At 41.2% G+C, this 144,179-nt stretch overlaps 1 protein-coding gene across 2 annotated transcripts; it reads right to left on the reverse strand.

Annotated features, from left to right (window-relative positions):
* Positions 1–21,131: 21,131 nt before the first annotated feature.
* Positions 21,132–88,952, reverse strand: LOC148030115 (uncharacterized). 2 transcript variants are annotated; one of them, XM_087686390.1, is made up of 5 exons: positions 88,713–88,952; positions 46,120–46,412; positions 39,668–39,923; positions 21,666–21,857; positions 21,132–21,525 (listed from the first exon to the last, which is right to left on the reverse strand). In XM_087686390.1, exons 1-5 carry the CDS (start codon positions 88,914–88,916, stop codon positions 21,472–21,474), a joined length of 999 nt encoding a protein of 332 aa, XP_087542516.1. In that variant the 5' UTR covers positions 88,917–88,952; the 3' UTR covers positions 21,132–21,471. The 2 variants fall into 2 exon arrangements, with proteins under 2 accessions (XP_087542516.1, XP_087542517.1); XM_087686391.1 differs by having other exon boundaries at positions 46,120–46,402; positions 88,713–88,894.
* Positions 88,953–144,179: the final 55,227 nt, after the last annotated feature.

Consider the following 144,179-nt stretch of genomic DNA (forward strand, 5'->3'; position numbering starts at 1 on the left):
GTGCAAATATTATGTGAGTGCACGTGCATACTTAGATATTACGTAGTTAGAAGACTGCTGGTCTGGTTCCTCGTAGCAATGTGTGGATGAAGCAAGGGTTCAATGGGGTGGAAAACATTATTGATGTTGAGGAGAAGTACACATAAGACTTCTTGAGACATCATTTGTGATGTTAACAACACGATGTAGCATAATTGAGCTCATTGACAGCTTAGGTTTTGGTAGCTGGTGGCTACTTGTATTGTTTGAAGAGTACGGTATACTTTCCATGGTCTTTCGTGCCTTGCTTACCACTATTGATTGCAATGGTACTGAGATGGAGTGCGAAAAAAAAATCATGCAAATGGGTCAGGGTGACACATCAAGACAAGCTCCCTAGGTATGTCCTGGCCTTAATGCCCCCTGAACAATTGTGGGGGATATGTAAAGTGCTAGGGGACTAGGGACAGAGCCAGTTGACCAAGGTCACTGGACATACCTAATTTGAGGACCCCTAGGTGCGGTGCGTGATCATAGGTACATTTTTTCTTTTTTCTTTTTTTATTTTTCTTTTCTTTTCTTTTTCTTTTCTCTTCTTTTTTTTTCATTTTTTTTGATAACATGAATATAACCATTGCAATACGTTGAGACTATCGGCCTTTCATTTGGATTGGGAATTGTTGAGATCCAAAGGCTGTGAAAAATGGATATTACAAAGATGATTGTGTTACTATCCTCGCTGCTAGAGGAACAATTGTTGAGATGGAGAGATACACTTGAGATTTCGCAAACCTCTTTGTAACATGTGAGACATCGGTACAATTGAGGTAGCAATTGCAACGAGCCGAATGTAGAGTTTGGCCAAGAAAGAGAGAGTAGCCAATTAATATGCTTTGGGCCATGCTCAAATGCAACGTGTGCTTTCTGAAGGGGTGATTTTCTATTCCTGTAGTGGGGCTTTCGTCATGGCTCTTTGTTCTTGGTATTTTTGTTGCTTTTTCTATAATGGCTCTTTGTGGGGTTGGTGGTCTTGTGGTGACTTGGACATTGAAGGCTTTCGTACAGAGACCTGTATCGTCATGTATCCACTTGAAAACTTGTGAGAGTACATGCAAATCATATGCTTCAATCATAATGAACATGTGCAGCTCAAAAAGACATCACTTATTTGAATTCCGTAGTGTCGATTTCGATGCGTATCACCTACGCTTGATTACCATTGCTTGTGTGTGTGCTGGAAAGTCACAAAACACATTGTTTATTTATATACACGTTTATGAATCCATGCCACTTTGTGAGGATAAAAACCAATTGTAGAACTCAGGATTGTATTGGAGTGTGGCACATGCATCTAGTAATTGTGACAGCCTACTCAATAACAACACATATTTTGCAACATCAAGTAGCATGGTACCTTGTCCGAGTCTACTTGTAACATGTAACTCCTCCTCAATGAGAAATCTATCAATCAAAGAGTTCTCTTGGCTAGTTTCAGCTAAATCCATACCGCGAATGGTAGTCAGTACTCAAAAGGAAGTCGGCGCCACATAGGTCAAGTCTCTTTGAGACCGCCATTTGACCAATCGCTCCTCTAAGACTGTTATAATTTGGGCTCCAAGTTCAGCCATTGTAGTACGGTTTTCAAACCAACATTTTTCAAATTGAATTTGACCCGTTGATTGTCGCCTTAGTTGCTCTATCTCTAAGAGATTTGGTTGGCAAAGCACTTCGTTGAATGTCACAATTAAGCATAGCTCGTTGGCTTCCTAGATGAGTTGCATGGGTTCATGTAGGAGCTTGTCATAGTACTTGTTAAGATGTTATTGCTCTCCCCATGATAGCAGATATGACAAATATTCCTCAAGCTGCTCCTAAGGGAATGTGTCCATGTGTGCAAGGACATAAGCACGTGCAAATAATTTGAGTTTAGCTTCCAACTCGGTTAAGCACTCTGTGACACTTCTATGTTCTATGAAGGCTTGCTCGGTTGCTATCTTATGCAAGGTTCTCGGGGTTTCCCTAGGCTTTAGCATAGTTAGGGGCTCAAGCCTAGATGAGCAAGATTGGTCAATGCTAGGATTGCTTATGTCCTTGAGGTTTTTATGTTTCTCTTGAGGCTTTGCTATTATTATGTCATGGTTCTCCTCGGATGTGATTGGTATAGTTTTGTCAACTTGTTGTGACAATGCTATATCCACTCTTGATTGGTCAATGAAAGTTCTGTTGTTGTCGGTGGATTGAGTATTGCAAGCAACCGTTGATGGTAATGGTTTCTTTGACTTATCAAAACACATGGATGTGTTTGAGGTTTCACCACTGCTAGGAGAGATGGCAATGGGTTCATTCATGGGTGGACTCAATGCTTCATTCCTCAGCTTTTTATCACCCTTGGTCTTAATCTTCTTGGTGTCTATAGCCACTTGCAATTGTCGATGTTTTTGTTGTTTTCTCCTCTTTTTCTTGGGCACTTGAGGTGTATCCTTTAAAGACTCAGGACCCTGAACTAGGTTAGCCATCACCACTGTTGATGTACTTGGTTGGGCCTCATCCTTCTCTTTCTCTGGTGTGTCCTCATGGGACACAACCGCAGCCTATTGAACAGCCTCGTTAGGTTGTGAGGGTACAACTGTCTCTCTTTTTGGAGAGTCTAGCTCTTTAGCTGATTCCCCTCCATTTAGCCCCTCATCCGATTGCATTGGTAGTTGCTCCTGATCGGGTCTTTGCTCTAGACTCTTGTCCTTACCCATTGGAACATGCCTCCAGTGCTTCTTGTTAGTGCATGTATTGTGTTTAGAGCTGTTATTCTCTTGCTTTAGAGGTTCGGGTGACTCTAGTGTAGAACTAAGAGATGGTTTAGGGTTCCTATCCTATAGACTTGGATGGAATTAGCTGAAGAAGTCAGGGTTGTATTGATGGGAAGCATAGAGATCTAGGATTGCAAGGACTTGAGTGAGGCAAAAGACATATGCACTGACATCAAGTACCATGAACCCTACTCCTAGCCTGCTAGCCACGTATAGATCATCTTCTAGAAGCAGTTCATCATACAAGGGATGTTTTTGGACAGTGGCAGGAAGTTGGACCTCATGGACCACTGCCAACACTCATAATGAGGTTGGGGCAACATATGTGGGATCATGTGTTGATGTCCAAAGGGCTTTCCTCAGCAATTGTCACTAGTTGGTGGCCAATTTTGGCTACTCTAGTTGGAGTGCCATTTCTACACAAATTAACCTTGTCCTTTCCCTCTTTGTTTGATTGCTTCAAGCTTTTCCTTGTTTGTCACACATTGAGCAGTATAGAGTGAGGGTATCAAGCATAATTCTCTAACTATGGCTTTTGGGATGTCCTTTATGACTTCCTCAGGCAACAGCTACATAGTAAGAGCAAACATGTTGTTGCTCATCCAAAGTCAGGGGTTCAGCTATGAGCTTTGTGTGCTCTGGTGTTGGCCTTTTGATGTCCACATGGACATACACATGTGTGATAACTGTCAGCTTGTGATGAAGCTTCATCATGCACTTCATCTTTGATTCATTGGTCAGATGCGCCATCTCCTTGGCCAAATCTTTGATATATTTCTCCTCAATCCTAGGTTCAAGGTGTTTTGGAAGTGTTGGAGGTGTCAAGGATGTTGGTTGTGACACCTCTTCCGCATGTGAATTGCTAAGGACATGTTTCACAAGGGCCATCATCATGGCCAAAGGCTGTGATTGCTATGATTCTTGATTGGAAGTAGTAGTGGCTAGTTCAATGGACTAGCTATTGTTGGTAGACTATGATGTCAAGTCCTTAGCCAAATTAGAAGTAGTTGTGTCTTTTGTTGCCCTTTGTGCATTCAGTTGTGTAGATCGAGCATCAGTTGAGCTAGTCACGATGGATTACACAGTCATGTCCTTAGGCCGAGAATTAGGGGTGGTGTCATGTCCCGCATCTTGGAAATTTGGAAGCTCACATGGAGATTGAGATAGGGATTGAGTAACTGCACTTGACAGCTGTTGTTGTACTTCTTTTGTCTGATTAGGGAAAGAAGATGTAGGAGATTTGAGACTCCTAGGTGGACTTGGTAGTGATGGCTGGAAGATTTGCTCGTGACTATTAAATGATTTTGCCATTTGCTTTGTTGAGCAATTGACCTTATCATGAGCAACGTTGCACCTGTGGTGCTCATTATCTTCTTGGGAAATCAAAGGCTTCTTTGAGTGTAGCACATCCTATGAGCTGGAAGCCCAACCCATGGCCCCTAAGGATGCCGTTACTCCTAAGGACCCACTTGGGGATCAGTGACTAGAAGCTCCCTTATCTAGCTCATTTCGACCCTACTCGCCAGTAGGTCTTAAGCCGTTCTATGAACGATGATCGATCCTCATGTTGGCTAAAGATCTAACTAAAAACACATGAGATGACCTGGTCACTTGCATTAAGTGCTTAGATGCCACTTTCACAGGAACCTAAAATGGCAGGGCAAGATAAAGTTGGCAAGCTCTCGTTCACGGAGGAAGAGCAAGCAAAGTACAACTTGACGGTAGAAACGAGGGGTTTCAGCTAGTTGACGTTCAAGGATATCCTAAACCTAGAAGACGCCATCATGAAGGAGCCAGCCACAAAACAACTCGTGGACTAGTGTAGTCTACAAAAGTATGTAGAGAAGGTTGGGCAGGCTGTCGATTATAGCAAGTGCGTAGAATTTCTAAGGAGCTTTGATGCAGAAAGAAACTATGGCATGGTGACGGTAAGAAGAGGGGAAGAAGCCCGCCAATTAGAGGTGGGGTTGAGCCCTGCGATGGTGGAGAAGGCCCTGGGTTTAGCCAATAGGAGTGAGAAATGCCCAAGGAGGGATGTGTATAACATGCTTGGGGTGAGCAAGACTAGCGTGCACATAGTTGATGGGATAAGCTTGGTAGAAATCCCAAACCCTAAAATCAAAATGTAGGCAAAGATGGTTCATGCCCTCTTCTCTAGTCAAAGATACAATGCCCTTATGAATAGAATTGGGGTACCATTGTTAGAAAGCATTGCAGTTGGATCCCCAGATGAGGTGGACTGGAATGTCTTTGTGTGCAAGACCATCGAAAACTGAGCAAAAGCCTTGGCCACAAGTGCAACAGCAGTAGGTGGGGAGTCCCCGGCCTCCATAGTGAGGTCAACTAGAAAAAAGTCCTCCTCCAAGGCATCCGCCATCAAGCTCGGTGGATGGCCATCATCCAAGAGGCCCTCAAGGATGCAGAAGGAAGTGAAGAGGAAGTAGGGGAGACCCCTAACCGATTGCCACACCCTGAGCAAGAGCAATCCAGTGAGAGGACTATAAGTGATAGGGAAGAGCAAGAGACACAATCTCTGGCTAGAGAGAGCCCAGGGCACCAAAGAAGAAAACCCCATCAAAACCACAAAAGGAAACAAAAGAAAGAAAGACTAAGGAGGAATGGGCCGAGCTGAAGAGGGCCCAAAAGGGCCAAAGAGGAGAGAAGGGAGAAGGAAGAAACTGAGCTAAAGAGAGTGGAAGAGGAGTCGAGAAGGGCTGAAGAAGAGAGAAAAAGAAAAGTAGAGGAAGAGGCAAAAGGGTTGAGGAGAAAGGAAGATGAAGACATGGCTGAGGCCATGCATAGGCCAGTGGAGGAGACTTTTGGTGCAGAAGAGCTAGCCAACATAAGCCCTTGGAGGGAAGGAGAGCCAAGCAGTAGTGCTAGGGCCTTGGAGTTTGAAGCAGTCCTGATAGTATCAGGAAAGGGCAAGGCCCCAATGCACTCCCTCCCATCAATCTTCATGTCCCACGCCATGACCACCTCGACTGCCCAAGACATTGCAATGCTAGGGCCTCGGAGGTTCAAACAGTGATGATCAGGCAAGGGTAAGGTCCCAATGCACCCCCTCCCATCAATCTTCATGTCCCACGCCATGACCACCTCGACTGCCCAAGACATTGCAATGCTAGGGCCTCGGAGGTTTAAACAGTCATGATCAGGCAAGGGTAAGGCCCCAATGCACCCCCTCCCATCAATCTTCATGTCCCACGCCATGACCACCTTGACTGCCCAAGACATTGCAATGCTAGGGCCTCGGAGGTTCAAACAGTCATGATCAGGCAAGGGCAAGGCCCCAATGCACTCCCTCCCATCAATCTTCATGTCCCGTGCCATGACCACCTCGACTGCCCAAGACATTGCAATGCTAGCGCCTGGAGGTTCAAACAGTCATGATCAAGCAAGGGTAAGGCCCCAATGCACCCCCTCCCATCAATCTTTACGTCCCACGGCACGACCATCTCGACTGCCCAAGACATTGCAGTTGCCATGGATACTAGCAAGTTAATGTCCATGATGCAGTTTTTGGTAACGAAGATGCACGAGATAGCTCTGGATTCACGAGCAGGGGTCCCATTGCGGGAACTAAGAGACTGGTAGTAGCAGGCAAATGCCAAGTCGAGACATGACCCTAAGAGACAGAGGGTGGAAGCCTCCACGACCTCCATTCCCACAATGATGACACCACCTGCAAACTATGATGGGTACGTCCAAGAGCTTCTCTCGTAGTTAGAGAAAGTAAGGGAGGATATGAAGGTAGTAGTGGATGAGTTAGAAGTCGAAAAGAAGTCCATGGCGGCGTTCCAATTAGAGAAGACCTGCCAAGTAGCCATGTTCCAAAAAGAAATACATGAGCTAAAGGTAAAGCTCAAAGAGCTAAGGAGGGTGAACAAGGAAGGTGGAAGGCAAGGCTAGCTAAGGAGAGATAGGACCTGGTGAGGATGCAATAACACATCAAGGATCTGGCATGGTTGTATGAAGAGCTACAAGAAGAAATGAAAAATGTCCAAGATGCTGTCGGGGGGGTTTTAGTTGAAAGGTCGTATCCACCGAGGATCAAAGATAGAATGAAGTAGAGAATATAAGATAGAAGAGAAGAAAAAGAATAGACAAGAGATACATAAGATAAAGATAAAGCACAATGAATCAAAGCACTATGTATTGATGGAACCTGAAATTCCTTGTCTGCCACTACTCAAAAGTAATCTCGAAGCATTAGATCTCCTAGAGCTCCCTTGTAGACCAAAGACGTGTATCAAAATAGAGCTTATTCTTTGCTACTCAGACTGCAAATCTGATGGTTCCATTGGCTCCAAAAAGGGGTATAACCCTAGGATACTTGGTTAAGATTCTTCAAGATCACTGCTTCTTATTCTCCTTGTTCAGAGTACTGTTTGCTCCGTGTAAACAACAATAACGCGTCACACACGATTTTGCCAATCCTTATTTTAGCATGAAATCTCCAAAACTGGTTGAAAAAACAACTTGTTTTTTGTTTGCCACCCTATTCTAGAAGTTTTCTACAGCTTTTTATGATATTTACTAAAAATAATATCCAAAATATCAAAAATAGGCTAAACTTGTCTAAAAATCTAGATTTTTTGAAGCATCCATACTATGGACATTGACACTAATGACTAATATGTCATTGACTCTCTAGATCAATAAGAAATCCGGATGATGATGCATTCCATGTTTTTTCGCATTGTCTCCATGTAGCAATACAACAATGCCACAGAAACACTAGAGGTAGCACGAGAGGAAAGGGCATGCATGTATCAAGTGGAGATAGAGAATTTGGAAAAAGAGGCAGCCGTGGGGCAGAAGGAGCAAAAGAGTTGTTGGGGGTAAAGGTGCCTCTACCTAGCCGCTCGTGTATTACTACACTGACAACACCCGCCACTGCACACTGCAGGTGGCGGGCGCCCATCACTGTCACTTTATTATTTATTCTTTTAGTGACAGTTTGAATAAAGAAAGGCCCGGTCATACATTGTGACTGTTGCAGTTCCCATTTGTGTCTCTCTCTTTGTTCTTGCTCTTGCTCTCTGCCATAGCTCACTTCTAAGCAAGCTTTGATCCTTCTCACCTTTCAAACTGGTATTAGAGATTTGGATTAGAGCTTGATCATGGAGCTTGGCCCGGCATTACTTCAACCCGGATTGAAGACCTAGAGCTTGGAGCTTCAATGCGAGCCATGGCTTCTTCCCCCCGAGGTAAGATTTCATCTCCCCAGCCCTCATAGGCTCTTCGCAGGTGTTCCTTGGCTTCATTGGGTACCTTGTATGCCCCCATTTGCCCCCTTATCCTTAGCATAACTAGCAGGCCCCACAGTCAGATCACATTTCTTTTTTGCGCCTATTTCAAAATCTAACTAAAAAATCCCATTTTTTCTCATATCTCGGGCATCCAGAACCCGATTTAGGCAAGGTAAGAGCCTAACTTGGGGTTTTGGCATACTCCGGATGCGATGGTGATATCAGATCTGCCAAATTCTGATCACAATATTTTTTTTGCAACAGATCTGAGTTGATTTACAACAAGAAAATGTCATGCTCTTACCTTATGTGGTGCTCACGAGGCTTGGTATTTGATGCCCAGATACTTTGGGGATGTTTGCCCAATGTTTTGAGATGCTTTGGGACTTGGTTTGAACTTTCATAGCTCGATTTATGCAGGGATTTACTGCCGTACATTGTTTGGGCAGCAAGGTCTTATCGGGGACGGCTTATGCATAGTGCTCTTTGTTGACATTCGGGTGTCTTGTTGAATGTATTGATGCTTGGTCATCATGGTTTATACCCAGATATGCTATTTGAGAGCTATTGAGCCTTGATTTGGATGTGGACACTTCGATGTTGGTTGGGATTTATGCTACCTTGGTTGATAGGTTATTTTACCTCTAGTTTGGTTATACCTATTGGTTTCGGGCTATGTCTTTGGGATATGCAATGCAGTATTGATCTTTGGGGTACGACATCGAGCTTGTCTTTGGTTCCGGATCTTCATTTGAGCTTGAGCTTGGCTTTGGAATGCGTTTGATTCTCCATCTTGGATGTACATATGGCATGTATGTTACCTATGTCTGACCGGTCTTGACATGCTTGGCCTATGCCACTACTACATGCTACTTACATTGTTTGGAGCCGATTGCTACTAGTGTCTTGTCTTGGCTTGCATATGGCTTCCGGGAACTTACTTGGGATATTTCTTGGCTTTCCAGAGTTGTATTTAGGATATAGTTGATGTCTATGGATGCTCTAATTGGAGGCTATAGAGCTTATATGCTCATGATGTCTTATTGATGTCTAATCTTGGATCTTTCATCATTGGTGCTCTCATATGTCCTTCTTGAGCTTCTTGTCTTGATCCATATGGCTTTTGCGCTAGTGGGAGCATCGTTGGATATTTGACAGACATTGAGCAGGTGGTTTATGCTATTGAGCTTTGAGTCTTCTGAGACTGGGATCTTCTTCACTTGAATGTTGCATGGTTGATATGTCGTGGTCCACATACATGTACTTGGGCTGATTTGGGCTTCATATTCCCTGAGCATACACCTCTTTGTGTCAAGTCTTGCTAGTGTTGTGCACACTTTTCCCTATTACACAGGGGGTGCGCCGGGTTACTGACGGATTTGTTTGACATGCTTGGGTATTTGCTCGATGTCCGTATGACTGTCATATGCTGATTTATACCCACTTGATGCTGGTTATGCTTTGACAGTCAGTGGTTGACTTGGTGTATTGATTTTTCCTACAGTTTGCTCTCATTGTACATGGCTATAATTTATTACAACAAGCAGTTATGTATGGACTGATGTGGAAATTTCATGCTGAACCATCTTGATTTTATGTGCTTTTGATGGTACTTGGTGGGCAACATCATTAGCTATTAATTCATGGTTATTTTGCCTTGGTTTTGGTGGTATTTTTGGCTATTTATAGCAGAAAATAGCAATCAATTTTGAACTATCTGCACTGTTTTGGACTGCATTATGGGTTCTTCTTCCACTGACAGTGCTATCTTCAACATCATAAGCTTAATGGTACGAATTATGCCTATTGGAAGAGCCAATTTTGACAAGTATTGGTGAAATATCGCAGATAAAGCCACTAAGGATGCATGGCGAGCAACCTAAAACTATGATTGATGACGAATGGGATGAGCTTGATGAGTTATGCAAGTCTACCCTTATCTTGTCTCTCACTGAATAGGTGCATTACAATGTGGTTGAGGAAGCACAGAGTGCTTGGCAGCTTTGGGATAAAATTAAGAACCTCTATGACAAGAAAAGTCCAACAAGTCAAATGTATTGGTTGAAGCAACTTATGGATCTGTGCATGAAGGAGAATATGACAATGTCTACTCATTTGAGCCAGTTCCATGCTATTCTCAAGAACTTGACTCTGCAGGGTATTACCTTTAATGATGAGGTTACTCTATTGTTTTTGCTTCGGACTCTAAGTGAGTCATGGGATGTATTCCGCACCGCCTTATGTGCTCCTGCTACTATTTTGAACTTGCATGATGTAGAGAGTACTCTTCTGTAGGAAGAGATCAACCGTAAGAACTTGGATGCCTCTCATGTGTGTATCGCATGCTTTGACTATTCGAGGCAGAGATGGTAATGACAAGAATGACCATGGGAATGGCTCTGGCAGAGACTTGCAGAAGTCTAAGTCTAAGTCGCGTGGTAAGTCACGCAGTAAGTCTCGTGGGAGAAATGCTAATGTGACATGTCATCATTACGAAAAAAAATGGTCATATACGTCAACAGTGTCATGAGTTGCACAATGAGAAGCGTAAAGAGAAGGGGAAAGATAAAGTATAGGAAAGGTCATCTGATTGCAGCATTATGCATGCGAAATCCAGTGTGAAAATTGAGGAGATAAATATCATGCAGATTGATGACTCCGATGAGGAGTACATACTTGCAGCTAGTTCTTGTGATGCTACATCGTTGATCAATGTTCACTCTATGTATGTGCAGTGCTGGCTTTTGGATTTTGGTGCTTCATTTTATTTTACACCATGCTGTGAGTGGTTCCACTCCTACCACACTGTCTCTAGTTCAGTTCACTTGGGTGATGACAGGTCTTTTGCTATTGTTGGCATTGGGGATATACGGTTGTAGTTCTCTACTAGCAGTACTTTTTTGTTACAGGAGATGTACGTCATGTACGTGCGCTTACACGCAGTCTTATGTCTGTAGGGCAGCTTGATGATGCTGGCTTTCATATTTATTTTGGGGATTCTGCCTGGAAGATCATCCATGGGGGGAAAACTTGTGTTTGCTAGAGGTGCCAAAGCTGGTAGCCTCTATCCTCTTGTAGTTAATGGGTCCTCTATTGATCATGTTTTGTCAGTGGGTTCCATCCCACATGTATCTCTTTGGCATGCCCGTTTGGGCCATATGTCCTTGAAGGGAATTAAAATGCTTTTTGGTTTGCAGTACTTACCGTCCCTTGACTACGCATGTTTTGATTCATGTGAGCATTGTCTTTATGGTAGACAGACTAGGAATACACATAAGAAGTTTGGTAGGACATGCATGAGTGAGCCCTTAGCATTGGTACATTCGGATGTTTGTGGGCCCATGCCTTGTCAGTCTATGGGTGGTGCAAAGTATTTTGTGACATTCATTGACAATTTTTCATGTAAAGTCTGGGCTTACCCTATTAAGCTTAAGTTCGATGACTTGGCTGTATTTCAGAGATGGCTTGCATTTGTTGAAAACCAAACTGGGCATAGGCTGAAATGCCTTAGGACTGACAATGGGGGAGAATATGTGTCATGTGCTTTTGAGCAACTATGTGACAAGAGGGGTGTTAAGCGTCAATTGACCACCCCCTATACCCCACCCCAGAATGGTTTGGCTAAGTGGATGAATAAAACCATCCAGGAGCATGTACGCAGTATGCTTAGCCATGTAGGCTTACCATAGAGATTTTTGACTGAGGCAATCAGTACAGCTGTGCATATCATAAATAGATCACCTTCTAGTTGTTTGGATTTTCAGGTTGCAGAGGATGTATGGACTGGGAAACCTCCATCTTATGCGCATTTACGTGTCTTTGGATGTGAGGCATTCTGCCATGTGCCCAAAGACAAGCGTACTAAGTTGGATACTAAGAGTGTCAAATGTATTTTTCTTGGCTATGGGGATACAGGCGAGATGGATTACCGCCTCTGGGATCTGCAAGCACGGAAAGTCATCCACAGCCATGATGTAGTCTTCCATGAAGACAAGATACATAGGCAGCCTGAGAAGGTGGTAGAGATACGCATGCTTATATTCCAGGCGGAGCCACATGCTCCTGCATAGCCAGTTGGACAGCCTGCAGCAACAATTGGTACACATGACCAGGGTATTGGACCGGGAGCCTACCGTGAGATGGTCTACTAGAGATAGATGTCCACCTGATAGATTTGAGCCCTTGATGCATTATGTCTTGGTTACATATGCAAGCAAGCCTCTCACCTATGATGAGGCTATGCGTAGGGGTGATAGTCACTCCTGGGAGAGGGCTATGCAGTCAGAGATAGACTCCTTGCACAAGAATATGACTTGTGATTTGGTTGCATTGCCTCAGGGCAAGAAGACTTTGCCATGCAAATGGGTACAAGCTGAAAAGTACCCCCGGACACCCTAAGCCGGCTTATAAGGTAAGACTTGTTGCTAAGGGTTTTAAACAAGAGCATGGATTTGACTTTGATGAAGTCTTTTCTCAAGTGGTCAAGATGACCACCCTACGCTTGGTCTTGGTCTTAGTCGCGCAGCTTGACTTGGACATGTATCAAAAGGATGTCAAGACTGTATTTTTGCACGGGGATTTGTATGATGAGATATATATGGAACAACTTGAGGGCTTTGCAGAACATGGGATGCAGCACCTAGTGTGTAAGTTGAAGAAAAGTCTTTATGGCTTGAAGCAGGCACCTAGGGAGTGGTATCATAAGTTTGATGCCTTTATGCAGTCACAGGGCTACAACATGAGTGCTATGGATCTGTGCCTTTACACAAAGAAAGCCCGTGATGGCTCATTGCTTATTTTGGTACTTTATGTGGATGATATGTTGATAGTAGGGAAAGCTCATGATGAGCTGGATGCTCTTAAATATTAGCTTACGAAGAGCTTTGAGATGAAGGATTTGGGACATGCCTCTCACATTCTTGGTATGCGCATTAAGCGCGACAAGCATCAGGGACTACTCTACCTCTCAAAGAGGGAGTACATTCATAAAGTCCTTGAGTGTTTCCAATGCAAGACGTAAAGCCTATTGGCTATCCATTACCTTCTTATGTGACGGTTTCACAGGCCGATTGTGCACAGACAGATGAGCAAAGGACCGAGATGGCCAAGATCCCTTATGCATCAGTCATGGGCAGTTTGATGTATGCCATGATAGCCACTCGTCCAGATATTGCCTTTGCAGTTGGTGTTGTTGCACACTATATGGCTACACTTGGCAAAAAGCATTGGGATACCGTAAAGGGTATCATGAGATACATGAAGGGCACAACAGATATGCGTATTTATTATGGCAGCTAGGATACAAGAGTTGTGGGCTACATAGAATCGGATTATGTAGGACATGCAGATAGTAGGAAGTCCACTTCTGGCTATGTCTTTACCTATGATGGAGGTGCTGTTTCTTGGATGTCCAGGGTTCAGAAGTGTACAGTTCTCTCTACCACTGAGGCCGAGTATGTTGCGGTCATTGAGGCTTGTAAGGAGGCCATATGGTTGGGCCATTTGGTTCATGACCTTGGGATTGATACTATAACTACGCTGCATTCAGATTCTATGAGTGTTATTCAGCTAGCCAAGAATCCGATCTTCCATACGAAGACGAAATACATTGAGATGAGGTATCACTTCATATGTGGGGTCGTGGAGGACAAGTCTATTGACCTTGTCAAGATCTCCATTGACAAAAATCCTGTAGATCTGCCCACAAAAAGCCTCACTACTGAGCGCTTTGCCTTCCTCAGGAGATTGATGGGCGTTGGATGAGATGACGTTTTTCCTCATCATGTTGTACATGTGTACATTGTACAATATTTTATTTTTATTTTAACTCCTCATTGGGGCAGAATCACCTTTAAGTGGGAGGTTGTTGGGGGTAAAGGCGCCTCCACCTAGCCACCCATATATTTCTACACTGACAGTACCCGCCACTACACACTACAGGTGGCGGGCGTCCGTCATCATCACTTTATTTTTTATTCTTTTAGTGACAGTTTGAATAAAGGAAGACCCGATCACACATTGTGACTGTTGGAGTTCCCATTTGTGTCTCTCTGTCTTCTTGCTCTTGCTCTTCGCCATAGCTCACTTCCAAGCAAGCTTCGATCATTCTCACCTTTCAAGAGGTTGGAGAGAGAGATTGAAGATCAAGAGTAAAGACTCATAATCTTGGCTCAAAGGCAAGGGGAGAGTCTAGAAGAAATGAAAACTATAGGAGAGGATTGGACTAATTAGAATGAAAGAAGAGTCAAGGACTTGGGGTGCCGTGTGGCCCATGTGGAAGGAGATAAAGTGTTAATAGAGAGCAAGGTAGAGGTTGCTCAAGTGAGCCTAGAGACCCAACAATGTGCCTTCCTAAACACAATCTTGGATATCACACAAATAGAAGAAGGGGACGCACAATCTTGGATATCACACAATGTGCCTTAGCCTCGAAGAATAGAGGAGTTATCTACTAAGGGTAGGCTTGACCCCACAAGAAGGAGATGCCTAAGGGTTGACAGAGGAAGCACAACAGGAGGAAAAGCAAGAGGAAGAGATAGGAATAAGTTTTGAGATGGGACCTCAAGAGAAAGAACTCGTCCCACTGCCCCCTTCCCCTCGACCAGAAGAGTAATAACAAATGGACACCTCTGTGGAAAGGAAAGCTGCACTTAAGAGGAAGAGAGAACATATGGTAGAGCAAGCACATAGGAGACTGAGTGCTTGACCATCAGTAGTGCCAACAACACCTATCCCAGCCAAGATGACTTCCCATCAAGCTTTAATGCTAAACTCATAAGCCCTTTGACTTTAATTTTCGATTTTCCACCAACTCGTGCAGAGTACTGCTAGTCAAGGTGGTGGAAGAGGTAATCAATGTTGGGAGTACACTAGGAGATAAACGGATATCAGAGAGGGCACAGAACCCTACCTTATGGGGGATAGAGGACACAAATTTTTGGCAAAACAAAGTTTTTGAAGTACCCAGAGCAGTCAAGGGCTATGAATGCCAACCAATGTGGAGAAGTCACATTTTGGATGTAAACATGGACGCTTGGATGACATTTTGTAACACCCTACACTTTGAAAGGAATGACCCAACTTTCATGCCATATCCAAGAAGGCTAGGAGTGGATTTTAATCCAAGCATCCACGGCAGATACGACTTCCCATGGATCTATAATGCGAATGCTACTAAATCCAAAGAAGCCCTAGTCTTCACGACAAGGGATCTATACGACTCAATAGTTTGCTTCATTGATGAATTCTCTTCTTGCTCCAATCCCACTTTCATCACCATGTGTAACTATCTTAGATTGCTTAGGATACTACTAAGGCAGAATCCGATACTATAAGAGCACCACCTCCCATCACTCTTTTTTTATCCCAATGGCATAGACAGCTACATTATGGCTAGATTAATTTTGCGAGTTGCTCTACTCTCCTCATTTTTCTTAGCCCTATCAGAAGAAATGAATGATAGCCGCTTCATCCCTGCTGCAATCATCCATTTCTTTCCACCACCACTCTCCAAGTATGTCTGAACCTCAAGGGGTACATGTAGAGCTAGAAATTCCTTGAAAATTTTCTTAAGCCCCCAAAACCACCCTCTCACAACTCGGATGATGAGGACTAGCTTGTCGTCATATTTATGTGATTCAAAAAAAAGGGAAAAGAAGAGAAAGAAAAAGAAACGAAAAAACAAAGGAAAAAGAAAAGAAAAGAAAAGGAAATCACTAGAAAAGTAATCAAATCACCTCACTGCACACAGGCCTCAGTCACTGCACCTAGGGATTCTCAAGTTATGTGCATCCGATGGCTTCGGTTTGCTGGCTCCGTCCCTAACCCCCTAGCCCCTTTTGATTCCGCACATCATGCTTAGGGCACATCAAGGGCATGATATACCTAGGGACCGTCATCCACTTCAACCATTCTTAGCCTCTACCACCTCAACATTGTGATTAGCTTCTCTTTGACGACTCATCTCCAAGAGGCCCCATCATCAACTGCTCTTCAGATCATCGAGCCCTCATCAAGATAGGTATGCAAGTACCATTGGACTGGTACTCATCTAGGAGGGGGATAATGTTAAATGCAATTCGAGACAGAGAAAAAGAAGTCCAATAAAGTCCAAGAAAACTCCAAATGCGGACACAAAGGAAGAAGTAGAAAGAAAAATGACCAAAAGCACAAGGGTAGACTCAAAAGCTAAGTGAAAGGCAAAAATGCATTTTTAAATGCAAGAGGCGCCCCTAAAACTTTTGTAAAAGAGCGCCATGCTCCCTCTTGTGCAAATTGTAAAGGGTAGATGGGTGTAGATAAAGAGAAAGAGCAACTAGAAGGGAATGGAAAAGAGGATCTTGCCATAATGGCCGGTCATGTAAAAAAGGGGATGGGTGCCCAAGGGGATAAGGGTTTTGTATATAAATCCAAAAAGTGAATGAGAAGCTCTTTCTTTGGTGTGTGGCTAAGGTGGACTCTTCTTTTCTTCTTCTCTTCTTCTCTCCTTCTTGCTTGGTTGTGTGTGCTTGAGAGAGGGAGCGTGAGAGTGAGGGAGTGTGTATGTGAGAGTGAGGGATCTTAGAGAAGAAGCTCTCCATCATTTCCTCTCACCTTCTTCTCTTCTCTTCTCTTCTCTTATCTTAGACGCAGCTATGGAGGATAGAGCTTGGAGGTGGAGACGAGGATGCTTGAGCTTGCATCATGAATCGTGGAGCTACTGGCTTGCTTGAAGGAGGAGACTACTCATTTGGGCATCAAGGTAAGCTCACTACACCCCGATAGGATTGAAGGCGCGTTGGGTAGGTGAGAGATAGCCATTAGTGCTCGGCTTGAAATGCTTGAAAGAATAAGCGGTTCGCGGGTCTTGGCGGTTGAGTGTGAGCTCCCATCAAATTTCAATTTGAGCTTGGGTGACAAAGGTTCTTTGTTTTTGAGAGACTTTGGCTATTACAAAGGACCAACAACAACTAAGTCAGCACTTAAGACCTCTATCTTCTCCTTCTTTGGATTGGATGTTTTAGCATGAGCAATGTCACAAAGAAGCGGCTGCTTCTTTCTTACTTTTAACTAGATGACTTCTCAGACACTACAAGTTTCTCATGTTAATTAGTGTCTACCTCAAGGGGTTTCTCTTTTAGAATTGTGGATGCTAGTGTCATCAAAACTAGCTTTTTGGCAATCACAAGCTTATCTACTTTTGGCTCCTCAAGCATTTTGGTCGTAGCCCTAGATCTATGTTTGGGGGCCTCTTTCTCTTTTGCTTGGATTTCAATGGGACTTGGGTTGTGATCAATGGAGGTGTTTTTGTGGGTGCTTTCAATAACCAAATCCAATAATTTCTTCCGTAAAACCCTTGAGCATGCAACAACAATTTGGGAACCATTGTGACCTTTGTGCTCGCTTCTAACTATATGCCTTGGGTCTTCTCTTCCTTTTGGATAAATTTCTATCCCTAACAGCTTGAAAAGCTATTGGAGTGTTCCTAGTAGGTTGGTTTGTCATTTCGCTTTAGGAGGATGCTTATTGAGCTCTTGTGTCCTTATGTGCCTTGAGTAGTTCCTTTATAGAACTCTCTCGCCATCCTCACTAGGGTTTTGGTCTGACTCTAATACTTGTTTCTTCCTCTTCTCGGGGAAAGAGATAAGATTACCTTTACTAAAAGTAGTGACTATCTCGACATCTAGTAAGCTCAAGTATATTCTATGTGCTTCATAGTCCACATCACATTTGGTTGCGCTTAAAGGTATTCCAAGCACGATGTCATTCATCATGTTCTCCTGATTTGGAAGCACATAGAAAACGATGGGCAAACTTTAAGTCTCAATGGTTAGAAGAATCTTGCATCGTCCTGGAATGCAATGATCCTCCATAAGTTTTGATGACTATATTTATCGTGACTAGTTTAGATTGACCGATGTTAGCCCATACATCATAAGTAAGGATATTGTAATTAGAACCTTCGTCAACGAGAGCATTAATGATTTTCTTAGCAATTAGTTTGACCCTAAGTCATGCTAGAGGGATTAGCTCTTCATCTTTTGGGTCAATGTTGGTGGCTTTGACCTTTCGGATATTAGGCTCTTTAGACCTAGTTAGGGTGCTACTGGACATATGCAAATGAGCAGTCATAATACATATGAGTGATACAACACTCAATGCATATTCAGTTAAACTTTGTGAACATGTCTATCCTAATTCGGTCAGCTAGTTGTAGCTAAGGTTGTTGAGTTGCTAGCTCAGTCATATAATCAATGGATAGATGGATAGGAAGGTTTCTATTTATTGTTGACTTCTAAGATTTTAGGACTCATAAACCTATGGTCTAGTCCACCATGAGACACATCAAGGCTCTTAAAAGCTAGATGACAAACTTATCAACTCTTCTTGCAAAGTCAAGTTCTTGTGTGTGTTTTTGTTGTTTTGAATCTCTAGAATGATATGAATTCAACTTAATACTCTTGATAGCTTGGAAAAATAGCTTCTCTTTCATTGGGCCCTTGTTGTAGTGATTGGAATTTAAATCTTAAGTGGCAGCTTGGATAATTCTCCCCCTTCAACTTGCAATGGGTCTCATGGCTAGATATGGAGTTAGCCTCATGTGTGTAGCCTGGGTGTGCAATGTGTGCTAGGTCCTTCTGATGTGGCAAAGTGTTTCCTAGGTCTCTTGACCTTGGTTTGTAGAAGCTTCTTAGTGAATTCTCAAGGTACCTAAATGCTTCTTTCAACAAATCGATTCCAAAACATACAATTTTCAAGACACTTGATACTCTTTGAGCATCTAAGAGTGAGATGTGCAAAATTAAGCTTTATTTCTTTCAAAAACCAAGGTGCACTTGTGTATGCAATACCGCATGTATCATAATCACCAAGGTGGCAATGTATCTAGACAAGTTGTGCACGATATAAGGACTAGCCTTCTAGATGTAACTAAATACAATTAATGTTGGTACAAGGATAGACAGTGTGGATGAGTGTTGTGAGGGAGTGAACTAAGTGTAACAGCCTAAGTGCAATTGAACTTTGAGGGGTACAAATGAACTTGATGAATGAGCTTTGGTGCGAGCTGAACTTATCCTAATCTAGGTGCAAATGAAATCTAATCCTAGATGTGAACAATCCCAAGTGAGAATGGACCTAAGTGTGAAGAAACTTATCCGAATGTTCCTAAGTGTGAATGAACTTTTAGTACAAATGAAAGGAACTCTAGTGCGAAGAAACTCTAACCTTAGGTGAGAATGAACTCTAATGCGAAGGAACTTTATTACAATGGAACTCTAGGTGCGAACGAACTCTTTGGGCGAAGGAACTCTAACCCTAGGTGTGAAAGAACTCTAGTGTAAAGGATCCTAAGTGCGAAGGAACTATAGGTGCAAAGCAACTCTAGTGCAAATGATCATATGTGATGCGAAGGAATCCAAGTGCAAATGATCTTTTAGTATGAAGGAATTTTAAATTTAGGTGCAAAGAAACTATGACCCTAAGTGTGAAGGATCCTATGAGAGAATGAACATTGTGACCTAAGCGTAGACACACTTTGTGATCTAGGAGTGAATAAACTTAACGACCTAGGTGCAGATAAACTGTGTAAATGATATTGGTGCAAATGAACTTAATGCCCTAGATGTGAATGGACTTTGTGACCTAGGTGAGAAGGAACTAATATGCAAGTGAACTTTGGTGCGAATGAACTTTGTGACCTAAATGCGAATGTACTTGATATCCTACGTGCAAATGAACTTTTTATGAATGATCTTGATGCAAATGAACTTGTGCAACAAACTAGCAAGTGCAAATGGATGCGAATGAGCTATGTGCATATGTGCAATGAGAGGAATATCAATCAAGATTAAAGTGAATAACAAGAGCAAAAAACAATTGACCAATTTAACATATGGCAACCAATAGGTAGCAACTAACTAAACAATGGCCGCGTATCTTATCCTTACATTGCGAATTTTGAGTTTTCATCACTTTTCTTTCTTCAATGCATATACAATTGAATAATTATGACAAATGTACTACAATTTTAATCCACAATAGTATTACATAAATTATTCAAGTAAGACAAGTTTGAGTTTTGAGTTGTGTTATTTTGAATTTTACTTACTCTACTTCCTTCAATGCTCACATGATTAATCCTTAATAAGAAAGTTGCATCTACAATATTGATATACACATTGTTCAAGTAAAAGAGTTTAGTTTTGAGTTTTACACTTTATGTTTTGTATTTTTTGTGTTGCTTTCACTTCAGTGTATACAACCCAACAAGTATGATGTATCTTCAATCCACAACAATGCCACATGATTTATCTAAGCAAGAAGAGTTTGAGTTTTGAGTTTTATGTTTTTATATTTTTGTGTTGTTTTTGAGTTTTATTATGTTTTTTAGTTTGAATTTTATATTTTTGTCTAATCTAACAAATCCAATATTTTTGAATGGATTTTCCTACCCCTTGGTTGATATATAAGTTGTGCAATCCAATCATTATATTACTATTGCTCTTCCATTCAGCAATCTTAAGAACACATATTGAAAAATCTTATTGTTTGTAACCTACATACTAAGGACTAAAATTTAAAGAGTTTAAAGTTATGATATTGAATTGACTAATACAATTTGCAAGTGTTATACACAAATTGGTTTGCAGATCAAACAACTTATAAAAGAGCATTTACAACAACCATTGTGGATCATGATGGCATCAATATCTTTATTAGCCCAAGGAAAAAAAGGTAAGCAGAATTGCACACAAGCCAAAATTATTGATTAAGCTTCTTAGAGCCAAGCATTCAATAGCCTTCACACACACAAATTTTCTCACCTTCTATATGCACATGTGCATGTGTGTGTGAGCACTCTTGGGAGCACATGCACACACTCTCATACACATACACACACTGAACCCAAACTTAAAAAAGTAAAATAACTTGCCAAGCCAAGAAAGCCCAAAAGCTGAAGATGGGGATACTCTCTGCTTTTGAGAAGAGACCATCTGATTCCTCCATGTTTTGTAGACCTGCTTCAAGTTGCATTTTGCTGCCTTGATTTGCATTATAAGAGTGACAGCCATCCTTAGAAGGATTACATAAAACTCAGCATGCGAACAAAAAGGTGGAAATTTTCAAGCGAATAAGGACCTCCATTTTCCTTTCATTAATGAGCTCTTTCTTCTTGTCACTGTACAAATCTTATCGTCTTTGACATCATTTATGGACTCTGACGGGTAAAAATTATTGCGTGCTATATATTAAGGTAGAAAATGAATTTCGCAAGTTAGAAAGAGATCTTCAGCAAGGGCCAATGTACATCACTGCCATAATCATAATACAACTTTGATACACTGATATAATACATCATTCAACTTTGACATTACAAGCTAGAATACATCTTGAGCAATTACTTTGATATAACAAGTTACATCTAGGACCGACGAACATCATGCTATGATCCATCATACCACTTTTGCCAAGGGAAAGAGGAATTGCTCAGCAAATGGCACACTCCACTGCACCATCAGCAACAAGTAGAGATCAGATCATCAGTGGCTAACTAAACTTCAACAGCAAATCAAGAAAAATTCTCTATGGAAAGTGTTTGTGTTTGTTTATTCAGAGGCCTAATTAGATCTGATTTAGTTCCTCATACCTTCTCACCAAAGTAGGTAGAGAAAACTTTGATGGCAGGATCACGTTCAGATGAATAGGCATCATATCCAGCCTGTCTGCTCTTAACATATGCTTTGAACCTTGGGTCTTCTTGTGGCTCCAGTGCATGCAACCAATTCAGATAGCTCTCCACATAAGCCATGTATACTCTATACAAAGGACCATTTGGCACCTGTGTGACACCAGTTTGTTGATTATAGCTGGAGCATTTTTGCAGCAAGGTTTTACACCCTTAACCATGACCATACCCCCAACAAAGAAGGTCAGATGACCTTATGAATGCACCATGATCATGAATAGATAGGACTGTTAAGGCAATAATATCCTACAGGTTCATATTGCCACCAATGTTGCATGTCTCAATACTACCAAAATGTAATCTAATCTACCCTATTAAATTATAATACTCCATTCCGCTTCATGTTTTTGTCATAGCTTTCTTGCAATCTTTCTCAAGGACATTTGTGAATTAGCTGATGTCTACATTGGAAATAGCCATTTGAGGGGCAATACAATTGAGAGTGACCACATCCAATTGGCTGAAAATTGGAATTGCTGATGCAAATTGTTTTAGTTGGATCACTGGAGTGGACATAACAGCTCTCCTCAGTGATCCATCCAGTTCTTAGTAGTTAAATAAATGAATGAACATGAGAAGATTAACATGCAGAAAAATGCCAATGTACATGACTTGGAAGATGAAAGTGCATTTAAGATTGGAGAGAGAAGGGCTCCCTAACATTGCAACTTTCTGCATTTCAGCATTAGATATAGCTAGTTCATCCACTTGAATGTCCACAAAAATATACAATAGCAGATTGTTGTGTTATTATGTATGTCTGAAATGTCACCACTACAATTAGCTTGTGTCATTGTGGTAGAAAATGAGTGAGTTGGCAGCACAATCCATTTAAAGCATAGTTGTCAGGTATGAAAGGTACAATACGGTACGGTACGATAAAATACGGTACTAAATGGTACCTTAAGATTTTATAAGGTACGGTATGATATTAGTACGACAAAAAAATAAGTTGATTATTTTGGACAAAAGATAATGGAATAGATATTTCAAGTCTAAATAGCAATGCTATTAGAGTATATAAGATGAGTACTTGAGGGTAACATGCCAAGGCCCAAAACCTAATGCGGAATGCACAACATGCGCTACTTCTACCTACAACTTATAACTACATAGATAGGAGTGGATACATCATACATGCATGATCATACAAATAAGAGAAGTGTGGGCTTGAGGGAGAGAATGTTGAGAGAAATTGTTTGAATCTCAAATAACCTAATCTCATGGGAGAATCATATTAATATAAGGAGCATTTAGCTCGTCCCAAAGTGCAATTCGAATGGAAAAGATGCATCCATTAAGTTGGTACCTTATGGACTAATATGTAAGGTACGGTACCTAAAGTATGGTGTAGTATCAAACCTTTTGTACATGGTACTAGTGCAACTAGAGAGACGAAGAGGCGAGAGAGAGAGAGAGAGAGAGAGAGAGAGAGAGAGAGAGTTGGGGGGAGAAATAAGAAAGAAAGAAGAAACAAAAAAGAAAGGAGAAAGAAAAAAAGAAAGCTGTAGACTTAAAGTAGAGTGGCCAAAAAGTGCCCATTTTTTCGTACTAAATCGTACGGATACGTACGGTACAGTCCGTACTACGTACGGAAACAACCCTGATTTAAAGGTTGAGTTGGATCTATATTATAGTTGTTTAGCATGCACATTGCATCACAAGTAATGCTGTCAACAAATCTTGATTCAAAACATGGGCTTTCTCAAGTGGTTTAAGAAGAGATTTTTGTGGATGGATCCTTTATTCCGAAACAACGCATTGATCCACATCCTTCACTGGGAATCACCTCCTGCCCTTCATAAGCACATGTCTTGTCTGAGTGGGAACTCATCAGCATGTAAAGCTGCCAAAGACTCTTGCAGGATAGGAATCGTTCTATTTGGCCACCTTATCTCTAAAAACAGAAACAGGGTTTGCTATTTCAAGAGTGCCAAGACCCAGGGTAATCAACTCACTTGCACAAAGCTTCTTGTTATGACCGGTAATTTTGACCATCTTTCCAAAGATGCTTCTCTTGTAAGTGTGCATACTTGAGCATGCATGGTCTGAGAAACTTGCTGAAATTTATGTCCAAGCTTTGGATGATAACATCAACATATTTTATGATGTAATTATAACTAGATTTATTTACTTGCGTCATGTCCTATATCAATGTGCACTCTAATACCAACCGTAACGTGTCCACCTGAGCTGCTTTCTTTGCGGTACGTTCTTAGTAGCCCATGAAGAGATAATCTAGAAAACGCCGTCTAGGATTTTGATGAAAACCCTCGGAGTTTGCTGACTAGGCTCGCTTGAGTCTACCCCCCAGTGGAAGTTCCGGCCATTCCCACGAAGATTGACCTGAGTCTTTTTGGTCAAATCAACTACAAACAGTTGATTAGTGCCAACGGTTCAAGTTTCCACACCTTATAGAATTGGCTGACTGAAAGGGTCTTGCATCGTGCTAGGTTCAAAGAGAACGGGAGACGAAGGGGAGTGTGGCACTTTGATTCCTTCTGCCCATTAGAAAAAGGTGATCAAGGCCTGAATGCACCTGGAAGCATTAACAAATCAGTAGCAGCAAAGAGTAAGTCCAGCCAGGATATTCAGAAGGTGCAGTAGAATAAAGGAAAAGAACTTGGAAGCTCAGGTAGGACAGATGCAAAATCTTCATCTATGATATACCACAGGCTGTTCCATTGTATGCCATTGGGGAGGACAAACATTACAGGAACTCTTTATCAGGATTCAGGAATGAACATTTTTTTCAATTAGGCATACAATGTATTCTTTTAAGAACAAGCCATGGAGGAGAATAATGGAGCTGTGGCTAACATTCAATGTTAAAGGGATGAATAAAAAAGACTGAATCTTTTCTCGGTGCAAATACATTGAAAAGGAGAGACCAGATGGTTTGCTGGTGCAGAAGCATGGACTACATCTGGGCTGGTTTGTCTTACTCATTCAAGGGTTATGAATGGATTTGTTGTTGAGTTCACATGAGTCACCTATAAAGTCACAGGATGAAGTATACAGTAGAGCTCTGCTAGTTGCGTCTGTGTTTGAAAATATCCTGGCTCACAAAATACTGCTAGAGAAAGATGGATCACATTACTGAGCTGATGACGACCAAATAATTTATTCAAGTGTGATTTCAATTGGTGGAAAACTTCCTTGATAGAACTTCCACGGACTGTTGCTATAAGAGGCTCAAAGCTGATTTGGTGAAGCAGACTAAAACTAAGTCACAGCTTTTGGACATTGATGTGCAAGTTGGATCACTTCCTCAATACTCGACCTTATTCCAACCATCTTAAGGAGATTGGATGATAGCTTTAGAGCCTAGAAGATTTCACTCTTCTATAGTTGGTAGCATGTTGGAGTCTAGTAGTTGGCACTTGGAATTGGATATGGTATTCCAGTTGTGCTAGGTCTGGAGAGAAGGCACTCTTTATGGGACTGTCCCAAGCACTCAAAGGTATGAAAGAGACCCCACAGGATAGTATTTCATGGTAGAGTAGATATCGTGATAGTGACATGGGGGTACAATAGCTTGGGTGACAGACAGAGGCCCTGTTTGCAGGTATGAAGATGTTTGAGGCAAGATAACACATGGCCTTGTACAAGATTTCCCTTTTTTCCAATATTTGTTATGTCTTGGAAGTCCTTTATAGGGTTAATATAGTATTTTGCCTTGAGATAGTTATGAGGGGGGTTTATTGGTGGAATTTTCTTTTCTTTGAAAACAAAATTCAAGATTTTGACAGTTTTATGCCTACAAATTAAACAGTGGGCTGTTAAGAGTATGAAGTGCTTTGTTTCTGGAAAGTCCACAAAAGGCGAAAGCATAATTTCTATTTGCCAGTAATGCATCAACAAAGAAAGATTCAGCCAACCATAAATGGATTGTGAATGATTGCGCAAGGTTTTCATGTTTGCAAAATGCCAGAAACTGTCTCAATGCTCATGCCAGTTATCTAAGATGTTTAGCAGGACATGTTCAGTATCTTACAGTTGCCCCCTGTTAGAATGATCCCAAATTTCTACAAAGATTTGGATATGGAGATGGTTTGATAGGTATTGAGTTTGGTGATTTCCTGCATCCCAACTAGGGTTTGTGAATGCAAACTAAACACAATCAAAGACTCTGGTTGAATTCAAGGACTTGTTTCAAAAAGCTCTTCACTAAGAGTTTTTGAAAGAAGAGCAAGAAAAAATGGGACAAGCTCAGCAAGGTGGATCACGATGTGTAAGCTTATATAGAGAAGTTTTATCTCAAGGCCGGTAAACTTGTTACCATCAACACTGAAGTGTGCATTTGGAAGTTGAGGGCCGAGGCCAAAAGGGGATTGTCTACTTCGTTCCTTAGCCCACCCCTATCCCCTTGGAAGATACTGTTTAGAAGGTGAAACCAGCCTTCCTTTGGAGAAAGGGTGGTATTGACCTGATTTAGCTCTAGCTACAGCAAGAAATGAATTCACACAAATTGAAATGCAAATGTTACTGCTTGATCTTGGATGTATGACATCCGATTGGCCCCAAAACCTAGAGCCCTTTGCGGTATTTCTTTAGCTTAAATTGCAAATGGATGGAGTACATTGAGATTCTTCAACCTCCTCTGCTGATCCAAATGCCTCTTGCTGTCACGCCTTCTTGTTTGTTTTCCCCTTCATTCAACCAAGGTTTGACCTTCAATTAATCATTGGTGTGTCAAATCTAGCCCTAAATCTAATTGGAATGGGCTTTGCCCTTTGATTCACCCAAGGTTTTTTTACCTTCAATTGACCATTGGTGGGTCAAATCTAGCCCCAAATCTGTCATTTGGCATTCGTTAATCAGTCCCCAATGATCATTAATCAATGCAAATGTATAGTTTCGGAGCTGCAGTGAAAACCATACCCATCTGCATACCAAACATAGTGATCAGTACACTAAATAGTGATCTCCTGATAAACATACTGTCAGCTATAATGCCCTGAATGTATGCTGAACACATTTGAGAGAACTTTATTGAGCCCAAACTAAAGTCAGTTCTAACTGGAATGTATCAAGGTAAAGCTGCAACAATTGAGGATGGTCTACCAAGTCATCCTCCATCCATTTGGCATCCATTGGTGAATAATTGTGAAACTTTAGTAAGTACATTCTCGAAAACTTACCCCTAATCTTCCGTTCTTTGTGTGCCAAAATATACTTTGATTTTCAGCTTTAATTTCAGATTTACCCTTTTTCTCAGCCTTGGCCTCAATGGTATATGGCTTGGAATCCTACATCCTTTCCATGTAGCAATGTGTCGGCTGTAGTAGTAGTAGTTTCTAGAAGATGAGACATGCTGGAAATAGAATGCAAAATCCCAAATACTCTTTGGTAAGCCACAAATATACTTCTCCGCCTGCTTATGGAGGGGTACTGTGTGATAAGAAGTAATTGGCAGCAATGCATCCCAAAACTTCTTATTAGATTGATCCAAGTTCTTGCAATCTTTGATTCAACTGATTCCAAGCTGTCATACTGTCTACTTCAAAGGTACTTGTCAATCAATTTGAAGCAAACATTTGCTTGAACTCGACCCAAGTGGTAGGTGACTTCCATTGAATAAGAGGTGTAGACCACCACTGCAATGCATTTCCCTTAAAAAATGTGGCTGCCTTTCATATCTTAGATGCCTCTATGAAGTTGCCTACAGACTAGATTGCATCAAACTGCTGAATAAAATCAAGTGCTTTCAGCCTATATTGTGCAGCACTGAAAGGCTCAAACTTCACACTTTTTCCACCTTCATCGTAGTCCTTCGACGGACCTATGGGAGTCAAGTTATCATAAATAGGGTGCTGCAAAAAGGGTGCGTTTGCTGTATTTACATGATAACCAGCACTTTCAGATGCTCCTACATGACCAGAATCAAATCCTTGTGCTCCAACAGTCCCTGGGATGCAAATACATATCCATATGGCCCGCTTTGTGCCCCGAGCATCATGCCTATGCTGCCATACATGGGATTAGGCATTCCACTTGCATTACCTGGATACATTTGTAGGGACCGTTTAGGCACAGAGATCGAGACAGACAATCGTTACGCGCAGTAAAAGAGACTAAGAGAGTGCGAGAGAGCAGAGTAGAGAGTGAACACGTTTTCCAGTACAATGACGAGTGTACCACTTTAGGTTTTTAGATAGATATATATATGAAAGTACAATGTGCTAAGGGTGTGTTCACACCCGTGCACATATAAAAGGCACGATGGCTCTTTATTCCCAACAACCTCCCATCTAAAGGCAATGTGCCTTAAGAGGAGAAAAGAATCAACTAAGTCTAAGTATGTACAAAGCTGAAATAAATATATCTAACTCCCATCATCTGTCGGCAATGAGCAAACCGCTCTGCTGGAAGACCCTTCGTGAGGAGGTCTGCAGGGTTATCATCTCTATGCACTTTGACAAGCTCAATGCTCTTGCTGTCAAGTACATCTCTAATAAAGTGGTACTTCACCTGTATGTGCTTTGTCTTTGCATGAAAGACAGGATTCCGTGCTAGCATGATAGCACTCTGACTATCACAATGGAGAACAAGTAACTCTGAGACGCCAAGTTCTTCCACCAGACGTGAAAGCCATAAAGCCTCCTTGCATGCCTCAGTGGCAGCCACATACTCTGCCTCTGTAGTAGACAATGCAACACACTTTTGTAGCTTGGAGATCCAAGAAACTGCTCCTCCTGCGAAAGTAAGCACATATCCAGAAGTGGACTTCCTGCAGTCCGCATGACCAGCATAGTCTGCATCCGTAAAGCCAACAACAGATGCCTTCTACTTTCCAAAGCAAAATGCACTTTGTGCCTTTGAGGTATCTCATAATACCTTTCACTGCATCCCAATGCTTCTTGCCAGGGGTTGTCATGTATCTGCTAACCACTCCCACTGCAAAGGCAATGTCAGGACATGTAGCAACCATAGCATACATCAAACTGCCAATAGTTGAAGCATACGGTATCTTGGCCATTTCAGCCTTCTCATCATCATATGTAGAGTTGTCCTCTGCACTGAGTTTCACATATGGAGGCAATGGAACCCCAATTGTTTCCCCCCTCTCCATATTGAAACGCTGCAAAACTTTGGAGATATACTCCTGCCGAGATAGATAGAGTAAGCCTTACCATCTATCTCTGAGTATTCGCATGCCAAGAATGTGATTTGCATCACCTAGATCCTTCATGTCAAAGCTGCCATGAAGACTTTGCTTCAATGAATCCAAGGCATGAGTATCCCTGCCAGCAATCGGCATGTCATCAACATATAAAACCAAGATAATCAGGCTGCCATCTGCTGCCTTCTTGGTGTACAAGCAGTGATCCACTTGACTTCTATGAAAACCTTGGGACTGCATAAATATATCAAACTTATAATACCATTCTCTTGGTGCTTGTTTCAGCCCATACAAACTCCTTTTGAGTTTACATATCATTTTTTCTTTCCCTTGTTCAACAAACCCTTCAGGCTGCTGCATATATATGTCTTCGTACAGATCACCATGTAAAAACGCAATCTTTACATCCATTTGTATGAGTTCCATATCTTCAATTGCAACCAAGCCCAAAATGGTTCTCAATGTAGTCATCTTGACTACAGGAAAGAAAATCTCATCAAAGTCAATTCCATGCTCCTGCTTGTATCCTTTTGCAACCAATCTTGCTTTGTACTTTGGTGAGAAACCAAAAGTGACCTTCATCTTGTAAACCCATTTCCATGGAAGGGTTTTCTACCCATTAGGCAATTGCACCAAGTCCCAAGTGCCATTTCTTTCAAGAGATTCCATCTTTGACAGCATGGCTTTATACCATTTCTTGTTGTCCTGTCTGTCCATTGCTTCCTTGAAGCAAGACGGTTCATCACATTCTGTCAACATGACACATTCAGCCACATTAATTGCACCAGGAACAAACTTGTCAGGTTGTCTAGTAGCCCTAGATGATCTCCTAACCCAATGGTCATTGTTTGCTGGCTGTTCCTACAAATTTCCATTTTCAGCATGTTGTCCTGGCATTTCAGCCTGCAAACCAGCATTAACAGCTTTTTATCCTAGCTGTTTCTGCACATGTAATGGCTCATTTTCATGGGCAATAGCTGGCTGATCATTTCCAACATCATTTCTTGCATTTACAGGTTCATTTACAGCACGTATTTGCTGCCGTACAGCTGGCACATTTTGTTGTCCAAAAGATATTTCTTCCCGGAATACAACCCTATGGACCTCCTCAGTCTTTTCGGGTTGTTTGTGCATGCGATCTTCCCGGAAGATAACGTCATTGTTGCGTACTACTTTCCTTTTCTCAGGATCCCACAATTTATACCCCGTTTCACCCTCGTTACCATATCCTAGAAAAATGCATTTACAGGACTTTGGCTCAAGTTTGTTGCGTTTTTCTTTACAAATGTGCAAAAAAGCCTCGCAGCCAAACACTTTCAGATGAGCATATGAAGGTGGCTTGGCCGACCACGCTTCTTGGGGAACTCCCCCCCCCAAAGACCTGTTTGGTGACCGATTAATCAAGTGAACGGCTGTCATAACAGCCTCTACCCAAAACCATGGGTAATGCAACATGAGACAGCATCGTACGGACCTTATCCTGTATGGTCCGATTCATACGCTCTACAACTCCATTTTGGGGTGGATTATGAGGGACAGTGAGCTCCCTCTTTATCCCTTTGCTGTCACAAAATGCCTGAAAGGCCTTGGACACATATTCCCCACCATTGTTAGAGCAAAGACACTTAAGTGTCTTATCTGTCTGAATTTCAACCAATGCCAAGAATTTTTTAAACTTATCAAGTACTTCATCCTTGCTACGAATAGGGTAAACCCATATCTTCCGTGTAGCATCATCGACAAAAGTGACAAAATATTTCTTTCTCCCTAAAGATAATCCTGGTGTTTGACATACATCCGAATGTACTAACTCTAGAGGAGAAGATTTCAAAGAAAGAGACTTTTTATGTGATGTCTGTGCATGTTTGCCATAAATGCAAAGATCACAATGCTCAAAATCAGAATAACGAAGACAAGGCAAGTAACCCAAACGAGAAAGCACTTTCATTCATCTTTGACTCATGTGTCCCAACCGGCCATGCCACAAAGAAACGCTTGGCTGCTCGGTCACGGCAACAACATGGTCACACACACTAGATACATGAAGTGGATACAAAGTATCACTCTTGCAACCTCTGGCAATAACCCTACGTCCCTTATAGATCTTCCATTTTCCATCACCAAAGGTGGTATGAAAACCATCATCATCTAGTTGCCCTGTGCTAATCAAGCTCTTCTTGAGCTGAGGTACATGCTGTACATGCTGAAGTGTAAAGACAGAGCCATGCTGAAACTGTAACTGCACATGTACCTGAATCAAGAATCCTGGTGTGCATATCATCATCTGTATCTGCAAGTTAGGCATGTGCATCAAAGTGTGAAGAGACAAAGAGTACATCACTCTCACTGTCACTATCATGACTAACTACATTCACCTCTTCAATTTTTACACTGCTCTTCTTAGGTTGACTGTCCTTCTTCTCTTCCTTGCTATCATCTGTCTTCTTGCCTTTTCCTTTCTCTTTCTTCCATTTGTAGCAGTGACGTTTAAAGTGACCCTTCTTTCCACAATGATGGCATTCAACATCTTTGCCACGTAATTTACTACGTCCCTTACCATTATAATTGCCCTTTTGCTGTAATCTGCCCCTAGTATGCAAAGCACTGGAAGACTTACTGGATGCATTGTTCTGCCGATTCATCTCTTCCATAAGTAGAGCACTCTCTACATCAGCATACAAAAGGATTACATTAGAATTGCTCATAGCAATCTTGAACGTATCCCAACTCTCTGGTAGAGTGCAAAGCAAGAAAGTAGCCTTAAATTCCTCATCAATCATGAACTTCAAGGCAACTAGCTAGCTGAAAATGGAGTTAAACTCACTCAAGTGAGTAGACATTGTTGTATCCTCTTTCATACGCAAATCCATAAGCTTTTTCAGCAATACACTTTGCTTGCAGTACTCTTCTGTGCATGCAATTCTTCCAGTCTAGTCCATATAGCATATGCAAAATTCGACCTTCAATGTTAAACAGCAAGGCATCAGAAATCGACAGCTCTATGGTTGAGCGTGCAAGCTCATTCAACTCATCCCAATCATCCTGATCCATGTCCACGGGCTTTGCCCCTTTGGTTTTGATCGGCTTTGCCTGCTTCTTTTGTAACAGGATATTGTAGCACTGCTTTTGCCAAACTGCAAAATTGTGTGCATCTTCAAGCTTCTTTATGTGCATCAGATTATTGCTGTCATTGCTGCCAGCCATGATTTTCAGCCCAAATGTGACAAAAAAAAACCCCAGCAAATGCAGGCCCAAATTGTCACCCAAGTGACCAAGGTACAAACAAGTACCAATCAGCAATAAATGACCACGCAGAAGTACAGATTTCAGATCTGTAATTAAATTTTCAGAAGCACCAAACCAAGTGCTACAGCATTATCCAACTGATTACAGCTGTTCCAAGGGCATGTGCATCACATTACATGAGAAATCCCAAAATTTCAGCTGCAATTTCTGTTGTACATGTACCCATAGGCATAAAATTTGACACGAACAGTCAAAAGCCCCAAAATTTTGTGCTCAAAAGCATCAAACACACATCTGCATTTCCTCTGTTATGCATAGGACTGTCCAATTTTGCCAAAATAAAGCAATTTCAGCAAAACCCCCAAATTTTACCAAGTGTTGATGTCCAAATTGCACGGAATTCAACCTGCATGTACATAAAATGACCAAATGCTGCACAAATTTTGCCCAAATCACAAAAGCCCCAAATTGCATGGGGTCGAATGTGCCTCAATGTCGAGAAATTGGGTTAATTTCAGCCCAATTTGTGCATGTACATGAAAAGCCCCAAATGTCGGGGACAGTATGTCACAAATTCCTGCAATTTCGGAGACAGATATCACTGTTGCATTTTGTTCACATCAAATCGGACAAATCCCTAAATTTTCCAAGTCCTGCGTGCACTATTTTAGTGAAATTGAAGGAATTTCACTAAAATGTGAAAGCTCCAAAATTCCCGGGCAAATGTGCACTGACTTTGCAATTTCTGAGTCAGATAGTCTAATTCTGTGTTGAGATCCCCAAATTCGGGAAAAGCCCCAAATCTTTGGCTCAATTTTGCACAGATCTGCACACTGTGCTTGCACGCGCGAACGCCCAAACGAGATGAGTTTTTTTAAAAAATGATTTTTTGACGAAGAAAAAAAAATTGGCCAGTGGTGCACTTCATCTTGCTCTCTCTCATATACTCTGACTTGTATCAACCAATTCAAACTTTGATGTTTTACTCTTTTCCATGCAATCTAATGCTTGCATCCAAACACGAGATTTTGCTTCAATCATATCTCCTTTACGAGCTTCATAAGTCCTTTCAATTCTCAACCCATATGTGACTGCATCTATGGCAACAAATGTTGTCCTTGCAGCCATCTCTTCCAACCTCTTTTGCATGCCACTATTTCCAAAATTTGACTCTATAAGAAGACTAATTTCTGTTGCATGTATTTTGCCATCTTTCCAAAAGACTAACCTTCTTGCTTCCACTTCACAATAGGCTATACAATCTCGCTTTTCATGCTGTAAACTGTCACACCAAATGCATCTCCTCTTGTATCCTTCTCTATACGGCCTTTGGTTGCCCGACCCTTCTTTTCTAACTTGACATCCAATTTTTCAACCTTTGCATTGATTTTTGTCAAATTCAGCCTCAAATCACGCATGCCTTTGATTAATTCATCCACAGTATCACCTTTAATAGCTGGATCAACAGGAATAGCCAGTTGTTTTGCTATAGCTACAGGCACCTTGGCTGCAATTTCAGCCCCCTTCTTAGCATTGGCAGGTGTGGTGCCTGTACCCCATCTTAATTTCATCCACTCTCTCTTTACCAACATATGCACTGTCTCAGTTACATCAGCCCAATCTGATTTCAGCCCCGTTTCAGAAGAGGCATCTTCTAAACGATCAGTCAACTTCTCCACCAAGACAAGATCTCCAGCCTTCAGAAACAAATCAATTTTTTGACTTTCCAATGATTGTTGCTCATCAGCGTCCAACTGCACATACCGACTTTCAAATTCACGGAGCAAAGCTGTAGTAGCCAACCCTTTATTGGGCTTTTTAATCCAATCTGTAAATGTCTTTTTAGTTACCAATCCTGCATCTTCCAAGAAAAACTTCTCTCAAAGCTTTCTTAAAAGCTGTCCAATCAGCATATCTTCTATGTAACTCATCAATCCGATCATGCAATGCATGCATGGCCAAACGGGAGAAATACTGACTCCATTGCATACTGCGGTACCCCATGAAACATCTTTTCTTCATACAACCGGATGAAGGCAGTTGTATGAAGACCGAAATATTTTGACCTTTAAACTGCTTTAATTCTTGTTCCACTGTCTGCAATGCATTCACAACTAAGAAATCAATTATTTCTGCTTCTTGCCAAGTTTGCATCTACCGTTGTAACAACAACTGTTGTTGTTATTGTTAGTGCAACAAAGCAATCATCTATTGTAAAGCACCACCTTCTCTACCTACAAAATCCCCCATCTTTACACACCACCTATTGCCGACTTTCACGTCGAGTTCACTACTGTCAAAGCGTTTGGGATCGAAAGTCTACCACAGGAGTAAGAGATAGTAGGGTGAAGGGAGATTCAGGGAGAAGTAGACGAAAGAGAAGGGATTTAAAGAAATAGAAGTTGTAAAAAAATACTCATAGAGATAAAGCTTGTTAATTTATTTTTGCATCCTGAGAAGATAAATCTCTTGTAGACCAAAAACGTGCATTAAACAATTGCTTCCTCTTTGCTGCTTAGACCGCCAATTTGATGCTTTCCTTGGCTCCGAAAGGGAGGTAAAATACCACGACACTTGGCCAAATTTATCCCAGATCACTCCTTCTCTCAGTTCGGAGTGTTATTCACTGCCTGAAAACTATGATCCCACGTCGCGCAATTTCGTCAATCCTTCCTTTTGCATAAAACCCCCTAAAAATGGGAGAAAGCTACTTGCTTTCTTTTACATGTCAACTTATTCTAGAAGTTATCTACTGCTTTTGGATATTTACAAGAGATAATATCTATAATATCAAAAATTAGCTAAACTTCTCCAAAAATCTAGTATTTTTGAACCATCCATACTATGAACACTGACATTAATGACTAATATGGCATTGGCTCTCTAGATCAATAAAAAAGCCGAATAACGATACACTCTAGAGCTTTTCACACTGTGTCCGCGTAGCGGCACGACAACATATAATTTTTCTTTTCTCAGGATCCCATAATTTATAACCCATTTCACTCTCGTCATCATATCCTAGGAAAACTCATTTACAAGACTTCGGTTCCAATTTATTGCATTGTTCCTTGCATATGTGCTATGTGCACAAATACCTCATAACCAAAGACTCTGAAAGTGTGTCTACGAAGGTGGTTTGTCCGACCACACTTCTTAAGGGACTCTTTCCCACTTGGACCTATTTGGTGACTGATTTATCAAGTGTACGATTGTCATAAGAACGTCTGCCGAAAATCCATGAGGTAATGTAGCATGAGATAGCATGGTACAGACATTCTCTTGAATAGCCCTATTCATACACTCTGCAATACCGTTTTGGGGTGAATTATAAGGGGCAATGAGCTCCCTCTTTATTCCGTTGCTATCACAAAAGACTTGAAATGCTTTGGACACATATTCCCTACCATTGTCAAAGCAAAGACACTTTAATGTCGTGTCAGTTATATTTTCAGCAAGTGTCAAGAATTTTTTAAACTTATCCAATGCCTCATCTTTACGACGGATTAGATAAACCCATGCTTTGTGTATGGCATCATTAACAAATGTGATAAAATATTTCCTTGCCCTTAGAGACAACCCTAGCATCTCACATATATCTAACAGTACCAAGTCTAAGGGTGAGGATTTTAATGAAAAAGACTTTTTATGTGACATTTGTGTATGCTTAACAAATATACAATGATCACAATGGTCTAAATTAGCATACCTCAAACACACACCAAATAACCCAAACGAGAAAGCACTTTCGTTCCAATTTGACTCGTGCCCCAACTAACTATGCCACAAAGACACACTTGGCTGCTCGGTTATGGCGACAACATGATCATGCACATTAGATACATGTAATGAATACAAAATGTTAGTCTTAGATCCTTTAGCAACGATCCTAGATCCCTTATATATCTTCCATTTGCTATCCCCAAAAGTAGTGTAATAGCCTTCATCATCTAGCTGCCTTGTGCTTATCAAGCTCTTCTTGAGCTAAGGTACATGCCTCACATTATGCAAAGTGAACACTGAATCATGTTGAAATGCCAATTGCACACTGCCAATCCCTGCAATGTCACATGCATAGTTGTCCCCCAAGTGGACAAGACCATGTCTACCACCACTGTAGTCAAAAAGCCACTCACGGTGTGGTGTTACATGGAATGAAACATCTGAATCAAAAATCCAAGTGTACATGTCATCATCAGAATCTGCAATCAATGACTATGCACAAAAAAAGAAAAAGCAAAGAGTACATCATTGCCACTATCACTCTCATGATTGACTACATTGACTTCCTCTATCTTCACATTGCTCTTCTTTGCATGTTGGCTGTCCTTTTTCTCATCTTTGTTATCATCAATGCTTTTGCCCTTGCCCTTCTCTTTCTTCCACTTAAAGCAATCCCACTTGAAGTACCCTTTCTTGCCACAATGATGACACTCTATATTTTCTCCAAGAGACTTGTTGTATGCTTTGTTTTCAAAATTACCCTTCTGTACGGATCTACCTAGTATGCAGTGCATTGGAAGACTTATTTGCTATAATATTTTGCCTATTTAGCTCTTACATGAGTAAAGAGCTCTCCACATTTGAATATAGCAGCATGGCATTAAAGTTACTCATTGCCGTCCTAAAAGTGTTCCAACTTTCATGCAAAATGTATAGCAAAAATGTTGCCTTAAACTCCTCATCAATGTGGAACTCCAAAGCAATCAACTGGCTAAAAATAGAGTTTAACTCATTCAAATGTACATACATGGCTGTATCTTCCTTCATGTAAAGGTCCATCAATTTTTTCAATCAATAAACCTTGCTTACTGCACTTTTTCTAAGCATATAGTTCCTGAAGTCTTTGCCACATATCATAGACAGATTTCAATTTCTCTATACTGAAGAGCAAAGTGTCTAACACCAAAAGCTCTATGGTAGAGCGTGCAAGCTCAATCTAACTCATCCCGCTCATCTGGATTCATTGTTGTTGGTTTTACCGCTTTTGTCTTTATGGGCTTCACCTGTTTCTTTTGCACCAATACATTATAGCACTACTTTTGCCATATAGCAAAGGTGTGTATACCCTCAAGCTTCTTAACGTGCAAAAGATTGCTACTATCATCGCTCCCAACCATGATTTATTGCTTAAAAGTGACTCAAAAGTCAACAAATGTGAACCCAACTGTCACACAAATGACCAAGGTACAAAGCAATTACCAACCAGCAATGAAAAAACAAGTAATTACAGAAATTACAAATCTGCAAGTTAATTTTCAGAGTCGTAAAATATGTGCTACAGCATACCACAAGTAATTGCACTTGTTCCACGGGCTCATACATCAAATTGCATGATAAAGCCCCAAAATTTAGCTGCAATTTCTGCTCCAAATGCATCCACATGCACAAATTTGACTCAAACGGTCAAAAGCCCCAAAAATTCTCTGCTCAAACTGCTCAAATTACATCAAACATAACTCTGGAGGAGATTGCACAAGCCAATTTTGCCAAAAATTCACAAATTTTGCAAAAGCCCCAAATTTATCCGGGGTCCAATGTGCTCAATTTGCATAGAAATTGTGCTACAAGTACATATCAAGACCAAATATAACCCAAATTTTGCAAATTTTGCAAAAGCCCCAAATTGTGCAAGGTCCAATGTGTCAAATTTTCAAAAATTTGTACCTATCCCATTGCAATTTCCACAATTATATGAAAAGCCCCAATTTCTAAGACCCGAGAGTGTGCAAATTCCAGAAAATTTACTCAGCTAAGTAAAATCTTCAAGCATATACCAAAAGCTCCAATTTCCGGGAGTAGATGCATGCCCAATCTCTCAAATTTGTCAAACTGTGCTTGTACACCTGTGACAGCCTGCAGAATTTTCACCAAGGATAAGCCCTTTTCTAAAAAAGCGTGATTTCTCTTATTTACTTTAAAGAAAATGTTGATTGTCGACGGGCTGACGACTGCACACGACCTGCATCAACCTGGCCTAAGCCCCGTAACCTGCGCCGAACTGCCGCACAACCTGTGCCAAACTACCAAAACCTGTCACCTGACTGCCTCGTAGCTTGCATGAGACCTGAGCTGACTGCGACTTGTCGCCCACTACCGGACAGTCCTCGTGACCTGTGACCTTCGCCTGCACCCTGCGCATAACTCAAACTGACAACCTGCTGTAGGCAAGTCTTGTACTGGCTCCAAGAAGCACGATCAGGATGGCCTTCAACTCTGATACTAGTTTGTAGTGTCGTATGCGTGGTGGAGATGCAATGTTCAGCAATGCCAATGGCAGAAGGAGAGAGAGAAAGAGTGAGTAGTAGTAGAGAGTGAGAGTAAGAGATATGCACGATGTGTGGGTACAATGAGTTGTACCTCTTTTAGGTTTTTGTGATAGTTATATTTAAAGTACAAGTGCTAAGGGTGTGTTCACACCTGAGCATGTATAAAAGGCACGGTGACCCTTTATTCCCAACATTTGGGCTTAGTATAGCAAATATTTTAAGAGATAAGAGTCGGGTCTAGTAGAGCTGATGTGGAGAGACCTTTATCAAGAGGTCCTTGAGTTAGTGCCTTTTTTCGATCATATGTAGTTTGAACAAATAAGAGGAGAACTTAAATAAGCATGATCATGACCTCTTCAACAGCAACACCCCATTGGCACACAAGGCATCACTCACCCAATTCTCCTAGACTTGTGGGGGAGACTCAATAAAAGCTTTCAGCCTTGGAAAATACATATCATTTTTCTCACTCACAGGAGCTTAGAGATGGGAACTTGTCTCGGCTCCAGTTTCTATTCAGTGTTCCAGCTGTGAGCCAGCAGAGGAGACTTAGAGACACTGCCTGTGGCTTGCCCTTTGCATTGTATATTGGATGGCCAGATGCTAACAACCCATAGATCAGCAGACTATCTCCACCTCACAGACCTTTTTGCAGATTTGGATAGAGATTATTCATGCCCTCGAAGGCATATGAGACAGACTTTAGACTGATTCCAAGGACATGTATAAGAAACAGAAGGCATTCTTGCAACTTGCAAGCGCCTTTTCCTAGTCATTTCTGATTCAAAGAGCATGCATAAGGAGAGGGCATTCCTTGCCACTTGAGACGTAAGCACCTTTCTCCATTCATTTCCTCGCATATCCTGGACCTCCTGATTGGATTTTCATTGAGCCCATTGTAGGTAACTTTCAGCCTTGAGAATGGGAAATTGATCATTCCATTGATTATGTTAAATCTGACATGTGGGTTTTGCCTCACAATGGAGAGACAAGAACTAAAAGTATACTAATCTTGAACTGTAATGGTAGACAAATACCCATTTCTTTTAATTCCACAAAAACCTTACACAGCTAGTAGTGAGTCAAGAGATAAAACTGTGCTTGAAACTGCTATACTTTTGATTCCATGTGTGAAAGACTCCTCTCATATGTTCTCCATTATTGAACAAATCAAACTTTATTGTTATGAGGTTCCTCCATGACACCAGAAAACATTTAAGAATCAACATAGAACTAACAGATGATGCATAAAAGGCACTAACCTGCAAAGCTGGATCAACAGCTCCTTTATTTGAACGGAAAAAAATTAGTTGCTTTGAGAAATATTCATTCTCATTATAGATCCGTGTTGACATGCGACTGCAAATTTTTCTGACACTATTGCATATCGGTGCAAGACCAGCTGTGTATTTATGCAGATAGTCTGGGTCTTGTGACAGAGGCTGGAAGTCAATCACATACAATACATTTTTCTTTCCAAATGAAATAAGGTCAATTCCCAGCAATGGAAAATCAAACCTGCAACAACCCATATGATTCTTCAATCTTGCTTGTTGCCTTTGAAAACAAAAAACAAAACAAAGCCTGTGTTCATGCTGCATTAATTGAGAGAACACTTCCGTGTACATATGGATTGAAACCACACCGTGTTACGATACAATGCAGCTACATGGAAGTAGTAGACATATTTCAGTGAATGCCATATGAGGCAGTGCATATTGTAACTAAAAAGAATTTCTAGCAGCCTCATCTTCTTGATATGCAAAAGGCCTACTTAAAGAGAGTGCACATCCAATAGACATGGCAATACCATTTGGAGTATGCCTGCCAATCTATTTCCCTTAACCAAATTACTTCACACAGTCACATGTTTCTATAAAGTTATTGGCTGAAGCTCCGGACTTACACACACAAACTGTCACAAGCAGTAAAGCAATCGAAGCATAGACGACTGCTGTAATAGACTGCACACAACACGAGAGGAGAGAGAAAAGAGAAGACACAAGAATAGAGAAAGACTCCAACGAGAGAGCTCAAAGATATGATTGGGAAACGGAATCCACATACCGAACATGAGACAATCACATACAATAGTGAGTCGCCAGCTATGTGGACCCTAGCATTGTCTCCCTCTCTCTAACAAGACCTGCTCTAAAAGGCTGTAAGATTAATGGATGCAGAGCAGGGAGCCCAACAATAAATCAGCAAAAGTATCCCTAAATCTGGATCGGGTCAGCCAGCAATAAAATAATCATTAATGTCCGTTGGCCATGAAATAATGACATAAAATTCACAAAAATAGGCACCAAAAGAATGCATAAAATATGCCTTGTGCCCAACTCACTGAACTACAGCCAGACTTACTCATGAGATGACTAATCTACTAACACCCTCTCAGAGATCATTGGTGATTTGATACAATACAATGATACAATGATAATGACTCATCATAGTCAATACGACAAAGAACAGGACCATGGATACCCAAGTAATGAGTGGCCAGCCCACCACCAACGTGCCTTAGATAGAACCTGATGTTGATGTCAATCGTACTAGCTCCTTAAAATAGAGAAGAATCATAGGAGCTCTCTATATCTATCAATAATGCTTCACAGTAGCATATGTAACCATCCTCTCAAGCAATGCTTGTGAGCATATGTCACCATGGATTCCCAGCCATCAGCTAGACCACCAAAGTGTCCCCTCATGAGAGTTCAAACTAAGAGCCAATCTTACTCTCTATCAAGAAATAGCCATCATGAACCTAGATGTCAATCCCAACTCTAGGATTTGAAACCTTCAATAAATGTAGAAGGGATGTCCCTCTTTGGATCCTTTGCACCTGTATATTTGTATGGATGAGGCACACCTACCCCACCTCACCACCCTCTCATGCTCCCTCTCTAGCACTAGAGAGTCATGAGGAATGACCACATCACTTGCACTAGAAAGTAGTGGAAGGAGGGACTATCAAGCCCTTCCTCTTCTCGATAAAAGATGATCCCTTCTACGCCTTGGCTGGAGGATCTAAATTAGAGTCAAATGAGGATAATGATGACTCATCGAAGGAGTCCGGTATCCTGTTGCTTTTTATTCTCTTTTTTCCACAAAGCCACTGACTTCTTATAATCCTTGCACAAATGGCCCTTGTTACCACATTGATAGCATTGGGCCTTTCACTTCATCTTTCCATCACCCCTCTTTGAAGCTACAAACGCTTCATCATGGCCACCATACCAAGATGAAAGACTCCTCTATAACCTCAAAGACACCACATGCTCAAGAAGCATCAAGGACATACGAGTGAAACTAATTGGCATCGATGATGTCTAGGCCCACAAAGCATTGGTTACTCCATCAAACTCAAGGGAGCTTATAGAGAGCAATCCCCACAAGATGGGCCTCTGGAAGCACAGAGTGCATGTGCTGAGGCTGATCTTTTAAAAAAATTTTGAACAATATCTTTAGACTCGAACTTCATCTATTGGAGCTGTCCATAGAAGGTCACTGCACGCATAGTCGATGAAGCCTCACATAAAATTTGAAGTGTCTCCCATGCTATTGAAGCTATTCTACAGGAGGTAACCGTTAGTAAAACCTCTTTAGAAATTCATCAAAGAAGAGCAAGATACACACGACCATCATCATAATCCCATATAAGCACAACTTCATCATGGTTGACAAGGTCCCAATCATCTAAAAGAGGAGTGGAAGGCTGGGGCTGCTCAATAGCTCCTGAAACAATGTACCATAATCGCTTCTGCATAAACCATCCTTTCATGGTAGCATTCCATGTGAGATAATCAGGGCCATGAAGTTTAACATCAATAGAGCAATAGGGAGGTGCCATTTGTGGAGGATAGGAAGAGAAGATAAAGCAAAGAGGAGAAACAAAGAGAGACTACGGCCAGAATATAGTACAAATTGCACTCATCAGGAGTTCCCACGCAATGTAGAGACAAGCTGGTTAGAAAACAACTACAAAAACAAAGAATCAACAAGAATAAAACAACCAACAATCATTGCCAAAAGCCTCGAAATGCTGCCACTCAGCTAAATGAAGCATTAAATACACAAAACATAGCAGTTGTACACCAAAGCACAAATAGAAGGAGCATTACATGCAGCATATGATGAATGAAATTGAAACTAGCCTTCCTTCTCAGATAGGGTGGTAAATAACCTGATTAAGCACAGCAATTAACAAATTCACAAACTGAAATGCACACTTTACCATATAATCTTGGACATTGGACACCCTGTTATCACCAAAACTCGTGTCCCTTTCGATATTTGTTTAACTTAATTAAAAAAGAAGTTGATGTACAATGGGATTCTCCCAATCCCTTTCAGTATACCAACTCCCCTTGCTGTCCAAAATGACTAGCGAGTCTTCAATCTGATTTACCCCTTGATTCAAGCAATCAATTAGCCTTCACCAACTTTAATGAAGATGGAAAATGCCCCAAATTCATTGATTTTCTAGTCCCTCCACTTAAATTTGACTAAAAACAACTTCAGTCTTATTGAATGCAAGCCTTGGAGCTTCCAATTTCTAGCACGCTTCCTGAGGCTACTGCTAAACCCTAATTTCTAATGTAAATTAGGGTTTATAGCAGGGAAATCTGAAATTTCTCAACCTCTGGTGATCTCAATCCTGTAATCTATGGAGCAAGGCTATATAAAGACTTGGAGATGAGAGAATGCTGAGAAGAGAGAAAATTCAGACATTCTTCACAAAGAACTGAAGAAAATTTGACATTGACTACTACTGCACTGTCACAACAGCTTGTAGATGCAAAGAATTGTTTACTGTTGCTGCCCTGTCTCAAGAACCTGTAGATGTTGATATTGTCCCCTGCTATTGATTGGTCTTTTCTTGCCCCTGGCTACTTCAAAAGGTCCTACAATGGTTGCAAATCAAACCAATAGCCTCTCCTCCCTCTCTCTTGCAGTTTGAATATACTAAAAATGCCTCTCTTCAACTTCTAAAGACGTTTTTCGGTCTTGCATGGGCATTTTTTAAAAGTAGCAGCCTTCCCAAATGGTTTTTCCAGCATTATCCATAATTACATATTAATTTCAGTCTTTAAATACTGAAAATTAATCTAATGATTATTTCAATGCCCTGAAAATAATATAACTAGCCAATAATTAAATTGGCTAGGCAACTTCCATTCCCAAGTGTCTCTGTGCCATTTTTGACCATCAGATTGGCATTAGGTACCATTGAATGCCATTTCTCTAGTGTCACCAACTGACATTTATGGCCAAATAAATGACCTAGGCCAACAACTGGCACCAGATACCACCAAATACCTGTGTGGCATAACTTGTAGCAACGTTTGCCTTTGACATTCTATGGATTCCTCAAGTCTTGGGCTCATGAATTTACTCTAACTCCAATTACACCTCACATGTGCAACATTTACTCTTATATGATTAAAAATTAGTGGTTAAAATTTAATCCACATGTTAAATGAGGTTTTAAAAATACATGTCCTGGTGACAAAAATAATGCAGAAAATACAAATGCAAATGGCAAATCTGAAATGCAAGCTGTACAAGCTAAACCTGACAATTTGTAGTAGAAATTGGTCACCCAAGCAGCAGCTGACAGTGGAAGATCAGCAATAGCAGTTGGCAGACCTACAACAGCAAGAAATAGCACTCCAGGACCTAACACAAACATTTGATACCATGTCAAAAGTGGTAGAAGACTGTTGTGATAGACCGCACACAACACAAGAGAAAAGAGAAGACACAAGAATAAAGGAACATTACAAAGAGAGAACTCAAATATATGCTTAAAAATGGAATCCATATACCAAACATGAGACAATTGCATATGACAATGAGTCACTGGCTCTATTGGGCATTGGCAGCAACTCTCCCTTTGCAACTGGACTTCCTCTGGAAGACTCAAGTAATGAATGGATATAAATAGGCAAAACTATACCTAAATCTGGATCAGGTCGGCCAGCAATAAAATAATCATAAATACTGGTTGGCCATAAAATGACGACATAAATTCACAAAAATAGGCACCATAAAATTGCATAAAATATACTCCTATGCCCAGGCACTAAATGACATCCAAACTCACTCATGAGCTGACTAATTTACTAACACAAACATGCACAAATTGAAGAAAAAAGGAAGAAGAGAAACCCTTGTAGAACCCTAATCAAGAATGACTGACAAAAGATCTAGAACAATAATGAATGCTGGAAAATGACCAGTCACCTCCAATGTGAGAAAGCACTACAAACCTGTATATATGGTCAAGCAGGCACATAGCTTGGAGAAAAAAGCAAGCTCACTCAGTGAAGTAGGAGCACAAGTTTTATCAGCTGCTCGGGGGATAGGACAACAAGGTAGCATAAGAAGGTGTTCCAAGAGCTTAGAGCCCCCTCTTAGCCGTTCAGAAACATGGCACATCTATGCTACCCACTCTGCCAAGTGCCCACACAATATCCTCTCCCTTGACCACCAAAGAACAAACTCACCTCATCCATTTTCCTACAAAAAGCATGCTTCAAGATGCCTTCCACACACTAGGGAAATGACAAACTCGTAGTGGAGCATGTCTCAAATGCAAGATCTATGTTGTCACCATTCCTGGCCCACTTGTTCAACAATACCCTTTGCAAAGGCTCTCTTGCTAGTTGGTGAGCAATACTATAGTAGGAATCCTAGAGGCTAGAGCTCCTATGGTTCCGAGTAACTATAGGACCATTATGGTTGGCCGTGTGGTAGCTTGTACTAGAGCATGAGCAAAGCAAATGGACAAAAACACCCAAGCATACACATGGAAGGCACAATGAACCTTGCTTTGTGGACTGGCCTGACTTCCACAAGCATTTGTTATTGTAGAGACTACATGATATTGAGATGAATGGGGTGTGTTGGCATTGTATGAGTCAATCCACATGAGTCCAAGAAGGGAGAGCTTGAGAATCAAGCAAAATAATCATTCATAAAGGGAGAGCTTATTGGTTCTTAACCAAAGTCAATATCAGTGGCCGTGTTTCCCAAGTCTCCATCCAGTCTGATCATCAAACACGCATCACAATAGTTGTAAATAAGTTCATTAAATTGTGCTTTCCTTTTTTGCTGAAGTCATATCAGATCTGCATACATGGAGGTGCAGTGGCAACTTCAATCTAGTCCAAAGCCAGCCCCTCCCTTGACTCAAATTTAGTCTGAAAATGACCCTTCCTTGTGACTTGCAAGGGTCAACCTTCTGAGTAATTGGAGCAGCAATTCGTACTTTCAGCTGAATACTTTTTTAGAGGAGTACAAGTATTGAGATGCACGTGAGAGATGTGAAAGTGGTGTCGAGCTCAATATTCTGTTTTAAAAGCTTGAATACATGCAAGAAGCTTTAGATAGATCCATGTTGCCAAAAGAAAGGTTGATTTTGACTAGAAAATCTTAAGACAATTTGCATGAGGTAAATTGACTGTTGTTGGAAAGAAGATAAGCTTTTTGTTATGATCTTGGAATGATTGATCCAATAATGCATGTATATACCAATCATTTGACCTGGACTGCACTGGAAACACCTTGCCTATGGACCCTGAAAAAATAGATCAAGATCAAGGCTTGTTTTCACTTACAGATGCCTTGGAACTGTAAAATTGAACTACCAAAGAAACCAAAGCCAGCTTTAGAAAGAATCTAAGGACATAACAGGGACAGAAAAGCTTGCCTGTAATCAGGATACAGAAGGCTATTAAAAGCTTGGCCAGCACTCCCAGCATCAAAATACGTGAGCCGAATACGTCGCAATCTGTTACTTGAAAGAAGCCAATTCTGGACCATGGCTCCTTGCTGGCCCTTGCTGCTCTCTCTGTGTCTTAAGGTCAAGTCAAAGGGCAGATTCTTCAATCCTGGAGCTTTACCAATAAGTGAACCCCACAGAAAGTCCATGTGAGGCTTATAAAGCAATTCAACACCTTCCCTATCTGCCACCAAATGCCTCATTTCCATTCCTGGTAGAAACTGCTTGACAATTAGTGAAATATATCAATATATCCAAACTACAGACATTACATCATTTCATTCTCTGAGATGCCTACCACAAGGAAAACACCATATAACAAACTATCTGGAGCTTTTTCCTTGGTAGGGGTAACTCTATCTAAGCCACATTAAGCGCACACTAAACTTTGAGTTACTAGAGACCAGTAATAGCACACAGTCACAATAAGATGATCCTGTTTCAAATCAATAGAACACCTGATTCAAAATTCAAAAACTGCAATATACTTTGTGCAAATTCCCTTCTTAGCCTTGTCAACTCTACCTCTGCTCAACTCAACACTGTATAGATAGCAATCTGAAACATTATTGAAAGCTTCATCCATGACTCTCAATCAGAGCATTTTGGCTATGACATCTTTTATGCTGGTTCTAAGCAAATATTCAGGGATGGTTATTGTTCTGTGGCATGAGCTACAGCTTGTGGTTGCATTTAATGCTTCTTCAGGCAGATGCTTGGTGGTTCAATGCAGTTTGTATGGATCAAATCTTTGAATTTGCAGGAGTAAATGCTTCTCAACTCTCTAGTTACCCTTGGTTGCATTCGTGGAGATTTAAATAAAGCCAGCCATAATTCTACTCTCATTCCCATATGCAAGTGTTCGAAAGGATTGGCTGGAAATAATGGCTGAGCCAAATGCTTTGGATCTATGATGCCATCATTGTCTTTTGGAGATGTCTGGTTGGTGCCATGCATGTGATCAATTTTCTAGCCAAATGAGCTATGGCAGGCCCCTTTTGTCTAAGTTGTTTGGCTCCCTAAAAAAATAGTTCCAAATGTTCTCTAAGATAGCCCCACTACTCAGAGCTTGCTAGACAAAGCCTTGACTTATTTGTGAGCTTAATTCCCCTCTCAAAATTTTGGGAAATATTCTCGGATATTTGGAAATGTTTCCTTTGCTCGAGATCCTATTCAAACTTTTTTAATTGGGTATACACTCGGCATTGTGGCCTATCATGAGGACGTGAAATTTTGAGATGCTCTAATCTTGCCGATAACGTTTGATTAAGATATTAATCACATATGCAAGGTTGTTTAGCACATCCGATGCACATGGCAATTATTTCATGGTAACAAGCCAAGGACCTTGAGAATACAGTGGATGTCAAGGGCAAAAGTTGTGGTAAGTTATGCCAACTGGGATTTGGATGGTTTATTGGTGTTAGTTTTAACCCTAGGACAGTTGTTTGCCCAATAAGTGTCAATGGTGACACTAGGGACTAGCATTAATTAATTAATTAATGCCAATCTAAGGGTCAACAAAGGTTGGGGACCACTCCAAGTTGCAAATGGCCTAGCCAATGTAATTATAGATGGGCACATTTAATTTTGGGCATGGTCAAAAGGATTGAAATTAATTTTCAGGATTAGTTAACTCTGAAAATTAATTAAATGGCTCGATAATGCTGAAAAATGGGTTTAGAAGGCTGCCACTTAGCAAAAATGCCCATACAAACTAAGAAAACGTTTTTAAGGGCTAGGTCTCAACCATTTAGTCAATTTACAGCCTGGGGGAGGAAGGGAGGGAGCTATTGGTCCATTTTCTGATCAGAGAACAGCAATTTGCTATAGAAGATAGCCATCTAAGGGCCTCAACAAGCAGGGGACACCAAGGAGACACCTTGCAAGGTCTGGCAACAGCATTGTTGATCAGGGGTGATAGCATTTAGAGGTGCTTGGCAATAGATGACTGCATTAAATGCAGGTTGGAGCATGCAACATGTAGATTTTAGGGTTTTCTTGCAAAGAAAATCAGATTTCTCTTTTCGCTCTCTATTACAAGGCTGGAGGTATCACGGGACTGTCTTTTGCAGACGCCCGCCCTGTGTCCTATTGCAACTCTTCTCATGTGAAACACGAGAGCTCTCTTTCGCCACCCAACCACGCTCAAGAAGATGCTGGAGAAAATCCCCATCGTGACTCCTCTGCCAGCCGTCATTACCTGGTGAGTTATACTATTTTTTAATGACTCACTTACTTCCTAAGCTCCCCTTAACCCCGTACGGGCGCCCAAGGCCCCCGGACGGTCATCTCTCGCGCTTGTTTCCCAATAAGTTACATTTATTAATATAACATTTCCTCCCCTTTAAGAATCGGTTTCGTCCTCGAAAATGATACTTGGTCCAACTGTAAATTGGAAAACCTTTTTCTTAAAGTGCTTACTCGCTCCCATGTTGAGCTTTCTTCTAAACAATCCCTCCATTTTACTAGACATTCCTGATAAATAGTATGCCTTGTTCGTCTCTTACGAACATTTAAAATTCTTTCTGGTTCATGTGGAATAGATTGGTCACCGAATAGCTCCTCAATGTTATCATTTAAGACTAGATTATCCATATCACCCAGCTTCTTTCTTAGCTTGCTTACATGGAAAACTGGATGTGTTTTACTACTAGCAAATAGTTGGAGCTTGTAAGCCTGTTTCCCCACCCTCTTAAGTATTGTGAAAGGACTACAATACCTGGGTAAAAGCTTTGGATATCGTCCCGTTTTCATAGTTTTGGTTTGTCCAGGCACTTTAAGATAAACCAATTCCCCTTCCTCAAAGGAGATGTCTCTTCGATGAGGATCTGCATAAGCTCTAGCTTGGTCTTGAACTTTCTTAATATTTTCTTGAGCAAATTTTAACATACTATTCATATCCTCCAAAAAATCCTTTGTTGCCTGAACCCTTTCCTTATGCAGTCCTACTGCATGAGGAGCTCTGGGCTGAAACCCATACATTAGCATAAATGGACTATATCCAATGGAAGAGTGTTTGGCACTATTATATGCAAACTCTACTATCGGTAAATATTCTTCCCAATTAGTTTGCCTTTTACTTACATATGCTCTCAACATATCTTCAAGGATTTGGTTAACCCTTTCAATTTGCCCATCAGTTTGCAGGTGCTCCGCCATGCTCATGCTAAGTTCAGTATCCAACTTTCTAAATACCGCACGCCAAAATTAACTATCAAATTTTCTATCCCAATCAGAAACTATATTTGCCGGAAGGCCATACAATCGGTATATGTTCTCTATGAACAATCTAGCCAATTCTGGTGTTTTAACATCAATTGAAGTTGGAATAAACCTAGCCATTTTGGTTAACCTATCCACAATCACCCACATGGAGTCGTGCCCCCTCTGTGTCCTGGGTAACGCGACAATAAAGTCCATGGAGATACTCTCCCATTTTCCCAAAGGAATCTCTAATGGGTGGAGAAGTCCTCCCATTTTCAATCTTTCAGCTTTATTAACCTGGCACTTCTTACATTTGACCACATAGTCAAGGATGTCCTTATTCATTCCAGGCCAATAGAACTGCCTTTTAATAAGACTATAAGTCTTATTAACTCCTGGATGTCCTGCACTAGGCGTATCATAACACTCAAAGAGTATCTGGCACCTTATTTCTTCATCTTTCGGGACACGTACCCTACCCTTGTAGAGTAAATAACCATTATCAATTGTAAAATTCTTCCACTTGAATCCCATTTGAGCAACCCTTGATGCTCCATTTCCTTGTTGAACATCCTCACATGTTCCTTCCTCAATGGAGACCCTTCCTTTTGGATCCCCGTTTTCTATTGCTTCGCATATGTTGGAATATGCCGGATCAACCTGGCATTTCCCTTTTCAGGATTCAAGCAAATCAGAAGTGAAAACAATTGCTGATCACTCTCCATTCGGAAAACAATCTCGTTTTTGCAGATTTCAGGTATTTCAGCTTGCTGCCCACACCCCAGACGCGAAGGACATTGTGGTCCAAGCTGGCCATTGCTGTCTAGAACAGTCCGGCAGATGTTTCCAGCCTATCACACACTGTTCGGAGCTGATTTCAGCATATTTACTGCTGCTGCTGTTTTTTCCTGCGTTTTTGTTCTTTCTCTCTCCTACAGGCTGTCCTGCCTGCGTTTTTAGTCTTTCTCTCTCTTGCAAGCTGTCCTGCTTGCGTTTTTAGTCTCTCACCTGCTGCCTGCGTTTTTAGTCTTTCTCTCTCCTCGCCTGCGTTTTTCTACTGGTTGCAACCTCTTACTGTTGGTCGCATCCTCCTCCCACTGGCAGCTCACTTCCAACCCTCCCACCCCTTGAGGCGGACATTGCGGTTCGTACTTCACACTACCCTCACACCCCTTAAGGCGGACATTGCAGTTCCTGGTCATGGTGGCTGACCTCTTCCTTCTTCAGCAAGGCACACTAGTATCCATGGCTTCTTTACCAACAGATGTCCAAACTATTGGGTGCTCCTACCATGGCATAACCGGGCACACCACCGATTCTTGCCGACTTTGACCTTTGCTCCCCACCTCCCCGGAGTATATGCGTCCTCCACTAGGCACTCCTTGTGCCACCTCTCCTTTCTGAGCCACAGAGATCGTTTTGCATCGGCTATCAGAGTACTATGCTCAAGGCAATAAGACGCATCCGATGCGCACTAAGTCCTTTCGAGCACATGGAGAATCGATTGGCGCTATGACCTCCTGGAGATCGTCGCAATGCCAACGATAGTCTTCTCCCACTTATTTTCAAGTACACTGGCTTCCACAACCTATGGATCTGCAGTCCGCTCATTCGAGGGACAGTGATTGTTTGATATTGTCTCCTTGTCAATCTACTCCTTCGAGAGACGGTGGCTGCTCGACTCCTTCCTCTTCTTCGGCCACCCAGTCTGCTCCACTGAGAGACAACAACTGTTGCCTACCTCTTGCTCATTTTGAGCCCCACCCTTCCCCACCCTCGACTACTCAGGTTCGAGAGGCTACCTCTAGGAGCTCTTCGACACCCTAGATACCTTCTTCGGCATGACCGGCGGCACTTTCTTCATCATCAGACATTTCAGAGTCCATGATCCATGAGTTTTTGGATTCCCTATCTACTTCAGAGGGGGATTCTGAGGGGGATGTCATTTCTTTGCCCTCAAAGGGGGCATCTACTTCTTCTTCCACTTCAACGGGGGCCCCTCCACCTCCCACCTCATAGGAAGAACCTACTCCACATGAAGTTCTTCACCCATCCTCTACTTTCTTGGGGTGGCTGTCTTCGATCAGTCATCTCTTCTACTAATACCCAAGATCTTCCGGTACCACCTAGATCGAGACCTCGGAGGTTCAACCGCGACTTGGTGACGAGGCCTTCGTATTCCTTCCAGCATGGATGCACGAAGCTAGTGGCTTCTCTCCCGAGGTTGTGTTTAAAGTTTCCAAGTTCACTCTGTCTACTGGTCTTTACTACAGGTTCCCTTTCTGATGAAAATCTTGGATCGAGATCGAGTACAGGCATATCCTTATGGTTCTCGGCACCACACAAAGTTCGACATTCCTCCTATGCATTGCCTGTTTTCATCATCTTTGTACTAGGGCGCTTGGGCAAGTGAACAATTTTCCCACGAGGGACACTATCCAAGTGGCACCTGCTGCATGAGCATTCTTCAACATGTAGCATTGCATCTCCACCTCACTCCTCGTTTCCCTTTTTGGGCTTGAGAGGGGATGTTGAGAAACCCTTCACCTGCAGTTTGCATTTTTGCGTTTCTGCGTTTTGTTGGACTGTAAGGCCACAGCTTAGAGAGTTTGAGTTCGAACAAGAGCGTATGAGTATGACAACTGGAGAGAGTGAGCAGAGTGAAAGTACGAGAAGATAATAGTGTACCAACAATGTGTTGGTACACAAAGAATAAAATGTATTTCTACTTAGGGCACGTAAAGGGTGCGGTCACATGTACAATGTGCATGTGTTATATACACAGAGGTTACCGGGCCTTTATATCCCAACAACCTCCCACTTAAAGGTCTGATATGAACCTCTAGCTAGCCAACTTCCACGAGTCGAATGCAATGCTCGTGTTGAGCTCTGCTTAGACTTTTAGTGAGAACATCTGCAGGGTTATCTTGTGTTTTAATCTTGGTCAATGTGATTTGACCATCTTCCAGAATCTGTCTGATGAAGTGATATCGCACATCTATATGCTTTGTGCGTGAATGATACATGGCATTCTTAGCCAGATACACTGCACTCTGGCTATCACATCCCAAAACTGCAGTACCCATAGACATGCCGAGATCATTTGCAAGTCTGCTTAACCATATAGCTTTCTTAGAAGCTTCACTAGCTGATATGTATTCAGCTTCAGTGGTACTCAGTGCAACAATGTTTTGCAACCTGGAACACCAAGAAACAACCCCACCAGCAACTGTAAAGACATACCTGCTGGTGGACCTACGAGTGTCCAAGTCACCTGCCATGTCTGCATCACAATAACCTTGCAAACTAAGTGCACCCTGCCCATAGCAAATACTTTTTCTTTGTGTATCCTTAAGGTATCGAAGAATACACTTGACAACCTCCCACTAGTCGAATGCAATGCTCGTGTTGAGCTCTGCTTAGACTTTTAGTAAGAACATCTGCAGGGTTATCTTGTGTTTTAATCTTGGTCAATGTGGTTTGACCATCTTCCAGAATCTGTCTGATGAAGTGATATCGCACATCTATATGCTTTGTGCATGAATGATACATGGCATTCTTAGCTAGATACACTGCACTCTGGCTATCACATCCCAAAACTGCAATACCCATAGACATGCCGAGATCATCTGCAAGTCTGCTCAACCATATAGCTTCCTTAGAAGCTCCAATAGCTGATATGTATTCAGCTTCAATGGTACTCAGTGCAACAATGTTTTGCAACCTGGAACACCAAGAAACAACCCCACCAGCAACTGTAAAGACATACCCGCTGGTGGACCTACGAGTGTCGAAGTCACCTGCCATGTCTGCATCACAATAACCCTACAAAGTAAGTGCACCCTGCCCATAGCAAATACTTTTTCTTTGTGTACCCTTAAGGTATCGAAGAATACACTTAACAGCCTCCCAATGTGCTTTGCCAGGATTTGACATAAACCTGCTAACAACTCCCACTGTGAGCAATGTCAGGACGAGTAGCAACCATAGCATACATAAGAGAGCCACAAGCTGATGCATAAGGAACTCCCTTCATAGCATTTGCTTCCACGTCATCTTTCGGGCTGTTGGCTTTGCTAATTGCACGGGCAAAAAATACAGAAATTTACCAAATTCTGCGCAAATCCACAAAATTTCAAGTCCAAAATTGCATGAATGTTAGTCAATCTGACCCAGCTGAGTAAAGCTTTGCCAATACATGAAAAACCCCAAATTTCTGGGATCCAATGTCAGGAAATTTTACCCAAGAAATGTAAAATTTTGACAAAATTTGCAAAATCCCCAATTTAATTGAGGTCACTGCACGCGATGTTTACAATTTCTGACTCAAAAGTCACTGACAGGCATGAATGATGCCAAATCTGGAAAAAGCCCCAAATTCCGTGGCCCGATTTGCACAGATTTTGAAACTGTGCCTCTGGTGTATGAACACCTGCCAAGGCTAATGAGGGGATTAGAGAAATTTTGATTTGTTTTGAAAAAAAACGAAGGTACTAACGGGGGGGTCCGTTGACCCCCGTCGCATCACGTCTGACTGACGCCTACCCGCCGAAACTGCCCGTCTTTTGCGTCACGTTTGACCTGCGCACACGCCCGTCGGAACTGCCCGCCTATCGTGTCACATTTGTCGCGTCACGTCTGACTGACGCCTGCCCGCTGGAACTGCCCGTCTAGCTAACGCCTGCCCTTCTCGTCTGACAGTCGTCGCCACAATCTTGAAAGCGTGCAGAGTCTTGGCTCTGATACCAGTTGTTGGACTGTAAGGCCACAGCTTAGAGAGTTTGAGTTTGAACAGAAGCATATGAGTATGACGGCTGGAGAGAGTGTGAGCAGAGTGAAAGTACGAGAAGATAAGAGTGTACCAACAATGTGTTGGTACACAAATAATAAAATGTATTTATACTTAGGGTGCGTTCACGCGTACAATGTGCGCGTGTTATATACACGGAGGTTACCGGGCCTTTATATCCCAACACGTTTTGCATTTAGGGTTTGCAGCCCCAAAAAGGGGCGCCATCCTAGAGTGACTATGCCTATTTATAGGCCACTCTCTCATTCATTCCTCACGGTTGATTCATTCAATCCGTCACCTCTTCTCTCCAGCCTCTCCACTACCCTCACACCCCTTTAGGAGGACATTGTGGTTCGTGGTTCATGGCTATCTTCATCATCTTCCTTGTGCTACGACGCCCTTGTTCCCTTGTATCACATTCACTCCATGATTCAAACTTCACCATTCATCAGAGTTTCTTCTCTCTTCTCTTCTCTTCTCCATATTTGCCAAGTTCACTCCGTGTTCCTCCCCGCAAACCCTACTATCTCGCTGGTACGTCATCTTTTGACAAATACCAAGTGTCATTTCTCTCAATCGACTCAAGCTTCTACTCCATCCCTTTCTGCCAATGATCATGCTATAAAGCCTCTTTCACGAAGGTGTGCTCCCGATCCTGGTCATGAGACCAATGAGGAGAAGGCCGGATCTCGCCTCGTCACTCTCCATCTGCTGAAGTTTCCGGAAGGTCCACTGACCGCTAGGGAGAAATCGATGAATCGAGTGGCTAAGAACTAAGCTTCTCATTTGAAGAAGAGTACTCAAGGGGCACAGGCTCCAGAGAAACAGTTACTGGCACCCAACTATCACCCAGATCTCCATGAACAGAGTGTTCCTCACCCCCCTCTAAGGCTGGAACTTCCACGAACCTAACATCACGGCTCATGTAGACATCCTGCTTAATGGGATCATACGATCAGTAGCCTCGAGATTGTGAGCTATAGCCCACAAACACCTATCTTTTGGAAGCCACTTTAAATTTGTCACGTTGTGTCTTCGGGATGTAAACATAGATATCACACCCAAAAACCCTAAAATAAGAAACATCCGCCTTAGACCCAAAGTATGCCTCATAAGGGGTCATACCAACAACAACAGATGTAGGGGATCGATTAAGAATGTGAAGCATAGTAGCCACAACCTCAGCACATAGACATTGAGTTCTGACAATGGTCCATGCCATCTCAATCACACTGTGATTCTTCCACTCCTATATGCCATTCTCCTAAGGGGTATTTGTATAGGCAAACTCCTGGTGAATACCACGATCTGCACAAAAACGAGCAAGCTCATTTGAAAAAAATTATCCACCCTTATCGGATCTAAGGTCTTTAGCTTCCAGCCTGACCGATTCTCCTCAAAGAGCAACCAATCCTTAAAGTTGGCGAAAGCCTCTAACTTCAGCTTCAGAAAATAAGCCCATGCTATTCTATTGTAATCATCCACAATTAGCAATAAAATACAAGCCCCCTCTAGGGGACTCCATCCGCATCAGTCCACAAAGATAGGTAGAAACAAGCTCCAAGGGTGTGGAAGACCACCTCAAAGCCCTGTTGGGAACAGCATCATGAGTCTGCTTCCCACGGATGCAAGATACACAAGGCTACTAGCTCACCATAATATCCGGCAAACCTCGAACAAGATGTCTCTTTGACACCTTCCAAAGGTAATCATAGTTGAGGTGGCTAAACCGAGCATGCCAAAGCTTGGATTGAGTTTGTGAGGTAAGGAGAAAAGAAGTCAAGGCAGAAGAAGACTGCAGCTTATAGACTCCATTCTCCTCAGAACCTCAAGAAAGAAGCCGTCAGGATCGAATCCTCAACCACCTCCACATGGAGGAAAACAGCTGATGAGAGAGCAGCCACCACCGCTCTGAAATCCTTTGAAGATTTCTCCTTCTTGTCCTTGTCCTTCTTCTCCTTGTCGAGGCAATCCTTCTTCCAGTGACCTATCTTGCTACAAATGTGACAAGTGAACTCCTTTTCTTTGTCCTTGAATTTGACATCCTTCTTCTTCTTTAGGTCATTCCCCTTTTTCTAAGAGGACTGACCAACCAAAGCCTCAAATTTTAAAGCATTGGTCCCTTTCAACTGCTCCTCTTGGTCCAAGACCATAGGAACCGACTCTTCCCACCGAAGAGTCTCAAACTGCCCTAAAGCAATTAAGGCGAAATAAAAACCACTAATACGGGGCAGTAGCTGCGAAAGAAGAGTTATCGCGATGTCTTCAGAATTGATCACCTTCTCTGCATTTTGTCCCTACATCTGAAGCTACATCGGCTTGTTAATATGCTCCCACATAGAAGATGACTTATTGACACTCATGGTCCTCATCAACACTTCCAAAGAAACGCGCTTCATGACGGTCATACGATTGTACATCTAATTAAGCTCCAGCCCTATCTCTCAAGCCACCATCAAATGATCAATATGAGAGAGAACAGTTGTAGTACATGAGAGAAATAAAAACGAGTGGATGAGAGCATTGAGTTTATCCCAATATGCCTGAGCCTCTGCCAACTCTACCTTATCAACTAGAAGAGAGTCTGGACTCGTCTCGCAAAGAAGGACAATGAATAGCCTCTATAACAAGCTCCACCAAATCATAGGACTTCAAAATGGCAAGCATCATGACCTGTCAAATGTGGTAATTCTCACTATCGAGCTTCTGATCTAATGGAGAAGCCGATAACATGGGCACCTTCTGATCCATGATATCCTGAAACTCTGTCTCGGCCTCACAAGACAACTTCACCTTTAATGTCTACACAAAACACAAAAGTAGTCCCCCCTGACTGTAAGTATGCAGCCTGCTAGGGCTCTTCGCCGCTCGCCCCACACCTTCTTCACCCACCGCAGGCGATGAAAAGGTCAAAGTTGCACTTGGAGGCCCAAAACGCAGCTTTCTTTCTTCTCTAACAACAAAAACCAGCAGCAGCTTCAGCAAATCTTCTTCTTTCTCGCACGTCCACACTCACCTCAACCTCGTTCTAATGCACAGCCCTCTTGCACTGAAACACAAAAAATCTGCAGAGAAAAATGTTGTATAAGGATGCAAAAATATACACAGGTACAGAATGTTTGCATATGTCTCCACCTTGAAGCATAGTTGTCACGTACGAAAGGTACAATACAGTACAATACGATAAAATACAGTACTAATTGCTACCTTATGATTTTATAAGATATGGTATGATATTAGTACGAAAAAAATTAAGATGATTTTTTAAATTTAAAAAATCATATATCATTAAATGATAGATCATAAAATACATGTTTAAAGTGAAAATAGCCATTTCATTACAGAATAAGATGAATGCATGAGGGTGACCATCGCGGTCGCATGGGCTACGCAAAACATGCGATACAACTACAGTCTAATATATCTGATACAAAAAAAAAGAGAGACCTATGTCATATAAATCTATGATGAGGCATCACTATCATCATCATCAGAACCATCTGAGTGCTCATCAAGAGAGTCTAAAGATGACTCCTCGACATCCGATAATGAGACACACTCATACTCATCCTCACTAATGAGGTTACCATCCTCACTGATGAGGTTACCATCATCATCAAATGATGGCTCCCTAGGTGGCGGTTGTGTAAGCAAGGGGGGGGATGTCATCATGAGGCACAAGATGTGAGCTACTAGAGCCCCGCCTTACATATGTTTGCAAGCCACTCGAACCACCCCTCCTCGATGATGGAGGGCGTCAAATGACCATGCCCCTGCTACCACCTACTCGAACTCCTTGCCCACGAGCGCGCTGACTGCAAGTGTCACGAGTATCTGCTGCTATAAGCTCTCTATAGAGCTCTGCAAAAATCATCTCCTCCTCCTCGTCCACCTCCTTATGTATACTCGGAAGAGTGTCGCCCGTCAACTTGAAAGTATCAATATTCACCTACACAATGCAATGATGCATGTAAGATTGATCATTGTAAATGCTAAAGTCTAAATTGTAAAGAATAAAGTTTAAACTTCAAATTTTAAAATTTAAAAGTTAAAACAACAAATTTTAAAAGTTATGATTAAGTGTTTAAACTTTACCTACTTCGGACAACCCATGCTCATCATAGCCCTCATCATGCGTAAGTTAGTGCAGCAATAGACTAGCCGCTCTAACTGTCGTGTGCGAAGCCGATTACGAATCTTTGTGTGAATGAGAGAATAGACACTCTAGTTTCTCTCATATGCATCGAAAGAGCAATCCTGGGCAAGGACCCTCATGGCTAAGGGCTGAAGGATCTCCAGTACATATCCAAAGTTTTGCCACCAAAATAAAGGCTTCACAAGTGACTCTCTCCTCCAACAAGTGGGAGAAGTAAAAGCCACATACCCTCTCTGATCTGCATAGCATCTGTCATGAGGACGTGAAAATTTGATGCTTTGCTTATGTTTAATTGACATTTGATAAAAGGATTAATCAAATGTGCAATTAAAAGATGCACATGTGAGATGCAAGCTACTTTTTCACAATTGAAGGCTGAAGGACCTTGTGAAAAAGATAGGTGTCAAAGGCAAAAGTTGTAACAAGTTATACTTATTAGATTCTAGGTGAATTTTGGCGTCAGTTTGCCCCTAGGACCATTAATTGGCCATTAAGTGTCAGTGGTGACACTAGGGACTAGGCATTAATTGATGGATTAATGCTTGTCCAAGGATCAATTAATGCATGGGACCACTTTGGGTTGCAAATGGCCTATCCAATTAATTTTTTGGATGGGCAAGGTCAATTTTTTGGGTATGGATTAAGGGCTGAATTAATTTTCAGACTTAATTAATTCTGAAAAGTAATTAAATGGTTGAAAATTGGTGAAAATGGATTAAGAAGGCTGCCACTTGGCAAAACTTTCCCATGCAAGTGGGGGAAAGGGAAAATAGGGCTGAAGGGAGAGGGAAATCTCGTTTTTTCATTTTGGAGCTGTTGGAAAGAGGCATTGGACTATTGCTGCCAGCTTTTGGGGCCATTTCCTAGCCATTGGAGACCATTTTGGTAATGGAGATTGCATATTCTTGACCTTGGGAAGCTGGCAATTGCTGATGATGCACTTTCTCCTGAAGATCACAGTCTCTGATGCTCCTATTGTTTTTGTTGCATCCGTTTGGGGCTAGTACAGCAGCGCACTGATTTTGATCAGTTCTTCGCGACAAATCTCAGAATTTTCTCTCTCTACAGTATTCTCTCATCTCCTTCAACCTATGCTCAGCCATTCTCAGCAATTCTTAGCCATTCGGAGAAAATCTCAGCCATTTTTGGTGGGCTGATCTGTAATTTCTGCAGTAAACCCTAATTTACAGCAGAAATTAGGGTTTAGCAACCACCTTGGGATCCGTGACAGAGATTGAAGGCTCAAGGGACTGAAATCAGCAGCTGATAATTGAAGATTATCAAGGGATTTCAAGAGCCTATCAAGGGATTTCAAGAGCCAGCCTATCCCGAATCGATTTGGCGCAGCATTTGGCCAGCCAAGGGTCAAATTGAAGAAGAAGTCTTGGGTGAATCAAGGGGCAAATGACCCAAAAGGCTTGCTGGTCATTTATGACAGCAAGAGCAATTGGTTAGCAGGAGGAGATTGAAGAATCTCAAGTTGTACTCCTTCCAATTGAATGAAGCTAAAGAAATACCGCAAGGGGCGCCAGTTTTGGGGCCAACAGGGAGTCTATTGTCCAAGAATGTTATGGTAAAGTATGTATTTATTGCTGTAATTAACTCTTAAATCAGGTTATCACCACCCATTCCAAGAAGTAAGGCTGGTTTCAGCATCCTAGCTCCTCTAGCACTGCATTGTGGTCATCCAAAGGGACCACACGAGTTAAATAAGCAAGCTAGTCTGAACGCAACTCTCTATCATCCACGACCACCGGTATTTGTAGACCAGATGTACCAATGCGGCAAAACCATGGATGGGCTTATGCATCCACACCCATCTCCTCTCTACTATCTCTAAAACATGTGCACGCTGTGTCTCTGTGATCATTGTACAAGCACGTGTCTCCGCCAATGCCACTTTAAAAAAGTGAACGAGAAGGCCCATGGTGAACCCCTTGCAATTACTCATACATAACACCCTATAAAAGGGAGTCACAACAATGACAATGGCATGGACTTTTTGTCAAAACTGCTGATTAAGGCACAAGCGCTGCATGGCTTTGGCCTCCTCTATCTCATGCTCATCCCACTCATTCCATAGAGTGGACACCACTATCTAGCACAAGGCGACCGCACCTCATAAAGGCGTTCCAACAATAACCACATGTAAGCAAAGCGAGTTAAAGAAAGCTTCTTCAACTCCAGTGTGCTATGCTCACGATACATCGCAAGCACCTTTACCTTTACCGTGAAGAATATGACAATTGATGTAGCTTTGCGGACCACCCTCTTCACCCACTTGAGCTTCCCAATATCCTCCATGAGCAAGTCCAAACAGTGACTTGCACATGGAGTCCATACAATCGTAGGGAACTTGGTCTCAAGCAAACGGCCCATGCACCGACAATTCGATGCATTGTCAGTAACAACTTGCACCATATTTGAGGGACCCACCTACAACCACAATTTACAAATTACAAGTTATGTATAAATCAAATTTCAATTATGAATCATGATATTATCATAATGAAAGAAAGTGAAACAAATTTAAAACGCAAATTGCAATGTATACCTCAATGATAGCTTGTCGAATGTGGCAGTAGATGAATGCGCCCGTCGTTTTTCTCCCCCTCTTGCCGGTATCTACGGCCCGCAAAAAGTAAGTGCCGAGTGGACATGAGACGAGTATGTTGATGATGCCCCATTTCTTACGATCACTTCATCCATCGGTGAGAAAGGAGCAACCATATTTTATCCATGCGGCCCGAATAGGATCAAGGGCTCTATCAATCCTCTCCTTCTCTTCATCAATCTTTCTCGTCCTCATGTCGTTGTATGTGACACCGGTCCATCCTTCACATGGACCACATTGGCAATGGCTTTTACCATCTTCTTCCATTGCTCTTGCTATAGGACATTGAATGCAAGATTACACTCAATCATCGTGTGTGCAATTTCAATGTCCGCAAGTCGTTGCCTTTCTCTAAGAAAGGCAACCGATCCACGCACATGACCGGGAGCTTGAGAGAGAGACGATTGTCTCTCAAGCACCGCATGAGCCTCCACTCTTTGTCTTTTACCACAGTCGGATGTTGGGAATAAAGGCCTCGTGCTTTAAATGTGCTCAGGTGTGAACACACCCTTAGCACTTGAACTTACATATATATATCTATCTAAAAACCTAAAGTGGTACACTCATCATTGTACCTAAAAACGTGCTCACTCTCTGCTCTGCTCTCTCTCACTCTCTCTGTCTCTCGCTGCACATAACAACTGACTGCGTTTGTACTTCTCGGAGTTTGAGCAGGAGCTGACAAGCAAGCTTAGGTTGTGAGTTTGTGGGCGACAAGTCGTGCAAGCAACCATTGAATAGGTCGTGAGCTACAAAAGGCGGGCCGTGGAGAGTGCGACAGGGCCAGGCTCCAGCTGACGAACGACTGTTGGACTGGCGAGTGGGGCAATGGCTGGCAGTGGGGCGCTAACTAATGTGGCGATGACCAACGGGGACTGACGGGCATCTACATCACGCGATTGACGGGCGTCTGTCCTGCACGATAGGACTGCGTGGCGTGCGTGGCGAGTCGAGAGGGCTGACAACGAACGCAGCAGTTGACTCTTGCGAACAGGCACTATCATCCCTGACAGGTCAACAAACCCGTCATCCAACATTTTTTTTCCTTCAAAATTTTTTTAATTCCTCTTCCCGTTACCAGGTGTTCACACCTACAAGCACAGAAGGCGAATCTGTGTCTTGAAATTTAGGGGTTTTCCCAAACACATTACAGTGTTCTCTGGACCAGAAATTGCAGACATTGAATACACAGGCCTCATAAATTTTTTGGGGATTCTCAAATGCAAGTGAGATTTTTCTTGGATGAGTCAATTTCACTGAAATCTGTGCAATCTTGGCCCGAAAATTTAGGGCTTTTCCCGAATTTGGGGATTGTGATGCAGGACAAGACAATTTTTCTAAGAATTTGCAAGAATTTGTAAGTTCTGCCTCCGACATTTGGGGCTTTTCATGTACAAGTGCAATTTGGGCTGAAATTTACCCAATTTCTCGACATTGATGCACATTGGACCCCGTGCAATTTGGGGCTTTTGCAGTTTGGGTAAAATTTGTGCAGCATTTGGTCAATTTATGTACATGTAGGTTAAATTCCACGCAATTTGGACATCAACACTTGGTAAAATTTGGCGGTTTTGCTGAAATTGCTCTATTTTGGCAAAATTGGCATGTTCTATGCATGACAGAGAAAATACAGATGTGTAGTTGATGCTTTGAGCACAAAAATTTTGGGGCTTTTGACCGTTCTGTCAAATTTTATTTCCGTGGGTACATGTGCAAAAGAAATTGCAACTAAAATTTGGGATTTCTCATGTAATGTGATGCATATGCCCTTGGAACAGCTGTAATCAGTTGGATAATGCTGTAGCACATGGTTTGGTGCTTCTGAAAATTTAATTACAGATCTGAAATCTGTGCTTCTATGTGGTTATTTATTGCTGATTGGTACTTGTTTGTACCTTGGTCACTTGGGTGACAGTTTTGGGCCTGCATTTGCTGTTTTTTGGTCATTTTTGGGCTGTGAATCATGGCTGGCAGCAATGACAGCAATAATCTAATGCCCATAAAGAAGCTTGAAGGAGCACATAACTTTGCAATTTGGCAAAAGCAATACTACAATATCTTATTGCAAAAGAAGCAAACAAAGCCGATCAAAACACAAGGGGCATAGCCCGCACATATGGAACAAGACGATTGGGATGAGTTAAATGAGCTTGCACGCTCAACCATCGAGCTATCGATTTCTGATGCCTTGTTGTTTAAGATTGAAGGTTTGGATTCTACATATGCTATATGGACTAGACTGGAAGAACTGTATGCACAGAAGAGTGTTGCAAGCAAAGTGTATTGGCTGAAAAAGCTTATGGATTTGCGTATGAAAGAGGGTACAGCAATGTCTACTCACTTGAGTGAGTTTAACTCCATTTTCAGCCAGTTGGTTGCCTTGAAGTTCATGATTGATGAGGAATTTAAGGCTACTTTCTTGCTTTGCACTCTACCAGAGAATTGGTTTATATTCAGGACTGCTATGAGCAATTCTAATGTGATCTTTTTGTATGCTGAGGTAAAGAGTGCTCTACTCATGGAAGAAATGAATCGGCAAAACAATGCATCCAGTAAGTCTTCCAGTGCTTTGCATACTAGGGGCAGATCACAGCAAAAGGGCAAATATGATAGCAAGGGATGCAATAAATCACGTGGCAAAGATGTTGAATGTCATCATTGTGGCAAGAAGGCTCACTTTAAACGTGATTGCTACAAATGGAAGAAAGAGAAAGGAAAAGGCAAGAAGACAGACGATAGCAAGGAAGAGAAAAAGGACAATCAACCTAAGAAGAACAGTGTAAAAATTGAAGAGGTGAATGTAGTCACTCATGACAGTGATAGTGGAAGTGACGTACTCTTTGTCTCTTCACACTTTGGTGCACATGCTTTACTTGCAGATACAGATGATGACATGCATACCTCGATTCTCAATTCATGTGCTTCCTTTCATGTCACCCCTCATCGTGAGTGGTTCTCTGCCTATACAGGGGGTCGACATGGTGTTGTCCATCTTGGGGACAACTATGCATGTGAGATTGCAGGTATTGGCAGTGTGCAATTACAGTTTCAGCATGGCTCTGTCTTTACACTTCAACATGTACAGCATGTACCTCAGCTCAAGAAGAGCTTGATTAGCACAAGGGGCAGCTAGATGATGATGGTTTCATACCACCTTTGTTGATGGAAAATGGAAGATCTGTAAGGGATCTAGAGTGATTGCCAGGGGTTGCAAGAGTGATACTTTGTATCCACTTCATGTATCTAGTGTGCGTGACCATGTTGTTGCCGTGACCAAGCAACCAAGTATTTCTTTGTGCGTGACCAAGCAGCCAAGTATTTCTTTGTGGCATGGCCGGTTGGGACACATGAGTCGAACAGGAATGAAAGTGCTTTCTCATTTGGGTTACTTGCCTTATCTTCGTTATGCTGATTTTGAGCACTGTGATCATTGTATTTATGGCAAACATACACTGACATCTCATAAAAAGGTTTCTTTCTTTGAAATCTTCTCCTCTAGAGTTAGTACATTCGGATGTATGTCAAATGCCAAGATTATCTTTAGGAGGAAAGAAATATTTTGTCGCCTTTGTCGATGATGCTACACGGAAGATATGGGTTTACCCTATTCGTAGCAAGGATGAAGTGATAGACAAGTTTAAAATATTCTTGGCATTGGCTAAAAATTAGACAGATAAGACACTTAAGTGTCTTCACTCTGACAATGGTGGGGAATATGTGTCCAAGGCCTTTCAGGCATTTTGTGACAGCAAAGGGATAAAGAGGGAGCTCACTACCCCATTTGGACAGAGGCTGTTATGACAGTCGTTCACTTAATTAATCGGTCACTAAACAGGTCTTTGGGGGTTGGGATTGGGGGTGGGGGTGGGGGAGGGGGAGGGGGAGGGTGGGGGAGTTTCCCAAGAAGCGCAGCTGGGCAAGCCTCCTTCATATGCTCATCTGAAAGTGTTTGGTTGTGAGGCTTTTGTGCACATTCGTAAAGAAAAACGCAACAAACTTGAGCCAAAGTCCTCTAAATGCATTTTCCTAGGATATGGTGACGAGGGTAAAATGGGGTATAAATTGTGAGATCCCAAGAAAAAGAAAGTAGTATGCAGCAATGATGTTATCTTCCGGAAAGATCGCATGCATTAACAGCCCGAAAAGACTGAGGAGGTCCGTAGGGTTGTATTCCGGGAAGAAATACCTTTTGGGCAGCAAAATGTGCCCACTATATATCAGCAAATACCTGCTGTAAATGAACCTGTAAATGCAGGAGATGATGCTGGAAATGATCAGCCAGCTATTGCCCATGATAATGAGCCACTACATGTGCAGGAACAGCCAGGACAGCAAGCTGTTAATATTGATTTCAGGCTGAAATGCCAGGACAGCATGCTGAAAATGGAAATTTATAGGAACAGCCAGCAAACAATGATCATTGGGTTAGGAGATCGTCTAGGGCTACTAAAAAACCTGACAGATTAGTTCCTGGTGCAAATAATGTGACTGATTATGTCATGTTGACAGACTATGGTGAACCATCTTGCTTCAATGAAGCAACGGATAGACAGGACAACAAGAAATCGTATAAAGCCATGTTGTCAAAGATGGAATCTCTTGAGAAAAATGGCACTTGGGACTTGGTGCGGTTGCCTAAAGGGCAGAAAACACTTCCATGCAAATCGGTTTACAAGATGAAGGTCACTTCTCGTTCTTCACCTAAGTGCAAAGCAAGATTGCTTACAAAGGGTACAAGCAGGAGTATGGAATTGACTTTAATGAGATTTTTTCTCCTGTAGTCAAGATGACTACATTGAGAACTATTTTGGGCTTGGTTGCAGTTGAAGATATGCAGCTCATACAAATGGATGTAAAGACTGTATTTTTACATGGTGATCTCCATGGTGACATATATATGCGGCAGCCTGAAGGGCTTGTGGAAAAAGGGAAAGAAAAAATGGTATGTAAACTCGAAAGGAGTTTGTATAGGCTGAAACAAGCACCAAGAGAATGGTATCATAAGTTTGATACATTCATGCAGTCTCAAGGCTTTCATAGAAATCAAGTGGATCACTGCTTGTACACCAAGAAGGCAGCAGATGGCAGCCTGATTATCTTGGTTTTGTATGTTGATGATGATTGCTGGCAAGGATACTCATGCCTTGGACTCACTAAAGCAAAGTCTTCATGGCAACTTTGACATGAGCAATCTTTTGATGCAAATCACATTCTTGACATGCGAATACTCAGAGATAGGTCAAAAGGAACACTCTATCTTTCTCAGCAGGAGTATATCTCCAAGGTTTTGCAGCGTTTCAGTATGGAGGAGGGGAAAACGATTGGGATTCTATTGCCTCCATATGTGAAACTCGGTGCAGAGAACAGCCCTACATCTGATTATGAGAAGGCTGAAATGGCTAAGATACCATATACTTCAGCTGTTGGCAATTTGATGTATGCTATATATGGTTGCTACACATCCTGACATTACCTTTGTAGTGGGAGTGGTTAGCAGATACATGGCAACCCCTAGCAAGAAGAATTGGGATGCAGTGAAAGATATTATGAGATACCTCAAAGGCACAAAGGAGTTCTACATCTGCTTTGGGAAGCAGAAGGCATCTGTTGTCGGCTTTACGAATGCAGACTATGCTGGTCATGTGGATTACAGGAAGTCCACTACTGGGTATTTGTTTACTTTCACATGAGGAGCAATCTCTTGGATCTCCAAGCTACAAAAGTGTGTTGCATTGTGCAACCGGCCTGTTCACTGGGAAGGGTGGTAGTGTACAACCAAAATATATAAATGCTTTCACCCAATTCACGGTCGCCCACTTTACTTGAACTTAAAGACACAAAATCAAGAAGAAATACAGGAAGCTAGAATGCTCCTGTTGCCACACAGACACCCTGTTGGCCCCTAAGTCAGGCGCCCCTTGCGGTATTTCTTTATTTTTAAAAAGAGAGAAAGTACAATGGCCTGTCTTTCACCTATTCTGGGTGAAATTTGACAACATAACAATACAATTACTAACCCAAATCAAGTTGACCATCAGGGGAAACTCTGCCCAAGTCTGAATCTTCTGGTTGGAGTGCAGAATTGACCATTTCAGTCTGCTGTATTCACTGGTTCAGACCTATTCTGAAACCTGTTTACAACTCTTACTGTTCCCTGTACTATTCAGCCCACTGTAATTACTGGTTCAGACCTATTCTAACACCTGTTTTCAGCTCATATTGTTCCTTGCACTGTCCTGCATCATCTATGCCAAGTGCCCCTTGATTCTGGCATCAATTGGGCTCTGAAATACCCTCTGAACAGTCCAGAATCAGTTCTGGTTTAGTGCTGTTTCAGGCACTAGCTTGGTGAGGTAACCACCCTCACCTGTCCCTGCTGGGACAGCATACAACTGCTCCTATTCCTGGAGAAAGGAGGCTCTTGCCTCATGCAAAAACAGCATATTCCACACAGCTGTACCTGAATCAGAACAAAGGCCCTTGATTCTGCAGCATAACCATACTGTCAGGGGGAGAGAGAGAGGGTAGGAAGCAAGCTCAGCCCTCTGTGCATCATAGACAGGGTAGACCACCTCTCAAGAGCTCTCCATCTGCAGCTGTTACTCACAAATGAGCCCCTTCCAGGCCAAAAACTGCACGCCAGCCCTCTTTAAAGAGGTAAGTACACCAATTTGTGCCAAGTGGCAGCACTGGAAGATATTTCCCGTTCCAGCCTTCCGGTCTAAAATTCTCCATGCTGTCAGAAGTGGAGCAGCAGTGGAAGCATAAACATGTGCTGAAATAAACTGCTGAAACACAAGACAAAAAGAGAAAAGAAAAGAACACGATATAGATGAGAACTCAGATGTATGCACGGGAAATGGAATCCATATATCTGAACACGAGACAGTCGCATACAACAGTGAGTCACTGGCTGCGTGGGCACTGGCACTGGCATTGGCTCCTCTCTCCAGAGAGTCTGCAGATGGTGAAGATGATGATGATACTGACTGAGGAGGAGCCACTGAGTATAAATAGGCTGAAAAGTGGGGAGCAATAAATGCTGGTCGGTCAGCATTAATGCTGGCCAACTGGTGCATAAAATGCTCCACTGGCATAAAATGCCACACCAGAAAAATACCTAAAATACCTAATAAAAATACCCAGCCCAAATCAAGCTCAGACTCACACATGAGCTGACAAATACTCTGCTAACACCCTCTCTCAGATCATGGGTGATCTGATACAATACAATAGTACAATGAAAAGGGATCAGAAACTATAGAACCACCAAGTAGAACCATGGATACCCAAGCAGTGGATGATCAAGCCACCACCAAGGTGCCTCGGAGAAAACCTGATGTCGATGTCGATCGTACCAAACACCTGAAAATAGAGAAGATCATAGAATGTCTCTGTGTCCATCACCAATGTCTCGCAATAGCATACAAGACCATCCTGTCAAAAATGCCCCTGAACATAAGTGACCATGGATTCCCCGCCTTTGGCCAGACCGCCAAAGTGTCCCCTCATGTGAGCTCTAGACAAAAGCCTCCCGCTCTCGGTCAGATAACCAGCTCATCATGAACCTGGATGTCAATCCTAGCTCCAGGATTTGATTCCGCCAGACTGAAGTCGATGCATCAGGAACGTCCCTCTCTGGAACCTGTGCACCTATATAAAAGTATAGATGAGGCGCGGCTGCCCCATCTGAACACCCGCTCACACTCCCTCTCTGGCACAAGAGAGTCGTGAGGGATGACCTCATCACCACCACTAGAAAGCAGCCGAGGAAGGGGCCACCAAGCCCTTCCCACGATCCGAAGAAGAGAATCCCTTCCGCGCCTTGGACTTCACCTTGGTCGAAGAAACTGAGTCAGAGTCTAATGAAGGAGAGACTCATCGGTAGAGTCAACATCCCGCTTCGTCTTCTGCTCCTTCCTGGAAGCCACTAACTTCTTGCAGTCCTTCCGCAAATGTCCCTTCTTGCCACAGTGGTAACACTGAGCCTTCGACTTCTTCTTCCCGTTACCCCTCTCTGAAGCTACATAAGCCTCGCCTCCATAATGTGCCGGAAGCCGCCCCTATAATCGCAAGGATGTCTCATGCTCAAGAAGCATCAAGGTCATATGTGTAAAACTGACAGGAGTCGATGATGTCTGCGCCCGCAAAGCATTGGTCACTCCATCAAACTCCGGGGGGAGCTTGTAGAGGACCGTCCCGACGAGATGTGCTTCGGGAAGAGCAGATTGCATGTGCCGAAGCTGGTCCAGTACCTGCGTAACACGAAGAAGAAAAGACTAAATAGTATCTTTCGGCTCAAACTTCATCTGCTGGAGCTGGCCATAAAGTGTGACTGCCCGCATGGTCGAAGGTGCCTCGTACATCTGCTGCAACTTCTGCCATACTTCAGGAGATGTCCTACAGGAGATAACCACCGGTAAGACCGCTTTAGAAATACACCGAAGCAACGCCGAGTAAGCACGGGCATCGTCCGAGTCCCATGTGAGCACCGCTTCCTCATGGTTGTCCTCATCAAAGTCTTCAGGAAAAGGAAAAGGACGGAGAGGTCGAGGAAGAGCTCCACAGACGATGTACCATAACCGCTTCTGCACAAACCAAGCTTTCATGACAGCACTCCATGTGAGATAATCAAGTCCATGTAACTTATCATCAATGGAAGTGCACGGAGGAGCCATATGGAGAGGATAAGAAGAGAAGTAGAGAAGAGATGGAATTTGGAGAGGGAACACAGCCAAAACACGAGCACAGACTGCAAAAAATGAGAGTTCACATGCAATATAACCGAAAATCTGAGCAACAGAAGACAAAATCTGCTGCAAAAAGTCAAAAAATCAGTCAAAAATTGCCAAAAACAGTAAAAACGGCCTGAAGTAGCAGTCACCCAGCCACGAGAGACACTGAATCAGCAAAACGCAGGCTGTAAATTGGAGAAAAACAGGTAGAAAACTGTCGTCAGCAGCTGCAGAGGAAAAACGCAGGCAGCAGAGGGTGCGTAGGCAGCAGGCGATGGTAAAACTGCAAAAAACGCAGGCTGAAAACAGCCCCAAAACAGGTCGCCTGGCTGCTACAGCAGTCGCCTGATCAGCAGGGGTACAAAACAGTCCTGAAATCAGCAAGAAAACACAGCAGAAACACAAATCCTGAAAACTGATACCATGTCAGAAGTGGAGCAGCGGTGGAAGCATAAACATGTGCTGAAATAAACTGCTGAAACACAAGACAAAAAGAGAAAAGAAAAGAACACGATACAGATGAGAACTCAGATGTATGCACGGGAAATGGAATCCATATATCTGAACACGAGACAGTCGCATACAACAGTGAGTCACTGGCTGCGTGGGCACTGGCACTGGCACTGGCTCCTCTATCCATAGAGTCTGTAGATGGTAAAGATGATGATGATACTGACTGAGAAGGAGCCACTGAGTATAAATAGGCTGAAAAGTGGGGAGCAATAAATGCTGGTCGGCCAGCATTAATGCTGGCCAACTGGTGCATAAAATGCTCCACTGGCATAAAATGCCACACCAGAAAAATACCTAAAATACCTAATAAAAATGCCCAGCCCAGATCAAGCTCAGACTCACACATGAGCTAACAAATACTCTGCTAACACATGCTCGGTGCAAAATTTGACCCTGGCACAGACCAGAGGATTGATCCTCGTGCAAAAACGAAGATAATGACGCGAACAGATTCTGGGGTCCAAAAATAGTAACTCCCTAAATTTTAGAAATTGCTTCCATTGCATCCCACTAGTCTTCTGACCATCTTTGCAGACTATAGCTACATCCAAATTTGTAATGTAGCTCAACTGAAAGTGAATTTCCACTGATGACCTCATATGGACTAATCTCTTGCAGATTTGTCCATCTTCACTTTGAACTAGTCTCTTTCAGGCTAGTTCTTCAACACACTTGTCCATATACACTTTCACAAGTCTCTTCCAGGCTTGTCAATCTACAGTCTCTTCCAGACTTGTACTGGACCTTATCTGTCCAGTCTTGACTCACTAGACATTCCTGTCTGTTTCACATACTGGCCATGCAACTCAGGCATTTAGATTTCAAGAGGGATCCTTCCAAAAAGAAAAACCAAATAAAATATGTAATAAAGAAATCAACAAAAAGATAATAGTTGTCACAGTCTTGTGACATACCTCCCTCTCGAAATCACAAACGTCCTCGTTTGCATGAATGTCATACATGCTTCCAGCTAACCTAGTGAACTTACACTTAGCAGCACATGTACAACACATACATGCTATCAATCAACATTGTGAACTGAACACATTGTTAACACATGTATGTTCTAACTGTGAAACATGGCAGACTATCATCATGTGACTCAACATCACTCTTACCAGATATAGTGGCCGGTACACCACAATGATATCCCCATAGTGGCAGATTCTCATTTGATGACTCCACATCACCCTGACTAGAGATCTAGTGGCCGGTACATCAAAATGATATCCCCACTGAGTCAATTCACAAAATACATGCCCGATTGAGTAACCATTGTTACAACATGTATTCAATTCAATAGAAGTAAAAACTGTATTCTTGCAAGCAATACTTACTTCTTTAGCATTGAGAAAACCATATGGACACAATAAGTGTTAACATGTACAAAATCTGCTTCTCTACATAATTTCTTTCTTAAGCAATTGTCACTTTGACAATCTATTTCAGCTTAGAGATACAAGGGGTCAAGGTAGGTTGCAAGCGAAATGCTTCAAGGTAAAGTTCCAACACATTAGGTGACTCTGCACGTTCACCTTCGTCCATCCACTTAGCATCTATTGCTGGATAGTTCTTGAACTTAACCAAGTACCTTCTAGCAACCTTGCCTTTCACTTTCCTTTCCTTGTGTGCCAGTACCTGTTCTGGAACAAGAATTTCATCAAGTTTCTCAACTTCGGGCTGTTCCTTAGCTGGCATATCTTCTGGCACATCACCCACATAGGGTCTAAGAAGACTTACATGGAAAGCATTATGAATCTTCCAATTGTCAAGCAATTTCAGCCTATAGCTGACATCACTAATCTTCTCTGTTACTTGAAAAGGCCCATAGTATCGCATACTAAGCTTAGTGAAAAGGCTTTCCTTGCCTTTCCGCTTCTTTAAGCGTGCCTTTTCAAACCGCAACAGTACCCAATCACCAAGTGAAAATATCAATTCACGACGGTGATGATCAACAGCTTTCTTTTGTTTTGCCTGATTCCTTTCAAGGGCATGCTTAACTTTCTCATACATTTCACCCATACTCTGCACATATTGATCTACCTGAAAAATCTTATCCTTTGTATGCAAAATGGGAGGAACCTTTTTACCACCTTCAACAATTTCAAAAGGGGCTTTGCCTGTTGATGAATGCACAGTATTATTGTATGCATACTCGACCAAAGGCAAATACTGCTGCCACTTTGACTTGTGCTCTGACACATAGCACTTAAGCAAATCCAAGACAGTAGAATTTGCCTCTTCTAACTGTCCATCAGTCTGTGGATGAAATGACGATGAGAACTTAAGCGTTGTGCCCATGTTCTCAAATATGCCTCTCCAGAATAGACTTGTCATCCGTGGATTACGGTCACTGACAATAGACTGTGGCATACCATGGTACTTGAAGACATTGCACATAAACAAACCTGCCATCTGATCTGGTTTTATCTTCTTCCTAACAGGAATGAAATGAGCCTGTTTGCTAAACCTGCAAATAATAGTCCATATCCCATCATTTCCTGTCTGTGTCCTTGGAAGATCAAAGATAAAATCCATAGCTATGCTTTCCCATGGTTTATCTAGAATAGGCAATGGCTATAAAAGCCCTGGTGCTTTTTGCCTGTCAAACTTGACTTTCTGGCAAATCAAACACTGCCGCACAAAAGCATCTACATCTCTTCTCAAAGTAGGCCAATAAAAGAATGTCTCTACTGCTTTGACTGTTGCATCAATACCACGATGCCCTGCATACGGTGGAGAATGACTCTCTGTCATAACTTTCCGTCTCAATGGCATAGTCACACATAGTCTACCATGCATCAACATGAAACCATCCTTGAGAAGATAATGCTCATAATGTTGTCCATTGACAAGCTGATCAAAGATCCTTGCAAAATCTCCATCATCAACATACTGTATCTTCATATCATCAAGCTCATGATGATAAGGAATTGACAGCTGAAATTTGTGGCTTCCTTGACAAAGCATCAGCCACAACATTCTTTTTGCCTTCCACATGCACAATCTGAAAATGGAACATTGACAAAAAGTTTGCCCAACGCATATGCTTTTCTGACAGTTTAGTCTGAGTTAAGAAATAACGCAATGTCTGATGATCTGTCTGGACAACAAAATCTGCCCCAAGTAGGTAGTGTTTCCAACAAGAAAGCGCATGAATCACAGCCAGCAATTCTTTCTCATAGACCTGCATAGTCTTCTTTGGCCCTCGCAAGATTCTGCTTTCATAAGCCACTACCCGGCCATCTTGCATTAGCACTACACCAATGCTATTGCCACAGGCATCACATTGGACAACAAATGACTTCCTAAGATCTAGCAGAATGATCAGTCGACTAAAAGTCATCTTTTCTTTAAGAAGATTAAAAGCTGAAATCTCTTTCTGTGTCCACTGGAAAGGGATTCCTTTCTTATGTAAAGCATGTAAAGGTGAAGCAATCTCTGCAAAATTGCGAATGAACCTCCTGTAGTAAGAACACAAACCCAAGAAGCTTCTAACATCATGGACAGTCTTCAAATCTGGCCATGTTCTAATTGCTTCAACCTTAGCAGGATCCATTCGGACACCATCCTTTGACACTATGTGCCCCAAAAACTGGATTTCTTCCAAGAAGAACTCACTCTTCTTGCCATTGATAAGCAACCTATTACTGCAAAGCTCATCAAAGACTGCTTTCAAGTGTTCTCTATGCTCCTGTTCATTCTTTGAAAAGACAAACATGTCATCAAAGAATGTACCAACAAACTGCCTGTATGGACGAAAAATCCTGTCCATCATTCGATTAAACGTAGTAGGAGCATTGGTAAGTCCAAATGGCATTACCAAGAACTCATAAAGACCAAACGTGGTCCTAAATGCAGTCTTATGCACATCCTCTTGCTTAATCCTGATTTGATGGTATCCACTCTTCAAATCTATCCTGCTGAAAATTGATGCTCCTTCCAAACGGTCAAGGATATCGTCAATTCTTGGAATGGGGAACCTGTTCTTGATGGTACTCTTGTTCAACGCTCAATAATCTATGCACATGCGCCAAGAGCCATCCTTCTTCTGCACTAAGAGCACTGGTGAGCAAAAGGGAGATGAACTCGGCTGAATCAGCCCTTTTTCCAAGAGCTCATTCACCTGGCTCAATATCTCTTTCTGTTGGGCTGCACTAACCCTATACAGAGGTCTATTTGGTGGACTACTGCCTGGCACCAAATCTATTGCATGATTCTCAGACCTCTCTGGTGGCAACTGTGATGGTAATGAGTCAGAAAAACAATCACTGAACTGAGATAAGAAAGCAGACCTGTCTCTATTTAACATAGAAAAATTTGATTCATCATTATCCTTGACATCACGTGCAAAAATCAAGTACGCAGAAAGATGATTTTTTATTACAGATGTAATGGCAGAAGCCGATACAACAGGTACAGACTCTCCTTTAAGCTTCACATCAAGCACATGAGTCTTTCCCCTATGTTCCAAAGTCAGTGTCTTGTTAAAGGCATCCAAAACACCATGCTTTCTGAACATCCATGGCATTCCCAACAAGACATCACAGCCTTCAAGTGGCATGATATAAAATTCTTTTGCATCAACATAAGACTGTACATGAAGACGCAGTTTTCCAAGAATGGGTGTCACAGACTCTGAGTGGCCAGGACATGCCAACCCTGCCTCTGCTGTGTAGCCCATCTCATCTGCTCTGATGCCCAAAGTAGAAGCCAACTCTGGTGAGATAAAGTTTGCCTTAGCTCCAGGATCAAAGAAAATGAGTACATGTTGATCCCTAACTTTACCCCAAGCTCTGCAAAGCTCATTAGCATCCAAGTGTGGCTTGTCTCCCAGCATATCTGGCACTAAACCTGCTGAAGGCTTGGGCTTCTTTCCTTTCCTGTCCTCTTTATCATCATCAGCTGATTTCTTATTCTTGTCCGGACAGTTAGACGCAATATGACCAGTCTGCTTCACAGATAAAGCATTTCCTCTCAGTCATTAAAGCCTTTCTCTTGCGCACAAAAGGTTTCTTCTGGTCCTTTGGCTGCTGTCCAAAGAACTTGGCTGGCTTTTTCTTGAACTGCCAAGGTTTACATGTGCTTTGAGAAATCTGAGAAACCTGTTTACCAAATGGCTTCTTTGCTGAGAATTTTTCAGATTTGTCCTGTTTAATGCTGCCCCCAAAACCACTTGACTGTCCCAACAATAATGCATTTCCTGTGTTAGCATTCACAATTAATTGAGTCAAAGTGGTGACCTTTGTCTTTGTACAATAATTCCAAAGTTCCTTGGGCAGCCCACAGTAATATTTCTCTATCTGCTCCGTCAATGGCACAACCCTGTAAGAAGTGACTGGGAGTAAAGCCTCCCAAAACTTCTTGTTATAGTCTTCCAGATCCTTGCATTTAGATGCATCCAAATTGTGCCAAGCTGACATAACATCAATCTCAAATTCATTAGTCAACCAAGCAGAAGCAAATACTTGCTTGAAGTAAGTTCAAGTGGCAGGAGCCTGTCCTTGCATCAACAGTGTACTCCACCACTGACTAGCATTATCCTTAAGAAAAGTGGCAGCTTTCCGGACCTTAGAAGGCTCTGTAAAGTTCCCTCCTGCAAATGCGGCATCAAACTGCTGTAAGAAAGAAAGAGCCTTAGTCCTATCTTCGAATCCTCGAAAGATATCAAACTCTACAGCTGCACCACCTTCCTTGTATGGCTTTGGCTTCTCATGAGCCATCAAAGGATCCGTAGGATACGCCTGTAACATAGGAACACTAACAGGTGGCATAGGAGTTGCCGGACCACTGACTGCAAGGCTTGTAGACACAATACTTGCTTGCTGGTTTTGATAACCGGCCATACCAAAAGTGCCCTGTGGCATGCCAAAACTGCCCTGAACACCCTGAAATCCAGGCTGCATGCCTATATTACCATACATGGGGTTTGGCATAAAACCCTGTGTACCCCCAAACACTGTTCCTGGTACATAAATCTGGTTTCCAGGGGCATAACCAGCCATACTCTGAAATACAGATCCACCTCCAAAGTACCCAAGATGTACAGAGGTCGGTGGGAAAACCTGTGGTAAAGCCTGAAAATTGTTTCCCTTTCCATTTAAACCAACATTTGGCTGCTGTAAAGTGGCGAGCTGAAATGGCAATGCCTGTGTAACTAGCGTTTCCGCCACCTGTTCCTAGACGGTCGGAACCAATCTTGGAGTCTCCATTGACTCTGCAAGCTGCCTTGGTGTTTCCACTGAATCTGCAGCATGCTTACCCTTATCCTGGACCTCTACTGGATCCGAAATCTTTGCAGGTTGCCCAACTTGCTGTAAAGGAAGGGAAGGCTGCAAAAATGCCAAAAACCTTGGATTCTGCATCACTTGAGTAAACATACTCACAGCAACAACTAACTGAGTCTTGAAAATGTCTTCATCCATAGAAGAAGCTATATGAACTTGTGGCTCAACCATAACAGGAGGAGTAACAAACTGTGGAGGCCTAGAAGACTCTCCCACCTCATGAACAACAGGGATCTCCTGTGATGCAGACGCTTCCTCTCTAGTGTCTTCCTTTCTATCAGCCATAATGCACAATTCTGTGTCTTACACCCAAACAAACCCTGGCTCACTCTTTAGGGTAAAAGCGATTCGGTCCCGGCAACGGAACCATGCAACCGGCCTGTTCACTGGGAAGGGGATAGTGTACAACCAAAATATATAAATGCTTTCACCCAATTCACAGTCGCCCACTTTACCTGAACTTAAAGACACAAAATCAAGAAGAAATACAGGAAGCTAGAATGCTCTTGTTGCCACACAGACACCCTGTTGGCCCCTAAGTCAGGCGCCCCTTGCGGTATTTCTTTATTTTTAAAAAGAGAGAAAGTACAATGGCCTGTCTTTCACCTTTTCTGGGTGAAATTTGACAACATAACAATACAATTATTGACCCAAATCAAGTTGACCAAGAGGGGAAACTCTGCCCAAGTCTGAATCTTCTGGTTGGAGTGCAGAATTGACCATTTCAGCCTGCTGTATTTACTGGTTCAGACCTATTCTGAAACCTGTTTACAACTCTTACTGTTCCCTGTACTATTCAGCCCACTGTAATTACTGGTTCAGACCTGTTCTGACACCTGTTTTCAGCTCATATTGTTCCTTGCACTGTCCTGCATCATCTATGCCAAGTGCCCCTTGATTCTGGCATCAATTGGGCTCTGAAATACCCTCTGAACAGTCCAGAATCAGTTCTGGTTTAGTGCTGTTTCAGGCACTTGCTTGGTGAGGTAACCACCCTCACCTGTCCCTGCTAGGAGAGCATACAACTGCTCCTGTTCCTGGAGAAAGGAGGCTCTTGCCTCATGCAAAAACAGCATATTCCACACAGCTGTACCTGAATCAGAAGAAAGGCCCTTGATTCTGCAACGTAACCATACTGTCAGGGAGAGAGAGAGAGAGTAGGAAGCAAGCTCAGCCCTCTGTGCATCATAGACACGGTAGACCAGCTCTCAAGAGCTCTCCATCTGCAGCTGTTACTCACAAATGAGCCCCTTCCAGCCCAAAAATTGCATGCCAGCCCTCTTTAAAGAGGTAAGTACACCAATTTGTGCCAAGTGGCAGCACTAGAAGATATTTCCCATTCCAGCCTTCCGGTCTAAAATTCTCCATGCTCGGTGCAAAATTTGACCCTAGCACAGACCAAAGGATTGATCCTTGTGCAAAAACGAAGATAATGACGCAAACAGATTCTGGGGTCCAAAAATAGTAACTCCCTAAATTTTAGAAATTGCTTCCATTGCATCCCACTAGTCTTCTGACCATCTTTGCAGACTATAGCTACATCCAAATTTGTAATGTAGCTCAACTGAAAGTGAATTTCCACTGATGACCTCATATGGACTAATCTCTTGCAGATTTGTCCATCTTCACTTTGAACTAGTCTCTTTCAGGCTAGTTCTTCAACACACTTGTCCATATACACTTTCACAAGTCTCTTCCAGGCTTGTCAATCTACAGTCTCTTCCAGACTTGTACTGGACCTTATCTGTCCAGTCTTGACTCACTAGACATTCCTGTCTGTTTCACATACTGGCCATGCAACTCAGGCATTTAGATTTCAAGAGGGATCCTTCCAAAAAGAAAAACCAAATAAAATATGTAATAAAGAAATCAACAAAAAGATAATAGTTGTCACAGTCTTATGACACATTGTCTACTACAAAGACAGAGTATGTGGCTGCCACTGAGGCATGCAAGGAGGCTTTATGGCTTTCACGTCTGGTGGGACAGCTTGGCATCACAGAGTTACATGCCCTCCATTGTGATAGTCAAAGTGCTATCATGCTAGCACGGAATCCTGTCTTTCATGCAAAGACAAAGCACATACAGGTGAAGTACCACTTCATTAGAGATGTACTTGACAGCAAGAGCATTGAGCTTGTCAAAGTGCATACAAATGATAACCCTGCAGACCTTCTCACGAAGGGTCTTCCAACAGAGTGGTTTGCTCATTGCCGACACATGATGGAAGTTGGATAGATATATGTATTTCAGCTTTGTACATACCTAGACTTAGCTGATTATTTTCTCCTCTTAAGGCGCATTGCCTTTAGGTGGGAGGTTGTTGGGAATAAAGGCCTCGTACCTTTAAATGTGCTCAGGTGTGAACACACCCTTAGCACTTGTACTTACACGTATATATCTATCTAAAAACCTAAAGTGGTACACTCATCATTATACCTAAAAAGGTGCTCACTCTCTGCTCTGCTCTCTCACGCTCTCTGTCTCTAGCTGCGCGTAACGACTGACTGTCTTGATCTTCGTGCCTAACCCGTCACTACACTGGATGCGGATGTGGAGCCCCCACCACCAATGGTAGAGGCCTCTCCTGCATCGATTGAAGATACACCCACATTGAATGCTTCCTCATTAGTAGGAATAGAAGTTGGTGCCAATAAGCCACTTCCTCCTCCTCTTGTGGATCCCCCTCTCATCTTGGCAAGAATCTCCTCCGCAATGTTTTAAGGGATCTCCTTGCATGGAGCAACTTGCCCCCCTTTCCCCGTCTTGGAAAGATGTTGGAGAAGATGAGTTGCACCACTTATATAGCGCTTCCCGCAATACTTGCATGTCCAATGGTGGGAGTTGGACTTCTTTGTGTCCCTCTCCACATGGATCGCATGCAAATTGAAGGCCTTGTGCTTCTCACGAGTCATGGTGCCGATGAAGGATAAAGAGGCCCGAGAGAGAGAGAGAGAGAGAGAGAGAGAGAGATGCTTGAGTCTCGACTCTTGAAGTTAAGAGGGAGACTTGAGATGCCCGAGGGTTGGCGTAAAGTTGAAAGAACAAGAGTGAACTGTGAGAGAGAGCGGATGAGAGATGAGAATGGCAAATGCTTTGATAGGGTGCGGGATAGAGGGGATGGGAGATGAGACTTGAGAATGGCAAATGCTTCGATAGGGTGCGGGAAAGAGGGGATGGGAGGTGAGATTCAAGAATGACAAATCACAAGTCCATTCAAAAATCAAGATCCAAGAGAGGAATATGAGAATGGTAAGTCACAAGTGCTTGCTGAGAATGGTAAGTCACAAGTGCTTGCTGGATTGGTGTGGAAGCATGGAGGAGAGGAGCATCTTTTGTAGATGAGAGAAGGGTCAAAGTTCAAACAGTCAAAGAGGGGTCAAAGAGAGGGCTACCAGCTAGAAGAAATTCAAAGAGGGCTGGGGAGGGGAGTGCATGACTAGAAAAGGGGGCGGGTGAGGTATCCAAGGCTTCCCACCCCCAAAAAAGTGCCACGCAGGCAGGTGGAGTAAAAGCGGGGACGTAGAAAACGTGTGACGCGGGATCGATGACGCGCAGGTGATGTAGCCGAAACAGGCTCAAAATCTCGTACGAATTCATACGGATACATACCTTACGGTTCGTACCATACGAACCTGTCCGTACCACGTACGAAGGCAACTATGCCTTGAGGCATGTCCTAGACTCATCGAACTTGTGGGACATTGTTTATCAAACCCTTTTTTCTATACAAGGTTGTTTGTTCTTGGAAGGCCAGAAACACCTCTTCCATCGTCGAGTTGATGTAGGGATTACTTCCAAAGTTTCATTCCTAGTTACAACATTTTGATCTTGCATCAAAGTGGTGGGAACACTTAACTAAATTGTGGCTTGGGATAGGACCCATCATATATATCTCAACCATGAGCTCCAAAAATTTAGAATCACAAACCAAAATGACCTTAAAGTCAAGTTGGCTGAATACTGGGAATTTCTCGCCGAGTTCTCCACCAAAGGGCGCCTAAATCGCCTAACGACCACGTCACATTATTCCTTCACAAGCTTCCAAACAAATACTTATAACTTCATTCAACAAGTGATTTCACAACCGACTATACCCACATTCTATGAGTTGGAGTGTCAAGTACTATATTATGCTCGGCTATTCGATCAATTCCGTAGCACATCCTCCTTAGAAGGGGCTCTTGTCACCATCTCTCAGAGGGGACAACAAGAGCAAGGCAAGAAGGCACAAAACCAAAACCAAAATCAAAATCAAAACCAATCCAGTGAATCACAAGGAAACGTCCAGTCTGCTCTCAAACTTAGGTGGCAAAATGTACCTAAGAAAAATAGGTGTTGCCAACATTGTCAAAAGACTCACCATTTTAAAGATGAGTGTCAATTAAAGGTAAGAGGCACACACCCTAGACCCCCGCCACTCAATCAGGTGAATCTCAATAGAGAAGACAAGGTGATAGCAACCAAAATCAAGGGTAACGGAGAACTTAGACCCATATTGCCATTGGTCAGCCATCACAACCTGTATTGTTCTCAACTCCAGAGGACATGTCTAACTAGTCTACTAGACAACAAGCCCATCTTATCTCTATAGAGATATTAGAGGATGTGAGCGTAGTCCATATTTACGAGTTACCTCCTAACAATTTGACCACAAAGACCCACTCTACCTAATCGAGTATATATTTGCATGTTTGGATGATGGATAGTAAAGCCACCCATTACATGACCCCCATCCCAGATATATTTGTCTCTTGAGCCCCTATAGCCCAAAATATCCAATGTGGGAGCAACTCCTCATTCAAGATCCATAGTCTAGCTCGCATTAAGTTTGATAAGCTCAATCCCTAAGCTAATCTCTTGATTTTTGTAGAATACTACTCCAAGGCAAAAGCCTATCATTAGTTTGATCTTCAAATGAACAAGGTCGTTACCCAAAGAGATGTAGTTTTTAACAAGAGGGATATAGTGCAACCCAATGCACTAGCCTCCTTAGCCCACTTCATTAGGGATAATGCCATTTGAGCTAGGTCTACTATCTACTCTTAACTCACTTCCAGAGACTTCCACTTTAAGGACTTCTCCTAAGGATCTGTTACCTCACAGTACCAGCAAACCGTGCGGAATTCAAGGATCCTTCCACCAGATTCCATCCCAGAGGACTCGAGAATATCTACCCAACTTGTACCTATTGCCTTATTTGTGTTTGTCTTTATGGCACATTACACAGCACACTCTGAGTTGATGAGTTGGGATAAGGCTCTAAAGCATCCCCAGTAGCGCGAGGCCATGGAAAAGGAGCTTGAGCGCATTGATTGGAATGAAACCCCAACCTTTGTGGATTGTCTAGGCCACAAGAAATCATTGGGACTTGTTGTGGACACAAGAAATGTTAGAGGAGATCATAGCCTGTTTAGGCAGCTGCACAGTCAGCAGCAGCAGTCGGACCAGCAGCTGCAGTCGGACTGTGCAGTCGGACTGCCACGTGGCAGTCCGACTGCCTGCAGCCGTTTTTACCAGGCTGCGCCCTATTTCTGGCGCCCCGTTCTAGGTGGTTTTTCGCCTATTTATTGTCGACGACTTCAGCAGTCTACCCATTCTTCTCTGTCGCAGATTACAGACCGGTGCCGTGCAGATTTCTGTCTCTGTTCACAGATTTCAGACAGCAGACAGTGCAGACTGCAGCAGACTTCGAGGTGGACAGCAGGTCGCATCGTCGAGGTGGAGACACGCAGTCCAGCGCACTGCGCCCGTGTATATCTTTGTATTCAGCATTCTTTATACAGCGGATCTTCATTGTACACTGTCTCTTTTCTCTCCCTTCTCTCTCTGCGTTCTCTCTCTCTCAGTCCTACGCTTCCGCACCGCTGCACTCTGACATGGTATCAGAGCAGTGTTTGAGGGCTGACTGAGCGCAGAATCAACCTGAAGGGGAGTTTCCATCGCGACACAAATTTGCGTTTTTTACGTTTAAGGGCAGACAGGAGGGCTGCGCCTTGGAACAAGGCTGAAACGAGTGTGGGCGCACAGGAAAGGAGTACAGGTGGTGGATTTGCTGCTGTTTACTGCTATTTGACGTGGAGGAAGTTTGAGTTTTCAACCTAAAAGTGCAGGTTTTGCTTTTTCATCGCCTCCGGCGGGTGAAGAAGCTTCGGGACGCGGAAGAGCCTTAGCAGGCTGAGTTTACTCAGTCAGAGGGGGCTGCTTTTGCGTTTGAGAAGGCATTGCAGGTGAAGATGTCTACAGAGATGGACTTGGAGTTCCAGGAGATTATGGACCGGAAGGTGCCTCTCTTACCGGCTCTTCCTACAGATCAGAAGCTCGACGGCGACAACTACCGCATTTGGCGCGTTATGATGTTGGCCATTCTTGAGTCCTATGATTTGGCGGAGTCGGTACAGGAAGATATTGACCGGCCTTCGGTAAGAGATGAGTCCAAACTCTCTTCCGATGCTCGTGCGGAGTTGGCCAGGGCCCAGTCTCATTGGGACAAACTGAATTCGATCCTTTCTCTTTCTATCATGCACTACAGCCGTGATCGCTCACATCGAGCACTTGACGGTGGCTCGTGAGATATGGCTGGAGCTTGATCAAATGTACAATCGGATGACCCTGATGAAGAGGGTTTCTTTGGAGGTACAGATGCGGACCTTGTCCGTCAATAAGTCTTCTTCGCCAAGGGAACACATTAACAAGCTAAGGCAGCTACAGATGCAGGTTCAGAATGCGGGGAAGCCAATTTCCTCCGAAGACATGGCGATCACACTCTTGTCCCAGTTGCCGCCACGATTCGGTACATTTTACTCTACCCTTATTGCTTCGGGGCGAGAGTCTACTCTTCGGTGGGAAGAGTTGGTTCCTATGGTCTTGGACCAAGAGGAACAGTTAAAGGGACAGAATGCTTCCAAGACGGAGGCGTTGACAGGTCAAGCCTCTCAGAAGAAGGGGAAGGACCAAAAGAAGAAGAAGGGGGATAACAAGTCCAAGAAGGACAAGGAGAAGGACAAGGACAAAGACTCCACATGCCATATTTGTGGAAAGACTGGCCATTGGAAGAAGGATTGCCCTGACAAAGACTCGAAGGACACCAAGAAGAAGGAAACCAAGGATTCTGGAGTGGTGGCTGCACCCTCATCAGCTGCATTTCTACATTTAGTTGTCATTGAGGACGCTTCACCGAATGCTTCTGATGCTGCGATGGCGGCTCCCCAATCTCGAGAGTGGATTATTGATAGTGGTGCCTCACGGCACATGACTCCTTCATCAGATGGTGTTGCCCAGCTGCGACCTTCGCGTGGGCAGGTTCTCATTGGAGACAGCTCTTCAGTTTCTGTTGCAGGTCGGGGTAAGATGCAGCTTATTCCGGATGGACGAGGTGGCACCCATACCTCAGAGGTTTTGCATGTACCAGGATTAGGGTACCATCTCCTTTCAGTTCATAAGATTTGCTCCCTTGGTCTTTTGATGGAATTTGACAGTTCTACTGTGCGAGTCCTTGATCGTGAATCGAGGAAGGTTCTATCATCTGGATATGAGGAGAACGGCATTTACAAACTGAAGTCTTCCACTGCCCTCTCTTCTCTTCTTCTTACCTCACAGTCACAGTCTGAATTATGGCATGCTCGGTTTGGTCACCTGAACTATGACTATCTTCGGAAGGCGTCACGTGGACAGCTTGTTCGAGGGTTGCCAGATATAGTGGTGAGCCAGCATCCATGTGTCTCCTGCATACGGGGGAAGTAGCATCGGGATGCCATTCCCCACACAGCTTCGCGGCGGTCTACTTTACCGATGGAGCTAGTATCTACGGATCTATGTGGCCCTATGAGGAATGAGTCCCTGCGTGGGAGCTCTACTTCATGCTGATCGTGGATGACTATAGCAGGATGACATGGGCCTATTTTTTGACACTAAAATCAGAAGCTTTCTCGCACTTCAAGGATTGGCTTCTCTTTGAGGAGAACCGATCAGGCCGGAAGTTGAAGACCTTGCGATCCGACAAGGGAGGTGAATTTGTGTCTAATGAATTTGCTCGGTTTTGTGCAGATAGAGGAATTCACCAGGAGTTTGCCAATACCAATACTCCTCAAGAAAATGGTATTCTAGAACGGAAGAACCGCAGTGTGATCGAGATGGCGCGCACCATGATGGAGCACCGACAGACCCCTCAGGTTCTGTGGGCCGAGGCTGTGGCTACTGCAGTCCACATCCTTAATCGATCCCCTACTTCGGCCGTGGAAGGGATGACTCCATTTGAGGCTTATTTTGGGACGAAGCCAGATGTTTCTTACTTTCGGGTCTTTGGGTGTGATGCCTATGTTCACATTCCCAAGGCTCACTGTGACAAATTTGAAGCGGCTTCCCGAAAACAGGTATTTGTTGGCTATAGCTCTCAGTCCCAAGGCTATCGACTGTATGATCCCGTCAAGCGGGATGTATATACTAGCCGTGATGTGCGGTTTGTGGAGATTCCGGCTTCTTCAACGGGTGAGGAGCATCCCGTTCTTGGAGATCCAGGGGAGAGTTTGGCTCCTTCTACAGTTCCACTGAAGCCTGTGCCGTTTGATTATGATTCTGTTTCTGACACAGAGTCTACTGTTCCACCGGATCCTTCTGAGGAGTTACCACCGGTGGACATTCCAGAGTCTTCTACTGATGGAGAACGACGAGGGGAGGTTCGGCCTCCTCCTCGCTGGGCCCGTGACACACTCCGTGATTCAGGGATCGAGGGGGTTCTTGAGGAGTGGGGACCGCAGGATGGTCCGCGGCGGTCACGGAGGCACCAGGCGCATTCTTCGGAGCTTGTTTCTCCAATTATTGTTTGATGTCCCGAGTTATGCAGGATCGAGAGCCCACCTCCGTGAAGGAGGCTTTACAGTCCGCCCCATGGAAGAAAGCTATGGAAGCTGAGTTGGAGGCTATTGAGAGGAATGGCACTTGGTCACTTGTGCCACGCCCCCCGAAGAAAAAGGTGATTGGAGTCAAGTGGGTCTTCAAGACCAAATATCTCAGTGATGGTACTTTGGATAAGCACAAGGCTCGCCTTGTTGCTAAGGGTTTTGCCCAGCGCCCAGGGATTGACTGTCATGACACCTTTGCCGCTACAGCTCGTATGGCAACCATTAGAGCTGTTCTTGCTTTGGCTGGCCATAGGAGATGGCCTGTTTATCAGCTGGATGTGAAGTCAACCTTCCTAAATGGTGATTTGAAGGAGGAGATCTACGTTGAGCAGCCTCCTGGCTTTGGTTCTTCAGATGGGAAAGTCTACAGGTTGAAGAAGGCCCTGTATGGTCTCAAGCAGGCCCCGCGAGCTTGGAACGAGAAGATTAATTCGTTCCTCCAGACTCAGTTGGGATATCGGCGGTCCAAGGCCGATCCGCAGCTGTATGTTCACACTTCCGAGGATGGTTGTGTGCTGTTTGTATTATATGTTGATGATTTGATTGTCACAGGTGATGATGCACAGCAGGTCAAGGAGACAAAGTCAGCTTTACATCGGACGTTCGAGATGACGGATTTGGGGCTACTCCATTTCTTTTTAGGCCATGAGATTTATCAGTCTCAAAGGGGGATCTTTCTCTCCCAACAGAGATATGTACAGGAGCTCTTGGTGACTTTTGAGATGGAAGATTGTCGGGCCCTCTCTACTCCTATGGATCCGAACTGGAAGGCCACTTCCCATTCAGCTTCTCCTTTGGCGGATGCTTCCCGCTATCGACAGTTGATAGGGTCTTTGATTTGGCTTCTCAACACGAGGGTTGATCTATGTTTTGCTGTTGGGCTCTTGGCAGGGTTCATGAGTGAACCTCAGACGGTGCATTGGCAGGCTGCTCAGAGGATATTTTGGTATCTAAGGGGGACGTCTGATTTGGGGATTCATTACCCCGCAGGGACAGATGGGTCAGATCTTGTACTTGCAGGTTGGAGCGACTCGGATTGGGCTGGTGACGTGGACCACAGACGGTCTACAACAGGTTACTGCTTTACTTTGGGTGCAGGTGTTATTTCATGGAGTAGCAAGAAGCAGCCCACGGTAGCCCTTTCGTCTACTGAGGCGGAGTATCGGGCCGCATCTTCCACCACATGCGAGGTTGTGTGGCTTAGGAGATTGTTGGAGGAGCTTGGGTGCCCCCAGACTCGTCCTACATTGCTGCGATGTGACAATGAGAGTTGCATTGCCTTGGCAAGGAATCCTGTTTTTCATGCCCGGACGAAGCACATTGAGATCCAGTACCACTTCATCCGAGAAAAGCTTCTAGATGAGACCATCACTGTGGAGTATTGCAAGACGGAGGATAATCTTGCGGATTTGTTTACGAAGGCACTTCCTCAGGCTCTACTTCGGCAACATTCCCGATCCCTCAGGCTTCTGCCTTGTCCAGGCTCTGAGAGGGGGTGTTAGAGGAGATCATAGCCTGTTTAGGCAGCTGCACAGTCAGCAGCAGCAGTCGGACCAGCAGCTGCAGTCGGACTGACACGTGGCAGTCCGACTGCCTGCAGCCGTTTTTACCAGGCTGCGCCCTATTTCTGGCGCCCCGTTCTAGGTGGTTTTTCGCCTATTTATTGTCGACGACTTCAGCAGTCTACCCATTCTTCTCTGTCGCAAATTACAGACCGGTGCCGTGCAGATTTCTGTCTCTGTTCACAGATTTCAGACAGCAGACAGTGCAGACTGCAGCAGACTTCGAGGTGGACAGCAGGTCGCATCGTCGAGGTGGAGACACGCAGTCCAGCGCACTGCGCCCATGTATATCTTTGTATTCAGCATTCTTTATACAGCAGATCTTCATTGTACACTCTCTTTTCTCTCCCTTCTCTCTCTGCGTTCTCTCTCTCTCAGTCCTACGCTTCCGCACCGCTGCACTCTGACAAGAAAAGCCAATATCTAGAAACTTCTAGAAGATTCAAGAAAGTTCTAGAAGATTCTGGGTAGTTCTAGAAAGACTCCGCAAAACGCTTACATAGCGCTAATATCAGTATCTCTCATGTCATCGCTTATGTCAATGATGCTTGTGTCACAATAATATCATCATCTACACGCTTTCCCTTAAACTCCTCTATTAATCTCCTTCCTTAAACTGCTATAGAATAAATAGGAGTCTTGCCTACGAGCACTTCCGTCTTGCCAATGCCAATTGAGACTCTTGCAAGGTAAGTCCTCTCTAGTTCTTGTTCAAGCCTTGAATCTCTAGTTTTCGTCTTGTCTTGTCTTATCTTAGTCTTTTGTATAACACCATTGTATCAATCTTGTATCGAGAAGGATATTATTGTAATTCCTTATCTTTCAATAAGAAATCAAGTTCTTCTTCTTCTTCTTCTTCTTTGAGTTAATTTGTGAGGCAGCAATCCTTGTCCTTGCCAAGTTGTTATCATCCTCATAACAATTTGGCAAAACTACATACTTGACATTGCCTAATTCTGATGGATATGGCGATAGAAAGTGTCATCACCCTTACAAGGTAGAAAATAGTTCAATAGGTGATTAAAATTTTGGACTATTGAAACATATCCACCACATGGCCTATTCATGTGCACCTCAAGATAATGCTATCCATCATAATGGCAATTTTTTCCTCCACTTGTTACATGGAGAAAGCAAACGCTAATAACCTATGTCTATAGCTATGGAGATTGTTTGAATAGCTAAGGTGAACATGAAGGGACTTAGGCTGATGGATGTTTCCAATAGCCAAAGTGTGTTCCTCGAAGATATGTAGTGGTTTGATATAAAGTTTCATGCATTAGCTAGAATAGCTACATTGTTGACAAAAGCAGCCTTGTCCCATCTTGTGGCTCTATGCACTGGAATGTCAATGCTAACCTTTGCCGATTGGATAGTCTCTCGGTTGAAAGCAATATTTAACTGCCTTTGAGGGCAAGATTTTGGGCTGTCCACTCTCCGCTAAGCTCATTCCAATTTGGGAGGATTCTTGTGCATCTTCAATGGACACCCCACAATCATGTTGTTTTTAAAGACCCATCTATTAACTCTTACACCTAATGCTCAATCGTCTCTCTCTCCATGAGGTTTACCACCAAATGTATTCACTGTTTCTTAATGCTTTTGATGCTTTTGATGTGTGTTGTGCTCTCACTGAATATAACATCTATGATCTAGTGAAGATTAGGTATCATTCAACTAGTTTCACCAACCACAAAAAAGAAAAGAAGAAGAAGAAGAAGAAGAACTGTGTGTGGATGAGAGAGGGTGACTTACTGAACGTGCAAGGTGTCCGTTGTCTGCATGTTGAAAACATTCATGGCGAGGAAGGTCCATATTAGAGATGCTAACGGCAGAACAGGCGCTAGGCGTCTTGCATGTCATCCACCGCTTCTTCTTCTTCTTCGTCGTCACATGAGCTCCTATTCGAAGGGGCGAAGGGGGTAGCCCCTGATAGAACAGACCCCTCGCTTGAGCCATCGCCACGGCTTTCCCGCATCCCAAAGTCTTATAACATTCTATCTTCTATCAGGAAATTTTAATTAATATACATATTCATGTTTACATACATTTAATTATTTATTTTGTTTTATTTTATCTTAAATTATCTAAAGCTTGGCTTCGGTAATTCCGAACCAAGGAGAAAATTCCCAAACCTAAATATACATATACATGTGTTTACATTTATTCATTTATTTATTATCTTTGATTATCTAAAGCTTCAGTTCCCTCTCTCTACTACCACTATCACCCTAGAGAGTCAGTAACCTCCTCTCTAAGTCTCCTCTAGTCCTCTTGGTCTAGCCACTTAGGCTTCCCTATACCACTCTTCACTACCTTTTGTGCATCTGATCGTCTTTGGGATAGCATCAGCTCTACCATCTATCCAGTGGAGAAGCAATCAACCATAGTAGGTATTAGAAACTCCTTGTGTAAGGATGCTATTACATAATCCTTACTACCTGTTATGGCCTTTCAACATGTCATAACAGCAACGAAACATCATTCTGCCTGAATACATAACAGTGATGTAAAGGAACTTCATGAATGTATTTCTAGCCATCAACACTATATTATGTTTAAGAAATACATTCAAACACAAAGCAAACATCATACTCAACAACATAGAATTGTTGTTCATCAATTGCAACATGAAATCTAACATTGACTTTGTTTAGATGGTCAACAATCAAACATAAGTGCATGATGATTGCCTTTGTCTATATGGTGGTCATCCTCCGCTTCTTATTCCTGTCCCACTATATCTCATGTGCATGGGCTTTTTCCAAGGGCAAAATCTAGCCCTTATCATGTCACACCCATTCCCAATGAAACCCATGATTCTCATGATACTCCCAACCATGGATATGGTCAAAATGATAGTTGTTAGACCATCGACATTGTATTTCGTAGCCATCAATGTATAAAAATAGCCACCCCAAATTGCAATTACTCAAGTGTGATGATCAAGATAATGATATTGATCTCGAGGCCACTTTATGGTGACTATGGAGATTTACATGTACATAGACATGACTGTGTTATGTTCTTTTTGCTTATGCTAGACAAAAATTATGCTTATTCTTGCTCTCCATTGATGGCAAATATGGATGTGCATATGCACAAGGCTCATAATCACTATGTGAATTATAATGATGGCTATTATCTCTTGTTGTATGAAGCACCTCTTATTAGGATATGAAATAGCCTAACTATCAATAACACCACTGCAAAGCACCACCTAGTGTGGTGCTTTGAACAGCCTAGGTACAAAGTGCCTAGTTATTATAATTGATAGATTTCGCTAACCAATTACTAATCCTATATGCCAACTATATAATGTTCCCAAACTTGCCTCCTTGGCCACATTCCTTTCATTTCAATCTTGAGTCATTGGCAAGCCCTATCTACCTCTCTACCAAGATCGCAGTGGGAGGTTGGGAAGTAAGCTGTAGGCTTGATAATTTGCTCTTGCAGAGGGGGGCTAAAGGTGAGAAAAGGATCGAAAAGGAGACTCCAAACTCCCTTCTCCTAGATGTTTTTACCTCTACTACTCCTCCCCTCGTCGATAGGAAGAAATGGTGGCTAGCCTGGATTGGTTCAATGAAGCTTAGTGCTAACGACCAAGTGGTGAGCTTTAACATAATGTCTAGCACACAATGTCCTACCCCCACGTATTTTAGCTCAATGGAGGAGATGAATTGAATGCTAGTCAAGGACATGGCAATGCATGATAGCCTAGATTTCATGTACTCAACTGACGTGGAAGACTCCACATGGAAAAAACTTAGGTGCTATTAGCTCCCCCCCATTTTAGTGTCCCACCCCCCTCCCCCCCATTTGTTTCTATAGGTAACACGTCTCTACCCCATAAACATGGTTTATGGCCTCAGGACCCTCCATTTTGATTATATTTCTATGAACGTAATGCCACTTAGATTTCAACAATTTTGTGATTGCTTTTGACTTATGCAATTGTAAGAAAGCATTAGATTTTAACAATTTTGTGATTGCTTTTTTACTTGTGCAATTGAAAGAATGTATGGGAATGCTATGTGGGTATCATCCATTTGAGTGTGCCTTAGGTCAAAAAACACTTTGGTGAATCCTCATATATATGGATTACAAAGCACCATCAACAAAGACGGGATACTTGCTAAAGCTTAGGACCTTTATTTGGATCTTGGTCAATTGTTAGCTCATTGTTTTTTTATATCTATGAGGCATGTTGGTTGTTTCTCTTTTGGGTCTAAGAAAGAAGCTCCACATTTAGCTTCATTTAGATAGGTACTTCTTTTGCAATTTGTTATCATCACCCACCCCACAACTACACTTGATTTACATTCATATTTGAGTGGAACCTAAGACATATGATATACCTTCGTGTTTGAGTGGAAGCTATGTCTTGAGTGCTTCTTGATGTGATACTTTAATATATGAATTAGAATAAAACGGCCAAGTGTAAGATGTGATTAATGCTCAATACTTTGTTAATAACCCTGCATGTAGTCTCCTTGGTGAACACATCCTTTGGATGTGTATGGGGGTTCAAATCCCCTTAGGACTTCTTCCTTCTCAATACAAGTATGAGATTCATAATATTAGTCACAAGCAATATAGGTGCAACATGGCATGTGGAATCCACATGTGGATTCATATTGTTGGGTCACTTCTATGTTCTTTGGTACATGTAGAGTACCTTATAATATATACAAGTATTTTACATAGATAGACATATACATAATAGACTTCTTAGCTAGAAAATCAACACCTTTTCAAGATGATAAATATTGATATATAGTTGTATATTTTATTAAGTACACATTTCCATGTTGATTTAAGTGTAAAGAATCATGTGATGTATTATTGGCACATATATAGGCCCGCATGCTTTGCACCTAAAATTATTGAACTCTACTAGGCCTACATCACAAATTGAGCAATCTAAGATTCTAATTCATAGAGTACACACCATTGTACAAACATAATGTTGACTAAAATCCATTTATCATCATTCTTAGAAACTAACTTATGTTGGGGTGACAAATGTTTAAATAACATTTATTTGAGATTGCTGCATAGAGATTAGATAGTGATTTTTGAAGTTATGGTGACATCCCAAGAAATACAAATACTTTTCTATTGGATTCTCTCTCTTTTTTTTTCGTAAATGGATTCTCTCTCTCTCTCTCTCTCTCTCTCTCTCTCTCTCTCTCTCTCTCTCTCTCCACACACGCACGTATGTATGTGTTTGTATATATGTCTACTATTTGTGCATGATTGTGTGTTTAATGTTTAAAGTGATGCTTAAGTGATGGTGTAAGTTGTAAATCATCAATGTGATAAAAAGACTTGGCCACTTAGATGGCACAAGACAACTAACATGGATAGATCTACATCGAGATTGAGTGTCCCATGTGAATGATAGACTTTCTTACTTATTTTTGAAGCTTCCCATGAGTTATTTAAGCACACACCTAGAGTCCTGGTCTCTATCTCATTTTCTTGATCCCCCATCTGCCCCTTCATAACTCCCTCATTTCCACAATGTGCTTTTATGCTCTAAGGTACCAAGATGCTCTATTTTCTCTCTTTTCTCCCAACCCAAACAATGTTGCTTTCCAGTTTAATGTTTTCTTTCACATGGCACCAAACACCCCCACTACTATTGTAAATTCTATACCTTTGCTTACAACTCTAATATTTTTCATTTGCATTGGTTGTTGTCCTAGGCACCCAACTTTCCACTACTACTTTAAAAGTCATACACACATATGCAAGCACGTGCATGCATTCAAACACACATAAACACATGAATGCATGGCACCACATACACATACACATGTAGAACAAATTATAGTGTCAAGGGTCATTCTTTTTATGTATGAACTTTTAGGTCAATCCATATTAGTATACCATTTATATCTCAATGGCACCATTTTAGTGCTAGTAATCACCCCTACTACTATTATAAATTCTCTATATTTGCTTACAGCTCTAATATATTTCCTTTGCATTAATCATTGTCCATGGCACCCAACTTCCCACTACTATCTTAAAAGGTGCACATTCACGTGCACACACACACACACACACACACACACACACACACACACACACAATGCCACATACATACACACATGTAGAACATATTATACTATCAAGGGTCATTCTTTTGAGCATGGTGTTGACTTTGATGAGGCCTTCTCTCCTATGGTCAAGATGGCTACCCTATGCTAGGTACCGCCTTTGGTTACTCAGTTAGATTTAGACCTTTATCAGATGGATGTAAAGGCATATTTCTTACATGGAGACCTTCATGATAAGCTTTATCTACAATAGCCTAAGGACTTTGAGAAAAAAGACAAGGAACACCTAGTGTGCAAGTTGAGAAAGAGCCTCTATAGCATTAAGTAGGCACCTAGGGAATGGTACCACAAGTTTGATACTTTCATGCATGCACAGCGATATACACGTAGTGATATGGATCCATGTCTCTACACAAAGAAGGCTTGTGATGGCAACCTTATTATCTTGGTACTTTATGTGGATGATATGTTAATTGCTAAGAGAGCTCGTGATTTGTTGAGATGGATACCTTGAAAAGTCAACTCAAGAAGAGCTTTAAGATAAAGGACATGGGACATGCCTCGCATATTCTTAGCATGTGAATCACATGCGATCACTCTAAGGGGCTCCTTTACTTATCATAGAAGGGCTGTATACAAAAGGTCCTTGAGCACTTTCATATGCATGATATTAAGCCTATTGGGTGTCCCTTACCTTCCCATGTGAAGGTCAAATATATAATTTGTCCCTAGTTAAATAAGCAAAAGGTTGAGATGACCAACATCCCTTATACATCAATAGTGGGCACTTTAATGTCCATGATAGCCACTTGTCTAGGCATAGTATTTGCAATGGAAGTTGAGCATGCTATACAGCTACACCCAGCTGATAAAATTAGGATGCCTTGAATGGGTACCATGAGGTACCTGAAATGCACTATAGATATAAGCATTTGCTATGGTGGTCAGGATGCTACAATCATGGGTTACACTAACTCTGACTATATAGCACATGAAGACAGTAGAAAGTACACCTCTGGTTATGTCTTCACTTTTGTTGGAGATGCTATTTCTTGATGTCTAGGGTGCAAAAGTGCACAGCCTTATCTATTGCTAAAGAGTATGTTGCAGCCCCCACCGAGGCTTGCAAGGAGGCCCTATGGTTAGGCCAAACCTTGCTATTACTGTTACTCCTATATTGCATTCGAATTCTATGTGTGCTTTTCAGTTGGCCAAGAACCGGGCCAAGAATCCGTCTTTCATGCAAAGACAAAGCACATTGAGATCCACTACACTGCATCAAGGAGGTGGTAAAGGGCAAGTCTCTTGAGCTTGTCAAGATTTCGATTGACGAGAATCCTGCAATTTGCTCACTAAAAGTCTCTCAGCAGGACGTTTTATCTTTCTTAGGAAGATGATGGGCGTAGGGTGAGATGATGTCTATTCCTCATCCTGTTGTACTCTATATACATTCATACTTTGTCACTTTTTCTTATCCTCTTCTCACTATAGATGCATTCACTTTAAGTGTGAGGTTGTTGGGAGTAAAGGCACTTATTTCTATGCCACCCTATACAATGTGATCACACACCTGTACACTACAAATGGTGGCTACCCATCATTGTCACTTTATTCTTTATTCTTTTAATATCTGTTGAATAAGGAAAGGTTGGTCACACATAGTTGGAGTTCCTACATGTTGTGCCTATCTCTCTTGCTCTCTTGCTCCACCTGACACAGTTCTTTGTTTTTGCTTCTACTTGTGTGCTTCCAATCAGGCTCAACCTTCCACTATTTTTCACAACGATATGGTTTTTGCAACTCTACTATACAAAATCTTTGCATATCTTATTTGTTTTGTGAGTTCACACGTGAGCTCTTAAGATTTTTTAAAATTAAAATATGAATAGAATATTGATATGTAGCATCTCCAAAGAGATGATTTTAGCACTACAAGCTTTTCTTAATAAACTTAAAGGTGTTAGTCATTTTTTCTACAATATCAAAAATAAAAAGCAAGTAATTGTTGAGATAATAGATGATCAAGCTTTTTGTAGGTTAAGATCGACCTTACATTTTGAACAAAATCTTATTACAACATAGCTAGACCAGTTTGAAAATCAAAGCCTTGAGGATAGTTTAGATCTTGTAAGTTTCTCCACTCATTTTCCCCATGCCATCAAAAAGTGATTGTTTCTAAGTCAAATTGTATGATATATTAGTAGCTTCCATCATCTTCTTTACAACTTTCCAATAATGCATTACTTCCATACAATCTCACGTTAAGTGCACAATACTTTTCATGTCTCTTACAAAATGGGCGACTTCAAAAATATGTTTGTGTCTAATAGAGAGCCTATTAGCAACAACTCCAATGTTGGGGTAAAGGCCAATGGTTTATCGATGGGTGGGCACCCCTTGTAGATGTACACACTATATAATCATATATAAGTGAAGATAACAAAGAATAAGGGTACCATTCATTTTTTCCTATATAACTTTCTTGTATTCTTCTCTCTCTCGACCCTCTTGCACTCCATAGCTTCTACCCCACATCGCACCATTGCTCCCCTCTCAATTGTTATTAGAGAAGCATTTGATGTTCATAGGAGCTTATACTTGGAGCGAGAAGTGCAAATAGTAAATATTTGTCATGAAGGTTGAGGACTTTAGCTTCTTCTCTAACATTGTGCACATTGACGGGATGAGTGCCTTGAATGATTCTCTATTAACGCCGGGCACATTCCTAAGAGTGAATTGCTTTTCATCTTGGGCAGAAGGTTGATGGGAATGCCTATCCTTTTCGGGTGTGAGACTTGTAGGTGTGAACATGGGTGATGTCATATGTGGGTGATGCCACAATATTCATATGTCAAGTGCTAACATCTATGTGATTTGATAATTTAATGGAATTCCAATGATTAGTTGATTTATTATGGATAGCTACATTTATTTAGTTAATTATTTTTCTAACATGATTTTTTAAATTTCTGACAACTGACGTGTAGAATAAGATGAATTGGATAAACACAACAAGCGCAATTTATTTCAAATACTTCTTCATTTAAATAGACACACCGATGTTTATTCTAAGGTGTGTGTACATTCTCTTTGTAAATATTTATTAATACTTGAGAATTTTAAAATATATATTGAAGATATTTTAGAAATATTTTATGGCTCTTAGCAGTTTTGAGTTGTGCAGCTGATTGTAACTATCTATTCAGTTAACTCAAACTCTTTTGTGAAATGAGTGATTGTAAAGGTCCTATCTTTGGGCAAAGAAAGATTCATTTTAATATTATAAATAGAATATGGAGGAGTTGCCCACTCCATGTACGAGGGAAAAATTACACCTAATAGTTGTCACTCAATGTTGCTTTACTCTTCTTTAAGTCTATTTTGAGTTTTATGAGTCCTGCTTTTAATTTTATAAGAACAAAGAGAAAGGGAGAGCTTCTTTTGCTTGTTACGCACAAGTCTAGCATTCAATTTGTGCAATAGTGGTATTAGAGCTCAGCTTATATTTGGGGCTTCCAAAATCACCTATCATCTTGCACGAAGGTGAGCTCTCTGGAGCAATTGAGCCCTACAGTCCATCTCAGCTCAAATTGACTTCACGACTAGATTCCTAGATTTAGTCTAACATTGAAAAATTCAACCCCCCTACCATGGCACCATCATTCTATGAGTTTTAGGCCAAAAGAAGGTTAGTAGAAGCTTAATTAATCTTTTAAATTAATCCTTGCTTAAGCTTTAAGAAGCTTAAAGCTTAGTTTTGCAATTTCTAGGGTGGGGGGGCATTTTTGGGGCCAATGTGATCACTGACAATATATTTTTATCCTAAAAAGCCATTTTTTTTTAAAAACTAAGGCTTAAAGCCTTGATTAGCCCCTTCCTATTTAATCAATTTAAGCCTCTCCTACATCAAGTCACTTGTAGACTACTCAAATAAATCCAAATCACCATTGACTTGTAGCCTTTACGAGGCGATTCTTGCACAATCACTTTGGGACTATAGAACTCCATCAAAATACCATTAAAAAATTTCAGTCTTGCTTGCCTATTCCATCTTATCATTTTGGCAAGAAGTCACTCTTTATTTCTTACACACCAAAGTTTTATTGCCACAGGTGAACCGTCTCTTCAAGGTGTCTTTATTATTAGAATGTCTCTATCAAGCCATTCACAATCATCATGTATCATGAAGGACCATCCAGCACTGCAAATTTTAATTTCGCATCGTTGCTTCTTAAACCAACCATGGAGCAACGCATGTTTTTATTAGCCATGCAATTAGAACAAAAGCATCAATATTCCAACTTCCAACTTCCATGGGAAATAATATGGGCAATAACAATTTTCGTTTTAATTATTTTCGTGCTTCCAACTTTTAATTTGAAAATTCCTAATCACCAATCTTGGATGCAAAATTTTTATAATAATGTTAGCCAGTCTACTTCAAATTATAATCCAAATATTTCTTATGTGCCTAAGTCATCTGAACCTAAAAATATTAATTCAAGTATCTCAAATACCAATTCAAAGAATGTAATTTGCTATAAATGTAATCGCTTTGGCCATATTGCGAGTCATTGTCCTATGGGCAACACTCATGATTGGAAAAAGCCTACTGCACATTTAAATTATCTTGGAGCTAATGAAGCAACTAGAGAGCTTGAAGCGATGCCCGATTTTGATGAAGCCACACTTATGGGAGAAAATACTAGTGACATTGATGAACATGCTAGTAAATTTTCTATCAATACTTTATTGAAAATGAGATGTAAAATCCATAATAATGAAATGATAGTTTTACATGCTGACGGAAGTATGCATGACTTTGTTTTAGAAAAGGTAGTTTAAAAATTACAACTTAAATTTGTTTCATCCACTTATAAAATTAAGGTTGCATTTCTAAGGCAACGATATAATAGAAATAAAGAAGTACATGGATTATAAATTTGCATTGGATCATATGGAGAAAAAAAATAAAAATTTAGTAGCACCGTTACAATTTGTCGATGTAATTTTAGGTATGCCTTGGCAGCATCAATTTAATCCTAATATTGATTATGACACACATTTAATGCATATTCAACATGAAGGCAAAATTATTTTTCTTAAAGGACTAATAGACATTGAATTATACTCAGAAATTAGTCATACTCAAGTAAAGCATGCCATTCTAAAACAATCTAAAGCTTTTCTTGTGTTACTTAATGATGTCAAAGTTGCTAAGCCTAAGTTGACCATAAAATAATAAAATTTTATTAATATTTATTTGATTATTTTTCTTTTGATTTGCCTCTTCAACTTTCTTCATCACGACACGAAGATCATCAAATTGATATTCTACCTAGTAGTCAGCCTTCCTATAAAGCTCCTTATTGCCATACTCAGGTAGAAGAAAAAGAAATCCAAAAACGAGATGAAGAACTACTAAGTAGAAAATTAATCTGACCTAGTAGTTTACCTTTTGGAGCTCCTATTTGTTTAGTAAAGAAAAAGAATCAAACCTATCATATGTGCATAGACTATAGAGCTCTAAATAAAATTATTATTAAAAACCAATATCCGATTCCTCATGTGGATGGTCTGTTAGATAAATTGCAAGATGTTGTTGTGTTTACCAAGGTTGACCTTAAGTTTGGTTATCATCAAGTATGTATGGCTATCCTTGATATTTATAAAATTGCCTTTAGGACCTGATTTGGCCATTATGAATTTCTAGTAATGCCCTTCGGTATTACTAATGCACTTGCCACTTTCAATAGGATGATGAATCGAATATTTCTAAACTTTCAACATTGTATTATTGTTTTTTTTAATGGTATCCTTATTTTTAGTAAAACTGAAAGAGAACATGAAAATCATTAATCTTTAGTCTTTAGTTTACTAAAACAAAATCATATTTTTGCTAACTTGGAAAAGAGTACTTTCTTTCAAATAGAAATTGAATATTTAGGTCATATTGTGTCTGCTAAAGGAATCCAAGTAGATCCACACAAAATCGAGGCTACTAATATATGGCCTACACCCAAAAATGTGCATTGAATCCACTCATTTTTAGGTTTAGTCAGTTTTTATCATAAATTTGTTAGAAACTTTTCATTACTTGCTTTGCCATTAATTGTCTTATTAAAGAAAGGTCTTGTGTTTCATTTGGGGCGACAACCCCAACAACGATGCTTTGATTATTAAAGCATGCATTAACTCACGCACATGTTTTACAACTCCTTAATTTCAATAGACCATTCTTTCTAGTCGTTTTATTGATGCTAGTGGTTCAAGCATTGGTGCCGTATTGATGCAAGATGACCACATCCAATTGCGTACTTTAGTTGTAAATTGAAACCTTTTGAACTTAAGTATAGTAACTATGACAATGAACTTTTTGTTGTAATGCATGCATTATGAATATGAAAATATTATTTAATGGGCTCAGAATGTATGATTAAGACAGATCAACAAAGTATCAAACACATTCATTCTCAATCACAAATTTCTGATAGGCATATACAATGGGCATCTTTCATTTAGTCTTTCCACCCTTTAAGCCAGTATCAACTCAGTAAATAAAATATTATAGCTGATGCATTAAGTTGTAGACTGCTGTAAATAATATTTCTGTGCTTTCTACATCTTCATTAGATGCTATGAAAAATACTTATTTGCATGACTCTAATTTTCATGATGCTTGGCTGAATTTGTCTCAAAACCAATGGATTTCTATTAATAATTTTTTGTCTTTGATGGATTCCTCTTTTATGAGAAACGCTTGTGTGTTAACCCTTTCGTCATTTTATTCTCCAAGAAGTTCACGATCCCCCTTATATGGGTCATTGTGGCATCATTTCTACTCTTTGTAATTTGCAATAAGATTTTTATTGCCCTCACATGAATCAAGATGTTTTTGTATTTGCATGACTCTAATTTTCATGATGCTTGGCTAAATTTGTCTCAAAACCAATGGATTTCTATTAATAATTTTATGTCTTTGATGGATTCCTCTTTTATGAGAAACGCTTGTGTGTTAACCCTTTCATCATTTTATTCTCCAAGAAGTTCACGATCCCCCTTATATGGGTCATTGTGGCATCATTTCTACTCTTTGTAATTTGCAAGAAGATTTTTATTGGCCTCACATGAATCAATATGTTTTTGTATTTGTTTCTGAATGTCTTGTTTGCCAATGAATTAAAAGACACCATGGTAAGTAGTATAGTTTGTTAATGCCATTACCCATTCCTAATTCACCTTAGGAACAAATCTCAATGGACTTTATTACTTGTTTGCCACTGACTTCTTCACAAAATAATATGCTTTGGACCATTATCGATAGATTTAGTAAGCAAGCATATTTTATTCCATGTAAGAAAACTCTAACTACTGCACAAGGTGCAAATCTTTTTCTTAAGCATATCTTTGTACATCATGGTTTGCCAAACATTATTGTAATGTTTGCATCTTTTACAATTTGCCTATAACAATACACCTCACTCTACCACCAACAAAGAACCTTTTGAAATTCTCAATGGTCACAAAATGCCAACACCAACACTTCATTTAAGTTAGAAAGTGTCTTTTGTGTTGATGATTGGATACATACTCATTCCACTATTTTTGAACAAGTTAAACAATTGCTTGCTAAGTCGCAACAATTCTATGTTAAGCAAGCTAATAAGAAAGGACAAGCTATGTGTTTTAAAGAAGGTGATTATGTCTGGTTGCGAATTGAAAAATATAGATTGCATAATGTTGAGAAGAATCCTAATGTTAAACTTGCACCTAGATTTTATGGACTATTCAAAATTCTGAATTGTATCAATGCTAATGCTTTTAAACTAGACTTTTCCTCTCATTGGAAAATTCATAATATCTTTCATATTAGTCTTTTCCGTCCTTTCAAAGGTTCATTACCTGTCCATCCTGTGTATGATTCTCCACCATTGCTTGACCATGATCATGAACTTTTAATTCTTGAATCTATTATAGATGTTGATTATATGACCACCCATAATGGCAATACTTATCTTCACTATCTTGTAGAATTTAAACACCATCATGTTGAGGAATCTCAATGGATGACTACATGTGCTTTGTATAATTCTCCACATTTATTGACTCCACATCCAGCCAGTAGGGTGAGATAGCAATTGAGGATAATTGCTATCCCACCCTGGAGGTATGTTGCCAGGCGGCATCTACACGAGGGGACGAGTGCCTTCAATGGTTCTCCCTTGTGTGCACATTGATGGGATGATTGTCTTGAATGGTTCTCCGTTAATGTGGGGCACATTCCTAAGATCAAATTACTTTTTGTCTTGGGCAGAAGATTAATGGGAGGGATGTCTATCCTTTCCGGGCATGAGACTTGCAAGTGTGAATGTGAGTGATGTTATATGTGGGTGATGCCACAATATTCATACCTCAAGTACTAACATTTACGTGATTTGATTATTTAAAGAAATTCCAATGATTAGTTGATTTATTAAAGCTAATTGCATTGATTCAATTAATTAAATCTCTAACATGATTTTCTACATTTTTGACAGCTGATGTATAGAGCAAGATGAATTGGATATATATGGTAAAAGCACAATTGATTTCAAAGACCTTTTCATTAAAATAGACACAGTTGTTTATTCTAAGACGTGTGTACATCCTCTTTGTAAATATTTATTGATACTTGAGAATTTTAGAAGATATATTGAAGATATTTTAGAAGTATTTTATGGCTCTCAGCAATTGTGAGTTGTGCAATTGATTGTAACCATCTATTCATTTAACTCAAGCTCTTTTATGAAAAGAGTGATTGTAAAGGGCCTATCTTTGGGCAAATAAATATTCATTTTAATATTATAAATATGGCATGGAGAAGATGCCCACTCCATGTACAAGGGGAAAATTGCACCCAACAGTATTTGCTTTACTCTTCTTTAAGTTTATTTTGAGTTTTATGAGTTATGATTTCAATTTTATAAGGAAAGAAAGAAAGGGAAGGCTTCTTTTTCTTGGTGCATGTGAGTCTTGCATTCGATCTGTGCAAAAAAAAAATTGCCACATTTTTCCATTATTTAAAAGCCAAGAGGATCCTTTTCATAGGGAAACCTTTCTGTAAGGTTTAAACATTAGTTAGTATAGTGGCTAGTTCACATTGGAAGGCTCTCAAATTACTCCAAATTTTGAATTGCACAAAGATTTTGATGAATTTTTTATATTGGAGGATCTAGTATATTGGTTCATGCTCACTTTACAGAGATTACATAGGTTGGAATTGATTTGTGAAGGTACTTTGCATGTATTGGTCTCTGATGATTATTTTATGCTAACAAGATAGTCGGGATACTTGGGACAACTTGTGGAAAGTTTATATGAAATTTGAATTGTTAAGATATCATTTTTACATTAGCTTTATGATGGGTTGATAGTTGGATAATCGTTGCTTAGATTTTTGCAGCATTTCATTTGCAATCCATTGGTCTATTTTGAGCTTGTAGTTGGATATACATTGTTATTTTTTGTGTGCATGTATACTTTTAACATTATGGCTTCTTTATCAAGTTTAGAGAATGCATTGTTCAATATTGAGAAGCTTGATGGTACAAACTTTTCATATTGGAAAGAGTAAATATACAATGTATGGGTCCAAAAGAAGTAGGTAAAGTCGATCGGATGTAGTGGGATTAAGCTTGAAGAACATGGATGTAGATGTATGGGACAAAATGGATAAGCTAGCATGCCCTATCGTTATGTTGACACTCTCAAAGTCCATGTGTTTTAATATAAAAGACATAATAGGTACATATGGTGTATGGAAAAAGCTTGGTGACTTGTCTGAAGAATAAAGTGCAACCTTCTAGGCTTAGTAGCTAAAAAAACTCATAATTGTATGTATGAATAATGGGGCTTTGATGTCTAATTAGCTTTGTGAATTCGAAACTATTATCAACTAGCTAACATCTCAGAAGATTGTTTCTCATAATTCAATGAAGGTCATATTCTTGTTACTCACCTTGTATGAGAGTTGTTATACTTTTAGTAAATCCATTTGTAACTTTGCACCTGGAAAGTGATCTTTTGAGTACTAATGTTGAGAGTAGCTTGCTTGCTAAGGAGCCGAATAGAAAAAACAATGCATGGTTATACAACTCCGATACAATTATGATGAGAGAAAGGTCAAATGCTAAGAGAAACTCTTATAAGAGAAGTAAATCAAAAAGCAAGTCATGCAACAAAAATGATTTACAATATTAGTTTTATAACACAAAGAGAAACATAAAAAAGGATTGCTACAAGTGGAAGAATAAGTAAAATGGTGAGAAGGCAAATGAGGATGATCACAAACAAAAAAGCAAGGTAAAGATTGATGAGATTAATACATATGATAATGATGATGATGATATCTTGTTTATATTCTCTTTTGGTGATGCATTCTTGGTTGCCATGAATTCTAGATCATTGTTTCATGTCACTCCACACATGGAGTGGTTCTCCTTATGATGTTAAAAGGAGAGGATGAGTTCGTCTTGGAAATAACCATGTATGCAATATTATTGGCATTGGGGATATATACTTGTCATTGTTGCCAAATGGTTAGTCTCTTATCTTGTTAAATGTATATCATAATCTAGACTTCACAATAACTTTGATTAGTATAGGATAGCTTTATGATTGTGGTTATAGAGTGATCTTTGGTGATCAAGTGTGGAAGATTTGCAAGGGATCTCTTGTTGTAGCCAAAGGGCCAAAATCTAGTACTTTGTATCCTTTATATGTTCCTAGTGTTAAAGACCATCTTATAACTATAACTGAACAACCATCTTTTTCTTTATGGCATCATTGTGTGGGGCATATGTCAAAAAAATTTATGATATTTGAACTATCGTCCTTGTCTAAGTTTTTTAAATCTTCATTTTTGTGAGCATTGTCTTTTTGGAAAGCAAACAAAAATGTTGCATAAGGGAGGTAGTGGGAGTAGAAGATCATAATGTCTTGATTTGATTCAAAGAGATATACATGGGCTGATGCTCGTGGTTTCATCAGGCGAAGCATTGTACTTTGTCACTTTTATAGATGATGCCACAATGAAGGTTTGGCTTATCCTCTTCACAAGAAGAGTAATGTATTGGATGCATTTTGTAAGTTCCTGGGATGTGCAGAGAATAAGTCAGGCAAGACGCTTAAGTACTTAAGGATTGATAATAGTGGAGAGTATACCTTTTATGCCTTTGCAAACCTTTGTACTAGCTGTGGTATCCAAAGAGATGTGACAAATCTTGAGAATCATTCTCAAAATAGTGTGGTTAAGAAGATGAATAGAACCATTTAGGAAAGGATTCATAGAATGCTCTCTAATATTGGTCTCACAAATGGATTTTGGATAAATTAGTGAGGAGCTTTACAAGGAGAGGACCAAAGAGGCACTGGTGGCTGAGAGGGGCATATTCTTTTACGATCATTTTTTATGTACCACCTCCCTCTAATGAGCAATGGGGAACCTTGTCTAGCTTTTCCCTTTTGGATTTTAAGAGCAGAGAGTAGCCACTAGCAAATTCAAGGATAAGCGAGAGTCACAGGTGTAAAAATTTTCACGAGGTGCAAAAGTTCCTAAAGCCTAACATTGCAAGTAGGAAAAGTAAAATATCTACCTTTATACCTATGGACATTTTTGTGGACTTCTTCTCTTACACTAAAGTCTAGACCTCAAGAACCATGTTCCTAGTGAAGTACCTAGATGCAGATAGCATTCGAGAGTTTGCAGATGTAGACTAGGATACAAAGGTGCAAGATGAAATCGGGTGGCTACGGTCCTTATCAATCCGAGAAAAATGTCAGATTTATGACTCTCGATTTTTTTAAAATATATTTTTAATTGAATGAAAATTATTAGCTATTAATGCTAGTCAATTTTTACCTTAGTTAGTCTTTAGTTAGTAATCTTACTAACTTATTAATTGACTTACTAACTTTCAAACTAACCAACTAACTTTTATTGCGTGGAAATATTACATATTTGGATTATGCCACATGTCTTGTTTATGCTCCGGAATGATTTTGAGCTAAGATTAGAGCTCGATTTGGTTTGACTGTCACTTCTTTGCAGCTGACATTTCATCTATGACATGGTTTATGCCTAGGCTACCCAGTACGGGTTATGATGTCTTGGCGAATGCTTTATGCTTTGGCTGTGGATGGTAGTTGTTTGAGCTCATCTTGACATTCATTTGAGTATTCCCTTGAGTAGTTAGACATTGACTTGGCTTTTTCTGTTACGACTTGGCTTTTTCCATTACGACCTTGGATGCTATATGGGATTTGATGCTCTGATTATGGATCTTGGCTATTACTTGGATGCACTTACAGGTATTGAGCGGTGAAGTGCTCCCTTGTTTTGGCAATTGCCTATTGAGCTGTGATTGCTCGTTTGCATTTGATATGCACGATACTTACTGATCAATGGACTTGGATAGTGCTTGGGATTTATAGTTATGGCCGTCCTGCTTCTTTGTTGTATGGCATCTATGCTATTTGGGTTGCTATTGCCTGTGTATGTCAGGGAGCCGTTGATCTTTATAGCCACCCGTGTATGCACATGGTCTGCTGCTGTGTATTTTACAAAGCCTCTTACCTAGATGCGTTTACATAGATATTTGGGCTTTTATTGGAGCTTGATTCTTGCAGGTTTATTTGCCACCTGTCGTTCTTGGCTGGACATGTATGTTAGTACATGGTATGAGACACTACAAAAGTTATGTATACGCCTATGTTTTGGGGATGCTTATGAATTTATGGCTCTGAGGCATGCTTATGCTTTTATGGTTGCGAGCTATGGTGGTTGGATATGTTATGCTTTTGTCTGCTAGGCTTGTCCGTGTGGGAGCTTTTGCATCCGTGGTTGATGCCTTTGTATTCTCCCCTTTTGGTTTGGATGAGTCCCCTTTGCAGTATGCTAGGACGACTTCCAACTCTTCTAGTCATGCAGACAGTCCTCTTGATGAGCTTGTTCTCTCTAATGAGAGTTCCCTTGATTCTTTGAGCTCCTTGGATGTATTGGAAAACCCTACTCATGCTATTACAGAGCAATTGTCCTCTTCTACAGGTTTTACAGGTTCAATTTGCTTTCATTATGGAAAGACAGGGCATGTGAAGCGTAAATGCTTCAAGTGGATTAGAGAGCAGAAAAGATTGCGCCACGCTAGACATGAGAGCAGAGTCAATGATATAGTAGGTGAGACCACTGTTAATAGTGGTATGGTGCATGCAGTTACCCATGATGATGCAGCTGAGCCTAGACTTCTGGCATCATGTTACCCTGCAGATTACTTCCTTAATGATATGGCCTATACCTTTGATTGGCTTTTAGATAGTATGGCATCTTGTCATGTTACTCCGCATAGAGCTTGGTTCTCTTCTTATAGGGAGGTTGACAGATGTATTTCTTTGGGCCTTGAGCAGGATTGTGATGTTATTGGTACATGGGATATACACTTGGCTTTGCCAAATGGGTCTTCTCTTATGCTCCGTGATGTCTTGCATATACCTATGCTTAGTAAGAGCATGATCTCAGTTAGTCAGTTGTATGGTGCAAGATATTATGTCTCTCTTGGGTATACTTCATGGAAAATCCGTCGTGGTTGCTTGATATTAGCCAGAGGTGCTAGAGATGGCAGTGATTATGTAGTGCATATCTCTCATGTGGGAGATTCTATGGTTGCAGTTACGCAGATACCACATGCATTGTTATGGCATTGTCGCCTAGGCCATGTACAACACACTGAGATGGATGCTTTATGTGATATGGGCTTATTGCCTGCTCTTCCCCATGCTACTTGCCCTCGTTGTACTCGTGGTCCGTGCAGAGCCTCTTTGGCTTATGGCGATTGTGTGAGGCATGCTCCTCTAGATCTAGTCCATGTTGTAGTATATGGACCTATGCCTTCCTAGTCACTTGGTGGAGAGTTGTATTTTGTGACCTTCATGGATCATGCTACCCACCATGTTTGGGCTTACCCTTTGGTACGGATTAAGGATATTGTTACTATGCTTGACAGGTTTATGGTTTCTGCTGGTAGTAGGCCTAGATGCTTGCAGATGGATTATGAGAGTCATGCTATCTCTCCCAACTTACGGATCTCTTGTCAGCAATATGACATTGATTTCTTATGCCCATGATATTATGGGATTGCTCATGACATGTGCCTGACTTTACAGGCAAAGGTTGCTTCTATGCTTACCACAGCTAGGTTGTCTTATGGCTTTTGGGATGAGGCCCTTATGACAGTAGTCTACTTGGTTAATCGGACGTCGTGTTTCTCTTTGGATGTTATCACTTCGCATGAGGCATGGAGTGGCATGAGACCCTCCTATGATCACTTGAGGATGTTTGGCTGCCAGGCATCTATCAGTATGCCACATGAGCCTATGTCACGTAGATGCATACTCCTCGGTTATGGAGATGGTGACTTTACGTCTTACAGGTTTTGGGATTTAGATGCCCAACAGGTTCTACATAGTCGTCATGCTGTCTTTTATGAGACGCATACACCTCTCAAGCCTCTTGATGTGTGTTCAGTGCGCTTTATGGCTGATTCTATAGTCTTATGTCAGTCTTCTGCTTTGCTGAGGCCACATACTGTCTTCAGACCCCGTTTGACTTGTGTCTGGGATGTTGGCCCTCTTTCAATGATTGAACTTGGAGAGCTCGTATGCTCTCCGATGTCTTTTATGAATTGCGTTGATGCTTTATAGCCGTGCACTTATGAGTTGTGTTGCTTGCTTCATGGGAAGCAGTCATGGGTTGCTCTATTGTTTAGTGCTATGGGATCGCTTATCTCCTAGATGTCATGGACTCAGGGATGCTTGACTCTTCTTGTGAGGAGGTTCCCGCCACTTATTGCACAGCTCGCTTTTCGATTGGGCGTTGGTGAGATATCATGATTCCTCACCCTGTCTCTTTTATTTTCTTTTGTTTTTTCACTCCCTGGCCCATTGGCCTTTTAGTGGGAGGTTGTTGGGGTAAAAGGCCCTTCGGCCTGCCCGTGTACAGTGACTGCCCATATTCTTTATTCATATATATATGAAAGTGCAATAAGGTTGTCATAACATTGTTGATAGCACCTACATTGTGTGTGCTCTTCTCTCCCGCGTCTCCTGCATTGGGATAAAAGGCCCTTGGGCCTGCCCATGTATAGTAACCGCCCATATTCTTTATTCATATATATATATATGAAAGCGCAATAAGGCTGTCATAACATTGTTGACATCACCTACATTGTGTGTGCTCTTCTCTCCCGCGTCTCTTGCATCCCTTTCACATGACATTCTTGTATAGAAGATGGCACAATGTTTGTGGGAAATTAGTGCCAATGGACTAGGATATGAGGGAATTTTTTGGAGATTCAATACTAAACATTGATGCTTAACTGAACAGTGAACTATTGATCATTACAAAGCTAGGATCAATGTGTACATTACAAAAATTAAGGAGAGATGTACACAACGAAGACATCCAACTTTCTATTTTGTTTAACTTCTATGTTAATGATAAAAAAGTACATTGCTATTTGTATTGTCTATTTTGATTCACATTCACATGATTGAAGGATACATCCAACTTTCTATTTTGTTTTATTTTTATGTTAATGATAAAAAAATGCATTGCTATTTGCATTATCTATTTTGATCCACATTCACACAATTGAAGTCTTTTTTTGCATCACATTATCTCTATTTACTCTCTCTTGATGTCTGTTAGGTTCCAATGAGAAAGGAAAATAGCATTACATGCAAAGAAATAACAAACAATGCCATGCATTTGAGTTAGAAAGCCATTAGTTCAATTTGCATATCTATATTAATAGAGGTCATTAGACATGCTTTTTTCACATAGAAACACAAACATTTCCGGCACCTTTTGGACACAAGAAAGATAATTCTACAAAAAAATTGTAATCAACAAATTCAGCAATATGAATGAGAATCCTTTTTTTACATTTCCTTTTTCTCATTACAATGTAAAATTGTACAATGTGATGAATGGATGATCCATTGCAAAATTACAAGTCCCCTTGAGGGTAGGGGCCAAAAGATTGAGCAAGGCTTTTGGGGGGGGGGGGGGGGGGCAGTGCAACATGTGCAGCAAGATTATCATGGGTGGTAAAGTTGGGTTTGGGATTGGTAGCGAGAAGGGCATTGGGATTGGTGATGAGATTGGGGTTGGGTTTGGGCTTGGGAGGGTTCATGTGCAATGACATTCTCCATATCATGCCACAAAGCTTCCAACCTTGGCCCCCTCATCTCCACCCCCTAAGGCAGCTCGTTCAGTGGTTGTGACTTGCTTTCTACAGCTTGCCTCAATTGCACCCATTCTTTGGTATTTACCATGTCAACTTTAAATTGCAATTTGGCCCGTTCAGACTCATGCGTGACAACTAACTAATCTTCTTTATTCTGGTGTCGCATCTATGCGTATGCTCTCTCTCTATCTACTTCAAGAACCAACCCCTCCCCATGGAATATACGAGCTATAGTGAATTGAAGGGCATTGATATTGAACTTTTTAACATCAAAATTAAAGTAGCTTTGTGAATTAATATCCTACACCAAAAGAAAAGTTATAGAATGCGAGTTGCTTTGATTGGAAAAAATAAGCTTGCATTGTAGAAATCACTCACATTTGGAAGCAAATATAGTGTTGAGGATTAGAAATGCATTGAGGCACATTCTCCACCCACAACTCATATATTGATCATGCTATTGTGGGATTTCACAATCTCATTGGTCATCATGCCCACAAGGTCTTGCTAATTCGTAAGAAGGGTTCATAAGAAGGGCATCCATGTAGACAACAAGTTTGCATGCGGACCTAGGGACATAGGCCTTAAGTTTATTCTCAACGACACCTTCAAATGGCACAAACTAACCTCAAAGGAGAGATATATATACTTACTATTGAGCTCTTTTATGGTAGCATCTACCAACAGTATTTGCAAAGTAACATGTATCTGTCTCCAAATCGTATAATATAAGGCTCCAATGATCCCTATTCAATCATCGTATAAGGTAAGAATTCCAAAGCACTAGCACCAAAACTAGGATAGAAGAAGCTAGTGAACACAAACAAACAATTCTCTTGATCAAGTACTTACTGTTCATGATAACAAATGAAAATGACTTGCACACCATCAATTCTCATGTGAGGAAAGCTTCTCAAAAACATGGGATATGATTGTTTGTTGTTTTTTAGGATCCTTTGATACTAGCGGATCAAGACAATATATGAGATTGTATAGGGGTGTAGCAATGTTACAATATAGCTATAAAAAATAGGGGGGTTGAAAGATGATTAAAGCAACATACCTAATGAGTTCACAAATAAAGATGCCTAGAAAACAAACAAGAAGAACTTGACTATTATAGGCCAATAATTATGGAGTTGATCAAGTGCTCTTCATGAGATGAGAGAGTACCTAAATGTAAACAATGTCGAGCTCAACGCACACCTAGTTCACTCTCAAGGGTATAATGGCCTCAGTGGGGGCCACTATACCTAATAGCATGGCCACACTTGTTGAAGACTATGATGAGCTCTCTCTTAAGAACACACCCCTCCTTTGTCAAAAGTGGTAGTGGTTGGTGAGCTCTACTAGGGTCAATTACAGTAGAGGCAGAGGATAGAGATTGTGCAGAAGAGGCAGGGGTTGATGGCTATTGGGTCTCAGTTGGGGGCAAGGGAATTTGGGCATAGGGCTCAAGCTCAAGCTTGATACACTTGAGCTCATGAAGCAAGGGCACTTGGACTTGGAGCTCGGGGATTGGGCTAGTAGCCTTGGGGTGCTCAATGGGGCTTGGGTGCATGGGGCTTGAACTAGGCCGAAGGATAGGGTTGGGGTTTGGGCTTGCAAGGTGGCAGGCTCATGGGGCTTGATGGTTTGGGTAGGCTTGTGGGGCTCAATGGACTAGGGCTCTATCCAAGGTCAGTTGGGGTACTACTCGTGCTCTTTGCAAGCATCAATGTGGTGTGACGGTGCACCTCTTCCGTGGGAGGGAGATGAGTGTGCCATGAACCTTGAATCACAGACCCTAAAGAGTGATCATGAAGCCATAGGGACTAGTGTATTGCATTTATGGACTGATTGGTGGTGATCCTCGATGACAAGGACACTAGATGAGGGTCCCCACCTAGTGATGAAGGCTACCCCTAAGCAACAGATAGCCACCATGAGCCATTTGGTGGTGACCCTCGATGACAAGGATATTGGACGAGGGTGACCATTGAGAGATAGGAATTGTGAGCTTGGGCAAAGGGTAGCCACCACAAGCCACTTGATGGTGACCCTCGATGATAAGGACATTGCATGAGGGTCACCATTGAGTGATAATGACTACCCCAGTTAGGCACAACGTAGCCATGAGTCACTTGGTAGTGACCCTTTCTGATAAGGACACTAAACGAGGTTCACCATCAAGTGATAGAGGGTGCCCTTGGGCAAAGGGCTGCTACAAATTGACTGCTTGGTGGTAACCATCAAAGACTGGGACATTGGATGAGCATCACCACTGAGTGATAGAGGCTATCCCTAAGTAAAGGGTTGCTAGAATTGCTTGGTGGTGACCATCAAAGACAAGAAAACTAGACAAGGGTCACAACCAAGTGATACAAGTTGCCTCCTATGGGAAAAAGGAAGCCAAAACCACTTGGTGGTGACCATTGAAGATCAAGACATTAGATGAGAGTCACCACAAGTGATAGAGGTTGCCCTTGAGCAAAGGGTTGCCACAAACCATTTGGTGGTTACCATTGAAGGCCAAAATATGAAACAAGGGCCACAACCAAGCAACAGAGTCTACCCTTGGGAAAAGGGTAGCTAGGAATCGCTTAGCAGTGACCATTGAAGACTTGAACATTGGACAAGGGTCACCACCAATGTGATAGAGGCTGCCCTTAGGCAAAGGGTAACCTCAAAGACAAGGATTCTAAACATGTAGTGAATAGGTCACAATAAAACAAAACAAGGCTTTACCAGTCAAAAGGTCACAACGGGATTGGTGCTATTATTACAAAGTTATTTCTTTGGGGGATGGCCTCATAATGTCGATGATCCCAATGGAGGGTATGAAAGGTTCAACAAATAGTTGGTGGACTTGCAGCATCAATAGGTTCAACAAGCCTAGTGGACAACATGCCTGACAAGGTGAGAGTTAGAATAGAGGACTAGGTGAATGCAAGAGTAAGAAAACAACCAAATTCTTGTGGAGATCAATTTAATGGAAGAGTTCATGCATTAACTAGTTTAGGGTGTGGGGGTTAAGTCCTAAATGCTTTTGCATTAACAAGGTCACAGTGAGGGGATCGAGTATCGAGCACTTTTCCATAAATAGGAGTTATTTCCACATGATTAAAGCATTTTTAAAAGTGTTTCTCCCATGAGGTATCTCAACTAAGTATTCTTAACAATGCAACCAATAATTTGTATTAAAAAGTACACAATATATTATTGCTAATATGGAAGACCATTAGATTCCATATATAACATTAGTTAGATTTGCACATATTGGAGAATCCAAAATGCATACAGGGGAATTTGAGGTGCTTTCCCCCATGGGGTATTGCCATTACATTTCATATCATACATAAAATTAGTTAGACTTTTTATATACAATAGGAATCCATGATGCATATGGGGAAATTCGAGATGCCTAAGGGGGAATCAAGGATGGGAGAATCTAAGATGCATATGGGAAAGTTTGAGATATGTATAGGGAAATCTAAGAAGTCTCATTATGTTGTCTACAAATCCAATATAGATGTATGTGATGTTGGTGAAAAATGGCACGTATCATCTCCAATAGGACATGTAGTTAACAACTAAGTTTACAGAAATACCAAAGATGCCAAAAATAAGAAAAATAGTAGTCAAAATGAGACCTTGATTTGCAGAGGGCAAGGCCAGTAGCTTCGAGGATGCTACTGAGAATGGTCACCATCGCGGTTGCTAATATGACGATATGATGGGTGTAGGAAGGCATGTGGATTAGCTAGGTGGTAGGGAATAAAATGTAATAAAAAGTATTGCAATTGACAATCCTAGACTTCCCTTTTAAAAAAAGAGAGAGAGAAGTCTAGAAAAGTGTTCCTTTCATTAATCCTAGATTCCAAAACTTAGAGACTAGCCATGTAACTAAAAGGAATAATCACATTAACTCCATGGAGAGACCATTAATTGTACATGTGTATTTTACACTGCCAGGGATTGCTAAAAAAAGGTTTAGGGTTTAGAACCTCGCCAAGACGCTCTCTCCTACTACACTTGTACTCCACTGCTCTTTCGATCTCCTTTGATCACACTGGCTCATGTATTCTCTATTGCATCTACTATTGTCTAACTCTTGCTTCACCCTTGTATCTCATTGTTACAATAGAGGCATAACAGACTAAAGATCTCTAGCCCATCTATGGATATCAGCTCTTCATGTGAGGTGCCATTTAACAATGCAACATGTGTGGGCTATTTCAAACTTCATGTTATTTTTAACTAAACCAAGTAGCAACTTGATATATCTAGATGTTGTTGAGAAATAAGGCACAGCCCAAGCCTTACCCTATGCTTGTATTAAGTAAGTGTGTGAGAGGCTGTGTAAAGTGTCCCAAAGGTCAAAGTGTCTATCTCTTTGTGAGAGACTTGGAAAAGTGGATAGTAGAGAAGATAGAATGAGAAGAACAAAGAAGAAGACAATGAAGAAAGATTGAGTCTCCATATCCATGTCTCAACCACCTTCAATTGCACATCCCCATCAAATCTCTCATCTATTCTCAAGAGCATAAGCATGGGATCAAAAGATTGGAACGAGGAGCTCACCAAATCGAGGTTTACATAAGCTTGAATGCTTGTTGTCCACCATTAAAATCAGCGAAGAGGAAGATGAAACCATTTATGTCTTTTGACAGAGAAGAGAAAGAGGAAACCATTTGCTTATTGGATAGAGCTTGAAACTCTAGGACTTGGTTTTTGAGGACGAAAGGATGTATTTGGCCAAATTGATTGCCATGAGTACATGCCATGGGGTGATTCAAAAAAATGGTGCCATTACTGGCTGCTGCTGACAACTCATGTTTCTTCCCTTTTAGTTTAGAGTATTAGGCTTAATAGCCTTATCACTAAGGCTAAAACCTCCTTCATCTAAGCTGTGTTCACATTGGACATTGGAAAGCGGTCATCTCTTAAGGAGATGCTTTCATAATGGAGTGTCCATGAATTGGTTATTCTTTGAACTGGTTCACAACTAGAGATTTCACATTGTTGCAGAGTAGAACTAGTTGTTTTGGAGGCCTATTTCATGCCATTTTTGGGTGCCAATTTGGAGGCCAAAAAATTATAGAAAATTTCTAGAAATTTTGATGTAGCTTCAACTTGAATGGGACTTCATTGTTGACACAAAAAATTGCGGAAAAACAGTACAGAAATTGGTCAATTTTAAGCCCATATTTTGATTTTTTTGGGTCATATATGAGCATCGTTTGAGCTCCGTTTTGGATGTTTCTTGCTAGACAGCCAATGTATGATGTATGGGCATCATGTATGAATGTATATGATAGCTTTTGAGCTTATGTATAATAGTAGCCATTCTCTTGGAAGGGAATTTACATGAATTTTGGGCTATTTTTAGTGTATTTTTGGTCTTGGGTTAACCATTTGAGACACTAGATTGATTAATGTTGCTGAATGCTTGATTGGGGTAGCATATACTACTAGTTTTTCTAAAATTTTAGCTATGAAAATCTCGAAAACATCTCAAATTACTCAGATTGTTGGAGATAAACTGACCAAGGACAACTATAGTGTTTGGTCATACAGGATGGAGAACTTTCTGATGGGGAGAGGTCTTTGGGACCTCATTACATGTGATGATGCATGTCCAAAGCTTCTTGAGGAGACCATAGAAGAGAAAAAGAAGTCATACAAGGATTGGACTAGAAAGAATAGGAAGGTTTTGCATTGGATCTCTATATGCGTATTAGAGACTTTGATTCCTCATATTAAGAAGTTAAATACTTGTAAAGAGGCATGGGAGATCATTGAGAAAATGTATGGGACATATATGGAGGCAAGGAAGATACAACTTAAGAAAAGATTGCATGGATCATGGAGAGGAAACCGCACTATCAGTGACTATGTTGCAAAAATCAAACAGGTTGCAAAAGATCTTGCATCTATAAATGCATCGGTGGATGATGATGACTTGGTTTTAGTCACTCTTAATGGACTTGGCCCAGCATATAAATCTTTGGATACCTCTATTTCAGTTAGAGGAGGCTCTATGCCAAACTTTGAAGAATTGATTTCTTTGCTACTCATAGAAGAAATAAAGTTGGGTTTGAATGCATACAGTAGTAGCAAGAATACAAGTGGAGATAGTGTCTTTTATCATTAGAGAGGACGTGGCAGCCCATCTAGAGCTAGAGGCTCATCTGATGGCCATGGTGGTGATAGCTTTGCACATGGTTGAGGTACCTTTGGTCGTGGTGATTTCATGCCAAGAGACACGGGGATAGCTTACTCCAGAGGCAGAGGAGGACGGTCTACTTCTCTAGATAGAGATGGTGCATATAATTATTGTGGCCAATATGGACATTTTAAAAGGGAATGTTATCACAAGAAAATGTTGTGCCTAGGGGTCAAGGAAGGACTCAATATAACCATTATGCAAGTGGTTATGAAGGTGCAGGTTATGGATCTATAGGTGGCTCTACTAGAGGCCATTTATTTGCCATGGAACATGTACTAGGGAGCATGACACACCCTCCTAGTGAGGATGATTGGTTTTTGGACTCGGGGGCTATAAATCACATGACTCATCATGTTGAGTGGTTTGACATAAAGTACCAAATACAGAATGAAAAATTTGTAGCTATTGGGGATGACACATTGCATAAAATTACTCATATTGGTAGTGTGCCACTTGTCGCTAGAGTGGAAAATAAGCTTGGAGATGTACTTTTTATGTACCTACAATCACTAAGAACTTAGCATCATTTGGTCAAATGGCAGACCAAGGATTGCAAGTGAGATTCAATAGATATGGATGTTTCATTGAGGAATTTTGAAATGGAAGGCCTGGCAGATTGATTGTTGCCAAAGGGAAAAAGAAAGAAAGGTTATTTGCCTTGGATGCATGTACTCCCGTCATTCAGAATTCTATGTATGTTGAAAGTAGACATGGTCAAGATAAGGATGTTGAATTATAGCATAGGAGAATTGGACATGTAAACTTGCAAAGACTGAAACAAATGCAAACCAAATAGGTGGTTCGTGGTTTGCCCCATTTTGGTTATGTTAATTATAATCATGCATGTGAGGCTTGTCAATTTGGCAAGCAAACTAGATTACCATTTCCAAAGAGGGGGAGAATCAATAGTTATCCTTTGGAAATGGTGCATTATGATATTTGGAGTCCATGTCAAAATGTCTTATTGAGTGGGAGATGCAGGTTCTATATCACCTTTATTGATGACTTTAGCATAATGACTTGGGTGTATTTCATGCAGCATAAAATTGAGGCCTTTGAAAGATTTTTGGAGTTTAAGATGATGTTTACTCACTTGAGCCAGTTCCATGCTATTCTCAAGAACTTGACTTCGTAGGGTATTACCTTTAATGATGAGGTTACTCCATTGTTTTTTCTTGGGACTCTAAGTGAGTCATGGGATGTATTCTGCAATGCCTTATGTGCTGCTACTACTATTTTCAACTTGCCTGATGTAGAGAGTGCTCTTTTATAGGAAGAGATCAATCGTAAGAACTGGATGCCTCTCGTGTGTTGCATGCTTTGGCTGTAAGAGGCAAAGGTGGTAATGGCAAGAATGACCATGGAAATGGCCATGGTAGAGACTCGCAGAAGTTTAGGTCTAAGTCCCATGGTAAGTCGCATAGCGAGTCTTGTGGAAGAAATGCTAATGTGACATGTCATCATTGTGGCAAGAAGGGTCATATACACCCACAGTGTCATGAGTTGCGCAATGAGAAGCACAAAGAGAAGGGGAAAGACAAAGTACAGGAAAAGTCCTCTAGTCACAGCATCATGCCTGCAAAATCCAATGTGAAAATTGAGGAGATAAATGTCATGCAGACTGATGACTCCGATGGGGAGTACATACTTGCAGCTAGTTATTGTGATGCTACGTCGTTGACCGATGTTCACTCTATGTATGCGTAGTGTTGGCTTTAGGATTCTGGTGCTTCATTTCATGTTACACCATGCCGTGAGTGGTTCCACTCCTACCGCATTGTCTCTAGTTCAGTTCGCTTAGGTGATGACAAGTCACTTGCTATTGTTGGCATTGGGGATGTACGGTTGCAGTTCTCTATTGGCAGTACTTTTCTGTTACAGGCAGCTTGATGATGCTGGGTTTTATATTTCATTTGGGGATTTTGCCTAGAAGATCACCTGGCAGACTTGTGCTTGCTAGAGGTGCCAAAGTTGACAGCCTCTATCCTCTTGTACTTGATGGGTCCTCTATTGACCATGTTTTGTCAGTGGGTTTCATCCCACATGTATCTCTTTGGCATGCCCGTTTAGGTCATATGTTCTTGAAGGAAATGAAAATGCTTTTTGGTTTGTAGTACTTACCGCCCCTTGGCTACGCATGTTTTCATTCATGTGAGCATTGTCTTTATGGCAGACAGACTAGGAATATGCATAAGAAGTCTAGTAGGACACGCCTGAGTGAGCCCCTAGTATCGGTACATTCGAATATCTGTGGACCCATGCCATGTCAATCTCTATGGGTGGTGCAAAGTATTTTGTGATGTTCATTGACAATTTTTCGTGTAAAGTTTGTGGTGCGTAGATCGGTCACTGTATGCTCGCGTAGTGAATCCCGGAAGGTCCCCAAGAACAATGAACTCTACTTTTTGCACAAGTTACAAGGTAAAAAGCATGAACGACAAGAGCAAGAGACCAATTGGGTGTAATCTCCCCCCATGCCTTGTGTGAGCGCTTCACAAAGCATGTATTTTATGTATATTCCATCTTCATGCTCAATAATAGCCCAATTTACAAAAATATATCAAGCTTTTAGCTTTTGAGTTTGCTTTTACACAAAAATAGGAATAAAGCTAATGGACAGTGCCCAAAGAGTCTGGCACGCCCAATACAATGTCCAAATAGAAATAACATAACCGTGCGCAAGGGCGCATACAAAATAATAATAAATAATCGATGCCTCAATAGACATGACAAAATATAGGCGTGGCGCCTATCAAAATATAATCCATAGATCGAATACTCGCTATCCTCCAATGCTTTCCTCCGCCACTGTTGCTATCTCTACACATCAACTGAAGCATTTACAATCGTTAGTAAAATAATACAATTAAACCGACAAAAGTGAATACCTAGCAGTCTTCAGCTACATAAATAAATCAACTGGTTAGAAATAAATCCTAACCTTAATTTATTACGAGTGCGCACTCAAAACTCATAAACGTTTATTAATTTAATATGCATTTTGCGAAATCACCCGTTATGCAATCACCCATGTATACACTAAATTAATGAAACGCCCGAAAAGGACAGGCGTCCCCATCAACTTCTCACGCAAAGAATACACTTTGTGTATGAGCCCCGGCCATCAAACTTTACAGAATCCACCGTAAAACCTCACGAAATCCACCGTGGCACGGAATCCACCGTGAAATATGCCTCCTGGCATCATACCCCCGGGGTGGGATAGCAATTGACCTCAATTGCTATTAGCTCAATGTGGAGCTAACATAATGGGGAAAGCATTTAAGTCTGTAGCGTGCATCCATTGTGCTTCCTCTACAGGATGGTTCTTAAATTTAACTAGATATCTAGAATACCTTCGGCCAGTTCTAGTGGTCATAAAGTCAGTGTCTATAATAGCTTCTGGTTCAAGTATTTCAGTCTCTTCCTCTAATAAAGGTGGGTTTTCATAAACAGTTTGGGCTTACCCCATTAAGCTTAAGTCATAATTCTTGGATGTGTTTCAGAGATGGCTTGCATTGGTCGAGAACCAGACTGGGCATAGGCTGAAATGCCTTAGGACTGACAATGGGGGAGAATATGTGTCACGTGCTTTTGAGCAACTATGTGACGACAGGGGTATTAAGCGTTAGTTGACCGCCCCCTATACCCCACCCTAGAATGGTTTGGTTGAGCGGATGAATAGAACCATCCAGGAGCATATGTGCGATATGCTTAGCCATGTAGGCTTACCACAAATATTTTGGACCGAGGCAGTTAGTACAGCTGTGCATGTCATAAATAGATCACCTTCTAATGGTTTGTATATCCAGGTTGCAGAGGAGGTATAGATTGGGAAACCTCCATCTTATGCGCATCTACGTGTCTTTGGATGTGAGGCATTCTGCCATGTGCCCAAAGACAAGCATACTAAGTCGGATCCTAAGAGTGTCAAATGCATTTTCCTTGGCTATGGGGATGTAGGCGAGATGGGTTACCGCCTTTGGGATCCGCAAGCACAGAAAGTCATCTACAGCCGTGATGTAGTCTCCCATGAAGACAAGATGTATAGGCAGCCTGAGAGGGTGGTAGAGATACGCAGGGTTATGTTCTAGGAAGAGCCATGTGCTCCTGCACAGCCAGTTGGATAGCCTGGACTTGTAGTTGTTACACATGGCTAGAGTGCTTGCTGCATAGGCATCAAAGCCTGTCGTGAGATGGTCTACTAGAGATAGACATCCACCTGATAGATTTGAGTGCTTGATGCATTATGTCTTGGTTACAGATGCAGGAGAGCCCCTCACCTATGATGAGGCTATGCGCACGCGTAACAATCACTCCTGGGAGAGGGCTATGTAGTCTGAGATAGACTCCCTACACATGAATATGACTTGGGATTTGGTTGCACTGCCTCAGGACAAGAAGGCTTTGCCATGCAAATGGGTGTACAAGCTAAAAAGTACCCTTGGAAACCCTAAGCTGGCTTATAAGGCAAGACTTGTTGCTAAGGGTTTTAAACAGGAGCATGGAGTTGATTTTGATGAAGTCTTTTCTCCCGTGGTCAAGATGACCACCCTATGCTTGGTTTTGGCCTTAGTCGCGCAGCTTGACTTGGATTTAAACCATATGGATGTCAAGGCTACATTCTTGCATGGGGATTTGCATGATGAAATATACATGGAGCAGCCTGAGGGCTTTCCAGAACCTGGCAGGGAGCACCTAGTGTGCAAGTTGAAGAAAAGTTTTTATGGCTTGAAGGAGGCACTTAGGGAGTGGTGTCATAATTTTGATGCCTTTATGCAGTCATAGGGCTACAACAGAAGTGCTATGGATGCTTGTCTTTACACGAAGAAAGCCCGTGATGGCTCATTGCTTATTTTGGTACTTTATGTGGATGATATGCTGATAGCAGGGAAAGCTCGTGATGAGCTGGATGCTCTTAAATCTCAGCTGAAGAATAGCTTTGAGATGAAGGATTTGGGACAAGCCTCTCACATTCTTGGTATGCACATTAAGTGCGATAGGCATCAGGGACTACTCTACCTCTCATAGAGGGAGTACATTCATAAAGTCCTTGAGTGTTTCCCCATGCAGGATGTAAAGCCTATTGGCTGTCCATTACCTTCTTATGTGAAGATTTCATAGGCCAATTAGACAGATGAGCAGAGAGCCGAGATGGCCAAGATCCTTATGCATCATCCATGGGCAGTTTGATGTATGCCATGATAGCCACTCGTCGAGATATTGCCTTTGCAATTGGTGTTGTGGCACGCTATATGGCTACACCTGGCAAAAAGCATTGGGATGCCGTAAAGGGTATCATGAGATACTTGAAGGGCACAACAGATATGTGTATTTGCTATGGCAGCCAGGCTACAAGAGTTGTGGGCCATAGAGACTCCGATTATGCAGGACATGCAGATAGTAGGAAGTCCACTTCCGATTATGTCTTTACCTATGCTGGAGGTGTTGTTTCTTGGATGTCCAAGGTTCAAAAGTATACGGCTCTCTCTACCACTAAGGCCGAGTATGTTGCAGCCATTGAGGCTTGTAAGGAGGCCATATGGTTGGGCCGTTTGTTTCATGACCTTGGGATTGATACTATACCTACGTTGCATTCGGATTCTATGAGTTTCAGCTAGCGGTCTTCCGTGCGAAGACATAATACATTGAGGTGAGGTATCACTTCATAAGTGGGGTCGTGGAGGACAAGTCTATTGACCTTTGCAAGATCTCCACTGACGAAAATCCTACAAATCTTCTCACGAAAAGCTTCACTATTGAGCGCTTTGCCTTCCTCAGGAGATTGATGGGCATTGGATGAGATGACATTTTTCCTCATCCTGTTGTACATGTGTACATTGTATTGCCTTTTCTTTTTCTTTTCACTCCTCATTGGGGCAGATTCACCTTTAAGTGGGAGGTTGTTGGGGGTAAAGGCACCTATGCCTAGCCGCACATGTATTACTACATTGACAATACCCGCCACTGCACACTGCAGGTGGTGGGTGCCCGTCACCGTCACTTTATTCTTTATTCTTTTAGTGATAGTTTGAATAAAGGAAGTCTCGGTCATATATTGTGATGGTTGGAGTTCCCATTTGTGTCTCTCTCACTTCTTGCTCTTGCTCTGCGCCATAGCTCACTTCCAATCAAGCTTCGATCCTTCTCACCTTTCAAAAATCATCACTTAGAAGATATGTGTGGACCTTAGGAGAGTGCAAAAAGCAGTGGTAGCTATAGTCCATGGAGTGGCAGGTTGAGGAGTTCACAAAAGAGTGTGAAAATTGCAAAAGGCACGAGGCCTATGGCTGAAAGCCGAGAGGATGAATTTATCGATGAGTATGGCATTCCTCATGTAAAAACACCGGGTACTAGAAGTGTAGGAAAATATGTGCCATCACATGCAAGAGTAGTTGAGACACTACGTAGTGCACCTTAGTTTATGAGATAAAAAAGGGTTAGATATCATGTTGATAGATTGTTCATGAATATGCATTATGCTTATATGGTTTCTTATGTATAGCATGTGGAACTACTTGATTTGAGGAACAGGGAAAACAAAGAATGGAGACTGAAGAGATGGATGCATTGAAGAAAAACAAGATATGGGATTTAGTGTAGTTACCTCATGGAATTAAATCAATTGGTTGTAAATGAGTGTACAAAGTCAAGTGCAAATCAGATGGTTCTCCAGAAAGGTATAAAGCAAGGCTGGTTGCAAAGGGTTATGCACAAACATATGGATTGGATTATGAGGAGGCATTCAATCCAGTGGCAAAGATGACTATAGTGAGATCAGTGATTGCTTTGGCTTCTATATATGGCTAGAAATTGTATCAAATGGAATGTGAAAAATGCATTCTTGAATGGAATGTGAATCCTAAATACTTGCATTATGCATGCAAGTTGAAGAAGGCATTGTATGGACTGAAGCAAGCACCAAGAGCTTGGTGTTGGAGGATTAGTAGATTCTTGTGCGCAACATGGGATTTTAGTAGAGTATGGCTGATTACTCACTCTATGTGAGACATACAAAGATGGCATGGTTGTGGTTGTCATCTATGTTGATGACCTCATTATTATAGGTACACTTGAGAGGGATATCGCTAAACTTAAGTATGGTCTTCATAAAGAATTTGACATAAAGGAACTTGGTTTGTTGAGATATTTTTTAGGCATTGAGGTCATTGATACATCTCATGGTATTTGGTTGGTATAATGACAATATTCTTTGGAGATGTTGGAGAAGTATGGAATGATAGGATGTAAGCTAGTGGATACTCCCTTGGATTAGAACATCAAAATGATGGATGATGGGAAATATGTGGAAGATGTGACTATGTTTAGAAAGGTGGGTGGTAGTCTTATCTACTTAACCATTACAAGGCTATATTTGAGTTATACTATTGGATTGATTAGCCAATTTATGCAAAGACCATGTAAATCATATTTGGATGCAATGAGGAGAGTCCTAAGGTATATGAAGAAGATAGTTGGATTTGGCTGATTCTATGAGAAGGGAATAAATCCTACCTTGTTTGGGTATACTAATGTAGAATGGGCAGGTAATCTTATGGATAGGAGATCCACCAGTGGTTATGCATTTTCATTTGGATCAATCACGGTAAGTTGGAGCAGCAAAAAGCAACCTATAGTTGCTTTATCAAGTACAAAAGCTGAGTACCGAGGTACCACATTAGTAGCATGTGAGCAGACATGGCTAAGATTGGTTTTATGTGACATGGGGATTGAAATTGATGGTGGAGTCATCATATATTGTGACAACATTAGCAGCATTATGTTGGCAAAGAACCCAAACTATCATGCCAGGACAAAACACATAGAAGTGCACTATCACTTCATTAGAGAGAAGGTCATTGATGGAGAGGTTGACTTGGTCCATGTCAAAACAAATGACCAAGTTGCTGATATCTTTACCAAAGCATTAGGTAAAGATAAGTTTGAGTATTTCAGGAGTGCACTTGGAGTATTATCTTTGGAAGCTTATTTTGAGCTTGAGGGGGAGTGTTGAGAAATAAGGCATAGCATAAGCCTTATCCTATGCTTGTATTAAGTAAGTGTGTGAGAGACTGTGTAAAGTGTCCTAAAGGTCAAAGTGTCTATCTCTTTGTGAGAGACTTGGAAAAATGGATAGTAGAGAAGATAGAATGAGAAGAATGAAGAAGAAGAGAATAAAGAAAGCTTGAGTCTTCATATCCATGTCTCAACCACCTTCCTTTGTGCATACCCATTGAATATCTCATATATTCTTAGATGTTCATCAAAGGGACATGTAGTTTTCTAAAGGGGATACCCTCAACGACAATTTAGGGTAGGTAGTACTCATATAAAATTGTCCTTTAGTGTATTTTTTCCAAGCAAGCTTTTCAAAAAGATAATTGAAATTGAAACTCGTCTTGATAAAAACTAGCTATTTTTTGGGAATTTTAGTCATAAAACTACCTATTTTCTCCCCATGGGTTAAGCTACTTCCTTTTTTCCATTGGATTAGCTTGTTCATGACTCTTTTGTGATGTAAATCCTTCATGGATTTCCACCAAGTGATCTTGATGTGGGTTGAACCTTGAGGTGGTCCTCGTGTAGTATTGTTCAAAGTCTACAGAGGTCACTATGACACAAGAGAGGCCCCTCCCTTTTGCAGAGACAGCCCTTATCGCTTGCTAGTGACCCTCATGTATGGTGAAGCTTGCACGGGTTACCATCAAGCAAGGGAGGCCCCTCCCTCTTATACAAAGAGAGCCCATATTGCTTGGTAATGACATTCGTGTGTTGTGAAGCCCGCACAGGATTGCCACTAAGTGAGGGAGTGTCCCTTGCTCTTGTAGAGAGAGCTCATATTGCTTAGTAGCAACCCTTATATGCTATGAGCCCACATCGATCACCATCAAGCAATGAAGTGCCCCCCACTTGAGAAGAGAGCACATATCACCACATAGGTCAGTACAAAGTGAGGGAGGCCCTCCCTCTTGTGGAGAGACTCCATGTCACTCAGCAATGACCCTTTTTGCTTATTCTTTCTTTTATGAACAATAAGCAAGATGAAGTATGAGCTGGAGTTTGAGGATGATGTGGAGGAAACCCTTGATGAGAAAATTTTTATATTCCTCCATAGTGTGTGCGCTCATTCCCATGCTCACATGTTGTCCTATATATTTACTTTGCCATTTCCTACTGAGAATATTTTGTGTCCTTGTATAAATGTGCTAAGTGTGCACATGGAGGAATACCAGAGAATGACTTCAAGTGGCACAGTGAACATACAGGCACAAGAATATATTCACACATGACTTTGCAACCATCAAAGTCATGAAGAGAAAGCTAGCCAAGACACTTGATAAATTACCTAGCAATGCACACAAGGACACAAAGAATGTCCCAATACACTCAAATAGATATTGTCTTCTACAATTCCCCTTTGTATTCCTTTGCTATTTACATCTCCTAGGGAATGAGACTAACTCAAAGGGGGCTTCATGAGGATTGCATGTTGCAGACAAAAGATAGCCTTCCATTACGATTATAGAGGTTGAAGAGGTAGATGAAATGATACACTTCAATGTAGAAGAGGAGAGAGTGGAAGTTGCGTTGCAAAGTTTTAATTGAGACCTAGCTACCCCTAATGACCTATAGGATGTGTAATCAATCAATGCATGTGAGGAAGGAAGCTTGCCCTACCTAAATATGTTGGATGGCCAAGATTATTTATTGTTGGGGCCGATATAATGGATTCACTAGAAATCCATTGAGGACTATAGTTTTACTACCCTAGTGCAATTCAGTGAGGCCGACTCGGGATGGGTAGTGGATGAGATGGATTTGCATCTCTTGGTTGATTATGTGGTCAAAGATGTAAAGTCTGTTATGAGCAAGTAGATACTTGAAAGCATTGAAGCTGAGGCCACAACTTAAGAGCGATGATAACTGCCTACTAAAGAAGAAAGAGTTACAATAATTGAAAGGCTTGACTTGGCCAGCATGGGAAAGTATGAGATGTTGTTGCACATGACGATGCGAGCGGCACAGTCATGTTGTGGATGCCATGTTTGCTTGAAGGCGATGAGAATCAACTAGTAATTAGTTGATGCTATCCTTGCTTTTGGTCAATGATAATTTTTTGTTTTCTTTTCTCAGTATGCATCCTTACAACCATGGCTTGATGTGCCACAATATGACTTTCTTACTAATGCAGGGGCTCAAGGACATCATCCGCTAGTAGCTCCAAGTCAATAGGGCAGAGAAAAGATGTGGCCCTCTCACAATATATTGGAAATTTTGATCACATAAAGGTAAATGATATACATATGCACAACTACTATATCATGTGATTTATTATAGAGAAAGATTATATTAACTTGAGTGAATGATGAACATTATGTTCGTCGTTATAGATTATAATTTTTCATAATGAGTATTTCCTTGACAATGTAAGGCTCCCCCTTTTTGGGCTGAAGGTGCTGATCAGATTTTGTGGAGGTTGTCCCCTTTCAGTGAAAGCGAATAAAACCATTTTTGTTGAAAAGAGATTTGTATTGCGGGTGTTTAGTATTGGGTATGGATGCCAATCTTCAAGGGCTCCTTACTACATATCATATGCTATCCATGCCATTTGCATCCTAGCTCAAAAGTACATTTTTTGCGATGGCGAATGAAAGGCAAGGTTCCTGTTGAGTCACCGTCTCCATCAATGCTAGCACTACATATACAATCACCAACCTTTGAGGATGAGGACGATGAAATGCCAACAAAGAAGATAAAACTATCTTATTTGAGCCCACATAGGGATGAATAGAAGCTTGTATTATCCACTTTTTTAGCCCCATTTCTAGCCTTGCCTCTCCCTAGAGGCCAACCATTGTAAAAACTTCTCATTCGCACATGAATTATTGTAAGCTTATTGTCTCTTTTGTTTTGTGATTCGTAGTGCGAGGGCTATGTCCGATTTTTGGCATGTCCTCTTTACTTCCAATGCCTCCCAAACTTCAATCTTCTTACTTCTTGCTCTTTTGTAATTTCCATGGTATTTCACTATGTTGTGTAGTGCTTTCCATTGGTTGCAATGAATGTGAGAGGAACCCTAGGGTTGCCATGGAAGCCCAAAAACCTTTTGGCCTTAACTCCACTCCACCTATTGAGGGTTTCCTAGGAACACTATTTTCATTTTTGGATCTTTGAGGATCTAATTCAATCACAACATTGCCCCCATGGAGACCAATGTCTCACAAAACCATCTCAATACCCTGATAGCATCATCCTCGGTCTTTTGGGGTTACACTTTCCATGTAAGTCCAATGTAGAGGTGCACAATTTCTTGTACTATTCTAGACAAAGCATACAACATGCACATGTGGATGTTTGATAAAGGTATATCTAGAATGACTTGAAATTTTGGATCTTTGGTGTGGCTATCAAGCGCCTTATTCCAACTAGCACCATTGCCCTCCTTGACCATCTCCATATAGTAAATGCAATGACTCTTAGAAATTGCACCTGTTAATATGTTATACTTACACTTCTATGTCTTTAAATTTGTAGTCATGTGCCACACCACTTTATATTGTCCAATAATTCCTCCCCTACTTGTTGAGCTTTGATCACCTCAAGTATAGAAGTTCATTGAAACACCCAGTGCAACACATCAAAATCTTCTGTGTCAACCTAAAAGGTTCCCAACTACTAAAATGTCTTGCTTTGATTGCATGTTGAAGTGCACTGAGCTCTCTATGCTTTCATTGCTCTCAATACCTAGCTAAAGTGCCCTATTTGTCAGGGTGATAGAATCTCTCTCTATCTTCTTACCCTTTACAATCTTTATTTCTTCTAACTTGATGACAAAAATGACAACCCCATTTGCTAGTGTATGCTTTAGTCTATAAAACCTAATCATTGTTCTTTACAAAGTTCTCAAGTCAAAGAATATATTGTTACAACTCTTGTACTTTGGCACTATCTTCTTTTTAGGATAGCTATTTATGATGTGAAAGGACTTGCCAAGGACTTCTAAGACTCTCTGGTTGATGTTGTGTCTTGTTTGTTATAAATTAAGGTTGGCTTTGGAAACAAAGTCCCCTTGAACCTTTTCTTCTTTAGTGTCTCTTGCATAACTTTAAAGAGTTGTTGTCCTCTTTATCTAGGCAAGGCCTTTGCAAGAACTTTTCAATTCATTTTTCCTTGGACTTCCTAAATCTCTTCTCAGCCAATGTTTTTCCTACAACTTTGGGAGGAATGATGTTGTTGTAGGCTTGCAATGCTCCTTCCATGTTTTTCTGAATGGAGAATGGCCCTATCGATCACAACAAAAATGATGACATACACATGAGATGGATTTGTAACGCATCCATAGAATGCTTCTGAAACACAATAGAAGAATACAACTAGTTTAGCATGAGTGACCAACTATTACCATATTGTTGTTATTCTTCTCTTGCAACCTTCACTTTCAAGCTTGAGTATCCTGATCCCTCATTGTATCTATTTCTTGGCATAACCATTGATTCTCTAGCTTTAAAATGTTGGAATGGCCTACTAGATTTTGAGCATATGCAGAAGCCCTTGACACCCATCTCCAACAAACCTCGATAATGAGGAACACAAAGAGAATGGAGGGGTGCTTCTTATTATAGGATCCACATGATACAACTTGCCATTAGTCCATAAATTGACATTCTTTTTGCTCTTTGATCTCATTACTTCCAATGCACTCAATGTGTGACCAAACACCTTGTTTCTTTTGCAAAAAAGGGCATACTTATCATCAAGATCAGTATGGGGGTGGTATGGATATTTATGGTTATTCACACTTGTAATTAAGTTATCAACAATAGGTGATCCAATTTTGTAATGGAAGTGGTTTCAAGGGACAAGAGGTGATCCAAGCTTGCAATGGAAGTGGTTTACAATCCCCCGAAACAAAAATTTGAAAATGAAGAGGGAATATTTTGAGAGAGTCATTAACTCTTGAAGGGAAGCGATGAGGCATTGAAGGTGACAAGTACATGCGATGCCTTCAAGTTTTGTCCGGTCAATGAATGAGAGACAAAGAAAGTATCAAGATACAAAATGGCCAACATTGCTCGAGATAGTAAATTTTTTTTCCAATAATGTTTTTTATATATTACATCGTGCTTTCTCTCTCCTTTATTCCTTACAGGGCCAAACAATGACCTCAAATTTGAGCTATTTTAAGTGGAAGAGGGATATGTAGTCAAAGATGGATTCTTTAGAAAATAATTATATATCTTGGTTCCTTTGTCTAAGGGTAAACACCCACTCCCATGCAACTATGTCTACAAGTTGAAGGTATCTTCATCTTATGCATCACCTAAGTAAAAGGGAAGATTGGTGAACAAAGGATTTAATAAAAAAAGATAGATTGAATTTGATGAGGTATTCTCACCAATAGTCAAGATGACCACTCTTCATATAGTCCTTGCTTTGGTTGCTAGAGAGAATATGGAGTTAGTTAAGACGGATCTAAATATTACTTTCTTGCATGGAGACTTGCATGATTATATTTACATGTAGTAATTTGAGGGGTTTGTTGTGGAAGGCAAGGCAACTTATATGGTCACATACTTGGTATGATTTAAAGAAAAGTTTGCATAAAATCTTTGATATGAGAGACTTGGGGAATGTTGGTCACATACTTGGTATGTGCATTATGTGAGATAGAGATAAAAAGATACTCTATTTGTCTCAAAATAAATACATTGGCAAGGTATTAGAGTATTTCAATATGGAGAGAAGGAAATTGATCAGTGTTCCACTACCTCTATATTTGATACTTAGCTAGGAGGACAACCCTAAGTCATATCTGCAAAAGGCTGAATTAGCCAAGGTTCCTTACCCAATGCACAACACAAAGAGTCCTCCCTAACCAAAAAAATATGAAACCATTGGCATACACATAAGCTTCACAATTATGCATTTTTGCACAAAAGGTCAATTAGGCACTATGCACCTAGATTCTCTTGGCGCTTTACACCAATATTCTTCCAATGCTTTGCATTAGGATTTGAAAGCATGTTTCATATGATAAGAGAGGGTCCATGGAAAGTTGATATAAGGAGAATAATCTGACCTTCAAAAGCTTTGGAAACTTAGATTAGTATGATGTTAAATACATGGGGATGTGACACTCATTGATATACAGGGAGTGAAAAGCCAACATTAGCAGGATCAAGCCTAAACTATATCTCCAAAGAACCTTGATAGCCATTTCTCAAAGTTTCTCAAAGATAAACACATCTAATGGTGATTTTTATTGATATTGAGTCTATTATGGCATACATATTATCCTTATACATTGCAATTGGCAGTTTGATGTATGGTGTGCTTGCTACACATTTAGATATTGTCTATGCAATGGGAGTTGTTAGCAAGTATATAACAAACCCTGGCAAGAATCATTGAGAGGAAGTAAAGAGTATCATGAGATACTTGAACGACACTAGATCTATGTACATATACTTTGGAAGGAAGGATACATCTATTCTTGGATATGTAAATGTTGATTTTGTAAGGAGTCTAGACACTAGCAAGTTTATTTTAGGTTTTTCCTTCACTTTCACTGATGGTGTAGTCTCTTAGGTCTCTCAATTGTAGCCATGTACGACTTTATCTACCACTAAGGCAAAGTATGTTGCAACCATTGAGGCTTGCAAGGAAACTATATGACTTAGTCATCTAGTGGAAGACTTGGGTATTGTAGGAGAGGTGCCTGCATTACATTATAATAGTCATAGTGCCATTCAATTGTCATGGTATTTGGGAGGGGGGAGGGAGAAGGGGGAATGGGGTTTTAAGTGAAAGGCCTTAATTACATGGATTCAATAAGAAGAGTCACAAAGAAGAGAGATACGAAATCTTTGAAAGAAATAATGCAATCTACATTAGAGACACAATAAATATAAAAAATCTACTCGTAGAAGAGTCTTTGATTCATATCTTATACATCGCACATAAATGCAATTCAAACAAGTTTTAGATGATAGCTCAGCGTGAAATGTTTGATCATAAATAAGTTGTATGTATCAATTGCTCTACACATGATCCAAAATCAAGACATAGACCCCTTTGCTACTAGGAACAAAACCTATATATGCATAGATTTCATTCATGACAAAGTATCTTGCATAAATCCAAAAACTCTATCTTGGAACTTCTAGAAAACACTTATTTTAGCCCAAGATAAATTCTTGTATCAAGACTTTAGTAGTATAATAAGAAATCTTCAAATCAGTCCAAATCATATTTCATTGGGATAGCTACAAATGACAAAAGGCACCTAAATCAAGAGAGCTTTGACCACCAAAACTATGGATTGTAGTATTTAGCTGATATACCATGTATGATAGTGGTGATCTGCTAGAGATTAAACCACAAAAGTTATGAAACAACTCTCATTCATTAATTCTTGCATTCTCTTACTGATTCCTTGTTATTAGATACTTGAGATCATGACCAAAATGCATACAAATCTAGAAGAAATAAGGATAGCTATTAACAATAAAACAAGGTGACAGAATGGTAGAGCAAATGGGAAAAGGTAAATAAAGGCAAAAAAAGTGAGGAGGTGCAAATCAACCAAAGAATGCAAGACATATAATAATTTTTTAAATCAAAGTATATAATCATACAATTAATTGTAATATTATTATGAAAGCTAGGCATAGCAATCATGTAAGTTGTAATATTTTCCACTAGGAAGAAAGACCCATAGCTCGGCAAGAGTGTGGGCACTAACTTTCATTCACTTTTGTGATGGTTAGTGTAATCTAATATATCTGCATAAACTAGGAGAGATCAGCCAGGAGCCAAATAGGAGAGACAATTGCCCCAACTTAAGTGGGAGCCCAAACTCAAAACCCCATCTATAAGAACTAGAGAGTGAATGGATGAGCTCATTCTTATGATGTGCAAACTTGAGAGTATGCTTCTTCTTCTAGCCAAGAATCTACTCTTCCATGTGAAGAGAAAGCGCATTGACGTGTGTTATCACTTTATCCAAGAGGTTGTTCAAGAAAATTCCATTGAGCTTGTCAAGATCACAACTAACCAAAATCTTGCAGATCTGTTCACTAAAAGTCTCTCAACAAAGCATTTTTTCTTCCTTAGAAATTTGATGGGTATTGGATGAGATGACACATTTTCTTATCTTGTTGTACTTTATGTCCATTTGTACTTTGTTACTTTTTTCTTGTTCTCTCCTTACTACTAGGGGCACATTTTTCTTTAAGTGGGGGGTTGTTGGGGATAAAGGTGCACATGCTTAACCGCCCATGTATTCAATACACTGTAGTACATGTACACCTATACACTACAAGTGGTGAGGGCCTATCACTATCACTTCATTCTTTATTCTTTCAGTGACATTTGACTAAGGGAAGGCTAGTCACACATTGTGACTTTTGGAGTTCCTACATCCTCTGCCTCTTGCTCTTGTTCTCTTGCTTCTTCCACCATAGCTCTTACTTTCCCTCACACATGCTTCCACTCAAGCCTTTCTTCCTTCAATGTGTGTGTATGTGTGCATGCATGCTCATGCACATTTTAAGCTAAAATATGGAATAATCTACCTTTGCTTCTTCATCACTATCCATTGATGGTTAGCTTGACACAGGTCACCATGTGACATCTAATCGATTGCCTTTACACCTTTACAACCAATCAATACTTGAACTTTGATTCTTCTATATTGTTAACCTTCTCTTCTTCTTTAATTTACTTATTGTCTTGTTTCCTTCTTTGTGTCTTTTGTGTTGCTACCTATTAAATGTGAAATCTTGGAGAAGTGTATTTGGGAAAGTGACAGTGGATTTGGTGATGGGAAAAGGAAATGGGAAGCTTTAGCCTTTGAGTGAATATATATTATTATCTCCCTCTCTCTTTCTTTCTTATTTTCCAAGTGAGGGGTGTTGCAACATGCCTACATTAATGAGCAACACATTAATCTCTCCATTGCCTAGCTACTCCCTCCACAAGTTTCAACTAGCTAGCTTGGCTAGCATTGGCCCACCAATCATGCTTCATAGTGCAGTTGGCATCATTATAAAGCTCATCGTCTCACTGACTTCATGTTTTTATGAGTGAAGGGAAGTAAATATGGGATACCTTCCCTCCTTTGGTAACAAAAAAACATAATCAAGCAAGTGATACACATCAAAATCTCATGTTATTTTTGCTTTAAAAAAAGTACAAATGGCCCACTTCACCCCTTTAAAAAATGCATACATATGCATGTGCATAGATAGACTCATGTTACCACAAAGAATTACCCTTGAATACTTTCAATCAATCTCTTCTTCCATGCTCTTTCTTCTAAATGCACCCCTCATGTATATTGCGCAGTTAACCAAATCATAGAACTTCTCAATGGAAAGAATCGAAATAAAGCTTCTTAAACTTGGAAAAATTGTGTGTGTGTGTGTGTGTGTGTGTGTGTGTGTGTGTGTGTGTGTGTGTGTGTGTGTGTGTGTGTGTGTGTGTGTGTGTGTGTGTGTGACATTGTACTTTACATGAAAAAGTAGCCTCTTAGCATTTGTCTATTATTTCCATCACTGTCAAAAATCAAGCTTCAATATCATGCCATACGTTATCCCCCTTTGATAACATATGATGTTTTATTAGCCAAGCATATCTTCTTTTCAAGAAATTGAATTGCACCATAGTTGTATCTTGTAATACCCAGTAGAGAAACTATTACCAATCCTAACCTTAAAGGATGCTAATATTCCTCATTTATGAACAAACACTATATGTTTCTTATTTAGGAATAAAATCAATGAAACATCTTTCTCTACGACCTAATTAAATAGGTAAGTAAAACATGAATATGTTAGCACGGTGATATACAACAATATGGTCTCTAAAGTAGCTATTCTATTTATCTATATGATTTACCTATCTCTATTTACAACAACATTTGTTTGTAAGCTTTGTATACAATTGAAGGGAGAAGCTTGAGTGGAAGCACAAGTAAGCGAAAGCAAAAGAGATGAGAGCTATGGATGATGGAGAGAGAGAAGAGAGAGAGAGAGAGAGAGAGAGAGAGAGAGAGAGAAGATATGGGAACTCCAATAATCACAATGTTTAACTAGCCTTCCCTTATTCAATAATCACTGAAAGAATAAAGAATTAAGTGATATTGATGGGTGTCTACTATATGTGTAATGTACATGTGTGTGATCATGGTGTGTGAAGTAAATACAAGGCAGCATAGGCACATGTGCCTTTATCCCCCAACAACCTTCCTAAAAGGTGAGAAGGATCGAAGCTTGCTTGGAAGTGAGCTATGGCGGAGAGCAAGAGCAAGAAGAGAGAGAGACCCAAATGGGAACTCCAACAGTCACAATGTGTGACCGGGCCTTCCTTTATTTAAACTGTTACTAAAAGAATAAAGAATAAAGTGATGGTGATAGGCGCCCGCCACCTGCAGTGTGTAGTGGTGGGTACTATCAGTGTAGTAATACACATACAACCTCCCACTTAAAGGTGAATCTTCCCCAGTGAGGAGTGAAAAGAAAAAGAAAAGACAATACAATGTACACATGTACAACATGATGAGGAAAAACGTCATCTCATCCAACGCCCATCAATCTCCTGAGGAAGGCAAAGCGCTTAGTAGTGAGGCTTTTCATGAGAAGTTCTGCAGGATTTTCGTCACTGGAGATCTTGACAAGGTCAACAGACTTGTCCTCCATGACCCCACGTATGAAGTGATATCTCATATCAATGTATTTCGTCTTCGCATGGAAGACCGAATTCTTGGCTAGCCGAATAGCACTCATAGAATCTGAATGCAATGTAGATATAGTATCAATCCTAAGGTCATGAACCAAACGGCCCAACCATATGGCCTCCTTGTAAGCCTTAGTGGCCACAACATACTCGGCCTCAGTGGTAGAGAGAGCCGTACACTTCTTAACCCTGGACATCAAAGAAACAACACCTCCAGCATAGGTAAAGACATAGTCAAAAGTGGACTTCCTACTATCTGCATGTCCTGCATAATCAAAGTTTGTGTAGCCCACAACTCCTATAACCTGGTTTCCATAGGAAATACACATATCTGATGTGTCCTTCAGGTATCTCATGATACCCTATGGCATCCCAATGCTTTTTGCCAAGTGTAGCCATATAGCGTGACACAACGTCAACTGCAAAGGCAATATCTGGACGAGTGGCTATCATGGCATACATCAAACTACCCACGGTTGATGCATAAGGGATCTTGACCGTCTTGGCCCTCTGCTCAGGCCCTCTGCTCATCCATCTACGAACAATAGGCTTTACTTCCTACATGCAAAAACACTCAAGGACTTTATAAATGTACTTCCTCTGTGAGAGGAAGAGTAGTCCCTAATGCATGTCGTGCTTAATGCGCATACCAAGAATGTGAGAGGCCTGTCCCAAATCCTTCATCTCAAATTTCTTCTTTAGCTAAGATTTAAGAGCATCCAGCTCATCATGAGATTTTGCTGCTATCAGTATATTATCCATATAAAGTACCAAAATAAGCAATGAGCCATCATGGGCTTTCTTCGTGTAAAGACACGGATCCATAGCACTTCTGATGTAGCCCTGTGACTGCATAAAGGCATCAAACTTATGATACCACTCCCAAGGTGCATGCTTCAAGCCATAAAGACTTTTCTTCAACTTGCACACTAGGTGTTCCCTACGAGGTTCTGTAAAGACACGGATCCATAGCACTTCTAATGTAGCCCTGTGACTGCATAAAGGCATCAAACTTATGATACCACTCCCAAGGTGCATGCTTCAAGCCATAAAGACTTTTCTTCAACTTGCACACTAGGTGCTCCCTGCCAGGTTCTTCAAAGCCCTTAGGCTTCTCCATGTATATCTCATCATGCAAATCCCCATGCAAGAATGTAGTCTTGACATCCATCTTGTACAAGTCCAAGTCAAGCTATGCGAGTAAGGCCAAAACCAAGCATAGGGTCATCTTGACCACGAGAAAAGACTTCATTAAAGTCAACTCCATGCTCCTATTTAAAACCCTTAGCAACAAGTCTTGCCTTATAAGCCAGCTTAGGGTTTCCAAGGGTACTTTTCAGCTTGTACACCCATTTGCATGGCAAAGCCTTCTTGTCTTGAGGCAGTGCAACCAAATTCCAAGTCATATTCATGTGTAGGGAGTCTATCTCAGACTACATAGCCCTCTCCTAGGAGTGACTGTTACCCCTGCGCATAGCCTCATCACAGGTGAGGGGCTCTCCTGCATCTGTAACCAAGACATAATGCATCGAGGGCTCAAATCTATCAGGTGGACGTCTATCTCTAGTAGACCGTCTCATAGTAGGCTCTGCTGCCTGTGTAGCACTCTGGTCATGTGTACCAATTGCTGCTGCAGGCTGTCCAACTGGCTGTGTAGGAGCACATGGCTCCTCTTGGAATATAAGCATGCATATCTCTGCCACCTTCTCACGCTGCCTATGCATCTTATCTTCATGGAAAACTACATCATGGCTACATATGACTTTTCACACTTGCAGATCCCAAAGATGGTAACCCATCTCGCCTGCATCCCCATAGCCAAGGAAAATGCATTTGACACTCTTATGATCCAACTTAGTACAATTGTCTTTGGGAACATGGCAAAATGCCTCACATCCAAAGACACGTAGATGCACATAATATGGAGGTTTCCCAATCCATACCTCCTCTGCAACCTGGAAATCCAAACCACTAGAAGGTGATCTATTTATGATATGCACAACTATACTGAGACTGTCTTAGCCCAAAAGCTCTGTGGTAAGCTTTCATGGCTAAGGATACTGCGTACACGCTCCTGGATGATTCTATTCATCTGCTCAGCCAAACCATTCTGGGGTGGGGTATAGGGGATAGTTAATTGACACTTAATACCCCTCTCGTCACATAGTTGCTCAAAAGCACATGACACATATTCTCCCCCATTGTCATCCTAAGGCATTTCAGCCTATGCCCAGTCTGGTTTTCAAAAAATGCAAGCCATCTCTGAAATACAGCCAAGACATCGGACTTAAGCTTAATGGGGTAAGCCTAGACTTTACCCGAAAAATCGTCAATGAACATCACAAAATACTTTGCACCACCCATAGACTGACAGGGCATGGGCCCATAAACATTCGAATGTACCAATGCCAAGGGCTCACTCATGCGTGTCCTACCAGACTTCTAATGTGTATTCCTAGTCTGTCTTCCATAAAGACAATGCTCACATGAATCAAAACATGTGTAGTCAAGGGGCGGTAAGTACTGCAAACCAAAAAGAATTTTCATTCCCTTCAAGGACATATGGCCCAAAAGGGCATGCCAAAGAGATACATGTGGGATGGAACCCATTGACAAAACATGGTCAACAAAGGACCCATCAACTACAAGAGGATAGAGCTTACTAGCTTTGGCACCTCTAGCAAGCACAAGTCTACGGGTGACCTTCTAGGCAGAATTTCCAGATGCAACATGAAACCCAGCATCATCACGCTGCCCTGCAGACATAAGACTGCATGTAAGCGTAGGTACATGACGTACATCTTGTAATAGAAAAGTACTGCCAATAGAGAGTTGCAACCGTATATCCCCAATGCCAACAATAGCAAGTGACCTGTCATCACCCAAGCAAACTGAACCAAAGACAATGCGGTAGGAGTGGAACCACTCACGGCATGGTATAACATGAAATAAAGCACCAGAATCCAAAATCTAGCACTGTGCATACATAGAATGAACATCAATCAACGACGTAGCATCACAAGAACTAGCTGCAAGTATGTACTCCTCATCAGAGTCATTAGTTTGCATGACATTTATCTCCTCAAATTTCACACTAGATTTTACACGCATAATGCTGTGATCAGAGGACTTTTCATGTGCTTTCTCTTTCCCCTTCTCTTTGCACTTCTCATTACGCAATTCATGACACTATGGGCGTTACAAGACTTGCTATGCAACTTACAACGCGACTTAGACCTAGACTTCTTCGAGTCTCTGCCACAGCCATTCCCACGGTCATTCTTGCCATTACCATCTTTGCCTCTAACAATCAAAGCATGTGACACACGAGAGGCATCCAAGTTATTACAGTTAATCTCTTCCTGCAGAAGAGCACTCTCTACATCATGCAAGTTCAAAATAGTAGCAGGAGCACATAGGGCAGTGCGGAATATATCCCATGACTCACTTAGAGTCCCAATAAAAAACAATGGAGTAACCTCATCATTAAAGGTAATACCCTGTGAAGTCAAGTTCTTGAGAAAGCATGGAACTGGCTCAAATGAGCAGACATTGTCATATTCTCCTTCATGCGCAGGTCCATAAGCTGATTCAGCCAATACATCTAACTTGTTGGACTTTTCTTGTCATAGAGGTTCTTAATTTTATCCCAAAGCTGCCAAGCACTCTGTGCTTCCTCAATCACATTGTAATGCACCTATTCAGTGAGACACAAGATGAGGGTGGACTTGCATAACTCATCAAGCTCATCCCATTCGTCATCAGTCATAGTTTCAGGCTGCTCGCCATGCATCCTTAGTGGCTTTACCTGTGATTTCTGCACCAATACCTGCCAAACTTGGCTCTTCCAATAGGCATAATTCATACCATCAAGCTTAGTGATGTTGAAGATAGCAATGCCAATGGAAGAAGAACCCATAATGCAGTCCAAAATAGTGTAGACAGTTCAAAATTGCTTGTTGTTTTCTACTGTAACATCAAAAAATACCACCAAAACCAAGGCAAAATGACCATAAACTGATAGCTAATGATGCTGCCCACCAAGTACCATCAAAAGTACATAAAATCAGGATGATTTAGCATGAAAATTCCACATCAATCCATACATAACTACTTGCTATAATAAATTACAGCCAAGTACAATGAGAGCAAACTATAGGCAAAATCAATGCACCAAGTCAACCACTGATTGTCAAAGCATAACCAACATCAAACAGGAATAAATCAATATATGATAGTCATACGGACATCGAGTAAACACCCAAGCATGTCAAACTAATCCGTCAGTAAGCGGGCACACCCCCTGTATAATAGGGCAAAGTGTACACAACACTGGCAAGACCTGACACAAAGAGGTGTATGCTTAGGGAGTGTGAAGCCCAAATCAGCCCAAGTACATGTATGCGGACCACGGCATATCAACCATGCAACATCCAAGTCCAGTCTCAGAAGACTCAAAGCTCAATAGCATAAACCACCTACTCAATGTCTGTCAAACATCCAACGATGCTCCCACTAGCACAAAAGCCATATGGATCAAACCAAGAAGCTCAAGAAGGGAATATGAGAGCACCAGTGACGAAAGATCCAAGACCAGACATCAATAAGACATCATGAGCATATAGGCTCTATAGCCTCCAATTAGAGCATCCATAGACATCAACTATATCCCAAATACAACTCTGGCAAGCAAAGAAATATCCCAAGTAAGTTCTCGGAAGCCATATACAAGCCAAGACAAGGCACTAGTAGCAATCAGCTCCAAACAATGTAAGTAGCATGTAGTAGTGGCATAGGCCAAGCATGTCAAGACTAGTTATACATAGGTAACATACATGCCATATGTACATCCAAGATGGAGCATCAAATGCATTCCAAAGCCAATCTCAAGCTCAAATGAAGATCCAGAACCAAAGGCAAGCTTGATGTCATACCCCGAAGGTCAATACTTCATTGCATATCCCAAAGACATATCCCAAAACCTATAGTCAAAAATTTAGGGAAGTCACTAGTAAGGGCATTGTTAGGGGTATTAAGAGCATTGCAGAGATGTGAAAGAATTGACATTTCCAGCATCCATGACAAAACTAGAGGCTAGAATTATCGCTTGATTCCACTTTGGCCTACTTGCACAAAGGCTAAGTAAACATCTTACCTTGAATCAACATGCAAAAACAAAGGCTAACTAGAATTATCGCTTGATTCCACTTTGGCCTACTTGCACAAAGGCTAAGTAAACATCTTACCTTGAATCAACACGCAAAAAGGCTTAGAATCATTAGTTAAGACAAAGGCTAGAGTTGATGGTCCACAAGACTTCCAACCAAGTCTTTTGCTTGAGAACTGCTTCTACAAGAGTTGTACTTACATGTTCCTTAGGATAGTGACAAAGCCTCCATCTACTACAATAATCCTAAGACTCCACACTAACAACCTTGCAAAAATACACATTAAAAGTTGTAATGTGACAGATAGAATACTTGAGGATTCCTAGCACTAGTGCAATACAAAGAGCTCTAATAAGAACCAAGGGCATGGGAGAACAAATTGGCTACCGAACTTCTATGAAACAAATATTTGGAAACTCTCATTGATCGCTAAGGTAAAAGTTGGAACAAGGGTTTTGACTTCCTATCACGCTCTATATTGCAAGGATTCCAAGGATAGTTGCTTGTGCATTCATCTCTAGTGTACAACAATAAGACAAGGGAATAGGGAACAACAAACATAGATAGAAGAGAGACTAATACATCACTAAACATTGTCAAAGGGGAACAAACCAAACTGAGAATTTTTAGGAGACAAGGCCAGGGGGAGTGACTTAACCCAAGCAATAGATTTCAATAACTTAACAAATTTGCAAAAATAGAAGCAAGGGAAACCCACACCCAAATGAAAGAAAAACAGAGACCATAGCCCTCTAACAGGCCATGCTAGCCATCAAGGGAAACTAGGCCATGCAGGATCATTTGTACACTGCATTCAAATTACACTCAATTTGAACAAAATGCAACACCATCATAAGACCAACATGAAGATGAATCAACTTGATAACTCTGACCTTAAATGCGATAAGAGTAGTAGTATATAAAAAAGCCATAATTTTAATATGCAATCTACATTTAACAGTGTAGCTAGGAGTCCAAGGATTTGCATTCAAAGGTCAAGTTATAGATTTGGACCTAAAAGACGATGAGATAATACTCTTGCCTATCTTAGATTCAAATGTATTGCAAAAAGAGAGCATGTTGGTAATGCTTTCATTGATGAAGGAGAGGACTTTAATATCTTGAATTATGAAGTATTGATTGTTATAGGCCAACCTGAGCTTACGTAAACCAACACAATCCTCATTCCTTATGGGGGAAAACCATATTCTTTCCTAGCAAAATCTAGAATCCTCATGATTATTGTGATCGAAAGTTTGTCCATCTTACTCCATGTATTCTCAAACCATGAGGACGTGGGAAAGGAAGTACATCTTGGTGAGCTTTCCAGTGATCAACAAAATTCAAGATTGATTATGTAGTGCAACAAATACATTTTCCCCTCTCGAATGTGAGGATAATTACAACTTTCAGCAAGGGTGATCTTGTCGGTCCTTGAGGGAAAGGCAATAAGCAAATCTCTAACTCAAAAGAGATATCAATGAGTAAAAGAAGTAGGGAAACACTTGAGGAGAACCTTTAGCATGATCATTCTTTAAACAAAAAAAATTACAAATGAATGCCAAGAATACAAGACGGACTTAGAAAACTTGTAGGAAACCATAAAAATGGCCCAAACCTTGTTTGTTGGCAAAGACCTCAATAGAGAGCTAGTATGTAGCAACGGGTCCCATGATCCCTCTTGCTTACGCAAGCATACTATATAGGGAATCATTGGTTGTGGTTACCCACACCATCTACAAGATTAGCTCCATTGCAACACATACACATGCCTTCTCAATGAAAGAAAAATAAATCTAAACATAAAATCAAGCCTAAGGTGGAACAATTGAGTGAGGCAACATCGACTTCGATCCCTAAAGACAAGCCATCCACAATTGGACAAGATAAAGCCCTAGAGATGACAATTAAGCAAAAACCATTCCCATTACTTATAATTAATATGCTTGAGACAATTGAAAGACTTGACTCTTCAAAACAAAAGACAATTAGCCCTTCACTGCCTAGCAATGTCACTCAACAGCCCCAAGGGAAGCTCTACAAGGGGATAGAAAAAAAAGAGATCCCTAATTAGTAGTCCAATGAGACAATTGCCAAACCAGTTAAGGGCATAGAATCTCCTAAGTCTACACCCTCATTCTTTAAGATAAAGAAAAGGAAGCTAAAGAAACAACACCAGCAGTAAGCAACTACAAAAGCCATAGAAAAAGAGTCCACAAAGCTGAGCAAGAAGGTAATAGCCTTGACACAAAACCAATCCATAGATATCTCCATTGTTGCTTCTCCCAAAAGCACTAAGATAATGAATGCTTTCGAAGGTTCCAAGGTTTCCAAGCAGTAAGTACTTCCAACTATTGCAAATGAAACTCTATCCATTAATAAGCTAGTGAATGCTTATGAAGATTCCAACAATTTCAAGCAACAAGTGTTTCCAATTGTTGTAAGTGAAACTCAATCCACTAATAATAAAGAGCCTAATAAGTGTGGAAATAGAACTATCACAACTATTAGTTGTGACCACGCCTATCACATTTGATAAGGAACAAGGCATTATGGCCACATAGCCTCAGAATAAACAAAAGAATCCTAAAAGCATGAGCAATCCTACACTCCTTTAATCTTTCTTGTCTTGCTCAGAACCTCGGGAAAGGGCAATAAGAGAGATTTTTGAGCAAGCTTTTCTGGGCAACCTCCATTTCTTGTTCCACATGGTCCACTTATTCCACCCTAGATTTTTTTGACCACCACCACAGCTTCCTACACCACCACCACCACTTATTCCACCCTAGATTTTTTTTACCTCCACCACCACCACCACCACAGCTTCCTACACCACCACCACCACCACCACTGTCTTGCTGCCACTGTTGCCACCACCAGCATGGCTACCTCCACCACCACTACCATCATCTTTGTTGCCACCATTGTCTCCACCTTCACCTCCACCACCACTACCATTACCCCCACCACCTCCATGATTACCACCACTACCTTTACTCTGTGTACCTCTCTTTCTCTCTCTCGTCTCTCATTCTCACTTTCTCTCTCTCGTCTCTCATTCTCAATTTCTCACTTTCTCTCTCTATGTGTATATTCTCTTTTTCTCTTTCTAGCACACTCAGTCAAATAACGCTCCATCTCGTGTAAATAATTTCTCTCTCTCTCGCACATAACGTGGATTCATTCATGCAATCACCCTAGAATGGAACACCACGGCCCACACCTCTCTCTCTCTCTCTCTCTCACACACACACACACACACACACACACACAAATTACTCCATGTCTTTACTCTCTCTCTCATTTTAAGGTTGTACATGTAATATCTCCCTCTCACCTATATATGTGTGTGTGTGTGTGTGAATATGACTCTTCGTGTTTATCTCCCTCTCCTTCTCATGTATGGTATTAGTCCACATTATATAATAATGGCTAAAATCAGATTATGGCATGTGTTGTAACAAACACTTCTCTTATATCCTCTCTCTCTCTCTCTCTCTCTCTCTCTCTCTCTCTCTCTCTCTCTCTCTCTCTCTCTCTCTCTCTCTCTCTCTCTCTCTCTCATAATGTGAACACTTGGGCAGCCACTCCATGTTTTTAGAACTTTAATTGCAATGGATTGTTAGCTCCCTCCCCTCCCCCTCTCTCCCTTCCCCCCCTATCCCCAACAAATTTGATACAAGACAATTCATACAAGCAATCCAAATGTACATTTATATTGTGTTACTTTGGAAAAAGTGCTTTTGCTTGAAAATTAAGAGAGACAAGGCCACCAAAGGCTTGTCAAAATTTTGACACAAGCCATCCAATGGGATTGTATAACAGTACTTTCTCTGCAAAATAAAATGCAGTTGTGCTAAGAGGTAGCGTTGGTGTTGCATTGCTTGTCACAGTATAGGTGGTGTTGGAAGAAAAGTTCACTTGCTTAGTTTTCTTCAATGAGTGTGGGTTGGTGTATAAACATGTTGCCATTTGCATCCATTCCAAACACTCGGAGGTGCACATAGTATAGGTGCTTGCATGCCAAATACGCTTTTCCTTCCACAACACGGTCCATGAAATCTGGGCAATTATATGTTGGATTCTTTGCAATGTGCACATTATAACACTCTTGCATGACACTTGAGTTAGGTGTCTCTAGTTTGAAAACATCGGCTTCAAGAGCTTCATCACTCTATGGCCCTTCACAGTTGCATCAAGAGCCAATGCTGAGTCTATCCTTTTCCTTGTTGAGCTTGTGAAACACCTCTTCGATATCTACACGAGCCCTCGATTTAGCATCCATCTCTTGTGCCACCTTTTGTAAAACAAACCCACCACTCTCCAACATGTGGATTTCTTTTGCGGTCAAATTTGTGCCTCGTGTCACTGGCCATACTTGTGGAACCTTGGGTGGTGCATGATGAATGGAAGAATAAATGTCCCACGTATGGTCCATGCTATTATTAAAAAACCACATGAACTAGTGCGGCATTCCATGTTGTTTTAGGTAGGTACCTATCTCTATTACACTATTGTCTGTGATGTATGTATCTTGGTTGGCTACATATTGAGCTTCTGTTACATTGCTCAGTCAGTTGTGCCTTTGGTTGGTCTCTTCTATCACTCATGAGACCTAGTCTATATATGATGGTTATGCCTATGAGATGTATCTCAGTCTGACACATTAATCCTTTGACAGTTCTCATCAGCGCTAGTCACATATTCACTCATGGCTAGTTGTAGCTATTCCTTGGCAGTTACAATTTGTCTTGTAT

The sequence above is a fragment of the Lygodium microphyllum genome, chromosome 10, assembly GCF_053477565.2.
Source record: "Lygodium microphyllum isolate KBCC chromosome 10, Lygodium_microphyllum_v1.1.10, whole genome shotgun sequence".
NCBI lineage: Eukaryota > Viridiplantae > Streptophyta > Polypodiopsida > Schizaeales > Lygodiaceae > Lygodium > Lygodium microphyllum.

Excerpts from the sequence above, each read along its gene's own strand:
- LOC148030115 (XM_087686390.1), bottom strand. The coding sequence starts at position 88,916 with ATGGCTCAAGCGAGGGGTCTGTTCTATCAGGGGCTACCCCCTTCGCCC. Across the intron at positions 21,858-39,667 it reads CTGTTGATCCAGCTTTGCAG|GTGCCAAATGGTCCTTTGTA; the intron begins GTTAGTGCCTTT and ends GGTGTCACACAG. Across the intron at positions 21,526-21,665 it reads CTACCTACTTTGGTGAGAAG|TGGAGTGTGCCATTTGCTGA; the intron begins GTATGAGGAACT and ends CTGATGGTGCAG.